This window comes from Takifugu rubripes, chromosome 2 (assembly GCF_901000725.2).
Source record: "Takifugu rubripes chromosome 2, fTakRub1.2, whole genome shotgun sequence".
NCBI lineage: Eukaryota > Metazoa > Chordata > Actinopteri > Tetraodontiformes > Tetraodontidae > Takifugu > Takifugu rubripes.
In genome coordinates, this window is record NC_042286.1 from 6392324 (window position 1) to 6510259 (window position 117936).

The 117936-nt window shown below is 44.4% G+C and overlaps 1 protein-coding gene and 1 long non-coding RNA gene across 3 annotated transcripts; one reads left to right on the plus strand and one right to left on the minus strand.

Moving 5' to 3' along the window:
• Positions 1-60683: 60683 nt before the first annotated feature.
• LOC115248863 (uncharacterized) lies at positions 60684-65677 on the minus strand. Its single transcript, XR_003887587.1, has 3 exons — positions 65406-65677; positions 64604-64729; positions 60684-63306 (listed from the first exon to the last, which is right to left on the minus strand). It is a non-coding gene; the product is annotated as an uncharacterized lncRNA (long non-coding RNA).
• Positions 65678-73569: 7892 nt separating this feature from the next.
• Positions 73570-116305, plus strand: cdin1 (CDAN1 interacting nuclease 1). 2 transcript variants are annotated; one of them, XM_003962745.3, is made up of 12 exons: positions 73570-73653; positions 73900-74024; positions 81638-81683; positions 82711-82775; positions 83432-83492; positions 86032-86104; positions 92438-92517; positions 92773-92822; positions 94560-94627; positions 95755-95820; positions 96028-96133; positions 115286-116305. In XM_003962745.3, the coding sequence occupies exons 2-12, from the start codon at positions 73924-73926 to the stop codon at positions 115440-115442; spliced, it is 873 nt and encodes a 290-aa protein (XP_003962794.2). In that variant the 5' UTR covers positions 73570-73653; positions 73900-73923; the 3' UTR covers positions 115443-116305. The 2 variants fall into 2 exon arrangements, with proteins under 2 accessions (XP_003962794.2, XP_011616884.2); XM_011618582.2 differs by having other exon boundaries at positions 86032-86095.
• Positions 116306-117936: the final 1631 nt, after the last annotated feature.

Sequence of the window (117936 nt, forward strand, 5' to 3'; positions counted from 1 at the left end):
TTCAATGTAATTTTATATAAGGCATAATCTCCACTACAAAAATGTGTTACTTGGTGTTTGAGAGCACATTTCCCAAAAACTTGGTCTCTGGTGTGTTTTCCTTTTGTTTTATAAACAGTATTTAATCATACCAATGTGTTGCATAGCTTGATTCATTTGTCCAAGTGGATACTATAAATAATTTATGTACTGTAAACATGAAAGCAGTATGATTTATTAAGGTATACTGCAGTTGTAATAGTTATATTTAGTCCCTGTGGGGCAGGATAATCAGAAAACAATCCCTTCAGCATGAAAGGACAAACTTCATTTGATTCGGATGAGTAATACTGAAAAAAAAATTCCTTTAATGCTTTACAAAGCACCATGTGTGTACTAACTCCAACTGAAGTTTTGACAGACAGGATAAGACTGATTTAAACTGGGTCACTTCAATTTTAATATTACCCAGACAAATAAAGAGGTGGGCGGCTCTGGATTTATTTGCGGTTGCATTTTGCTGACATAAAAAGCAGTTTATGTCCTTATTGTTGATGCAGCAGGGATTAAAAAAAAAAAAGAAAAAAAAGGGTGTTGATGGATAGCCAGCCGCAGATACAGCCAATAGATGGGAATATGAGACGCATAAATATAAAGCATGGCGGCGGGAATGAAATGACACCCTTGGCCTTTTCTTAAAGTAGCATGTGCATACGATACGACAGGTGATTTACACGGACACACAAACTAATTTTTGCCACACAAGGACACGAAAACTTTGGATGCGATGAGAAACTCGAAGGCCTCAAATCACAAGACCGTAAATTGATTGTCAGAACGGGGCGGCCAAGGTTACGTGCTGAGTGGCCAGACCGCAAACACACATCCACGCTTGTAGACTCTTAAACAATGTGACAACCCAAGTACTACACTGCTCAGTGACACACTCTTTTAATAATAAAACTTTATCTCCACAATTAATCTGCATGTTTATGATGCTCAATAAATTTTCTTGCTATCAGCGCCGGAATTTAGCTGGATCATGTCACGATCAACAACAAAGCCGCTGTTTAAATTTTTAGGAACTGTGTGGTTGCTACGGGAATCTTGTCTGCAGGGATCTTGGATTATCATTTAAAGAGATGCTCAACATTAATTACAGGACATTTTTGCTGAGCAGCAGGCTTTATTTTAGTGGTCGTAATTTCTTCCTTTCTCAGTGAACACTGGTCACATCACAGAAAATGTTCTTTCACAGCTCAAACCAGTGTTATTACTCTGATTTAATGCAGAACTCAAGTTGGATTTCGACTAATTTGGTTTTAAGTTTTGTCCTAGCCAGAAACATGAAGCAGACGATGCAGTGCCAAATTAAAGCATCTTTTCTTCCAGTTCTTTTTTTCTGGACCTCACAGTATGAATCAACATCTGAATCTACTAGAGTTTCTCTCTATAAATGAAGCTATAGTGTAGCTAGCTACACATGTAATGACAAGTTAATTATAGGTGAAGTTTGATGAGGGCTGATGACAGCCAAATGTTATCTCAGCAAAGTGATACGTTTGTGGGAAATGATTGAAGACAGTCCTGTGGATCCTTAACTTTATTTCCTCTCTGGTGTTGCCTCCATCAGGGGCTCATTTTCCAAAGAACTATCAACATAATGATACCTCTTTAGGGTCTAACCACATCCAAATCAGTTAGTAAACAACCCAAACGGGGATCTGTACACATTTTTACAGACAATTAACCGTTATCACGAGGGGCCCAAATGGATTAGTGGGCTCGTTAATGTCTGAGGCTAATCGGTCCTTGATTGTAAATGTGAGAGAATGTGAAATAAAGTCGTGGTTTGATCCAAATTGTGTTTGATCATGGCACCATCTTTAACAACAGCCCCAGCCCTGCAAACAGTAATTGAGGGTTTTATTTTTTTCTTTCTAAATCCCCCAAAGAGAATCTGGCTTTTCAGCATCATCCCATTTGCTTTTAAACACCCAAACGCATTCGAATTAAAGGAAATTGGTTCCCCTCATCAGCTGCTGCTCTTTTGTGAAAGCCCTGAGATCATTTTTCCCCCTGGATAATCACAACTTGGCCTTTAAAATAATCTTTGATCAGCCTTTTGAGATTATTTTCAGCGCTACTTGTATTTGCATTTAATCTGCCTACCCAGCATCCCGAACCCAGCCAAGGGTTTGAATTGCATTTGATGAATGTCCCTGTTCATTTTGGGCAATAAGGCCTAGACCCAGGAATAAAACACTATCAAGATACTTTACAGGATCGATTAAGACCTGATTTATGCACAGTTAGCATCTGTACCTTCTGAAAATGGCAATGCTGGTGTGCTAAGGTACGGAAGAGATGTTACACATTTATGGATCTCAATTCTGTATAAGATGTAAATGCAAAGAAAGAGTATACTTTTAATCAGTCCTTGTATGGTAGTTAGTTTATCTGTAAACACCACCTACAGGTTGGAACCGATGTCACTCTGTATAGGTGAGGAAAAGCAAACAGTTACGTGAACAAAAAAATGTCAATGCATGTAATAAAGATCAAGCCATTGCACAAAAAGTGTTGATGAGAGTTCTTTACTACAAACATTAAAACCTCTCACTAAAAACTGGTGATCTCATCATGATTTTGCTCCTGAGATAGATGAAAAAGATATCATTCAGCCACTGGGGACTATGATTAACATTACCAGTTCATGTAAAATATAATCCTCCTGACTCTAGAGCAAGAACACATATTCAAGGATGCCAAATGGACTGTGAATGTATATTATATATATATCACTTGTCAGCTGACTTAAATTTAGCTTAAAACCATACAATTTAACATCTGGAGATATAAAACATGCATAACATTCTTAAGTGAGTATGAAATCAGGATTTTTAAGATAAATAATCAACTAATCTAACACTGCAGGCAAAGAAAACCCCCATTCCAAAACAAATAAAAATCAACCAAGTCTTTAAGTACATGTGTAATTTCCCAAATATTTCTCCTTGATTAGGAATTCCCCACGGCGTGCTCGGCTCATGTTGTGGTTTCAGTGGCTGAGCCTTGTGACGCTCCAGCAAAAAGGCTGTGGTCCATCAAAGAATGCCAGCCTTTTCAAGTAATAAAAGGGTTAATGCCAGCTACTGAAACTGCAGTCAACTGTCTTGCTTCCATAAATTACCCATAATTCCTCCAACTGGACCATTAATCTCATATTTAGAGAGAAATACATATTACCCAGCATGCTTGAATATATGATGACTGTTTTTTTTCCTTCACTCATTAAAGTACTTGTTGATTTGGTGAATAAATATTGTAACCAGGCTCAGCAAAACAGTGACTAATGTTACTGAAAATACTTTCTAACCTGTAAATGATCTAGAGGGATGCTGTGATTAGTTTGTCTGCGCTCTGATATACAATCCAGGGATGGTTTCCCTCTCAGCTGACAAACACAATCCTAATCCAGGAAATAGCCCACAATCCCAATATTGGAGTTGACATCAGAGGTAGCCACAGAGGCGATTCCCACACACCCCTCCCTTGGCTTCAAAGGCCTTTTTGGGCCTGTTACAGGTTTCCCCCATGATGAAGTGTGACACTCCACAAACACAAAAGCCCCAGCCCTCTTGTGGGTCCGCGTTGCTTTTCTTGGATCGCCCCAGACTGACCAGTGCCAAGTAAACTTGGCGGTTGTCAGAACGGGCCTTATATCTGCGAAGGACGTGTGGTGTCTGTGTTATTGTTGTGCGCGCGTGTGTGGTAATGTGTTACGTGTAGGGAGAAGGCCTGTCACGGTCACAGGGCCCCGTCTGTGTGCGGGTGTGATTTCACCTCTGAAATGATGTAACATTCACCCCTAATCAAAAACACCACACAGTTGGACTTGCTAGTTTGTCCAAAATAACGCTTTATTTCACCTTCGCAGCTGAAGGACTTGAAGGCCACAGTAGCAGAATATTAATGCAGTATTTTTAGTACAGAGTCGAACCTCAATTATCATAGTTCTGCAGCCTATTTCCTTTCATTTGTTTCATCCGCTTATCCTTGTTTTAGTCTGTACCCTCACCTTCCATCCGTCCACCACCCTCAATGGTTAGCTTTCCTTCTTTTTCCCCACGGAAAGACGTCACCTGTACTGAATGGCTGGCCCCAGTTCAGCCAGACCAGCAAACTCCCTGCCAGAGCACAGAGAGCTTCGGTCTGCCATTTGTCTTGTGTTTTTTTTTTTTGTTGGAGTTGGAGATATTTGTCCAGCACACTGTCCAATGTCAACACCACCTTGAAATTCCATGCTGCTACACAAAGTGGGCTTCCTTAGGGAGGATTAGGATTGATGCAGGCTTTGAGATGAACTGTTGAATTGCACGGGTGCAAAAAAAAGGGACTGACCAGTGAAGGCATCATGTATATCAATGACAACCAGGGAACCTTACGAGAGGACGTATTTTAAGATATCTTAAGACAAAAACTTTTTCTTTGCACAGCAACATAATGCTTACAGAGGGTTAACCAATTTAAAGGTGTGCCAGAACTTTTGGAAGCATATCCTCAGATCGTCCTCAGACAAGCCATAAATAATCAACAAGAACCAAGGCCTCCTACCAACACTGACACCGGCATTACCAGATGAGAAACTGTCGGCAAGATAGGAGGCAGCCTCAAGTTTACGGTGTAGAACCTGTTGATCTTGAGCTATGGATTGTCCCATTTCTAGAGTGAGCCCCATCTCCTCCTCCTTGAATTTCCACAGTGATTCTGCCATAAGAAGCACATCAGTGGCCTCTAGCCTTATTTTATGGGGTAAATTCCATACACCCGGCCCAATATTCCTAGTTACTGGAGTCTGGTGATTAAAGTGTATAGAAAAAGGGGGCAGCACCACTAAAAGGGGATGATTTAGTGAGCTGTCGACCCGTTTCAGACGGGGCAACAAGTTCAAGTCCCCACAGGAGGGTTGTAATGGAAATGAAACAAGGGTCAAGATGGTGTTGGGGAGCAAAGGTTATGGGCTTGAGGGTTGAGGAGGAGTTGGATGTGTCAGTAGAATAGGGTCATCCGGAGGCTAGTAATTCTAAACATGATTTTTCATTTTTCAAGTATTGCTGCTGTAAAAAGCTTTAACATATGTCTTATATGCTGTGATATCATATCCAGACTTTTCACCTGTGACTAAAAACACCAAATATGCCTTTTGTTTTGTTGAAATTGTAGAATTACTTTATTTAAGAATTTCAGAGTAAATGATCTAAAAAGTTTATCTTTGTCTTGGTTTTTCCACTCTTCATCTTATGTTAAGCTAAGGTAATTGGATACAGCCACCAAAATTGACAGGGGAATAAATATGGGCAAGTCTTCCAGGCTTTAGCACATGTTGAGAAGCACTGTTTGAAGCAGTTAACAGACTCAAAAGGAAGGTTTACGGAGTCCCTGACCCTCAACTAACCTCGTCCTGACCTTTTTAAAAAAACTACAGCCCCATCATTTCCACTCTCACAGGATTCATCTGCTTGAAGGGCTCCACGCCTCTCATCTCTGTGAGTAGGGTTTGATGCCTTCAAGTACCAGCCAGCTATAAAAGACACATCCTGATGGGCCTTCCTCAGTTCTGTTGAACAGCTGCCCCCACACCCGCCGCCGCTGCCGCCGTCCCCCCCCCCCCCATCCTGACCCCGGCCACCACACCCACCCTCAGCCTGTGCGTGGCCCTTGGCTAACCCATCCTGCGGAAGGGTCAGGGTTAGGGCAGCAGACTCCCAGCCAAATGGAAGGTTGCCCAGAGGAGCTGATGCCAGAGAGACACAAGAGACCCAGGGACCCTTCTGATGTTCCTCGGATTTTCCAAAGAGGGAGAGGCTGCAGTGTTTACAGAATCTTTAATTCACGGAGGGAAGGAGTGATGCACGGCTGACGTATGACGAAGGAACAGAACAGTGTATAAATAAGTGTCACGAAAATAGAAGTATGCATGTCTCTCAGAGACTAAGGAGGAAGCTTAAAAAAAGGAACTGTGGGGTTCAAACCTGTTGTTTTCCCGAGCATTGTGTTTGTATTATTGCTATTCCTCAACATCTGAAGATGAACAGACACCAAAAGTGACTTTTATTTACGCTTAAAAGCTAGGAGACAAAATAAACTAAAGGGGAAAACACACGACACATGCAAGAGAAACGATCCCGTATGGAACATGATGGAGCGTTTCACCAACAGTCTCCGCATAAGAGAACATTCCATTAATTTCAATTTGTCAAAATGATTCCACCTAAGGCTGTGGGATTCTCAGCTGTTGCTTTCTACTGGAGGAAGTCTCATGCGGCTCCGGACTCAGTCTCAAGTGCCTCGCTGCAGCAGGACGGGCCCGTCAGCAGATGACTTGTGTGCAAATCTTTGACCTTATCAAATCGTCCACTTCTGGTTTGACATCAGTTCCTGCGGATATGCAATATCCACTCAGTTGTTGTTGTTTTTTAACACTCTCATTTCCTAGTGGCTCCGGACAAACGCAATGGGTGTAATTCTGTTGGGCAGTTTATTTCACTGTAAAGACAACAACAGCATGGACAACACGGCTCAGGTAATACCAGCGGGGTCAAGTTGCTGAGAGGGTTTCCTCGGAATAACAAATGCCGCCTGCTTATGACCGTCTGATGGCTTCATTTTTCACTTGGCCTAACTTGCTAATTTTTACTGCTCAACGTCCTCCACTCAGGCTGCGTCGCTAAGTCATAAGTGCGCTGCTGCTGGCTGATATATGGGTCTGCGCCATGATGTCAGCGAAAAAACACTTTCAATAATTGCTATGATTAATATTCTCAACCCTCCAACACCTCCCCTTCTCCGTCCTGCCGCATATCTGCAGCTGCAGAATCATCTATCAGTCTGCTCTCGAACTGCTTAAATCCCGCGAGTGATGCATGGCACCTCGCCAAACTTCCAAACTATTTACATCCATTCAGATCATGAGACGCTGAGGTGCCTCCAATGACCAGTTCCAGCCAAAGGGAAAGAGGAAGGGAGACAATTGGAGCTTTTTTATATGCACAGGAATTATTATACTTCAATAATAATAGTGTAATAATAGCAACATGTTGGTTTTCTCAAAGGTACAGATGATGCTGTTTATGAAACAAAGAATGAAAGGTGGGCATTTGATGTTTAACTGATGTCCTTCAGCTGATGGCTCTGCACGGCTGGAATGTGTGTGTCGAAGTCTCACAGGATGGGTTTCCTCTTGACTTGCACTCTGATTGTTTAGGAGGAAAAAGGTGAAACAGATACGTGTAAACAGTGGAGGTCTTTCAGAAGTCTGGACAGACGCAGGAGGCCCCGGGACAGTAGCTGACCCGTCACGTTAACAGTACACACCCCGAGGAGCCGGCTCTGCCGTATTCTGTCTGGTGGCGTCAGAAAAAATAAACTGTCACTTCCTGGATGCTGATAGACAAATTTATAGAGCAGTGGGAAACATTCCTCATGCAGGACGGCTTTGAGAGCTTCCCAGTGTACTTTCCACGGCACCACAGATAACCCAGAGTAACAAGAGTCTCGAAAGCCAATGAAAAGGAATGCTTTCAATAGAGAAAGGTTTGGTATTTACGGGGATCAAATAAAACCCCTTTCATCCTGCACATTGGAAAAACAAAGCGAAGCAGCTCTGAAATAATGTTTGAGCTCGATATAAACAGTCAAACTCTGTTTTACATTTAAACTCGTGCCGATCGGATTTACTGCGAAACACTAGAATGCAGACTTTACATTTTATATTTGAAATAAAAAAGTAAACACCGCCTCCATTTTGACAATTTACAGCGCACGTGAAAGCTTGTCGGTGCTAATCGGGAGGATGGAATCCACTGATTTCTTCATAAATTCACCAGTATCTCTACTCTTACATCCTAATCTGTTTCCTTTGACTCTTGCTGCCGGATGTGTTGCTTCACTGTCCCTATTAAATATGTCGATTATATTAAAGGAACATCGCTGGGATTGCTTCCTGTGCGAACTTGAATTTTAGACAATGCTTTTGAGTCTGGCAAATTAATAGCAGTCAATTAGGCATTTATTATTAACCTCCTATGGCTCACTGTCAATTATCTGTCCCATTAACTCTGTAATACTGTACGCTCTATATGTGTTTAACACCGAGCAGATCCGGCACGGCTCATATTTAATCTGCAAGTATGAAAAAGCATGGAAATGATGACTTTTATTGCCAATTCAATTTAATTAGATTTAATGAAATTGTTACAGTCGCTTATACGTCTTTCTGGCCTCTTTGATGATTTATAGTAACAATAACAGACGTGCAGATTAGTCATTAAATCCTCACACTTGTCCTTCTGTCTCATACAGCCGACTGTCTTTGGTTTGCTGCAATAATGATCACATTAAAGGTAATATGACTGTCCACCTCAGAGGCTCTGGTGGATTAGTAACATGGAAACCAACCAGGAGGAAACCTGCAAAGTCTTGTATGAATAAAATATGATATTTCAGAAAATGACACGTGGCGAAAAGCATCACAGAAAACATAATTACCACCACATGGAACCATCGCGCACTTCTAATGATACCCAGCCGTTCCCTCCATGTTGCTACCGTGCCTGCATTACGTGGTTCCTGCTGTGTCCCTCCTGACGCTCATCAGCAAACCGCTGCGCTTGTAACAGGAAATCATTCTGCCGCCGCACACACTGAGCCCTATTTACACAAACGCCCTGAAAACACTTAAGGCAGGATATTTGATTGTGAGAAGCCTTTTCCATGTTGTTTTTCCAGAGCTGGCCATCTCCCTGGGTTAAGCCGTAAAGACATAAAACACACGATTAATAGTGCTACTTGCAACAATAATAATAATAGGAATAAAAAAAGGCCTTGCCTGTCATCAGAGAATGGTTTCAAATGTTTGGTCGGTCTTTGATGCCATTGTTTTTGTCTACAATGCAGTCATGTGTTATGTCTACCGTGCTGCGACGCAGTGCATCCAGTGCATGGGCTCAGGAAACAGATCACATTGTTAGCTGCAAGCAGCAGTTACAATAGAGCTCGAAACACAATGAAATTGGGAGAGCACATTATACGAAAACCCAATTCTACTTAGGGTGTGGAAGGAAACCATTAAAACCAAAGAAATGCCAAATATGGTGAAGTTCCTGACATAAAGAGCAGGGCTGCGAAGGCGAGACGCCCCTGCCTGCTCACATTTGGGTCCCCGATCAGTATCTGGACATCCTCTCAGCATAAACAGAGCTGAGACATCCTTGTCCAGCCCCACACCAGCCATCTTTGCCTGGTCCCTGAAAGATTTACGATGCAGGGACGTGGGACAATTAGACTAAGGGAAACACAAAAGCCAGGAGCTCTGCAGCTGGAGATTTACGCTTTTACAAAGGTGCTGTTTTGGAAATTGAAAGTGTAATTGGTAAATGTTGACATTGCGATTTAGATGAGAAGTCTCTCAAGTGGAAAATGTCAGGTTAATTGAGGTGTAACCTAACTGCTGTCTTCATTCCACCCAGTACTGATTCTGGTATTAATATATGCAGAGTGTGTGTGTTTGGCTGTTGGATGTATATGGTAGATAGCGTCTCAAATAGATTGCCTTTATTTTGATTCCATGTTACTGAATTGCAGTTAAAATTGTACCTTTTAATATGAATATATTTTTAATTGATTACTACTTCCATAATAATACTTCTGACATTTATTTGGCAAGGCCAAAAAAAACACCTTCTACGGATAACAAATAAATAACAATTGAGGCATGTGAAGATAAAATAAGGATATATGTTGGATATGAGAGGCTGTAAAGAAATAATTAATGCATTTATTACAAAAACAGAAAGCAAAGGAACATCCTTAGGAATGTTGTGTATAGTGACTTGGATTCATTTTGTCTCACCTCATTAGACAGACCAGTTAATGTTATTGCTACCATTGCAATACAATAATGAATACTGGTGAAATGTTCACTCACTTTTTAAACTCTGCTACCTGCTACCTGTTCCTTGACCTCGGCCTAGCATTTTGGAGATTAATAATTGCTCCAAGAAAATAACAAATCGTGGGTGATGAAAAGGAAAAATAATTCCGTCTTAATGCCGCATAACATGAGCAGACACGGCCCTGCTCGGTTCACCAGCCAGAACTCGTTTTAGGTCAAAGCCGTCATGACATTAAGGACACCCTTCAGTAATAGTCCTAAACCATAATTCCTCTGAATGTGTTCAAACGTGTCAATCACAACCAGGAAGTGTTAGATCTGCACATGATCATTAGATTTTTGCACATAACATATTGCTCAGTGATTCTCCTCCTGATTGTCCATGTTTAATGGCAGCCTCCATCTGCCAGCGCCGTGAGTCTGCAGGCTAACGGCCCATGCTGCCCCCCATTAGGGCCTGTTGGCGCAGGCCCCGGGCACATTTTGCTTCTGGAAGTGTGATTATTGAGGCCTGATTACGACGTCTGTAGTCACAATAACAAACTAACCGTCGGCGGACATTTGGCAGTCGCCCCGCGAAGGCAAACGGCGGGAGAATTAATGACGCTTTAAACTCGCACAGTTTTTTAGTGATGATAATCTCGATTCGGGGTAATTTGCAGCAATTGGCGGCATATGGTTTGGGTTTGCTGTTGATGTCCACTAACGGATATGAAATGTTGGTGGACTGGGAGCAATATGGCAGCGCATAAGCGAGTCTGCTCGAGCTCACCATCTGCCGATGAACACAAATTATTGATAAACAGGCTTGTAGCAACGTATTAAAAGGTACCTACATTGTTACCCTTTAGTCAGTTTAAAAGAATGATTTCCAATGAGGTGCAGGGAATAAAGAAGAACCTTATTGTATAATGCAACAATCCTGTCTGTCTGTAATTAGAAATAACAGGATAAAGAGCTCATGCTCTTCAAAAGTTCATCAAAGCAGCAGTTCATCTGACCAGTTGGAGTCTTTCACAGGATATCTATGGGGTGGTTGAAGCAGGTCGCCGTGGAGATGGGAACAGAAGAGAGAGCCTGCTGCTTAGTGTTTGACACACACCTGAAAGGCCCCGTGTTGTCTTTCTGTAGTTGTGCCTGTGGTGGTCTCCAACTGCCAGCTTATTTTTGAGGGGTACTCATTGCCTCATCCCTGCCTCCAGGCAAAACTCCAACTCCGGCTATGCCTCCTCTCTTTCTTTCCAGCCCCCCCCCTCCTCTTGCTCATCAGCTTCCTCTTTTGCCCCGACTGCTCTTGCTCACTCCGTTCTTCTGTCTGTTTCTCCATTCCAAGCGCCCCCTCAGGGCAGCAGGTTTGAGCAGAAGTCTATTGCAGTGATCAGAGCTGATAACCTGTATTCCGGACAGGCGTGCCACATGGGGCCACACCTTGCCCGAGGATAGGTCCATCCGTGCTGGGGGCAACGGAGGTACAGGGGCCAAGGGGCTGAGGCTGCAGGCTAGGTCTGGAGCTGGGTGATGGAAGCCTCAACTGAAGCCAGAGCAGGGGGGTAATGGACTGGATGATGGGACGGCAGCTGCATGAGCCTGAAGGCCAAGCTAGGCAGAAGGGGTCGCAGAGTGGGGCGAGGGCTAGAGATGTGGAGTGAGGAGGTGAGGAAAAGTCAGGGTTAGTGACAGGGGTCTGCGAGGTCCAGCTGAGGCTCTACTGATCCACGGTCGAGTGGAGCTGACAGGTGAGAAAACAACAGCACCTTTAATGATGGCAGCCAAGGTAGGGGCTGAGTGGATGTTACTCTGGCATGCACATGCACGGTTTGATGGAACGGTGTAGAGGGGATGGAGCAAGCGTGCAAAGCTGTGGAGAGAGTGATGGAATCTACTGTTACTGGCTGCTGGGTGCAAAGTTACTGTTTACAGCATCACGGCTGCTCAAGTAGCAATAAGAAGCCTCTACACAGCCACATCTGCGGCACGGCTAACATGCTATAGTGTTAGCACAATGAAATGCACCCCCCTTATTTTCACCTCAAGAATGTCATAAAAATCTTTTCCAAACTAATCAAGAAATAGACATGAGTTGTTGTATGCTAATAGCAATGCTACTCTTGGAAATATGCCTTGAACTTTAAAAAGAATAAGCAGTAAAAAAGTGAAACAAAATTGCCCAATGCAGAAGGATTTTTAATTTAACGACCTATACTATCTTATCCAAAGGCCGTCTTTCATTCAAAATTACTAAAAGGAGCCTGGCTTGAGGCTGTTAGCATATCAGAGTTGTGGGAAATTAGAAAGCACATTTTAAAGTGAGGTGGGCTGAATTCTGCAGGGACAGACCACCGCTGTTTGCATCCACTTAGGTGGCTCCACAGTGGCTGACAGAAAAACCATATGTCCCACCTCTGCAGCAGTTTTAAAAATGGCAACATCTGTCACTTTAGTGAAGACCCACACGCTGGATTTTTCAGCTGGGAGAACTATGGCCAAGTGCTCGCTGCAATCACATTCGTGCATGATGGGATAAATGTGCATGTTTGTTGTTGTTGGAGCAGAAATTTGTTGCAAGGCTTCATCTGCTTGACTGCCCGCTTGTCCGTGCTGCCCTGATTCCATCACCTTCTGTGGGTCTGGGGCAGACGGTGGAGAGGTGGGGGTCAGTTGAGGGAGGGAGGTATGATGGCGAGTGTACACAAAAAGTCACCCCGAATCTGCCAGCTGATTAATCAAGGCCGATTTGGCGGCGAGCACAGCCTACCCGCTCCTTCCTGACTAGTCCGAGTGTATTTATTTAGAGTAACCCGTGGCCAGTCACGCCTGACCTCAAACTATCAGGAGCAGCCACAGTTGCGCCCAAGCATAAACAAAAAATGCATAATGAAGGTAGGAGGACAGAGCGTGGGGTGGCGTTGGGCTGGCGAAGGAGGGAGAGACGGGGGGCAGAGGGGAGTGGAAGGAGGGCAGAGATAGGGATCTGAGCTCCGCAGCAGAGCTCATGCGTCCAGACATGGCCATAAAGCAGCCGTCTGTGTCCTGGTGTTTACCTCTCAACTGACATGGGAAGGGAAACCATTGACCTCTGTCAGAGCAGCCAGGGTCCATCCATCTTCCTGGCTGAAGGTATTTGGGGGGGGGGGGGGGGGTGTCAAATAGCTGATGGTGGACTTAATTGCTCCACAACCAAAGAGAGATTAGCTTGGAAATTAGAGGAAATGTTTGCAGTAATAATGAGTTTGGTCAGACAATCACACCGCAGCCACAGTTTGCAGCCAATTTGAGATTCTCTTCCTTTTTTGTTTCGTGGTTTCTGTCCACAATGGAGGTTAAAAGCACCACGCTTGATCAATTTCATCATCTTTGCTGTGATGTAAGTAGCAGGGCGCGCAGGAGAACACAAACAAACAAACAAAGATTGAGCCTCTATAGAGGATTATTGATCGGACATGAAGGTTAGCCAGGAGTCTGGGAAGGTTGGCTCCCAGCGCTCCCTCGAGAGGCCCAGCCGTCTTTAAAAACACAGGAAAGAACAGGAACACGGTCCTCTCGGTTGAGAGGAAGGGAACAAGTAGAACACAGTCCCAGTATTGACGAGGATCCATCTTTTGATCATTCGACCGATCATTTAGAGAAGGGGTCTAAATGGGAATGATATGCAGCCATTGCAACTTGATGTTATGCTGATTCTACAGGCACATTAATCCAAAACCAAGCACCAAATAATACCAAGCGATTTTTCGGTCGTCTAAGGGCAGAGGGAGATAAAGTCGACTGTTCCATCACGCCACCTGTTTGCCAACCTTGCTGCCCTACAACCTGCCTGACATGTAAGGCTCACCCAGGAAAGGCAGAGTGGTGTTTGAGGCGAGCAGGAGGAAGCTGGCAGCACACCAGCTGGTCACCAGAGGGGAAAAAAGAGAGGGAAGCAAGAAAACAACACATTCTGATACGTCAGGTGGCATCTGCTCGACTGGAGAGGGAAGAGGCCCCAGGATTTTAGAAAGATTCAATGTTCCTTGAATCCTTCAAATAATATTTTAAAAAATGAACTTGTGGATGTTTTTAAACAGGGCTTTAACTTGGTGTGTAGAGGCTCGACTATGGAGGCCAGAGCGATGGTGGATCAGGGCAAGAGAAAATGTGATATTTGCCATCCGTAGGCGTTATTATGCTCCAAATGTTGCTTTAGTTGCTCCTGTCTAAGATCTGAAACATATGGATTAATATGCATTTCCCCTTTCATTAAAGTTAATGTCATATTTAAGAAAATAATGATGCTTAAAAACCGGCACATTTCATATCAGAGGATACAAAAATGATGATTAACCTTGTCTCAGAAAGCGTCACACATAATTATTATGCACACGCTGCACGCAAAAGAAGAACTCCTCATCAAAGTTAATACCCGTGACAGCTTTTCATTTTTAGTTGACAAGATTAAAAAAGAAAGGAGAAAAAAGAGAAAAACCCAAAACACATGACCTCCCGACTTTTTAACAGTTTGGAAGCCAGCTTGACAGACGCTCCGTTCCCCTTCCCCACGTCTCGAGACGAGTAGAAAAGAAGAAGCATGAAACATGTATTATTAATTTCAAAATGTGGATAGCCAATGCTCCGAGTGCAAAGGGAAAACGGGCGGGCGGCTGTGCCAGCTAACCTTGAGCTCGCTGACGTCTCTGAAAATGTGCAGCTCGTTTTTGGATTCTTTTTTTTTCTTCTTTTTTTTTCCTGTGGGGCGTCAGTGGCTCTGTCACAGGCGTGAGGAGACGATGCTAAGTAAAGAAGGACACATGTGGCTCTGCGGGGCGGGGAGGGGGGAGAGGGCTGGTCTGTGTAAAGTCACTCACAGAGTTCCTGTCACGGTTAAGTAGACAGGTGCTTACTGTTAACACCCCACTAATATCTTTATGCATATTTATGACTCTCCCTCCCTTTTAATACGGTGCTCGTTAATGTCACAGCTGCCAAATATTGACTAGGAGTTTCTTTTAAAAAAGCGCATAAATAAAACAGCTTTTAAAGATTCTGACCTGCTTAAATACATCCCTTTCCCCGTCTCTTTGATCAGGGAAGCTTTTCATTATTCAAGCCGCTACGCTTCTTTAGACTGTGCCACCTCCATCCACTACAAATATGCAATATATCTTTATTTAGAGGAGCTAACTACTCCTTCCTTTACTGTACCTACACTTAATCCCCCCCCTCCCCATTCCCCCTGTCTCAGCGTGGTCAGAGACATCTAAGTGCACTCATTAAAAGGAAAAGTTGGGAGTGGTTTAAGACTTGCTGCTGGGACTCATCAACCAGAAAGAGGGAAATGGCTTCATACTCTCAGAGGATTTGTGCGCTGATTACTGCCTAATTCTGACTCCTGCTCTGTGACAAAGCCTTTCTTTTCCCATGAAATTTTTCCAAGGCACGGATGGGGGGGGGGGGGGGGGGGCTGCACATAAGAGTTACGGAACTGGACAAGATCCTCAGATGCCATAAACGGTATAAATCTGGTTGGGGTAAATGATTTTTTGGATTGTTCACAACCTCAAATTTGGACTTTGAGCAAGTAAGCACTGAAGCATATGAGTTTAGATTTATTTTAGGAGGGTTGCATTGGATAAAGTGTTTGTGGAATGGTTTCACTGCCTCAACTGGCCAAAGTAGCAGTATTTTCAAAATGGATAATCTCAGGCTATTGACTGTTGATGATACAACTCTGATGCATCTTATATTGTAAGATTCAAATAACCCAAAGAAAAGTAGTTCTAACCCTGAACAGGTGGCACATGTTGTACACGTTTAAAGAACTGAGATTTTTATATGTTGGTTTTATATTGCCCTCATCCAGAAATATGGTCAGAATAGTTTGAACCTACAAAATTATTAAAACTCTGGAACCGTTGTTATTGAAAAAGAAGCTTTTCAAACTGACTCCTTCCCTCATTTTTGGATACAGGTGATACCCCCATTTTGGAAGGTCATTTCCTGATGAATTTTACATTGACCACCTTTAAGGATAAAGACTTTCTCACTATTTTATGTTGTATATAATCTCAAAGGTACAATACCAGTGATAACTAATGCAATTATTGTGAGCTATATTGGCAAAATATCCATATTCAAATGACACAATCCATCATTTCGGGGTGGGTGATGGCCCTGTCTCTCAGGGTAAACAAAGACTCCCCACAGAGCTGAGGGGAGTGGGGGTCAGAGGTCAAGCCTGACACAGGAATGCATGGCGTGACAGGCTTAGGACACTTGGACTTCTTGTCCAATGAACAGATGTTAGCAGCAGCGTGATTATCGCCACGGCAGCCAAGGAACGGGAGCACCGGCCCTTGGATGGATGCCGGTAATTACCCAGGCTCCCCTGGGAAGGAGATGACACATGCCCGCCACTCTTGGAGATCACAGGGGCATAATTAAAGCTGCAGTAACAGTTGTTAATAGAGCAGCAAATAAAGGTAGCAGGGGAAAGAAGGGGAAGAGAAAGCAAGGGAGGGAAGGAAGCATGGGGGGTGGATAATGGGGGATTGTCTGTCCTTTGTCGCACTGTGACCTTCCTGTATGGAGATATATTGAAATGGAGCTTATTCCTGGGACAAAACAGACAAGAAATGATGTAATCAGGTGCAAAACGTAAGGTTTTAACAATTTTATGCGGGGCGTTGATCACTAGTGCAACAAATGAGAAATATATCATTCGAAATTCACTTTTAACTCAGACTTGAACTTTAAAACGTCTCGCTACATGAACAATTTGAATGTCCAGGGACTATATATATATAGCTATTCTGTACCTACAACAGAAATGTCGCAAAAGTCACCCCACAAAGACCTCCGCTGGTGTTATATCAGCTAGAAATCTCTTTAAGTGCAGGCAAAGTGTTTGCTTGTGACAGGTATGTTTTTGTCTTGCTTGGCAGCGTGTGATGCAGAGAGTGCCCACGCAGAGCTCTTAAAAGCACCATACAAGGCCCCAAGTGTCAGAACACATCACCACAGCCTTTTAGAGCCACAAAACCCTCTGACAGCACCAAAATGGCTTCTATTGCTTTTTTTTGTGCTCCAGTCGGCGTCTTACAAATGACCACATTCAACCCCTGTGTGGCACTTGACAGGCCTATGGATTCCTCTTCCTGAAAAGCCCGATGCAAAGAACAACACATTACGCCGAGCTGCATTTGCTGCCGCGTTCGGTGAGTGCTTTTTTGACTTCATATGAGCAACTTAAATGGTCCTCAGCTTGAAAAAAGTTTTGAAAAAGGATCTTTTTAAACTGCTTTTGGCGACGCAGAGCAGCAAACACGGGGACGTACGAAGCAAAAAAGGTGCGGTCATATTTATTTATAAGCCAGCGGCTGAATTCTGGATTATTCTCTGTACTGATATCCAGGAAGGGTCCTCAGAGATTAAATGTCAAGCTAAAGGCAACAATAACTTTGCATGATTTTTTCCTTAATTACACAAAAGCTTTTCAAAGCAGCAACAAATGAAACCTTATAGGTAAGTGATGCCAAACTGGATGTTTGTTGCTACTCTGAACCTCTAGAGATCTCTGCAAGAGACAAAATAGCAGAAGTGAGGAGGATCGGATGACTGCGGTGATAATGTGTGAGTTTGCCCCTCACGTCTGTCTTCCATAACAGCCGCTGCTCCCAGAGAGAATTAAACACGCCGAGCTTGACACAGAATACCCACCCAGATAAATGGCGCGTCCTGGCAGTACATGTTTTTAGGATTAACTCACTGACCCAAAAAAGTGAGGTCTGCTTAGAAAAAAAAGACCACCGGGGGCAGAGGAAGACAGGCAGCCATCTCCTCAGCTGTTGCAGGCTACAGCTGCTTTTTTAAATACAACAAAAGGTGCCTTTAATTCATAAAACAGGCCAAACAAACCATCTAAATGACCCAATATGTTCAATAAATACATGTCTGATGCAGATTGACTCCATTATGCAAGTCCAGCATGTCTGCTGGGACCAGAGTGTCCACGACACGGCCGCCACGTAGCCATGAAACATCCACTGCGGCAACGGTTAAAACGCTACTTCTGTCCGTTTAATAAAAAAGCAGCGTGTATTTCCCAGTGATGTGGGCTGATTACGTCCTTTTGTGTGCTCTGTTGCTGATGTCAGTGTGCATATCTCTCGTGCTTTCCCACTCTTGTCTCAGCATTCACGCATCACACATCGCAAATGTCCGCATGCTCTCCATTTCTTTGAATGTTGTGTTGTCAGTGTTTCATGACTTATTCACTCATCTTAACCCACCGTGGACATCAATATTTAATAGAGGTGGAAGCCACGTTTTCCCATGGCCTCAGAATGGATATGGTGTGCATGCACAACACGCACAGTGTGCGAATGCATATTTCAGCGCCGTTTCTGCAGTCGTATCTGCACATGAAGCTTTGCTGGAGCCGAATTTGGAGTCATCTGACAGCACAAGTTACATGCATAGTTTGGATTTTGGAAGGGGGGGAAAGCCATTCGCAGCATATTTGTATGCATTGTTGAAGTAAAACTGAGGAAGAACTTCTCAAGGTCTGATCTTGTCTTTTTAAAGGGATGATTTTGCTTCACATAATTCAGCTCTCTTACGTGCGGCTCAATCAGCGTTTGGTCGAATGTTGCTTTTGCCAGCAAATCGTCCGTTGTGACCTCGTGCATTTAAAGGGCAACGGCGACCGCTTTAACGTGTTGCGATACTTCATTAGCTAAAGACCGGATCGGTCCTACGGCTGTATCAATTCCACGCTAAACTCTCACCAAATCGAATCCAGGCCGGAATTCTCCCTGCTGCTCTGTGTCGTATCGCTTTGGCAGGTCGCATCTAAACTGATTTGGCAACCTTTTGTCTTCTATAATCTGCTCCAATCAATAGAAATATTCACCCACGAAGTGGAATGTGGGGCCTGGATCAATGTAAATATTGATCAATAAGTGGTATTGGACGCGTTAGGAGGTCAACCAATCCTAGTAGGGTCGTGGCTAATCAGGTTATGCTGCCCGCAGGCTGCTAAATGGGGCTAAGTGATGTTTAAGAAGTGGCAAAAGTGCTTCCTTTTGTGCCAGTAAAACTCCCACAGGGAAAAACAGAGAAAACGTAGGAAAAGTAGGAACTAGTGACAATATATATGTATATTTTTTAATGTGATGTATGGAAAGGAATGATTTTCATAAAGACAATTGCATTGATTCATTTTTTTTAACTGGCTACTTTTTCCTACTCAGAACATCAACTTCTTTAATTTGTTAAAAAAAAGCCAATAAAAGTAGGATCACAACATGCCAGGAAAAGAAAAGATGGAAAAAGTATCCTCATTTCTAAAGTAGGCTTGCAAAATTTGTCCACAAGAATGGCTGGTGAGATCGAGTTTGATTATCCCCTCCGTCTGTGAAGGAATGATAGTAACCAGCGCAGGGCGCTCGCTGAAAACTCTGACATTTTGTTGAAACATTGATTATTCCATCAGCCCTGACCTTTCATATTATGGAACAAGATTTAAGCCGAGAGAACAAAGCGTCCTAAATGTGACAGGTTGCATACTGCAGTGACAAATGAGACATGACCAAAGTATTGACACACACACACACACACACACACACACACACACACACACACACACACACACACACACACACACACACACACACACACACACTACAATACAATACAAGCTAATTTGGTCAGGTTCGCTGTTCCCCTCTGTGTTTTAGCATATTGCTAAGTTTATTCATCACCTTCCTGTTCAGCTGAATCTCTGTCTTCCCTTTTCTCTTTGTATCTGTTTCTTTTCCGCTCTCTCTAGGATGTATGTCCTGACACCTGACCAAGGTCAAGGATGCACCAAGGGAACACATGAGGAGAATGAATGCGCTCCCACCAGAGACACGCAAAAGGAATGATAGCATCCCATATTCTGTGCATTTAAAAGACTTTAAGTTAAAAAAGTGGGGGCGAAAACTGCAGATACACAGACAGGCCAGTGTGGGAGAGAAGGAAAACAAGAAAATGGTGAGTCGTGGCAGAGTCGGGGCAATAGGTGACCTTTTCAGAGAAAGCCCCTCATGCAGTCTTGAACCAAGGTACACTTTTATTTATAGAAGGTATTTATAGAAGCGATTTTCCCGAGGTTATCCTGAGCAAAATGCCAGTTCTCATTACCAGCCGGGTCCTTCCTGTGCCTCATTTTACGGCTGGATGAGCCCAGGCAGCAGGGGGACCCAGCATGGAGCCCAGGGTCACCTATTAAATCTTGGTGTCCAAGAGAGCACCGTCATGCATTTCTTGTTCTACACTGGGTGGGGCTGTGGAGCAGCAAGGATAGGGTAAGTCAAGGGGCGTCAGGGTGTGTGTACTCCTGTGTGTGTGTGTGTGTTTGCTCTTGTGTGTGGAGTAATTTATTAGGGCAGCATGTCATTATCAGTCGATTTTGCCATTTTTAAGGACCCGTTGTGATGATTAGAAACCAGTTTCTCTACATTTAATTTAACAAATTTAACAAAAAAAACCCACAATTTATATCGTTAAAACATTTTAATTGGAATGGAGCACGTGACTGCCTGCATGATTGAGTCCTTCGCCATACTGGGAGGCCCTGGACCCCAGCGTGGGACCATCACAGCCCAGGAACCTGCAGACTTTGGACATCAATGCAAAGACAAATCCAGATATGTACAGATAGTGAGGACATAAAAAACCTGAACATATCAATAACAAAGTGTCCTCTGCTAATGCTTCACAATGCGAACAAAGTGCTTCTTACAATAAACATTTCCACAATGGATGGCCCTGCCAACATGCTAAAAACTCTTGATGGGCTCTTCCATAACTTCGAGGATAATGAGGTAGAAATCCAACACACCCGCACATTTTTCCGCACCTCTGTGAAGAGCAGCCCTGCAGAAGTGCATTATGGTACAGGAACAATGAAAAGTCTGGGGAATTGCAGCCTGCTCCCACAGCGCCCCAACAGTGCCCCTCCACATCCCCCATCGACAGAACTTCTGCTCCTATTTTCCTTCCTGAGTAAATCCAGGAGATCCAGCAGCTAAGGGGTGTGATGGGCTACAGCCCACACGTCCTTTAAGCTGCCTTTCAATCTTGTATCTCATTCGCAGTAGCTCATTTTCAAGCTATTTTCTATTTTGCTGAGGTATCCTTCAACCTTCTTCATCCACTCTGCAGCCGCAGGCAGCTAGTTTGGTGCAAAGTTCTGAGATTGTCAGGTGAGAGACAATTAGACCAGGTCTTGACAGGCTGCAGTAATGACTTCCAGCGTAGAGGAGAAGCTGCACGAACAAACACACCGAATAAACTCCTACCGAGTGTGTGAGACTAAAATGGGATGAAGGTTGGGGGGAAACAAAATGACCTGCATCAAACATCGATTTCAAAGCTTGTTGTAGCTTACAGAAGATGTCTAATCAGAACATTTCCTCCTCCTGAGGGAAAACAAAAAGTCTAGAATTTCAGTTTTCCTGTCTTTCCGGTTTTGACACCATCTCCATTTTGCTTCTCCAGCCTCATCATCCCATCAGCAGGAGCAGACTGGTGTTTGTCGACTGTTTCCCCCTTTAACAGCCTCACAGCGCCTGATTGGCTCAGAAGCTCCACTTTTGGGCTGTTATCCTCTTGCTTCCACAGAGCTGTGAAACAGTGAAAGGAACTGTAGGGGTTTACTTGGCACAGTCCGGTTTTGCTCCCATCACCCCCCCCCCACCTTCTCTTCTTTAATGCAGTAATAGTGGGTGCTTAATTTTTGTATGAACTTTTGCTGAAAAGATTCTAATTGTCCTTTGACCTTCCACTCTCTGGACATAATTGTTGAGCTCTTAAAGCAAAACCACTTCACAAATGCAGTATTACTCATCCTAAACTCATCCAAAGCCCGTCTTGCACTCATTCCTGGAAAAGGTCAAGGGTAAAAGCACGTTGATGTTCTCCCTGAATTATAACAACATTTTCCCCAGCCATCCGCAACGGCTTCACCCACTGGCTGATGGCCCCTAAAGGTGAGACCCCCCCAACCTCCCCCACCTCCATACGCCCCAGCCACAGCCACCTTTCCACAGACACATAATTCCAGACATTCCGCCGTTTGGAGTGAGGGAGTAAGGTCTGTCCCCCAGGGCTGTTTGCCTGCCTGTCTGACATCATAGACTGCGGCATCTTCTGATCCGCCGGCACAGAGAGACGATCTGACAGGCTTAATTTACAATGTCAGGCCTTTCAAAACCATTTCCCCCTCACACTGACAGCAATCCCGCATTTATAAATTAGCAGAAACATTAACCTTTAAACTGATTATAACGTGTTCCGAGGGAAGCAAATTAACTTCCATTTGTTAATGTCATATTTTGGGTTCAGACTGTAGCAGAGAAAGATGGAGTGAGAAGATAACGCGATGCATTGTCTGTCCATAAGACAAACAAACAACAAAAGATAGGATTCGATGGGGGGGACGCGGCGTTGTTTTGAGCCACCTAGCTCAGCAGGTGAAGCTCTGTAATTGCAGTCGTGCACTCATCACGTGCAGCACAAAGGTCCTGCTGGCTTCAGAAAACACAATGCTCTCATTTTAGAAGTGACTGGAGCTGCGGACGCAAGTAAAGGAACCTTGAAATATATACAGAGTATAAAAAAACCCCAAAAGCAGACAAAATAAAATAAAATGTAGTCTGCTATAGTGATTAAGATAAAACCAACAAACCCTTGCTGATGGGCTACATCAGTGCCCTTGCTAACTTCTGCCTATCAAACCCACAACCCTTTTCTCGCTTTGGCATGTAACAGCTTGTCACGAAGAACTGTTGCAATAATATTTATGGCCATTACCCTAATTAGAGGAAAGCACACAGATGGTGTTGTTTCACAAACTCATGAGCTGAGAATCAAAATGTCATCACTGCCAGAATTAGTGACGGTCTGAGGAGCGAGAGCCCTGAAAAGCCGCAGCCTTTTCGCGCCCTGCCTTCATCTTCCGAACTTTCTCCCTCCCCTCAAGTGCAACTGACGCTGAAATGGTCCTTCTCTGCTTGATGAAAAAGACGGGGGTCTTTAGCGGTGAAACAATGGTACTTGAGCGCCATATGCTGCGTTTAAATGCTTGTAAAGACAGCTGCGAGGCCTGAGCGTTCCTGGATGCGGGCCAGCTCCCCGAAGAAGGCTTCCACCGGTTGGAAAATGTTTCCAGCGAAAGCAGGAAGGAGCCACTTTTCACGGAGCAGCTTCCAGATGCAGGACAGAGGATGAGATCAGTGCGTTTGGGTGTTTCGCTGTATTTTTCCACGTATGCACTGTTGCTCTACCGTGTTCCTATTAACCACAAAACATGTCAGAGCCAAGTTAAATGGGCAAAAAATGATCTATTAGAATGTGTTTTTGAGTGTATGACTCTTCATGCACGCAACACTGTTTGAAAGATTTGATTTTCCTTTATTTTAATTCAAAAGTTGCCCTTTTTTACTTTACAAAGCGGAGATTTCTTTTTTTAAATTCTCCTCCTGCCGTAGCAGGTGAAAGGTGGCTGTGCAGCTGCACTGCTTCTGACTCTGACTTTATTATTTAACCCCATAGAAACTGTCAATCAAATCCTGCTGCTTCACAGACTCGCCCAAGGGTAGAGCGCCACGGCACCTCCTCGACAATGTTACATTGTTCACTACATATAGCGTATCTACTACAATGAGGCAGAGGATTCAATAAGGAAACCATAAGGTAAGACGATCCCCTTTGTTGGGAAGAATGCTGCGGATTTTATATGGCTGAGGTGAGCTTTTATGTGATGCGTGAACATGGTTATGACGAGGTGAGAAGTTTCCAATAACTGCATTTTGCCCTGAGCGGGGATTAAGCTGAATCTATGCCCAGTGCTGGAATCTCAGATTACAAATCTGGATCCTGCCAAAGGGTGGGCTTAACTCCTCTTTGTCATTTTAGGAGTAATCTCCTCACATAATACCTGTTTTTGCAGTGATTTTTATGTCTTCACCATAAATATGAGCTTCTTAGTCAACGTGGTGCAGAGGCTTCCTCGATGTTCCGGGCTTTGATAGAGCTCAAGAACTCGCCGAGCGCCCGTAATTCCCCCTTATCCTGTTTGGAAAGGATTTGCTTATGTTTGTTAGACAATAAAAGCAATGGGTGAGGTAGAGCTACCACCTATGAAGAGAAGGCCCCGGGACTGGAAGCTGCTGCAGGTAGGCAGAAAGAGAATGAGATATATTCAAAGGGAAGCAGGTTGGCATCGGATGCACTCCTCAGAGCTTTAATAAAACGCGTTCAGTTAGCCCCCGACTCATTACTATACTATGAGTATTGACTTTGGCCTGCAGTCATGACCAGATAAAATGGTGTAGAGGCTTGTCCTAAGTGATTACTCCGAATTACAAATCTGTCTGCGCGTAACCCAATACTGCCTGTCTGCAGAGCACTTCACAAACAACGCTTGCACGCATACACACACTCAGCCATTCTGAGCACCCTTTCCTATGGGTGGGTGTTTTAAAGCGTGCATGGACATGAGGGCTTCATGCACACCTTATGACACTGGAATGAACACACACTCTGCAAAAACAAGGAGGCCAAGGAGAGAGGGGGTCTATTCATCAACTAATGATTGCAAGAACACACGCACACACACACACACACGCACACACACACACACGCACGCACTCACTTCTACCTCGCAGTCACACTCAGTCACCCAGTGTTGGTATACTGTCTGGTCCTGACAGCTGAGTTTTAATTGGCCAGGGTGGTGCAGCATGGGCCGCTGTCACGCGGCTGGCAGTTTGAGGGGTTGTGGGACAGGCCCCACCGCGGGGGCTGTCAAACGGCCCGCAGTCTCCGCGGGAACCCCCACCGTGGGTGTCCCGCCTCATTTAGGAGCGCGCAGACAAAGCGCCAATTAAGGAGGGCTTTAAACAATCAAACAGAGTTCCTCGGGGCCCGCAGACACTCGGCGGGACACTAAGAAAGACCGATAGAGACACGCGCGCCTGCCCATGCTTGATGCATGCAGATATGCAGGCGGACAGAGACAGAAAGGTAAAAATAGACCGATCATGACTCGTCGTGAAGACATAATTAATGCCTGTTCACAGGGCTGCAACTGAAGCTGCGCGCAGGCATTCCTCTGAATTAAAGTGGCGAATCAAACGTGCAGGACAACACCGCACTAGATCTCCACTAAAATCCTCGAACTATAAAACAGCAGTTTCATATGGGGGAAGATGTTTCCTGCCAAAGCTCTTTGGAATTGCGTCTTTGTGTCAACACATTTAAAATGGGAAAAAAATGCATAACTTCAAAACTGAAAAAAACAAAGCAGAAGAGAAAAAGAAAACCTTGAGCATCTGCTGGTGTGTGCCTGCCTCTAGTTCTGCGGAAGGAAGTGACACAGACTAATATTCCCCACTAAACTGATGAACCCTGCATTTTTAAGAGCAAAGCCGTGTTTTTTAATGTATATCTCTGTCACTCCCCTCCTTTTGCCCTGTCTTCTGCTATGAGCTTCCATATGCCACTTCCATATGGCCCTGCACCCTCTCCTGACAAACCCGTGGCGAAGGCCCATCCATCATTCCAGGGAGTGCACTCACTTGTTATCAGCTCAGGCGGGCGATGGAGAACACAGGGAACACAGAAAACAGAACCAGGCTGGGAATCAACAGAATTCAGCCAAATTACCCATGTCCTGTTAGAACTACGTCGCCATTCCTCTGTCGGATATGTTCCCCCCTGTTTTCCTTTAAATGTGATTGTAATAACATATTTCACAATCTGAATTGAAGTACAGCCTTAGCTGCAGTGCTGAGGGAGAATGGAACTATAATACAAGTTGTCCTGGAGGGGGAGATGCAGGCATGCAATCGAGCCGGAGCGCCGGGGAAACACAACCCCAGTGGATGGTGAGGCAGAGATCAGCACCTCGGCTGAAATAAAAGATATGCTGGAGGAGAAAACAACAGAAATGTCCAATAATACTGATAATTATAATGGCATTGATAATGAATAAAGAAAAAGGCTGCAGACATATTACAACAGTATCAAAGAATGGCCCAAGAAAAATAGATAACTCTCACACGACACTAAAATAAACAGCATCCTTAAGAACAGATGTAGCGTGAATTTATGATGTTTATCAGGGTGCGTATAAACATGGACCGTAGACGGTTTACATTTCGATTAGTGAGCATGTTCTGTGCTCTCTGAGTACCAGAGGACAAATATGTTTACAAGTATAAGTGGGAAGAAATGGAAAACTGCCCGTCTACTATGTATTAATAAAAAAAAAATCCAAAAAAAATCCATAAAACCAGTTCTGTAACAGTCATTGGAGCATCTGCACATGCAGGATATTTTTAAAAAGCCCAGAGTCAACACAGCATACAAGCCCGGGCAGTATTTCCTTACACAAGTCAAGTAGGGCTATCAGCCTGCTGAACGCGTATTTGTCTGAACAGAGTGAAATCAATTCAGGAAAATGATAAACCAAATACATCTGGAGCGGGGCGGCCTCAGCGGCCACAGGTGTAATGGCACCGAGGCGCTGATAGAAATCAGTAAACACTCCCAGCATGTGAATGAAAAGCAGCTCTGGGAGCAGCTACACACCGAAGGAGAGGAAGGGGAACTTGTCTTTGGTGTCTGCCGGTGTAAAGACACCCCCCCCCCCCCTGAACTTGGGACAAGTGAGCAAAGGTGACATCCAGCGAGAAGGTGAGGAAGACGGCGCGGCTGAGGGTGAGCGCGACAAGGACGCCCGTATAAGGGGAAGCAGCGTGGCCATTTTGTGGTATCAGTGGTGCCAGACATTCTATCTGGAGGGACATGTTGCCTCCGTATGCCACAGTGGTCACGCTAGTAGTCGGTGGGGGAGAAGAGGATGAGTAATTTTAAACCCCATTAACAATCGCCATATTTATTTATGAGGCTGGCTTTGGCTCGGTATGTATCGTTGCCCACACTTCCTTACTCACAACGAGTTCGGAGGACAGATGATCCGTGTCTGAGGCTTCCTGGGAGGAAGAGGAGCCTCACTTTCTTGTAGCCACTCTGATATGATGAATTATTGAGAGGGTGTAAGAGTAAGGAGCAACTTAAATGTAATATGTGGCCTTGTTATTGGCGCCCACCTTTTGTAACCTTTCACTTTTAATTAACACTGTGGGATAATGCGTGTGTGCCTGTGTGTGTGGGGTGTCTATGCAGATCTTGTGGCGATAGGAAAGGTGTGTGTGTTTGCGTGCGAGCTCGCCAGCCGTGATTGTATTTCCGTGCCCTTGTGTTCATGAGAAATCGCCGTCAATAGCGCCGCATTTGCGCCGCATTTCCTGGACTTTGCCGAGGAGAGAGAGAGAGATGATCAAATTGTGGATTCATTTTCACATCTCCACGGAGCATGGTTCCAATCCAACACTTTGAGTTCAAATATCTCAGCAGCACCCTTTGAATCAAAGAAAGAGAAGAAGAAAAAAAAGCCCACTGCAGCTGCGTGCTCATCACTTCATTGCTGTTTGCTGTTCTTGATCAAATCCTCTGATTTTGTCCATGTGTCTAAGTGCTGCCAGTATGGCCGGCCCCATTTTGTGTGTGCGCTCCTCAGGGCAGGGGATCCTCTCTGCCCCCGCAATAACTTCAAAAAGCCCACAGACACGCGGCGTGCAAGTGTCGGGTAGGTGAACGGGAGGCCATCCGATGTAAATAAACACTGCTGCGTTTTGCCATCAAAGGGCCTGATCTATTGTTGTGGTCAGCCCTGTCTCGCATGTGTCATGTTGGATGATGTGGCAGGCGATTTGCTGGCTGTTTTGATGCTTTTCATGACCTCTTAAAGCATTGTGGGGAGGGGGATTGTGACTGTGTGTGTGTGTGTATGTATGTGTGTGTGTGCGCGCATGTGTGTGAGTGACGGTTTTCAACCACATTACTGGACCTCCATCAATCAAAGTCAAGTGTCAAAACAGACAATATGGTGATGCTGCATCAGAGGATTTTTATCTCCAGAGCAACAGAGAAACATCCCAGGAATGGAAAAAGGGACCGGCTCTGCCAATGTTCACTGCATAAATCTGAAAATGGAAAGGGTGGGGGTGTTCGATTCTAAACAAATGTTAAATAAAGTGAAAAAGATAAATAATAGCTGCTAGATCTCTTCCGCATCCTGGCTCTGGAAACGCGCTTCAGCTCTCCAGGCTAACATTCGAAGGGTTTGTACTGTATTGTAAGCAATTTTTTTCCCTCATTGCCCGCTTCCACTTGTTTCTGGGCGCCATCGGCGACCATCATATTAAAACACCTTTGTTTAATGTTTTCCCCTCCCGAAACGGTCTCTTTTTCAAAAGAACCAAAGACGTGTCATCTTTTTCACACGATCGGCCTGGACCTGCAGGAGAGCAGCCTGCCCCTGCCCAACTGGTTTGCTGCGAGAGTGATGGGGGGAAAGGCAGAGGTGGGGGAGTAGCTGAGAGCACCACTCAAAAAGGGGAAATAAGCAGGGGGCATTTCTCATCCTTGTTCCAACCGTGTTAGCTGTGAAGTTTTGTGTATGTTTGAGGGTGCAAGAGAGAGAGAGAGAGAGAGAGAGAGAGAGAGAGATTGAGAGGCAGGGAGAGAGAGGAGAGCCAGGTTTAGGATATTTCTCCTCAGTCCTCAGAGCGAAGGCATTTCCATAGCAGGTGGTCCGGCTCAGCCGCCATCTGGAGGCCTTGATGGCCAGATAACCTTGGCTATTTACAAACCCCAAACTTTGTTTAGACAAACCTTCTAAAAGCCATGTGATGCCAAGAAAAACGTCAGGCTCACTTTTGGTTTTAACCGTCGAGACCTGGGAAAAGGGAAAGCCGCGCTGGATTTCCCCAAAAGCCACGCAGAGCATACTCCGGTTGGGACTACGTAAATAAATAGCGAATTAGACCGAGATTGTTACAGTTGCTGCTCAGACATTTTGCGTACCAGAAGTCAGATTCCATTGAGTGGGAACGCATGAGCCTGCATACTAAATGGCTTCCTATTATGTCCCTTCCGAATAGTAAAAACAAGCAGTTCATTTGGATTCTGGGAATATTTAAGCCATGCACTGGGTAGTGTGGGAAGTGTATCGACTGTCGGAAAGACAAAAACTGCTTTAGATTACCTGGATTTTGTTTCGTATTTCTTCAGAAAGACCACAAATCTATCCGAATGACTATTTCCCAGGTCAGCTCGGTGTAATAAATATCCTTTTTAACAAGCTATGCTTGCAGGTGAGAGGCTGCTTCAGGAGTTTTGTAGGAATCTGGGTCATTTACAATGCAGATGCACCTGCATGGCTCTCTTTGAATCTTGTTTGAACACCACCTTCCCCGGCGCGGCTCCTCAGCAATCGGAAGTGTAATCCAAGGCGACGGCATTAAAGCCATTTCCGCTAAGTGAAATATGTGTCCCGTCAGTGCGGCTCATTCATTATTTATCCATATGTTCACATCTGAAACAAACCTGGAAAAACAAAACAAAGATGTTTATGGCCCTTTGGGTTGGAGGAGCACTGGCTGGTGTCATTGAGGGGATGTGCTGCATGCTGATTTATTCCGAATATTATTAACCTTTCCCTTGCTGGAAGGCTCCGCTCACCTCCGCGTGAGAGACAAAGGCAGAGCGGCGTATGATTAAAAAGTGCATCAGGGATTGGGTTGCTTTGCGTTTGTTCAGGTCAATATGTTCTGTCAAGTTCAAAGCGGAGAGCATGTGGTTTTTCCACTGTCCTGTGAGTAATTATGAATGCTAAAATAAAGGCCCTGCGATACTGTGAATGATTTCCAGATGTTTCTGGTGCGCTAATGCATTTGCTTCAGCAATAAAAACTGTTTTGATTATGTTTTCATGTTCGGAATAGCTTAAGCTATATTTGCAACTGGAACAAAAAGCATATGAAGAGCTCCGAGGCAAATGACGGGAGGGCGGGAATCCTGGAAAATGGCACCGGTGACGGGGTTTTAGTACGAAGAAGGGAAGAGATCAAGAGAAAAGATGGACTGCAGCTCCCGGTGTGCAGGCAGAACGGAATTTATCACCGTGTTCCAGGGCTCTGTGAAGAAATTAAGTGATAAGAAAATCAATTCCATACTCCTGGATCCATATAAATGTTGCAAATGCTTAGAATTTCCAGTGTGCAGAGAATGCAGGGTGCAGCACAGGGCTGAAAGTGTGTATGTGTATGTGTCTGAGTGTGTGTGTGTGTGTGTGTGTGTGTGTGTGTGCGTGTTGGGGGAAGCTAGGGGGTCGACGGGCGTGGAAGAGAGGGTCATCAATCATGTCTGGGTGACACACAATGAAATCTGACCGCAGCCCAAGATGTTTTAATACGGCATCCATTAGAGCCCTCAAATAAATTGCAATTTGGAAAACAGAACATAATACCAGCCAAGTTTTCCTCATCCATCTTGCAGTGTGTCATGTAATGTAATTGCGTTGTTAATTTATCCAAGAATTTCCTTGGTACACCATTTCATCCACGTGGGTTAATTTCCCTGTAGAGTATATTTTCTCCCTTTTCCTCAGCTAGCCCTCCCCTGCCTAGCTAGCAGGGCCAGAGTAATGTTTCTGCTTAGCATGGCATTAGTCGAAGGGCTAATCAAAGCCCTGAAGTCCGTGACACTTTATCAATGCCTGGCTGCTTTGGCTGTGAGCCGAGCGACCTCGCTGTTGCCTGGATTCAATCAAGGGGCCACGCTGCCTGTCATTACGTCTCAGTGACAGCGGGATCATTCAAAAAAAAAAGAAATGACTGTGGATTACATCGATATTATTGACAAAGTTTGGGGGCATTTGAATGTGGGCAGCGGCCACGTGAGGAGGTATAGATCGAGGCATTACTGCTGCGAGAAGATAAAAACAAAAGACGTAGGAGCGCCAACAACCTAGAAAGATAAAAACATCAGATGCTTTTGAAATGTGAGGTTTGTTTGTTATTACAGATCTTCACTGACGTTGGCCACAGTTTTGAGCAAAGAGCAAAGGACCTGAACACAACAGGAAAACTCTAAAGGTTATCTTCAGTCCTGAAATGGGGAAATCCAGACTGAGAATTGGCACGTTTTGACAGCCTCGCTGTGTGTTGTGATTTCCACAACTGTTGACCTCGTGAGGGAAAAGTCTCCTCTGGTGGTTGACAAAAAAGGAGTGTTTCTTTCCTCCTGTCACCTGACGAGAATCTCCGGGAGGGGGGCCGATGAGGGTTGGAATGGCCCTGCAGGGGGAAACACTGGAGGTGAATCGGATACTTTGGTCTCTCCAGAAAGTGTCTTCCCTCACATCAGGCTCACAAGTATAGACAGAGAACGAAGAGGTGAGCGAGGAGCCCGACGTGATCAAAGGATGACAGGTGAGCGAGAGGAGGAGAGTCAACCAAAACAAAGGCTCCTTCTAAAGTTCCCTTGTACTGGGTTTCACGCTTGTTGAGAGAGAAGGAAAGACGTGGACTCCACCCCTGAGCCAGCTCCGATTCACCAGTAGACCAAAGTCTGACGACTCTAACGTGCCCTTTTCATGAATGCATGGTTCTATTGAAGTTATTGAAAATTCAGGATGGAGAAGAAAATATTTTATCTCAGGGAAGAGACACCAAAAAGAAGTTCCATGGCTCAAATTGGTCAAATTCTTGTTTCTTGAACTGATGACCCATCCTGAGTGTTTGTGTTGGCATAGGCCAACACCCCGTGTGAGCCTATTGCAGGAAAAGGTAATGTACATGTGCATTTGTAATTTTGCTACAAAAATGAAAATAGAGTGAAGCAATGATGGAATGGCTGCTGTTTCATTTGCAATGAAAGTGCATCAAACTGGGAGTTTGATGTTATATGGGGGGAAGGGGGGGGGGGGGGGGGGGCAGTGCATCAACAGCCAGGGTTCCTTTGCTTTATTCCGTTTAAATCATCAGCAGGAGGCATTAATTCATTATTAACTCTTAAATTTGGTTAAAGTTTTGCTAGTTTGCTAGTCAAACTAGGACTCAAATGGCCACACCCACATTAGCTTACGTCAGTGATTCATTCTGTCTTCTATGTCCAGGATACGCAGTGTTGTAACTCTGCAGAAAAGATCAAATTACTATGTTACGCTGGGATGATTCCATGATAATTAGGATAACTGCTAACTTCCCTGGGAGCACGGTAGCAAATGTATAGTGTAACATAGCATTAGCCTATATCTGCGCTCCATTATGCTATATCCTAAAGCTGGTCTGGTGATCCCACTGAAGTACTGGTCCAAATGTTCCACAGATCTCTCATTAGAATGTTGTGGTTTACAGACAGTCACTCTCACGGCTGAGCAGGACAAACTCTTTGAAGAAGCCATCACAACGTTCCAAACCTCAAAACCCAGGCTGTGGAAAGACATTTATTTTCAGGGGTTTTTGTGATGTATAATCTGATGTCATTCTACGGATTTGGCCCAAGACTACATCTAAATCTCAGTCCCCCTGAGTGGAGCAGCCAGTTTGCAATTCAACAGCATGGTGACACTCAATTTCTTTTTCTTGTTTTGTAGTCAACAAAGCAATTTCACAGTGAAGAGAGCTTCGGAGTTTGGTTTTGTTTGCTGGACTAGTTCCGAACACATACGGTCTAACCCAATCGATCAAATAACTTAATACCCTGCCTCCCTCTCCCCAAACACTTTGTTTCCTTTTCTTCAATATACAGTGCAAAATAAATTACGCCTCAGGAGGAAGAAGACAGTGAAGAGGTGTTTGCTGCCTCAACTTCCACCATGTGATACGTGGGGCAGCGTTTCCACAAAAACCTTGGGAACTTTGAATTGTGTACTACATCTATTTCCTCCATACAGGGTGTCAGGGCCAACGCTGCTGAAGATGACAGAAAGGGCAAACAAGGACTCGAATGTCCATCAACACTCCTGACAGGTGAAATAAAAGGTTGACAGGTTGGAAATCGAGCTTCTCCCCAAAAGGCACGGCGTCCTCTGGATTTATAGAACGCTAAGAAATAAATTAGTAATAACATTTTGAGCAGCGCAGAAACCTCTGGCTATCAAGGTTGAAGAGTCTGTAAAGGTTCAACAGTGAAAGCTTGATCCGCACACAGGAACCCAGTCTACATCCGTTTCCTGTGTGTTCCTGTGGATTTAAGTTCTCGGTAATGTAGCTAGTAGCAGTTAGCTGCTCAGGCAGAAGGAGAAGCCAGGTGAGGTTGAAGCTGTTTTCAACCCTTTGAGTCTTCTTCTAACAGTGTCATGAAATGACTGTAAACTTGAGATAAAACATGCTGTCCTAACATCTGTTTTCCAGCCCCCCCCTCCCCCTTAACTCATCTGCCGAGTCTTTTGTAATGCGGCATTCTGGAGAAATTTCGCGGCCTTCCCACAATGCCACACAAACCACAGATTTAACCCTCGGTCTTTCACGACCCCTTAAATCTTTCTATTGGGATTCTACACGCTGGTAAAATGGTTATGACCTATTTATCTGTTTTATGGACTCCCTGGCCAGTTCAGATGGTCAAAAATCAATGTCATTTTTGACTGAAATCAATCGAATTTACTGGGGTGTAATCTGAACACGCTACAGAGGACGGCTGGCGGGGAATGGTGGCGTAGAAAAAACACTGCGTCAATACTTGCTACGGTTATGCTTTGGATTGAAATCATTGCATTTGTATTACTGCTTTCGTTACTCTGAGTTTGTCCGTGTCCTTGCTGGCATCTTTTGCAGGCCTCCAACAAGGTGATATTGTCTTTTTTATATGACAAGACAAGGCATCGTCGATCATTTTGCCCTGAAAGCCACATCATAGTAATCCCCCTCTTCCTCTCCCTGTTGCTGCACTGTCTAATGATGCACAGATTGACACTCTGGCCCCTCCCCCCTTCCTTCCCCCTTTCTCCGAGTGTCCCTCTGCTCCCGCCTGTTCCCTCAGATGCCTCCCAGCCTCAGAGAATACCAGATTAATGAGAGAGATTTATCTTTTCTGGTAATACACCAGACATTGTGTTTTCTCCATGCATGTCCTAAATGCATCCAGGAGTTTCCTGCAACACAGAGTCCAATTGATCAATGGTGCAACATTCACGCTTGCGCTCCAATTTCCCTGTAGAGGAATAAATAAACAAATAATAGTATTTTGTTTTTTCAACTGATGTGTTCTCTCTTTTGGATTTCAAATACATAAATGAATAAATACTCTCTCTCTCTACTTTCTAATTATGTAAAACGCAAGAACTCTGAGTGGGGGGGGGGGATCCATTATTTGTCAGTCTACGTGCAATCTCTATCATTAAAAAGCAGCTTAACATATGTGAACTCATCAAGAAACAATCAAAAACAACCTGAAGCCACTCATATACATGGAAAGACAATTTCACTGTCCTTAGGAGAGTAGTAAAGGAAGGGCTAAGAGTCAATAATGACTTACATGTCCTTATTTGGTCTGGTCAATGCATCTGCCCTCACTGGAAAATTGTTTGACTGCACTGCCTGGAGGGAGATGTAAATTAGTCAAGATTTTACGTTATTGTCATGTCGATGCCGACGGGAAAACACCCTCTTGTGCGAATTGTTTCTAATTTTTTGTGGTAGCATCTAAAAATAATCGCCAACAGAAGATGAGACCACGTTTCAAAGTTTCCAAGGATGTCACCTTACTGATAAATTGCTTCTTAAAATGAAAGAGATGCACAGGTTTGTCTGTTAGGCAACAACTCCGCAGCATCTGTTTGAACAGTCGGCTGCTAAAAACGAGCGGACGCACACCGTAATTATCGGGGCATGGCTCACGCCCTCTCCTCCCCGTCTGGGTGGCAACCCGGGGAAAAATACACCCTGGAGAATGGTGGGTGTTCTAACAGGTGAGGAACCAGCTTTCAGCACGATGGATCGAGTTTCCGAAGAAACCTGCCGAGAGTGCGTCGATGACTGTTATGCCACACCTTAGAACCGCGTGTGTGCTTGAGCGTGTGTGTGTTTGAGTGTGTGTGTCCAATCACAAATGAGACACAAATGTACCCCCAGAGTCCCCAACCACCCACCGTGAATGGCAAGTATCTGGGAAATTTGCAGTGGGAGTGATTTGCTCGCATTTAAACTTCCTAAAAATTTTCAAGGGTAAAATATTTGCTGGTATTTTGCTGCCACAGTGGTGAGGGGCGGATGTTTGGTTTCTTTAATTACGGATTAAAAAAAACCTTTTCGAGGTCAAAACAATGGGATTATAACCAAAATACACACGGGATACCGTTGGAAATGTTCTTGAAGCCTGAATCCTTCCAGATGTACCGCGGTCTGCGGAGGGCATGGATGTGGATTCCTTTCTTTCATTCACACCCTGAAGGCTCAGAGTGAAGGGCCCCGTTCGTGCTGCAACACTTTTCCGATGTTTGAACGTGATGAGGGAAAACCAAGTTAATCCTCCAGAACCCGCCGGATTCTGGGATCCAAATGAAAGAGCGCACCCGTCGTACGACTCTGGGCAACGTTAGCATCTGTCTCGACTTGAAATGGTGAAGCGACTTAAGAATACCCACATCCCCCACCCCCGCTTCTTTCCACACATGCACGGCCATCAGCAGGTTAATTAACTGTGAAAGCTGCTCACTTGAAACCTTAAATCACTCATTCAGCGTTCTGTCACGAGCCGCCAGCTTAGCCGCGCTGACGAGGGGTTCCGCCTTGTTTACCCAACACTGCAGACGGCGGCGGCGGCAGAGGTGGTGGGCACGGGAGGAGGGGGGTTTACAGTAGGTGGTGTGGGGACGTACCGCGGGGGAGGGGGCATCGAAGTTGGACGGTGAGTGTCGGCGAGCAAACGTCGGCCGCTATCTCTGCAGACGTGAGACGTCATCGGTGGATTCCGACTGTGAATAATAACAGGTGGATTCAATATGGAGGTCTTGGGTACTTTGGAGATGAACCAAAGCCACCCACCTCTTCCACATGCACGCCCACGTGCCTCTTCCTTTGTGCTGTGTTAAATGCTGCACCGCTACGCTGTATATGTTAAACCCGTGTTCATTTCGCTTCATTCCAAAGCGAAGGTGGCATATGGGTCTTGGGTGACATCCATCAACCGATCCCAAAGCTCAGACCCTTCTCACTCTTAAGACCTTGTGTGTGTGTGTTTTTTCTGCCTCCATAGGTCATCCATAATTTCCAACTGTGTTTGCTTTGGGAGAACTCTGCCGGTATTCCCTCATTAATCAAAAGGCTGAGGCAGGATATGCCCCTTCATCTAGAGCGAGACCCAATAAAAAGGTTGCGCTCGTGTCTGCTCATTTCTCCTTTAACAGTTTGGACATCTCAGAGGCGCTGCTTCATTTTGTTCACACTGCAGGGGTATTGACCAGTAATGGCACTCTTGGGAGGACGGCACTAATATGTAGAAGCTTTCAGCAACAGCAAATATCAAGCCCAGACTTGAATTGGCTCAAATTATCCATTTGTGTATTCAAAAACCACAAAAAACAGGCAATCCTAGACAGGTTTTAGTTTTGAATGCTTGATATTCTCTTGTGTTTTCTCGCCGCTGACCCGTAAACAACGTGACCGACGGATATTTTATGAGCGGTCCCTTTATCCTCACTCCATAAATGCTCCTTCCAAAATGTTACCATCGCATCCATTAATCACTGCAGATCCAAATAATCTCATCAACTTTTTTTTTTTTACAACGTAATATACGCTCATCAGCATTCTTTGTTTAACATTTATGTTTATTGATAAATGAAGATAGCTTTAAATAATTCAGAGCAAACATTAGCTGTGAGCAAAGAGATTAATAATAGATGGGGTGTGCGAAGGGCTGGGCCACTCTGGGAATAGATAATATTAGCTTAATGCAGGCCTGTGTGAACAGGGGAAGTGTAATGGACCCGCTGCCTTTAACTGATGATGGTTATTGTGGCCTGAAAGTTGCAAAAAAGGGGGGGAAAAAGGGAGTCCGAGTCGTGCGGAGGGGGAGGGAGGTTGCGGCGTGGTCATAGATTTAACTCATAGGAGCTGACAGTGCAAATTGTGGTTTTAATAGCAGGAGGTTTACACATTCTACAGAGAGGCCCTAATGGCCAGGCTTGTGCTTGGCGCAAAGGGAGAAAAATGACCCTGTGCTATTAAAATGAAACTCGAGAAGGTCCTCGCTTTTAGTTTGCCGATTTCCTTTTTTTTCCCCTCCCTCCCTCTCCAGTTGAACTGCATCTCTCCATCACTCATTTTGATCCCCTCCTGTCCATTTCCTGTTCAGCCTCTCACTCCCGTCTGCCCACACACCCTCGGCGCAGCAGCGCCACAGACGATCCGCTGTGGTGACCCGGTGTGTGGCAGCCCGGCTCATTTTACGCACAAGCACGGAGGACACCGTGGGGTCAGTCAGACTTTCAAACTGGAATTGGAAACATCCTTGGCAACAACGACGTGGCGATATTATTTCTTGTACACAAAAGCAGAAAGCAGCAACATAAGATATTACTCACATGCTCTTATGGTAATGGCTGCGTGCTGCCTGCAGGTCAGCCTGCAACAAAAGGGCCTCATTTACTCTCCAAGGGATACTGTTCTGCTTGTGCCAGACGAGTGTAAGAAAAAAAGAAAGGGAAAGAAAAAAGATGCAGGGGGATAATGTGTATCAAAGGCAGAGGAGGACCCCTTCATTCTATATTGCTATCACAGCAGCATATTAGCATCTAAACAAAAGAAGCAGAATCCCCTGCAGCGCGGCAGCGTTTCAAGTGGTCACTCACAGCCTTATTTATTTCTCCATCCGACACACATTTTTATGCTGAGCAGCAGAAAATCAGTGTGCAATACCCTCCCCTCCCCTGCTCTCCCTAGAAAATCCTCTTGTCTCTTCAGCACAAAACTGTGAAAGTTGCTGCTGCTTCTACCCCCCCCCCCACCCCCTCCCTCTATTGTTTGACTTTATCGGCGAGCTATGACAGCTGTCATCGCTGCTCGGCAGGCCTCAGATCTGCATTTCAAGGTTTGCAGGTTCGCGGGGTTCTGCATGGGCAGACAACGCGGGCAGCTCTTTCTGAAGGCCGCTCCCGATGAGCTCCCCTCATAAACAATAGGTCGGACCCGCGTGAACGGCGGAGCCGGAACTCCTCGTGCCTCAGACCCTGTCAGTAGTGCTGAGCTACACATTAATAACCTCCAGGGAAGCTTTGCTGTTACAGTGACGCTACATAAAATTCACCTGACCTTAACAGTTATTCTCTATTAATTTTCCACTCACAGTAGCTCAGATTGGCTCTTCTGGGAGAACTGGGAGCCACGCTGGAAGTTCTGCTCTAGTTCAGTTTTTAACTGCTTATCCGGGTCAAAGGCAGCAATCAGGAAGTCGTCCAGACATTCCAGGGCTGGATGGGAAATGTAGTCCCACCACCATGTCTATGATTGAACGTCCTCCCAGCTGGGCACACCAGGCTCCAAACACAAAACATACACAGCATAGCAAAATACACCATGTCTGCACGACTGTTTTTCCACTTTTTTCACCGTGACGCAATATATTTTTTCTGCCAAATTCCGAGACCCTGCAAGTCTCAAGGATGCACTCTTGCTGTAGACTTGACAGACAGACTTGTTTTTGGGTCGACCCTCACTTCGCTCTGCCAACGTTGCCACTGTCAGTGATAAGAAAGCCTTTGAAAAGTGTTTGACTGGGCAGCCAGTGACCCGCCTCCCACCTCTCAGCTTCAGGACGGGTGCACTAAAGCTGACTCTGCGTTCTAACTTTGACAGTACTAAATAATGGTTAAAAATGCTCCAAAAAGGAGGCAACCGTTCCCTCGCATTCGGAAGTGGAGCTTTTTTTGATGGGTTACGAGTTGATGGATGTGGACCAGGCAAGCTGGATTGATCCTGATAGTGCAGGGCTGCTAACACTGAAAGCACATGACACCATCGCACATTTCCCCATATTCCAGGGTTAATACTCGCCTAAAAAAGCAGGAGAGGTCTGCTTGATCTCAGCGTCGTCTTTAGGTTGATTAGGCTCTGACCTCTGGGCATGAGGAGCCCTGTGCACATGTAACCAGGCTCATTTACTCAGCGCTCTAAGCCGGCTTTGCTCCCTAATTCACAGGCTCGGTTTGTTTGAACCCTCCTCTTCCCGTCAGAGCGCGCTAGGTCTGCGGCCGCACACAACTTCAACTCCCTGACTCATCTGGGTAGCTGCAGGCCAAGTGGCAGACTGATAATAGACCAAAGGTACAAAGGCACACATTTCTCAATACATGCATGAAGGGAAAGTGCCGAGTCGTTATGGTAGCCTGGGATGGCCCCAGTCCCACCACTTTCTCTGATGTGTGTGTACAAGGGTGACATGTTATTGTCCTCGTGCTCGGCCTAAAGCAAAACGTCTTTGTGGCTGCTTCTGAATGCATAAACCCCTCTTGTCTGGACCTCAAAACAGGAGAGGGCAATTACAGGCAAAGTATATCCCGAAGTCAAATTTTTGCTTTCTTCAGTTTTATTTTAAAGTATCATCTCCTTAACTTTAATGTTTTACATTAGCACGGATGCAGTTTCAAGTAGCAAAAAAGTCGGGCTGTCTTTTTTCCTGGCAATAGTAGCACGGCGTGACACGGTCCACACTCCAGAGTCTCTCAGAACAAACCTCAGAGTTGTTATGATAGTTTCCCCATTCTTCTGTGACAAAGTAAAGGGGAGCCTTTTGCGCAGTAGAGAGCGCTAATAATGTCTGCGAAAGGCACGCGGCACAGCGTTCTAGGATGGCAGGGACGTGCTCAGAGCGGCACACTTGTCACAGCCCATCATGCGAATACGCCTCTGAACACACAGCCGTGAATTATTTCTTCAAAATCCAGAATCCCCCCACCACCACCACCACACACCCCTCGCAGTATCTTCACAAAAGTCCTTGCAACTATTTCAACACTTGCAGAAACACAAAGCAACGGCGGAATAGCTGAATTGTCTCTTTGTTTAACTGAAAGTTGGGAAAACTGGACTCAGAACTTTTGAAAAAAGAGCCTTTCTTCTGAAAGGGTGGGCAGCCTCTGAAAGGAATTGTGGGTTAGCTTATCTAATTGTAAACCAGCAGAGAGGAGTGCGGACACCCATCATACCCGTGTCAAAACACAGACGCCTGTGATTTTGCACTGCTGTTCGCGGAGGTTTGTTTACGTTTCGACGGGCCTTTTAACCGGATTGAGGGGACAATTGTGGCAATTACTCCAGGAGAGGTGCTGCACAGCTGGAGAAACAAGGCAACCGAGCAGGTTTTATCACACTCAACCCTCGTAATCATTACCTCATTCTTACTTTTACGCTTCACGTTAGAAGGTTGCACGGCTTGCAACTTTTCAAACTCAGCTTTTAGCTGAAATCGACCCACTAATTAGCAATTAAAGGTGCCATATGTAACGTGCTTGACTGTTTATTTTTTCCCAGATTGTAAGATGGCTTCTCTACTGAGTGTAAGAGCTGATTTACCCCCAAATCCATTTTTTCCTGATTTCCTGGAGTTGAGTTAAGATTGATAAATTCCAAAAAATAGCACAAAACTATAGGCAGTTGCTTTGAGCACTCCACTGTTAAAAAAAAAATCCAATTAGTTGAAATATAAATAACCCCAGACCCATTATTTTCGGGTTTACAGGTGATCATTTTTATACAAAAGGAAAACAAAGCAAAAAATATTGCAGCCAGGATTGGACTGGACACAGATGCTCAATTTAAACTCCATTTTATAGCTTACGATGCTAAAGAAAAGGGAGAAAATGCTTGTCACAGACCCCACAAGCTGCTTTTAATAGACCTCTGTGTCAGCATCTTGTGTGGTTTTTCACAAATATGAAGGAGACACATCCGTCTGCTTCCAGTGGAACGTCCTCACTTGCCAGGTGTCACTGCTTGCACCAGGGGTCAAAAAACTGAAGGAAGGAAGAATCAGTTTTGTTTTTCAGCACAGGCCAGAAACTGCTGATGGATGCACTTCCGAAGTCTTCCCATCCACACACCGAATGTTGGGGGGAAAAAAGAAAAATATGTGATTGTATGCTAATGGATTCGCTCGTGGCCACCCATTATCTGCTCAGCAGACTGAATGATTAAAAACAACCTCAGATCACTTGTGTTTGGGGGGAAAAAAGAATGTTCTAACAGCATTTTTACATTTCCTCCCCCCCCCACATTTAATACCACAAGGCATTAGTGTCAAGTCATGAGTGAGAATGATCTCTGGTTGGTTTTTGTGGCTTCGTGCATTAAAACACGATGCGTCTCCTCACTTGGCCGTAAATGCCTGCGGACCTCTTAACGTGAGAACCAAATGCCCCGCTGGCTTGGATTAATGGATTTGCTCGGACGACAGGCATCCAGCACTCATGAATTGATCTGATGTCCGAGGACACCGAATAAGAGATGATTTACACAATTGAGACATCAATGAAACACAAACCACAACACAGGAGATGGAGAGAGTCAATCCCTGCACAAGCGCCAAAGGAAAAAAACCAAAATCTCATGTTCTGCTTGGGTGAATCTCTACCGATACCTGTTGAGGAATTTGCACGCGCATTTAGATCTTTTGCACTCACTGATAATCTCTCTTGGTGTGCAACTGTACTATTTTTAAAACGGTTCACCTGCACGAGAATCCGTCACTGAACAAAGTGATCAGATTACATTTAATCTGTTTGTTCGGAATCTGCTCTCCTCTGCCATAAATTAAAACCATCTGAAAGCATCTGGAGTGCATTTCATTTTCCCTTGATTCATGCGCTGTAATATGACCCCTCCTGGGTTCCCTCCATGGCGCAGGACGGTGAAGAGCGTGAGCCAAGAGCGGCAGGAGATTAAAAACTCTACCCGGCGACTGGACTCAGGGTGTGGGCATCAGATATTATCGTAGAGGCTGTAATGAAAGTGTAAACAAAAACCCAGCAATGGAGGAATGGCCGCATGTAAAAATCTCAACCCTCGCCATTGTCTTTGGCGTTTTCCAACAAAAGAGGTGCCTCGAGCCTGGCGCCCTGCAAGTTATTAACAGCTGACTGAGTTACAGACTTCAAAACTTTTGAGTTGGGCTCCAACAACTCCATTGTTGGACAGCACGCCCATAAAAAAGAAAAGAAAAAAAAGCTGAATAAACAAGGCATTCTGTGTCTGGGAGGGATACAGTGAATGCACCATGGTGCAAATTTCAAAATAATAAAACCATCAAAATATTCTGCTCATTTCCTGCTGAGAGAACCACTAGAGAGGGCAGCCGATGGCGGGCACGGGCCCACACCTCTGTGTCCGTGTGCTGATAGATCGGCCGTCTTTTTTAGCTGTTTTGCAGATCTGAACGAGTCTGCCTGCTGGACAGCTGCGCTGGCACAGACCTGTATCGTCGCTGCCAAGTTAGAGAGGCTTTCTTTTTTTTTTTTTAACCTCGCTGCTCCCAGAGCACTGCTAGCCGCTTTCCGTCAGCCTCTTCCCCGCCGCGCTCCAGTGACAAAGCACACGTCGTGCTTTAACAGCTCACTTTGCGCCGGCTTGGCAGGCTCTGCCCTGGCTTTTTGTTACTGGCTGGGTCACCGGGTGTTAATCCTGCGGAGAAGTCCGCTATGGTGCAACTGGAAAAGCCCAAATCAATCCAGAACTTTGTGGTCTTCCCGTAACTTATTGTGTTGTTCTGTTGTAGTTTAAGTCAGACAGACAGCTCACATTAAACACACACCTGCAGACCCTTCGAAACAGACTTCTGATGTATTGCTGCTGGAACAACCTTGAATTAAGCTGCACTTTTAGGTGCAGTAATTGAAGAGAGGCGTAATATATGATTAGCATTTGTGCTGTGGCACCAGGCTGCATTAATAAGAGATGATGAAAAATCAATAGCAGTCATGCAGTCATCCACTATGCAGGATGAAATATTAACTAGTTTGAAAACTGACCGGAGGAGAGGCTTTTTCCTCCAGTGGTAAAGGCCCGATACAGTTACTGGTAATAAACACCTGCAAGCATTTCCAGTGCTAGCTGGGGAAATATCATATTTGTCAGGGTGGAAGAAGACACACATTACAACCTTCAATCTAATGAAGTCAGCCTGTGCTCTTGTGTCTCTTTTCCAGGTGAGAAAAAACAAAGTGGTCGTAAACTTTGAGGTATCGAAGTCCAGCAGTTGGAAGCCTGCACTGATCCGAAGGCCCCGGTCTTAAAAAAAAACCCGTCCAGCGCACCACAGCTCTGTGCAAACATCTGTCAGTGTCTTATTGTATAGTTTCAGCCCAATGAAGTCACTTTGATCAGTACTAAGTGCTTCGAGTGAGAATGCAAAATCTGTTTCCAAGGCATGTTATGATTGGCGATATGAAAAGCATAAGTCCGAAACATGATGTCATTAACCAGATTCTCCATACATTCCCCTTTTTTTCTCCACAGTCATCCACACAGCCGGGCCATCCTTTCTTTATTGTCTGCGAATGGATTCCCAGTGGAAGGATCAACATGGATTTCACAAACAATTTATCCTAAATTGCAGGAAAATTGGCTGCAGATCTTAGAGCGAAGACAGAAGAGGGGAGGAAAAAAGAGGAACGAAGTTAAGATGATCCACAGGGCATTTATTCACTAAGGCTCTCAGTGTCATTCCGCAGGGTTCTTCCCTTTCAAAATAACCCACTGCCACCCCCCACCCCCCTTAAACCCCCCTCGGCTAGCTCCCAGCTTTCATTCGCCGTTTCAAATGTATTAATGGGCCGGAACCTTCCTGGATGATCTTGGCCCTTTCCCTAATGAAAACGCTCTGTGCCGAGATCCCAGTGCAGCAATCAGGCTCTGGCCTCCGGAGCACGAGGGCCATGTAGCAAGCAGAGCAGGAAGAGCCGCAGCGTGACCCCACACTGTGTCCTTCAGTCACCTCTTGTTGCACCGGTCCCCCTCTGGCCTGGGCCTCTCCTCCTCCACAACGGCCTCAGTGATGCTGGCCAGTTTGATCTGCTAGGAACATAATTCTCCAGTTTACTGGCGTCATCTGAATCGTGTGCTAACCCTTCACTTTTTAACTGCAGCAGGAAAAAATAAGCAGAGGAGGCATCACTTTAAGAAAGCTAACAGTGATAAGACAGGAGGACAAATCCTGCCTCATGTCCACTCCTGGTACCGCCTGTTCCTCAAACCTTCATTTGGTCTGCTCCTTTGGTCCGAGCCGTTTGTCTCCTTTGGTCTGCCCCATCTGTGCCCCCAGGGTCCAGCCTTCAGCCTCGAGGTAAACCCAGCCAGATGTCCCGACCCAGGGTTCTTTTCGGCTGCATGGGAAGAAGGGCAATAAACTGTCACCTGTGAATCATCTGTTTGAGCTTGTCGGCCTGTCCTGACAGTCCTGTGGTTTTGATCCCTGTTAGAGAACAATTTTAATGCTTCTGCACCCGGTCCACTGGACAACCTATGCTCACACTCGGCTCCTCCTCCAGTGTTTGCTAATTACCGTTTCCGAGATTATGTCCACGAACACTAACTAGATTATGAGGTCGGGTTAGGGTTCGTTTCTCATAGATAATATGGTTCCAGACCAGACCTTCTCAGGATGTTAAAACTCCATTTCCAGCATTTTCCTACAAGCAAACAGGCTCCAAATTTGATCTCAGTCTTTAAAAAAATCTTTCAGACTATTCCTAGCAAACACTTGATGTCTTGGGTGTGTAATAATCTAATGGCAGGGTGATGTCACTCAAACTCAATGGCATACAGTAAACTCTGAGGACCATTTTCTCAAATCATGAAAAATGCCTCTCTTCAGTTTATGCGGGACACATTTATGTGTGAGCACTTCTTCAGGGCAATTTATCTGAGAACAAAGGAAAAGCTAGCCTTCACATGTGCTAGTGGAGCGTGTGACAACTACACTATGGTCGGCATTTGTTTTTCTTGGGCACTTTCATTCGGTTTCTCTGACCTTGGGGCAGCAAGGACTGGCGGGCAATTATCTGGTGTCTCAAATAGTTAAGTCAGGCATTTTCACCGCTCCACAAAGAGCCGCAACCCCTCTAACTACTGCAGAAATTATGGAGAAAAGATAATGAAAGGAAATCTGTCAGATATGAAGAAGCCTCGGCTTTTTTAGTGTCACTGCTCAGCCAGGCGAAAAACTCTCCATTTAGGCCTCTTTCCAGACACGAAGCTCTTTGGCAGAGACTCGAAACTGGTTGTTTTCAGGGAAAGAGTTCCATTTCTTCATTTTTCCCCTTAATGCTTTTGCTCGTCGTATGAAATTCCAGACTGGGATTGCGAAGCAAACCTTGTGAAAGGCGGCTGGAGATGGATCTCCTTTGGTCCCAACATAAAACAGTCTGCGTGCCTCCATTACTCAGGGGTGTGTGTTACTTGTTTACAGTGGAGCGGGCCTGTCGTATCCGTGCTCTGGATGGCCTGACAGCTTGATGGGCCCTTTAATGGTGATTCACTGGCCAGATCTGGGTGGATAAAAATGGAATTCTGCGAAAGCAATCTAATAAGAAAATAAAGCGGTGTTGAATGGCTTCACGGGGCCGGGTTCTCTGGCTGAAAATCAAATCCAAACTTTGATCTTAGGACTTTATTACACGCTATCACCCCAGCTATGGGTCCCTTCAAATACAGTGTCAGGGGGTCAAGTATGCGGTACTTCAGATTTCTTTTATAAACTCAGGCTTTAACCTTGATGCTCTGTAAAGTGTAAAAAGTCAGTCTCAGCACTGAAGGTTACTTAGAAGTCTCAGCCAGAGAGTGTCTACTGCAAACACGCAGGCAGAGGATCGACCTTGTGTTTACTGAGGTAAAATATATAACTAAAAGGATGTGAAAGAGGATCAATTATCTCTCTCTCTATGTCTATCGATATATACATGCAGAGTGTATATTTCTAACTTGTGGAATCAGCTGCATGACCTCCAAAGGCATCTGAGCCTGCTATCCCCAGCCCATTGTCCATGAGGTGTAAGATATCCAAAAGCTGCCCCATCTCCATGATGTTCAACAGCATGTACCCATTAAAGAAAGTGCACAAAGCCCCCCCCCACACACACACACGCACACACATACACACACACAGTCGAGCTCACGCAAATACAAAAAGGGCTCTAACTTGCAGCCTGCATTGATCTTCCCTGTCATATATCATTAATGAGGGTATTAAATCCATGTTTAGGAAGCAGAAGGCTGGCTTTAAGTGGGGTTTGCTGGAGCAGCTTAGAACGTAAAAGACCCTCACTGAAATCTCCCCCAAAGGAAGGGGGCTGCTTTCTTGATCACTTCAGTAGAGAGCGGCATTAATGGAGTGATGTCATGGTTTCTGATATCAGCCCTACTGTCTGGGGACAATGGCGAGGAGGAAATTTGTGTCTGTGACCCACACGCTGACCCTAAACAGGCTCGCAATGGCAACAGCTATGACCAACAACTAAATATTGTGTAAGAATACCCACCCCAAACTCACCAAAAACACAAGAAAGTCTATTCATTTATGCTGATTATCTAAAATGTTCCTATTGTAAGTTGTTTGGAGATGAATGGGGGTGCATCCTTGCTCACCAGTCATATTGATCAGTCTAAAATTCTTCCCCATGCATCTCACCCCTGGGTTATCGTCACATCATTGCCATCCAGACTTTGGTGAGACGCTACAGTATGATATGGCAAATGGACTCACTATTGATTTTGTCAGTGAGACTGCCAGATGGAGAAAATGTCAAAAAGGGAACATCTGGAAGGGGACAAAGTGAAAGGGCATCAGATATAGAAAGCGTCAAGACGCAGCATTGTTTATTTTTCTTTTTTTTTAACCTGCCACAAGACAAGAGGAACAAGTCAACATATCCATTTTTAGGTTCAAGGCCACAAGATTTTATATTCTATACTGTAAGATGACAACTTATATGAATAATCCTATTATAAAAGGAATGCAAGGATTTTTTTTGGTCTTTTTTTTGTTGGAGTGTCACTGAGGTGTTAATGTGATGAGCAGCATGTGAGTTGGAAAAAAATGGGGCAATCCTTCCTTTCGGGAAAGGGATATCCTGAGGCACGGCTATATAGACCTTAAGTGCTGACAAAGAAGATATTGTGTTTTTCCAGTAATCCTTTTAAACACTGTAGGGCAAAGGCATATTCACTTCAGAGTAACGCTGTGAAAATTCACAGATGAAAGACTCCCATTGTGCGCTAATCATTCATTTATTAACGTAAAGTGAGTATAAAGTATGGTAAAACATCCCCAGCCTTATAATGTGTTTTCAAAAGGAAAATGTGCTACAAAAGGCGCGGTTTCCGTCGAATTTCTTGTTTGGTTTGTTTTGCTTTATTAGCTGGGGAGTGGATCCACTCAATCGGTTAAAGTGCTCGGGACAATGCTTACAAATAGAAACATTAACAACAGCAATGTTGCCGATCTGTTAGCTAAGCCGCCACTTAGTCGCCATCGCTAGCCAGCACCGATTCCGTTCTGTGGCTCGAGTCTCGTCTGTGGTGCCATTCACGGTAGGGGTTATGAGAAATGTGAAGGAGGGAGGAAACACATTTTTCAATACCCGACTGTTCGGGAAGCATCTTTCACAAACGTCTCCGTTATTGGGTGACCCGCGGGAAAAGGTTGAACGAGCTTCGCGTTCAAGGTAGGAGCGTTCAAGGTAGGAGATCCCAGTTTAGGGGGGGGAGCAGTACGAGGGTATTTCAGAAAACTAGATTAAGTGACTTTGGTGCAAGTAATCCCTGGAATGATGGTGTTTATTACAACCTGTAGCTTTTCACATTTAATACAGGAACAGTTTTTAAGTGAAATTGCCTGTGCTGTACAGTATGTGATGTCCCTGTGAAATACAGGAAGTCTGGCTGCTAAGCAAGGGGAAATCAGTGGTGTCATGGGGGGGGGGTGCGGAGAGGAAAGATGGGCCGAGGTGGGCTGGAGCATCTCGCAAGGGACTAAAAAGGATTTCACACCAGTCGTGGCCAATTGTTCAAGCAGAATTTATCCCTGGTTATTAACGGCTCCACCTCAATGACAGCAGCAATAAAGTAACCGTCCTCCATCACAAACGTTAACACGGAGAAACCCGAGTTCGGTGCTTTTGTGGGTCGCTGTCCTAAGATAACAATCAAGGGATTAATCTGCCATTCCTCCTGGATTAAGGTTTTTGGCAGGGCGGTGGATGTGTCAGTCAGTGACATGTCTGGACTAATCATTCCAGTTCACCAGAGGCCCTCACCTCTGACAGGTTAGGATGACTTGTACCTCACAGTGGTTTGCACCAACATGCACTTCAGATCCCATCAGGAGCCTCCGAATCAAAATAGGACGAGATGGCCACACAGCTAACGCTGTGCATTTGAGAAGAAGGCCCAGAGGGCAGATTAAAGGGTATTTTTTATGGTTTGTGCCCTGATTTAATTCACTGTGATTTTGAAAATGCCTGGCATTCTCTCTGACATGTCTTCATTTAGTGCTCCGTGCCATCAGGGCTCTGAAAGGCTGAAGATGAGTGGCATTGTGGGGTTTAGACGTTTGCCCACTGGTGGGACGTTTAGGGGCAGTGTTTATGCGACATCATAAATATGCATGCTGCTTTATGCTATACGGGGGCATTTATGACAGAGGAGTGACGGTATTTGCACTTTCAGAGGTCATTTACCTGTCATCCGCTGTGACAGAGGGGCTGAACACGACACGGGATGACTGCACATCGTGCCAACCCGCAGCGGCTCATTATAAATGCCCACGAACTTTTATAAAGCACGTTGTAAAAATGAATAAAATTGAAATAAATAAAATAAAATTGTTTAACTGTTTATTAAAGCTCGCTGTGTTCGACACAGTGTTAGCACATCCAGAGGGTTCTTATCCAAACCTCTTGCTGATTAGGCATGGACAAATTGAATCAAGTTTGACAGTGATAAAAAAAGGAAAGAAAAACAAAAAGAGGAGCGCTTCCTTGTTTCCTTTAACTTCGTGTCTCCCTTGGATACTGTGTGCGCCGTGATTGGGGTTAATTCACTGGACAATAACACAATGCTGCACCTCTGGTCTGCATTATGTTGCTACTTTGGAAAGTACGCGAGGCCTCGCCTCACAATAATACATTCCAGACCTGAAAAGAAGCTACGGCATGTGGTTCTGCTTTGATGGAGAAGTAGCCAGGCTGATATCATCAAGCCATGTGACCTGAAGCTTGTCCTGTGGATACGTGAAACCGTTATTAAGATGTCTGGACTATGACGTTGTGCCTGTTCATATTCAATGACTTGTAACCACTCCTGCACAGATGAGAGTAATATTTTTAAGTATAAATCCAAAAGACAGACAGAGTTACAGTAAAGGGAGATATAAAAGAGGATAATACAAAACATCCTTTACGAACAAATTGAGATTTTTGCTAAATTAGCAAGTTATGGAGGCAAATTCCGCAGTGCATAAATAAAAGTAGCGTTGATGACAGAGATGGATGAGTCTCTTTGAAGTAGTCCTGATCAGCCAGGGGTTCTGGAAAGCAGCGTACCCAAACTGCACCAGGGAGCGCTCCTCAGACAGATCACCGGATAAGCAGAGCTATGACCAAATGAACACAGGTGCTCTGATTCGTCCTGCATGTTCTAGCACAGATCCAGGCATCCAAGGAGCTGCGTTAACCCTCCCCCATAAGACCATCTGCCCCAGGGAGACACTGATCCTGCGGATCTAATGTCAACACCAAAGAGATGTTTAGGAGCTATAATGGAATCTAAAATATTGAGGCAGGGGATGAGGCATGTGCTAAAGGCAGCAGGCATGAAGAAATCTGGCCTCAGACATGTTTTGGGTTCTTTTCCCCCATAGATCTTTGCCATCCAAATTGGGAAACTGCTCTCAAAAATCCTTTGACTGCTTTTTATTGATGGATAAAAGATGACTGAAGGAAGTTAGAATGACAATTGCTAAGTAACGCGGGAGGTTTGTGCAGGGAAGCGTCATAAAGATTTAGAGGAGCTACCAACTGCACGTGTCAGTAAGTTGAGAAAATGATAAAGCCCACTGAAACCCAGCCTGCTGTGCTGAGACTCACAATAGCTCACTCTTTCCGTTCTTGGATACAAGTCTCAACAGCCTCCCCTCGCTGGGTCAGAGTGTTACATGGCACAAGGCCAAACGCAGGCCTACAGTAAATAAAGAGTGTTTGAGACTGTTTCAGAGGGCTCGGAGCCCCGCTGCAGAGGGACGTTGTTTGGATAGGCCCTCCCGGTCTGGTCCAAACGGGCTGAGGCGGTGAATTACTGAGCACATGTTCCGTCTCGCAGCGCTGCTTCATCTCATCGCGGCGGTCTCGGTCACGCAGAGTGGCGTCCGTCCATGAAATAAAGCCAATTGCAGCTAAGTTTGAGGCTTTTATATGCAAACATAAACTACCGCTGGGGCACTTCAACCTGAATCCGTGACAGGCAGAAACATTTATATGATGGTTTCCTTTTTTTGTGATTCAACCCCGCTTCGGTCTGTCCACCGCCAGCGTGTCATCAGCTGAAAGGAAACAGCGCGTGTTTAGCTGTGTGAAACTGTTTTGGACAACTGTCAAGTGACGATCCCTATGGGAGGCTCAAGTTAGTAAATCTTACACTATGTACAATGTGTATTTAGTGTTTGTTTTTTTCTTTTTTAGGGCCCTGGGGTTGGGGTTGATTTGTCCCTGGCACGAGCTCTGTGTTCCACAAAGATACTCTCTCAAAAATGATTGATTGGAAAATAAATGTCTCATTAGAGCTGGGATGATGGAGGAAAGATGGGGGAGTGGGAGGATGGTGCAAGTTTTCTGTGAGTGTATCTGTGTGCTCACGCACGTGCGCACGCGCGCGCGTGTGTGTTTATGTGTGTGGGTGTTTGACCCGGGTATGATCAAAAGCAAGGGGGAGGCAGGAAATGATGCAAGGCTGTAAAAAGACAAACTGCTGGTGATGCTTATTTTCACTGCCCTCATCACTAAAAATGGACTGAGATCTGAGCTTGGAGCTGTTGCCTCGGACATGACCTGGCACTCCAAAAAGCCCCCCCGGTTCAGTCCAAACTTTATTGTCTGAGTTCCGCCTGAATATAGATAGTCCTACAGGGTCAGGATCCCAGGAGATGGATATTTCCTTTGTGTCCATATCTATAGAGGAAAGGAAATATTAAACAACACAACACGCTGATATTTCTGCCCGACGGAGGTCGGTGTGCTTCCTGACTAAACCACGTAGACCCAGGAAGCCCACTATAAGGCCTAAAGGTGCCTACCCAGCTATACTCAGCCCTTAGATCTCAAATTTAAACAAAATAAGAGACCACAATGGAGAGCTGTAAGGAAGCAGAAAGACCAAAAATGTCAAACAGAAAGTCCCGAGAGGCGGCTAGCAGACATAAAAGTGTCGGTGTCGGTCTATATGCGGTGTCTCCATAAACCCCTGGATGTAGACAGGCCCAGCACGAGACCAGGGCCCCTGGCCTGCAGAGCATTCCAGTATGAGAAATCCAGGAGAGCACTGGTGCTGGAGAAGTACTATCCCAGCCGCGGTTCTGTCTTTTGAAATGAGAATCACAACCTGGCCGCGGCGGCGGAGACAGAGCGCTACCCCACTGTCTCTCAGAGCCATTAATAACCTTGACTCGCAGAGATTTATGACCTCATGATGAATGCTGCTGTGACTAAGTACAGTAAAGTCACTTCCAAGGATAGCGGTTTATTTTTGTTCCATGGCTCAACTGTGCTTCACTCCAGGCAATATGGGACAGAAAGTCCACTGTTCAGCCAGACATAGTACTTTAAGGGCGTGTACAGAGATGTTGCATTTTAATTTCAATTTTTGCTCACCAAAATAAAAAAATAAAACTTCCTTTCTGTAGCTACTTTAAAATTAAATTTCTATTGTATCTTTTATTAAGTATATCAGGTAAAGGTTTGTAACTCTGCTCAACTAAGACCTGTTTAATTTGAGACAGTGCATTTGTGCTGCATCTGTGCAGACTGGAATACTCTGGTGAAGAATACTGCCGAACTTCCAAGACTTAGTGCTGCTCTGATGCTTCCATGCCTTGAGGGACTACTAAACACTTCTCCCACAGTTAAAGCCTCCCAAAGGGGGAAGAATGAAGGAAAAATCAGGCTGAGCTCATCCAGGCCTGCAGCGTAGAACTAATACCAAAGCTAACCCTCACCTGTCCGTGAAAATCCCTTTACATGTGGGCAGTGTGCGTGTGTGTGTGTGTGTGTGTGTGTGTGTGTGTGCGTGTGTGCGTGTGTGTGTATGTGTGTGTGTGATACAGAGCATGTGTGTATGCAGCAAGAAAGTCCTTGCCAAAAGCACAGCTGCCTTCATGCTGACGTATGGTTCCATTCCATCTGATCTATATATCTAGAAAATGAACAATCCACTTTTTCTTCCACCCCGTGGTTTGTTTCTCTGCCGGCACCCCCTCCTTAACCTTTCTCCCTCTCTCTCTTTCAGTTCTCTTTATCTCATAATTTCTTCCAGTCCTGCTGTCTGAGTCTTCCCTCCAGTCTCAAACTGTGCTAGGGACACAACCTAGAGCTCCAGCCTTCCTCCAGGAATGCCATTAATCCCAACATTCCCATCCTGGGTCTAAAGTGAGATCGTTAGACCGCTGAGAGGCCGCGGAGTTAGCTGTATTGTGATGAAAACATCCCTTTTCTCTCTCCTTCCCCTGAATGGTGGGAGTTTGAGTCGCAGGAAATAAGAATGAGTCATCATACCCCAGACATCCAAACACCTCAAGATGAGTAACAAATGGACAAAATAATAAATAAAAACAACATAGTGCTATCTTCCACCTAGCATTAAGGTTAACACTGTTGTTGCCACCATATCAACCAAGATGGTGGAGGTAGTGAAGCAGTTGTCGGAGCAGTTTTGACCAGAAGCTTGCTGGGTTGAATCCCCAGACTGGTTCATTCTGTATCTGGCCACACTATAGCGCTGCTAGAAGCTAACATTCCTGCTTGTGAAGGGATTGGGGAAATTGGTAGCTGTGTTGTCTGTTATTCCCCAGTCTGTTATAGTTAATTATCTGAATATGTCCAATCCATGTAAAACCATGTGCCTGATGCAGGATCCATTTTACCCTCCACAGGGTTAGACTGGATGGTTTAAAGCATTGAATATCTCTTCACAAGGTCCAATTTAAAGACCAGCTAGAGTGTTTTAGAAAGAAGAAAAAAGGTTCTAAATGTGCAACCCAGTGATCAGGATTAAACAATATGACTGAAATCCTTCTTGTCTTAATTACCATGTCGGGTGCATCAGATTTGAGTGACCACAATCACAAAGAAAAGATTGTGAGGAAAAGGGCCTTAACCATCGTCTATCATACCACGTGAAGGATCGAATGTGAGAGCTGCAGACAGTGATTGCAGATGAACAGGACTGAAACAAATCCGATTATTTCAGCTCCCACGGGGCGATCGCGGGGAATACGGGCCAGCACAGATGAGCAGAAAAGTTATCCATGTGGAAATGTGCAGAATGAATTGAATTATAAGAATTTAAAACTGATCGGACATGGGCCCGGGCTCGGACAGCTTTAAGCAACGCACATCTCGTGCACCCAACTCCCACTTTGTGGCTGAGCAAACGATTCGAACGGTCGTCCAGGGGTCTGAGCTGTGGTTTTAGCTGCAAATTAAACAGATTTTTTTTAGGAATAACATGTGTAAATATTGCACGGGCAATACTGAATAATATACCGGGATTGGATAACCATGTTTGATATGCCGAAGCATTAAGGTTGTAAATATTGGCAGCGTATTTTTTCGGTTCTATTTCTGAAGCCCCTTTGTCTTTCTGCCCATGCAGAGTTGGATAATGAATAGCTACCCTGTCATTTTAACTTCACACACCTAAATTAAATCCTGTTTTGAAAAGACTTCATTTAATGCATCGCACCCAAACTAAACAGTGTTCCCACTTTCTGGCTTTATCGTGCAATCTGATCCGGACCAAATGAACAAATAAAAGTCTTTCACGGAGCGTGGTGACTCAATTAGGCCCTTTAACTGAACCACAGCAAATAAATCACTCGGTTGATCAATGTCTTCAATAATTAAATGCTGGGCAATAGCTTATCTGTTTTGCTGCTGTCAATACTGCTGAAATTTATTTCTCCAAGGCTGTACAGGAAGTCAATTTTTACAACCTTTCGATTTTTGGCTGTGAAAGCAAATAATTTGAATGCGGCAGTGACGGGGGAATTAAACAGTCTGCTGTGCATCTGGAGGCAGCCATGTCTTCAGAGAGGCTTTTAGGGTTTTTTTCCCTTCTTTAATCTCTCTTGTGACATTAATCAATAGTAGAATTTAGATACCCCCTGGTCCTAAACTCTGTGCACTACCCTTATCAAAAGTCATGCACGGTGATGGGAAACTCGGAGCCAGAATGCGGATATGACATAACCATCCAATGTTGGCGATATCCCCAGTAGTAATCTAACATCTAACATGATGAAATACATCCTCTGAAAGCATCTCGCAAAGTTTTCTGCAAAGGTCTAATTGCGTCTCACACTGTAGCGTCCCTCTGGTCAGGACAGTATATCATTATTTTCTCCTAACCTTGGGCTATTTACTCCACTTTACAGTGACGACATAACTTACTTTCAGTCGGCAACCCTTGGCCCCTTCAAAGGTAATTTCCCCTGCTGAGAATGGAGCAGAAATGGAAGCAAAGGTACGAATTATCCTGGATAGTTACATGAGCAACAGCAAAGGCTAACAAGGTTTACGCTTGCGCATGCCGTATGTGTAACTGCGCTAAAGCAAATAATCACAAAAAACAAAAGTAAATAATGAAGCTGTCAGGCGATGGAAGGACGAGTACATGTGGACCATAAATCACACAGGTACCACAATGCGGCACCTCCTTTAACAGTAATCCCCAGAGAAGGGTCTGGGCAGGCTAAGATCCTGGACTCTTTCACAGCTATGTAAATCAAACCTGCTCTTCTAGACCCTCCACCAGACCCCAACAGCCCAGACACTACTCAGAGTTCCCCCAGCTAAACTGTTAATTCAACCCAGGAATGACTACAGCCGCTGAGCCTGTGCTTAGCTCCCAGCTAAGTCTCAGAGGAAGCTCGCAAAGCCCAGCCACAAAGCTCCAGACCTCTAACCTTAGCTCCGGTGTTGCACTGGTGGGGTCTTGGTACCATCTAAATGCCGCATTAATCACGACTCCCAGATCCAAGCCGTTTGTCTCGGTTACGGACCCAAAGTCTGATAAAGTGGTGCTGTCATGTGAACTTCGCTTTGCCCGTGCTGGAAAAAAATGTAAATAAGCACCGATGAAAAAGTGCGGCGTGAATAGATTCAGACAGAGAAATAAGAGTTAAAAGTTTATCTTCAGAGGCCGTATTTGATCCTTCCCGACACTCCAGCGAGAGCCCAGCAGGAGGAGGAAAAAAAGAGCTGTTGATGGAATGCAGCCATTCGCTTGACCCTGTGGCCGACTCAGAGAGGAAGGCCGGAGACAGGTAGATATATGGCCAGTTTGTTATTGTGAATTCCAGATCCTGTGATTATCTCTGACTCTCAACCTTCTGGAGTTTTTAATCTGGGGATTCCTGAGACAGTTCCCTCGCAGCGGCTGACGTCGCTCCTCGCACTCTCACCTTTTTCTGACCCCCCTCCTCCGACCAAATGGGTGTTGCACACACACACACACACGCACGCACGCACGCGCGCACACACACACACACACAATCAGGATTCCCTGTTTAGGAAAAGAGGGAGGGGGACGAATCAGTACCTTACAGATCCCAGGGCCGGGGTCAGGTTTCGTTTTAATGTCAGTTTGCTGTGGGAGCGGGCGGCTGGAGGAGATGGGGTTAGTCTGCGAGGGTGTGGGGTTAGCGGGAGTTCCTCGTGGCAGCCTCCCATTCCACACATGCAAACCCCCTGATGTCACACGCCGCTACTTGCAATCTGGATGATGAGAAGCAGCTTCTCTTTTTTCCTTTTACTCTTTTTTAATATGCAGTCCCTGAATCACTCCCCTGACCACTGATGGAGAATTTTGAATAACATTAGCTGTAAAAGATGGTGATAGACAAGACAAACAGGAGACCCCTGATGGCCAAAGACTTCTAGACAAAAGGAATCAAGTTTCTGCACCTTCCTCCAAATGAGAAGTGGCTGATTGAAACCAGATAAGGTTCAAATGGAACTGTTCGGTTCGGTAATGAGATTCCCCGAGAGTATGTTTGGATTAGGTGATTACAGACTTCGCCTTCGTCCATGCTCGCGCTCACATGCACGCCGGCATGCACGGGACACGTACACCCACGCCGGCGCACTCCCCGGCAGTGGAGCGCTGAGCGTTAGCGTAGCATAAGGGTAAGAGTTCAAGAAAATGGTGAAATACAACTCTGTCTTCCTGCCTCTGCACTTTTATAGGGAGGTGTAGCAGAACAAAAGGAAAATGGGTTATGAAAATAGACACAGCTGGCAGAGTCTAAACAATGGGCCAGCTGGTTCTGTTTGAAAGTAATGATCCTCACAGTTTCTCACAGATGTGACGGTGCTGGCAGATTCCGTTAATAAAAGTGGAGTTGGGATTAAAAGAAGAATAAATGTGAGGAACCCTAAACTATCCCAACAGGAGTTTGATGTCAGACACCTGCTTGTGCAGGTCTCTGCTCAGGTAGGGGCCACCATGTTTTTACCAAACCGAAAAGCTTAATATTTCATTTGGTTTTGTTTCCCTTCTCCTCCTTTGCATCAGCAGTAGGGTCAGGCCCAAATGAGCCTGGTCCCGCTCAAGGTTGTTTCCTGTTACGGCAAAACGTTTTTGTTTTTTCCCCCCTTGCCACTGTTGCATGTTTGGGGGGGGCAGTTTAAAGTGCCTTGAGACAATCATGACAGTAACAGACACCATGTAAATAAATAATTGAACTGAAACGAGTGACGCGTGCTCGGGCGTTCTGCACACCACTGTTCATTGACATACATTAAAAACTTCCAGGCTTGAATATACAGAGGGGGGGGGGGGGGAAGGACATGGCGTGCATAATTAGGTGATGTTTCCATTTTTTAACTGCTGGGACAACACTGTCAGAGGCTTCCAGCAGCTCACTTCAATAACACACCGTGTGTGTGCGTGTTTGCGTGTGCGCATTGTTCTTTTGAAAAGTTTGTCACGGTGACAGCGTCACCGGGGTTTTTGACATCACCTGTCATGCCGAAGATCTCTGCTGCCTCTGTTGCTGTCACTCCTTATCAGCACTCATTTCTTAAGTTCATGCTTGCAAATATTCAAAACCCATATTACCATACCTACCGCTGCCAGGGGGGCAGAAATGAAAGCCGGCAATAATCTCCCTCTTTCTTTATCTGCAAGCTATCCTTCAGCAAAGTATTCAGAGCTCCGAATTTTCGGTCGGGTTATATGAGTGAGAAGGATATTAATGTTTTGATAGTCATCTCCATTTTTTTTTTTTCTAAAATGATCCAGCGTGTGTTCTCTATGGTAAGCACTCTAAAGTTATTCTTTTAATACTCCGCTAAATTATTCCATTTCACCTCAGGTTAAATGGCGGTGTCACAAAAGAGCGTATATAAAATTATTAAATGCAGCACACAATAGTTTGGGGAGTGTGGGGGCGGCTTACATGCACGTTTAATTGCATTACAAGACAAACACTTAGCACCATAATGCAGAATCACAGCGGTACAATTTCACAGCGCTTCCACACAAAAACATGCTGCCTGGCATGAATTTTGGCATATCCATCACAATGCCGCTATCTGCAAGGTGCAGGGTAACCTGATTTAAGGGCAACTTATTGGATTTGTGGGAGGGACCAAGAGGGGAGCAAGGGAGAAAAGGAAAAACAAAAGGGAAGGATTAATCACAACGTGGCGGCGTGACAGTGCCTACAAAGGCGGCCATGAAACAGTTGCTTGACGAGAGAATGATTGCGGGATCCGCAAGTAACTGGCTGCCACCGGCAATGTTCTTCCTCCAACTCAACTTGTCAGGTGTAATCATTTTGTTAAGCTTAATGTTTTATGCAAATGCACTTGGGGAGAGTTTTGTCAGGGGGCTGGTAGTTGTTTTGCGTGTGCATGTGTGTGTGTGTGTGTGTGTGTGTGTGTGTGTGTGTGTGTGTGTGTGTGTTTTAAGCACTCTGAAAATATTTGCATTCTTCTGAACCCTGCCTGTGTTGCCCTGATTATTTCCTGTATGCATCGGGGTTTTCTCTTATGGAGATCACACGGCTCAAGTCACATCATACGCCATCTGAAGGGGGGGGGAGACCCTCCTCACCGGCAGCCTGCCTTTCTCAATGCGCACTCCTTCGGCAGAGTCCACCAGAAGAGCGTCCCCATGCTTCTTGGCTCCAGATTTTCCCTGATATGCATATTGACAAAAAACTAAATGCATTGACACGGTCTCATCATGATAGATGAAGGTGTGTGGACAATTTAGGTGGCCTGGACATCCAATATGGAGCCTCAAGGTGACCAAGAGGATTCCAGCACGTCGATAATGTTTTTTTTCCCCCATCCTATCATCATAGATTTTTATGCAGCGCCACCCCGATGACACCGGAGACAACAACACTGTGATGTCCTTACATCCTGTCACACTTACTCCCTCATATCAAGAAGAATGTTTTGGTCATAAATAATCACGATAATCACCTCTAAAAGCCAGCAGAGGGAGAAGAAACGCGCCGGCCCAGGCCAAACCTAACATGGCCCTCAGGTCCTCTTTATGAACTTGTGCCTTTTTGTACTTTTATTGAGCTATATCATTTTTTATGGCTCATCATCAACATCAGAGGATCTCATGTGAGAATCAAAGTCGAACGGCAGTGTCGAGGGAGTGAATGTGGTCTCAGCCTCGGGTTTCATCTTCTGTCGCCCTTTCCTCCCTGCACGCGCACGTGCGTTAATTCACTGCCAGATGTGATAAAACGTATGGAGCCCGTGGAAAGCAGAGCAGGCGTCTTATCTACAAGATGATATTCACCGCCTTTCTGTTTTTTATCGCCTCTAAAATCCCATCGCACTTTTACACGAGCACTCAAACCACTCAGTCGTACGGAGCAGATTCACTTTTCAATACTTTCCTGCCTCAGTCAGATCAAAATTTATCTACACTTCAGGGCTTTGTATGAAATTTGACAAATTGCTCATTCTTAATTCCCCGAAGAGCGTCATGCCCCAGAGCTTTCTCTCCATGAGTTTAGGTTACATCTTTTTCACTCTTGGGATTGTGAAAAAGTTATTATGAGTCGAACGCGTGCGATCCGCGAGACCAAAAAAACTTGTTTGCATCTAAAATGGGGGAAGTTCCGTGACCTTTAGCCTGAGTTCAGCATTTCATGTGCGCACGCGGATCACGGCAGGAGCATTTGTTTAAGATGACATGACCTACAAAGAGGGAATAATAGTGCAAAAAGGAACAAGAAAAACGAATTTTGAGGTCTGTTTTAGTTTATGTCAAACTACTGTTGCCCAGTTGGTTTTTTTTACCTATATCAAAAGGATCAAATGGATACCCCCCCACCCCCCACCCCCAACCCTGACTGCAAAACCCCACCTATTTTATCTATCTTTTGTCCACCACTGAGACATTAAACACTACTTTCTAAAAAATATTTTACAGATTACAGTAACACACAAACACACACTCATAATTACAACTGTAGCACAATTGATACATGATGTACCAGATGAAGGGAAGGAGGTCACCAGAGAAAAAGAGAAACTAGATAAACTTAACTATATTTATGTTAGTGCTGCACAGTTGAGTGAGGAATGCTGCTTAGCTAATGCTGCAGTAAATTTTTTAGCTACAGAGTCTGCAGGTATGGACACTGCTCACGGATGGACAGGGAGAAGGACAGGGAGCCAAAAATCTCAGCATCAAAATCATATTAACGATCAAAACCATTTGACTGCCTAAGTGGAGAACAAATCCATTAGAATCTGAAAAATACACTCCCTGACTGCAAGTTTGTGTTCTTAAGCACAGGCCAAGATTCCCAGAGAAACAGCCTGAAGGGTGGTGATTCTTTGTCCACTCACACAAGCGCTCAAGCAAAATCAAAATCAGCACACGCACAAACAAGCAACACATGCATAAATGCACACGAAGCCCCCTTTGTGTCCTTGCACTGCCACACTGCAGCATGCTGAGGTTAATATTCATCCTTTTTGCTTCCTGGTTGTGATGCCTCTCCACCCATAAGTAAGCAATGACTAAATTGTTGCTTCCAATAAACAATGGATGGTGGCCCAAGTGGATGTGAAATATGGTAATGTGTGTGTGTGTGTGTGTGTGTGTGTGTGTGTGTCCAGCTCGAGCTGGATCACCAATCCCAAGAAAAGAGGACAAGCAATGTTGCAAATGACAACAAAGGACTTTTAATACCACAGCGCGGACAACAATAAAATGGCATCTAAGGGTGCAATTACAGAATTACTAGAGTGGGGTAGAGGCTCTTTCTCATTAGAATATTACCTCTGGCTCCCAACAGCAAGTTGAACCCCATTAAGATGACCTTCACCGGTCCAGCGCTCATTAAAGAATGCTGAAATGCTCTTTTTCATCTGTTGTTGTAATGAGGCCACCGGCACACGTATCAATATGGAGCTTTATCAAGCAAGGCTCCATCTGCAATTATAAAGACCTTTTTGAAAAGTTCACTTCTATTATGCCCCTGCACCACTGTGTAATGACATTGTGGCTGGACCCCCCCACCCCACCCCTCCTCCTCCCTCCCAGTAAGTTAATATCAAATATGAAACCAGATATCGGCGGCCCCGGAGACCGTGTGCGGGTTCATGTGCTTACATGTAAGCACTACGGCGGTGTAAAGCACGCGTGTCTCTCATCGCTTTGTGCCTTTAATCCTCTGATATTACAAGCCATTCATCATTTCAGCCTGACACGTTCATGAAATAAAAACATACAGTAATTAATTTTGTCGGGTTCAGAGATAGGGATCACGGAAGAGGTGGGCAGATGAGTGTGGAAAGACTGGCTTCCAGGAGGGAGGGCCCGAATTAAGATCAAACTAAAAGATCAGATGGGGCACAGGATTCACCTTTATTTTCAGGTTCCAGAGGTGTGCCAGAGGAAAAGTCAGGGAGATGCAACCTGCTGATTGCATGCATGATTGCCTAAACATATCTGATTTCTCATTTATGAATATGACAGTGTGCGGTTGAAACGGCTGTGTGAACCTCTGTACATGTCACCCCAGGAGATAGAGTAGAAGCTGTATTTTAGCCTCATATTAATGGATTTGCAATAAGAACTTTGCCTTCTCCCTCCTTAACCTTGTTCTATCGGAAAGACAGAGATGTAATAAGAGCTTTACACCACATTTTGTTCTCATGGTGTTTTTGTACCATTAGTCCTCCATCCCAACCAGCTCCTGCCTGTCAGCTGATCCACTCCGCTTTGCTCTGAGCCCTCTAACGCCGCCGCGGACAGCGTGAGATGGATGCCTACGCTGCGGAAAGTCTGAAATTAAAAGGAAGAGTCTGATAAATTGACAGCAGGCACCTCAGGATAGAGAGGCAGGAGATGGAATGATCAACCTGACTTGAGGGTGGAGCGGCTGATGGATGTGCAGCAGGCTACGGCGTTCAGCTGTAAAAATACGGGCTGCTTTGTGTGCGTCTTTGTTTCACGGAGGACTCGTGCCTGTTTGTAATGTGCGGAGGCTGTTTTCATGGTTAGATCTAAAAACCAATGGATTAGACGCCCATACCCAATTTGACTTTAAATATAACTGTAAGTATAAACACATGAATAAATAATGTCCTATTGATACTAAGAAACTAAACTCCAACACAAGTTGTTTAAATTTTATCAATGCGGGATTCTTCCCAATCTCTCAGGAGAGAAGTAAATCTCTGTTTGTTTGTTAACATTGTTTTCAGTTTCCCACCTGCTTCTGTGAAAACACGATGATCTTATTTTGATTAAGTACACTTTAAAATGAATAAATGGTGATCTTTGTTGCTGTTGTTGTCACCATGGGTTGATATGATCAATGGAAACATGTCCAAATATGTATATTACATTAAGCATTACTGAACACCCCAAAAGAATTTTAACCTAAACATTACGGTGGCACTACGTGTGTGTGTGTGTGTGTGTATGTGTGTGTGTGTGTGTGTGTGTGTGTGTGTGTGTGTGTGTGTGTGTCAGGGCAGCCTTCTATCACCACATCTGCATTAACAGTTAGCAGACAGCTGACGCTACTGTAACTAATTCCTTTAGTCCTCTACTTCACAGCAGTAAACGGCGAGGATGCAGCAGACCTTCCAACTGCTTTTATACCTCCCTCTTGGCTCTTCCTTCCTCTTAAGCTCAGTGGTACGATTCCTCCTTCCCCTACCCACGCACGCTGCCCGCCTGTTCACCCCAGCGCAGGTGTTTCCCATTGCCACTTGCCGTCCCTCTCGCCTAAACGCCGGCATTCCTTTTCAGGCGAAGCTCTCCTGGCTCTTTCCACGGTCCCCTGATCAATCACCAGGCCCGTGTTTATCTGCACGCTGCGCAGTGTCCACTCACTCTCAGGGCAACATGTGGTTTTAGCATTATGGCCGACCTGCTGATTGGATTTAAAAAGAATCCGAGTTGTCTTAAGTGCTCAGCGGGGACAGTCAAACAGGTCGGACTCCGAACAACTGCAAGCATCCTCCTCTGTGTACGGGAATTTCTTGCTAAATTCTACACATAGCCATTGCGGCGCGATTAGGCCTTTACCGTACCTGAGTTAATGGGAGCAGCATGCGTGAACTCATCTTGATAATTTAATTTGAGTGTGCCCTGAGGTGGAGCAATCTTTATTTCATCAGCTCAAAGCAGTTTATTCCATTAAAACGTCTCCTTGTCTGTCAGTAAGAACCTGTTCCTTTTAAGATAAGCTGGCAGAGTTCATCATAATTGCAAATGTTTGCCCATAATGTAAAGACTTCGCAGGGGGCCATGTCGTTCTTCGAGATGAAAAAGGTTACCATGCATACAGATCAGGACAAGTGACAGTAATTCCTGCCAACAATGTTCGATCGGTGGCAACTCATAAAGGAGTGACGGGGATGCTCAAACCTCCAGGGTTTCATCATTGAGAGTTCCAAACAAGCAAACCTTTCAAAATCCTGATACCAGTAGAGGTTGCTGGCCAATAGCAGTGAGAGCAAAGCCATCTTTAATACAACTTGGTACGGTGTGAGCAGGATGGCGTCACTGCCAGGAGTCTGAGTCAGGCCTCTGAGGAGGGGTCTATGGTTTTCTTCTTCTTTTCTGCCCGCAGTCCCAAAACATCCACATTACGGTTGACTGGAAACTCTGAATTGCCCAGTGTTGCCCAGGCTGATGACACGTCCAGGCTGCGTTTCTGCCTGCTTCCCACAGGCTGCTGGGAGAGACCAGAGCAAAGATGGCAAGAAAATGTAAAACTGAACAACATAAATTAGTCCTGCTAGCAATTTCCAATTATTTTAGTTTGTCTTTTTGTTTTTGTGTGTCTAAACTGAGTGACTTGAGGTGCAATTAGTCTTTAAAAATAAGCGTCATCCATAATTATCTTGTTTCGATTTGCAGTATGTACATTAATGTAAAGATGCATACACACATGTTTATGCACAAAGCTGCACACGGCTACCGCACAAGGAGCGAGGGGACTAACTGACAGAGATTGCTGGGTAGTTCCAGCCGACATGATTGACTTTATGATCACTTAAAGCCTCCAACTGGTCTTTATGCTTTCAAGAAATGCCAAAAGTTTCCAACGCAAAAGTGGCAGGGAATCAAGCATGAAGGGAACAAGGAGTAGAAAAACCCCTGCAACAGCTTTCGCTTTACAGCCCACCTCCCACCCTTTCGTCTTGATTCACTCCTTTCCCCTTGGCACTTTTAATGGCATAAAATTATGGGCCTGCGAGAGCAACAACAACCATCTAGGTTTAAAACATAATACGTTGACAGGACTGACACGGCCACTTTCTCCTCCTCTATTAGCGCGGAGACGTGGCCACCTCCTTTTGCTCTTACGGAACCGGGCGCACTGGTTGTCACGCGTCACTTCCTCTGTCATTAACCGCTGACGGGCTGAATGCAGACTGACACGCTGCAAAAATATATCTTTTAAAATACAAAATGTGCTTCAGAAGACATCGTGGTGAACGGGATGGAAACGGCTGAAAATCGGGGTGAGTTCGTCTCAACACGTTACACATGCAGAGAGGACGAGTTTACACAAACACAAACTAGATCATTACTTCATTACAATTCAGTGGACAAGAACTGTGGCAGAACACGTTGGGTTGGTGAGCAGCATAAGTCAACGAGCTCTGATCCCGGCACGCTGCTGTATGATATTCGTACTTGGTTACATGCAGCATTCTCTGCGCTGCTCTCTGATTGGCTAAAAATGACCTGTGACACCTCATTAGCTCCTCGAGATGCCCTCCCCTTCTTAACAGGACCCCTGAAACAGAAGCCACGTTACCCACTGTGCAGCTAATGGCACCACCTTTGATTCACATCGCCAACCCTAAAATGGCAGCGAGGTTGATGAGAACTTTGCGCACGCACACACGCACGCACGCACACACACACACACACACACACACACACATACACATACACACACACACACACACGCTGCAAACATGCATGCAGAATCACATGCAAACACATTTCCCCTATCTTACCTAGGATTAAGGTGGTTATCAACATAAGCATGGAAACCAAGGATATCCTGGGAAGCCTCCATCCTTATCTACACGGAGCCTCATTAGGGATGTTGATGGATGGGCTGTTGCCACCACCAGAATCTCCTAAGAAAAGCTCGGGGTGTTATTAGTGTTTGTGTGTTCATAAACTGACATTTAATTAAAGGTGCAAAAATCATACCACATTTATTTATGTGTTATAGCCCATGTGAGGGGAGGATGAACTGGAGGATCATAGGGAAAAATTGATCATTAAACATTACATGGGAGATGTTTTCAGTATTTTTTAGTGGGAATTAATTCAAAAAATATATTATTATAATCATAAATCGTGTTTATTTAAAAAAAACGAACATATTTGTTTAGATTGACAGCAGCATAATGGCATTGCAGCATCCACCACACGCTGATCTATTCATTTTCTTGAGCGGCTCACCTCACTTCCTGCCTCACACACACTTCTGAGGCTGTATATCGGATTTACCGCTGATACTTTACTTTTATACCAGAGGAGGTCATATGATATGATATTTTCAGTTTCCTAAAATGGCTTCAGCCAAAGGCCCAGACGTATAAAACATGCCTGTGACAGCGATACATTTCATGTGATGACACTACTCTGAAACAATCTTGATATTGCCTTTCTCTGTCATAAACAAAACCTGACCACAGTTCTGTTCACTAGTGTGTGTGTGTATGTGTGTAAAAAGGAAGGGAGAGAGGATGTGAGGAAGAAAACAGAGTTATTCTCAGTAGTAGACGGCTAAGTAGATGGACTCACTCTGGGGAAAGCAGTGGTTGTAAAATGCGCGACTCCATGGTAACTGAGGGAGATGCGCCTCCGCTGAGAAAAATAACAAAGAGAGAGGAAGAAGTGATGGGCTGAGCAGAGGAAGACAACGAGAGAGAGAGAAAGTGAGAGGAAAGGGAGGCGAGCCGACGGACATAAAGGGATGGAACAGACATGGCAGGTGCTTTATCATCTGCTAAGGCATTGTTGGGCTGCCCGTAAACAGTCATTGGGCTTCTCAGGGGAGCAACCTTCTTCATAACTAGCACAGGTATAAATCTGCCTCTTAGTCACTAAATTAGACACATTCTTGTGAGAGTCTCACTCTGCAGGAGAACCTGCAGGGCGAAAGGAGGACAGAAAATGAAGGGGACCCGCTGAGAGCAGTAAAGGAAGTGCAGGAAAAAAGGGGCAGCCTCCTTGAATTTAACCAGATGGCCGCTTTGATGTGTCTGAAAAAATGGTTAATGTTGTTTTTTTCCGTTAAAACCCCGCAATGAATAGTCCCTTACACCGAGCAAGAGCCGATTCAGCCGCAATCTCGAGGAGCTGTCATTGCATCATAGGTGAACGCCTGCCACGGCTCCGAGCTGAGGGCCAAGTCCAAGGCCTGCGCTCTGTCACCCCGCTGCAGTGTTTATCCTTCATTACGACTCTGAAAACAGCGACACACCCATGTCCCCCCCCCTCCGAGCAGAGTCTTCATGCCTGTGAAGTGGTGACATTGTGTGACAACGTGACACGTGGATATTGTTTTAACACTTGGCGGAGGGAGGAAAGGACACGTTATGAGGGGTTTTTACTGCACGTGTCTAAGTGAAGTCATGTTTACAAAAGATTCTGCTCTTAAAATACCGGGATATTATGTGGGAGTCTATGAGAAGGTTTGATTTATTCTAATGCAGCTATGATGCAGTGCTAGGTAAGAAACTGATATAAAGCTTTTACGCACTGAATATAAGACGTTAAAGCCGATCAGACAGTTGAAAAGGAAGGAAAAACACTGTCATGCTGCATGTTTACAGACCGTATCTGCTCCACGGAATGCTATCTGCCGAATTCAAACTACTGTTGTGCAGTGCGAGGCCAAATCCGCCACTGAAAAGAACTGCAAACATGGAACCAAAGTGTGTTCTGATATGTTGGAACAGGACTCTAATCCCCTGAAAGCTCCGTATTTGCTAAAACGTTTGCGTCACTTGTTTTTTTGCACTTTATTCACAACTTTTTCCAAGAGAGTATATTTATTTTTAAGCTTTCTCTTTTAATCTAAAAGGGAATATAGGACGTGTTTGTATACATGGTGAGGGGAAACAAAATCTGAAGTGTAGCTACCGTGATTCATTAGCTAACATACGGGCCTGTGTTTTATTCAAAATTAAACAAAAAAACCTTCAGTATTTATGTCTTGGTGTCTATAAACAATACAATATATCAATCCATGTTTTTTTAGCTTCATTCCTTTAATGGTAGTAATAAATGCATAAATTAATAATTATCTAAACAAACTTTTCAGAGTTTGAACGATGTCGTGGTTGAAATATGTTATGACATCATCCTCACTTTTTGGGATGATGTCAGGGTTACTTGATAAAATATATAAAAACTAAAGTGTTAAGCCATCATTAATCATAGAAATGCATCCTTTTATTAAACAGTTAGAGCTGCAACAAATCTTTAAAATGAAATCAATAACGTCTTTACCAAAACAATGATTTTGTGCTCTTATACGTGTATCAGACCGTGGTGTATACTAAATCAGCCGTGCTATAATCAACCTTTGATACAATAAGCCATGTGCTGACAGAAATAATCCACTGGCCACCTTCTTAATGAATAATTGATGTCCATCTTAACAGGCTAATGAATGAATGTGGTTTGGTTTTGAGTGATAGCCCTCTTGTTGGAGAGCTCTCCCAGGAGGGAGGCTGCACTGGAGACAGAGGTGCCATCCTCTATAACCTGTATAATCGTTCCTTTGACATGTGCGACTCGACTGCGTGTGTCCGTGCCACGTCAGTGGAGGATGACCCTTTACCCCCGGCGTTTATTAGAACCGCTCCAGGTTAAAACACCAATTAGGGCTCTGGGAAAAACAAGGATCAATGAAGGAAAACAAACACGTTTTTAAAGTAAAAAGAAATAAAGAGGGAGAAAGGTTGTGCCTTTGTGCTGCCTGTGTGTGTCAACTGAAGCCAGAGAAACGGTGAAGAGGTGACCAGGTTCCAAAGCTGTGACCCTCTGTGTATTTACGTTGGGCTTGTGCAAACAATCACACTTACATTTTACCGCTATTATGTGCACACCCTTTTTCCACGGGTCTGATAACATTCTGACTGCAGTTTCGGTGCGGCGCTCTGACTAAACAATACCGTATTGACATGAGCCATGGCCTCACAATAGCCACAAAACATCAGGGTTCCTGTTTGTGTTGACACTGCTCGAGAGCGCCATTGAAGGCAAAGCCGCTGTGGACACAGCGACGCATAATTGGGGCTCTCCGTCATGTGGTACAACAAGTCGAGCCTTTAAATGTTTGAGCATGATAAGGAAAGGAAGGCACTTGGAGGGGAGCGGGGGCCAAGCCAGGGGAGTCAGGTGAAGGCAACACTTGATGGAAATGAGGAGTTTGCAGAGACCGTGGAGCCGCGCACCACTAGGGGACAGTAGTAAGTCATGGACGGAAGCAGGAGCGGCGTGTGAGTGTGTGTGTGTGTGTGTGTCTGTGTGTGTGTGTGTCAAACAGCGAACAAAAGACTTTCTTTGTTGCACTCACAGATAATAAAAGAATTCAGAAATAGCTACTCGACTGCTTTAGAAAAGATCTTGACAATGCGTTAGCCCATAATACACAAGAACAGCTCCAGATTTACATAATCATATGTAATGTAAAGCTGTGCAAAAAAGCTCACAGCCTGCAAACAGCTGTGGAGATGGTGACAGAGGGAGACGGAGCCGCTTTCCCCTATGGACCCCATGTACTTAATAAAAGTATATTTGGCCTCGTCTGTGCACGACTGCGGGGGAATATTTTGCAAACTTGCCAATGATTCAACAGAAAATAAGTTGCTCACACGTGAACCCGAGTCAACTTGAGCCACGGGATGGAAATGTGTCACGACCAAGCCAGATTTCATTCACACGGGATGATTTATAGCGTTCATCACTGCAGTCGCCTCAACAAATCTGACGTGTCCAACACATATTTGAAACGGCAGAAATATTCAGTGTGCTTTTAAAAAAAAGCAACAACCCACAGATCAAAGTGAAATAAATCCTAAGGAATCCTTTGGAATCCTAAAACAGATCATTGTGACCTTGTCATGTACATATAACTGTCATATGACAGTTTTTTTTATTACTCAGGTAACTATGGACCTGCTACCCCCCGGCAATTACAAGAAGAGCAATAAGAATATTCAACAATGGCGTCAGTACAGTAGTTAAGCCCTCTGTTAGTCCCACAATGCACCTCATCAATTAGTTAGGTCTGTTAATTGCAGATTTATTAGACTCAGGGCCACTGAGGCTCACACTAAATGGCTTAGAAAAGAAATAAGGTTTCTGTATGAATCATAGAAAGAATACAAGCATCAAAAGTAAAATTTTTACTGCATTTTTAAATTTCTGTAAAGGGAACTAGTCATTTTTCCTATTCTTTTTTTCCTTTAACATTTCCTCAAAGTGTACCCCCCACAGACACACACACATGCACACAGATTTAGTATCAGAAACTTATTTAAGAATCTCTAAATAAATCGCACATTAGTTCTTCTGTAATTTACTGTTTTCTCGACAATGCGCCAGCCATCGTGTTTATTCAGAAACAGGAAAATAAGTCAAATATCAGGATGATCCGGCAGCATAATCTCTGTGTTTACACTTTATCGACGCCTTTTCTGATCTGGGCTGCGTTTCATTATGGAGTGACGTTTGAGTGACACGGCGCCGGCTGTCACAGCCATGTGCTGAGATTCCCTCTCATTTCCAGCACCAAGCATAATAATGACTATTTCAGCCCCTCTGTTTGTGTTATTGTTGCGGGGTGTCACGCGCCGGTCCTGACGTTTGCCATGCTATCAGCGGGATTGTGCAAATACAAACACATTTTCCTGAGTTATTGACCTTTATCTCCCCACTTTCTTGACAGCCTTCTCCAGTTATTGACAATACAAACACTTTGGATGAAGCATAACCTTTCAATACAGAGCACACTCTCTTGCTTTTGGTCCCCCCCACCCAGCCATCCACTCACCCCGCCCATGCCTGATCTCTGTGTCTCTGTGTCTCGCTTCGCTTGCAATTTGTTTAAATAAAACAGGCCAGACAATGGTACTGCTCATTTCTCTCGTTTTTCTTTCACTCCAAATTTCAGGAGATAATATCATTAGAGCGATACAATGGCTGCTATTCACCCTTAGATACACAGATATTTCAACTATTCAATATAGTTTTGACATGCTGACATTAGGGGAGAGTGTTGTTTCCCTACTTGCTTGCTTACAATATTGATTTCATCATATATCTTATATTCCTAAGGCGATATGCTCGTCTTTATGTCCTTTTCAAACAATTATTGGAAAATATATACGCAATCAGAACAATGAAAACCTAAAAGCAGGTGGAATATATATATATATATATATATTTTTTTTAAAGCGGTTCAAAATTTGCTATGCTTGAAAGATAAATGCAATAATTAAAGTGTGTTTCACAACGCGGCGAGATGTGTTATTTATGCGAAATGAGGGATAACAGACATCTAAAAATAGGAGAAATACATAAACACAGTCTGCATCAATAGCTTTGAATCACAGGGATGATAAAAAAAACACTAGCATTCTTCTAATGATTACCCTCCAGGATTTACTGTGTTTTTCATTGTCCTCTTGCATTTCATCATGAGGAGCAGCATACATAAAACACGGGTGTCCCCACCAGTCAGCCCCTCTGCAAGCACTTCAGAGCCCCCAAAATTAAATTTTAAACAATCCAGACCAGTGTTTGGTGACCACGGTTAATCATCAAGAAACAAAGACATCAAACAATATTTGATAATGAGAAAAATGCCTCCAGGATATTAGGGAATGAGAGGGGGGGTGGGGGGTGGATGGGGCATGTGTGTGTGTGGGGGGGGGGGGGGGGGGGGGGGGGTCGAGACGCACAGCATGAGCCTCAGCAGCAGAGAGCCAGGCAGAGAGGGCCGGACCAGACACAAGCCGCATTCACGTGTGCATGTGGGTGACACGCAAAACCCCCCGCATGCATGGATCACACTCTGTCTCTCTCACTCACACACACACACACACTCACTTACACACTCACTTACACACACACACACACACACACACACACACACACACACACCTATTACAGAGTTAAAAAGCCATTAAAATAATGCCCAATGATGGGATTATTAAAAATTGAATGGATGAGCCGATGCTAAAATGACAGCTCTGTAAAATTATTTAATGCTTGGATATTTTGCATTGTGCTAAATGGGTTTAGACCACATAAAAATAGTTCCCTGGGCGTTTTTAGAGTATAGTTTTTGCCACTGTTCGTGTATTAATCCCATCAGACATTGCTAGTGTGATGCAATGTGCTTTAAATATCAAAACAGATGGGTAAACAAACACAAATCATTTACCACCCCTGATTACTGTGGCAGTAAATCTAATAGAAAGAAAGCGGTGTAAGTTCGACCTAAAATAAGAAGTTATAGGCAGACAGGAGGGATGGAGCGAGGGAGGGAGGGGGATGTAATGAGATGTTTTCCTCCGTCTTTCTCTTTCATTCGGTTATCTTTGATTGACACGGCGTTAACAGCCCAGCCAAATCGAAGTAGATCCACCGTCCCAGTCCAAATGGCAGCATGTGCAGCCACCTCGGACATGCAAATTGCACCCGGGCAACCCATTGACTATGATTAATGAGTCTGGGCTGCCACCTTTGTTTCCTCCAGCAGCCGTTTGGAGTGAAACACAATCCCAAAATATTATCAATCCTCTATTAATACGGTCAATTTTACTCAGATTGCACGGGCTACTTCGAGCAATTTATTGCCAAATGTCAGCGTGTGTGCTCCCGCGTTTGTGTACGTATGTTAGGAGGGTGTGCACAATTACATTTAATTACATGTCAGTTAATTAAATTCATTACAGGATAATAAAATGAATTGAAGAAACAGCTTTAAAAACCGGGGAAAAACACATGTGCCGCGTCTTCCGTGTAAAATATGGATGTGGGATTTACGGGGCAGTCATGCTGTTCAGAGGGGAGCGCACGAATCCGATACCTTGCTAATACTGCAGGCATTTCCTGGTTATGGCCTGCCTCATATTTATTCTGTGAATTTTAGACATGAGAGCTCGGTCTCCCTGGAGACTGGTGGGTAATTTTTAGTTGTATGGGAGTCAAGTTATTTCATAAATGGGGAAAAAAAGACACTTCATGGCAGTAATTCTGACAATATGAAGTGAATATTATAGAGGTGAACCAAGGCTCAACATATTACAACATTAAGAATTTCCTGAAAATATTTAATGACATTTTTTTCTCCTTAAGGAGATTATACAAGCTTGAAACTCAGGCTGTAGATGCTGCTGATAACTTGCTCTTGTGCACACATTTTCGTTCCCGCACAGCCTTCCCTCCGCTGCGAGCGAAATGTAAATGTTTCCCAGACATTAAGGTGTATAAGTGCCATTAGTGGCACGGTGCTTAGCACTACAATGGTGCGCCGAGAGCAGCGGAGCAGAGATCAGTGCGGCAACTCAGAGATATCAGAGGGAGACATCCTTTGTAAATTCATCTCCCACTGTGAGCGGGCTTCACAGCTGGTTAACAGCCCTGTGTGTGACGCTGTCCTGTTAACACGCAGTCTCTAAAGCACCCATCCTTCCCCATGCATCCGTCCCTGTAAGGCCTCCGTCGGCTTGCTCTTCCTCGGCTCTCATTACTGCTCACCATGGCTCTCTCAGCCATCAAAGACACATGCGAGCTGATTTGTGTCTGCCCGCGAGATTATGTACACATGGAAGTAAACACGTGACAAGTGATCCACTTGCTTTGGGGGCCATTACAGTACACTGCCTTTCAACCCCTTCTCTGATTCTTATCTTTTCATGCCTTTGCATTACACTGATCCTTTTATACCTATTACACACGCAGCTTCCCAACCAAAACCCCTGATCCTCTGATACCTAGATGAGTAAACTGCTCCTCCTGCCCGTGACCTCAGCCCTTTGTAGCGATCGCACCAGACTTCCTCAGAGGCCCTGATCTTATCTGGCCATACCAATCCCACTTACACAGCTCCCTTTTGTAGCCACCAAAGAGACCTGAGCCCTTTCAGACCCAGGAACTGAGCGGGTGCACAGACCTCAGCTCATCTCAGACATCATCCTACACTGCCCAGCGACAATGAGCTCTATTTTCTGATTCATCATGGGTCAGATAGAGCCTTTGTGCTAACAGAGACATTGTCCGGCCTAAACAGAGGAAACCACAAATGTTGTTGCAAAAGGAAAAGAGCATTAAATGATGTTTTCATTGCCACTTTGAGATATTATAACTTAGTAATAGATTTTTAATTGTTTTTTCATCCACCATGAAATATCTGTCACATAATTATTAGATGATTATAACACACCACATTTTAAAAACAGTAATTATTTTGGAGTAATTATTAATCTAATTTGAAACAATCTATTAGCTCCTAGATCCTTAAATTAGTTTCTATTTGCATAAAAACATCCATTAGAGGAATCATGATTGAGAACTGGGCCAAAATTCCCGTTGCTATTCTTGATCGAACTACTAAAGGAATGATGAGTAGAGTACCTGAAAAGACAAGTCACATAACTGAGTAATAACCAACCAGTTAGGAGAAACAGCAAGTAGAATACTGCCTTCTTTCTGTCCCCTCTGCGCCTATTCCTCTCTATACGTGACTCAACTTAAAGCTTATAAGGGAGACATGCAGAAGAGTACGCCGTCCACTAATGTCGGGTTGGATGTTGCTGAATAAAAATACGGTCTTGCTTCGACGACTGGGCGTGAGTGAGCGCGCCTGCAATCAACCACGCCTTCATACTGCCAAGAGCCAATAAGAAACATCTATACTCAACTCAGTCGTTCTTTGACCAATCAGCGTTCTTGTCACACTGAGGTCATCTCTTCAACTTCCTAGCGGGAAGCTACTGAGGAAACCGTCTACAGACAGCAGGAATCTGTGGTAAATGACTCTTTTCCTCATTATTTTTTATTTGTAGGCACATTTGGTTATTTATTACTTATCGTAGCAATTATTAGAAAACCTTACTGCATTGTGACTGTCCATGAGTTGAGTGTCTTGCGATATATCCGCAACGTAAAGCTAGATTGAGTTAGCAGTGCCTGTAAATTACAGCTGTTTTGACAGCTGTCAGAGAAACAGTTCAAAGAGCATCCTATACAAAACTCACCATGTCTGCACCTATAGATAGAACTGCTGGATAAGAAGAAGATGAAGCTATCGCGAGCAGAGTATAAAGAGATTGTCAGATGGACTGAACGACTGAGACCAACACGTCAATGCATGAAGATGCTTAAAGACAGATTCCCCGAGTAAGTACGAAGTGAGCTATGTTTTGGTATTTTATTATCTTACATGTGCTCTCCCAGCTCATCACTGTGCACCGAAGTCGAGTGCAGGTTTAAAGCTAACCTTAATTCAGCTTAACATCAAGAAAAAAATAAAAATTGGTAACTGACATCAGTGGCAACACTCATCATATGTTCTCATAGCCAGTTCCCTAAATAAGCATACATGATTATTTATCCCTCTGTTAATGAATGTTTAAAATGATGTATTATTTACGCGCATAGTTCAGTTGTCAAACTTACTCTGGACATTAATTAATTGAGCACATTCTGTCCAGGCTTTCACCACAGCATTATGTAGTGTTTTGCCATGCAGTGTCTGCACATCCTGGAATCGAAGAGAGAGGTTAATGGTTGTGTTTGCCTTTCTCCTTGACACTGAGGGCCCTCGCTTTATTGAACGCTACATGTGTAATCCCCCAAGGCCGCCAAGACACCGTGGCTGATCCCGTCGAGGTCACTTACAAAGTCATATGTATTTTAGAGCTTCCTACTTTCATTCTGCCCTAATCGCCAATCTAATGGAGGTATCGGGTTCCCAAAGGGACACAGCAGTGCCTGCGTTTGTCTTTAGAATATGTCATGCAGCTAAAGTTTATCTAATATCCTGTTTACGCACATTAGGGGGTCTGTCTTGTGTTTACTTAGACCCATATCGTTTTGTAATCCAATCGGTCTTGAAAGAGTGCAAATAGCATTCTTAGTCTGAAAGTGGCACCGGTGGGTGTAATAATGAAATGAAAATATCGGGTGGTTTTCATTCCAATAATTCTGCCCGATCACTGGATCCCAGAGGTGCTGGCTCTTTTGTTTAGTCTTGCTGGTTATTGTTATTATTTCATTCGCCATAACCGATCTTGGGGAGGCCCTCGCTCTTTAAAATCCCAGAGTCTCATCACAGGGTCTGACAGACAGGCACAGCAGCAGTGTTTTCACAGCCTGCGAAATTATTCTGGTTGTCCAATCAGCTGAGCTGGGCTCTGGAGGGTTAGTGATTGGACTGGCAGGAAATCAGGCTCTTAAGACATAACATATCGACTAGGCCATCCATCATCTCTTAGCATGCGCTCAGGCGCGGCAGTCAGCCACCCCCGCCGCCGAAGCTCTCCTGTCCCCTTGGACCGTGTGGGAGCTCTGCCACTGCATGACTATTGGCCAGGCTGGAAGGAACCAGGAGTGGGGGAAAGGTGCGTGTATGTGTGTATCAGGTGGGGCGAGTTTGCATTAAGAGGTTGCACAAAAAAAGTTGTGTGGAGTAATAACAATAAGAGAGACATAAAAAGCAAGAAAGTGGCTCATGTTGTGGGTGATTAGTAGATGAGGTAAGAGTAAACTAGATTCATTTATTATACTTATAGTGGCTGTGGTATATATTACACAAGTTATTACACATAGTGTCATTTTGATAGTTTTAAGGATAAAATATTTAAATGTATGGGTACATTTCCAGACAAACATAATAGTAATTGGTCAATAATATCCTCAACATTTTAGAGCTATTATTTCTTTTTTTTATTTGGAATTTAAACCTCAAAATGATCAATTCTGGTGATGCAGATGATACAAGATGGCCTTTCTCCTTAATTCTCTGACTGGAGTTTCAAATCATTTCATAATCATTGCTTTTTATTAGGGGCTCGAAGGGAGGAAACTCTCAACCTTAAACAAAATGATCGTTATAAGCCATTTCAGGGTAATTTTCACAGGAAGTCTGTCATTCTTTATGTTGTGCCAGAAGTATGGATAGTGGGAGGAGAGGGGGAGTGTCCCATAGACAGACAGAGAGAGAGACTGCGACGCAAAGTCCCTCATCTGTAACGGCTGCGTAACACAGATGTTGGGAGTCATCTGTCAGCCTGGCCTCTCTCGCCGGGCCCGGGCTGCTCTGAGGGGAAAAGAATTGGACACGGTGCTGTCACTTTTTACCCCCACTCACAATAGAGGGACATGCATATATAAACCCCCACCACCACCACCACCACCACCACCTCCTGATAGCCAACTACGCTGTCCTGCCACGTATCTCGCCGTATGTGGGGGTGGGGTGGACCCGTTGGCGGCCGATAGGGGTGGGTGGGAAGGGGTGGCATCGGTCCCATCATCTCGCCGTGTATTAGAATTGGAAATGATTGGCTGCTCTCTGAGGGTCCGCCTGGCTTCCCTTGGGTCTAGAGGGGGACCTCAGTTCTGCCACCCTTTGTCCCCAGAGAAAGTCTCTTAAAGAAGGGCAAGAAAGAGGGAGGGAAAGTGAGAGTCCTCTGTGTCCTTCTGTTTTCTGTGTTATGAATGAATTTGGGTGCAATGATTCTCCATTTAAATGACTTTCACAGAGGTAGGAGGGTGTGTAAAAGGGGCAGATGCCCCTGTTTTTGAAAAGCCTTTAAAACGTCTCCTTCCTGTAAACACAGCCCCAGCCGCCCCCCACCCCTCGCACACGCAGATCCCTGGCGTGGAGTCTCTGAATGTTTTTTAAATCGGGCCCTAATGTGCCGTTTTCATCAGCGCCGAGGCGGGCTGCAATATGGCGCCGCGGCTCGCTCTGGGAATATGAATGTTGATTAAGCATGCGTTCAGCCTTTTGAAATTCTGAAGAAGTGTCAGAATAATGGATGTTGAGCAAATGTCAAGCATTTGTTAATTTCTCTGTTATTTGGGGTTTATCTAGCATGATCTTTGGAGGGAAGGCGCAGGACAGGATTACTGAGGCATGCACCATTGATATGGTGATTTCTTGGCTACATGTTGTTATTTTGATGGTAATATCAGGTTCATGGTGAAGCTGGGGGAGCTCATTTTTTATTTATCATGGCTGTGGTGTTTATCTCTTTGGGGTTTTTTTTACTCCTGGCGCTTAAACATAAGGATTTACTAAAAGGTATGATGCATTAAGCATGTGCTTTAAACCCTTTTTTTTACCTTATGACTTTGTTTTGAAGAGAAAAGTACCTGTTTAAACTTTTACACTCGCAGCAATGGAGCACACATCTTTTCCTGATGATTCTAGCGTTATCTGTTGTTCAACAGTTAACAATCTAACCAGTAATGTAGTTAATTTGATGAGTTATTACAACAGAGGCTAACCACCCACCACTCACCTGGCTGTGTGAAAACACCAGGTATTGTTACACTACTGTTCTGATTGTTATATTGGCCTATCCAAAGTCAATCATATATTCAACCTTCAATTCATAAATGTTTAAGAATGAGATTAGCCAGTTTTGATTTAAAAAAGGCTCTCTGCTCAGTATTCTCACTTGGCTCTTTTTCTGTTTAACTGTGATTTCCATCATAGTCTCAGTGGAATCAACTGATTTGCTCCGTTGCAGCTCCTACAAAGTTAGATTTACCCAGTTCTGTTGTAGCCTGGAAGTGGCGACGACATTACCCAGAGACTGATCTGGTGCAGACCCAGTGGGGGCAGCCCTGAAACCTCCCGCACACCGCCTCACACTTCGGGCTGCGCGGATTGAATGAAACACAAACTGGCAGTTGGGGCTTAAGGGTGCAACTCTTAAAGGAGGAGAGGCTGGCAGACTAATTCCACAGCTCAGCGAGGTTAGATGAGCTTCGGGAGGGTGAAGGGATGAATGAAGTGACACCAGAGACGGCGTGGATGCAGAAGGAGCCGTCACGTCAAGCTACCAAGCTCATGAATAATGGACACAATCATTTACTTGATTAGGAGGCACATAAATGACTACTTCCTGTTGATATCTTTGGAACATTCTGTGAATCACAAAGCTTTTTCAGCTCACTGGGCTGTTGCTTGAGTAAGATATTACAACCCTACAAGAGAATTCTTTTGAAAATCTGAGCTTATATTGTGTGAATAGACTAAAAATCAGTTAATATTACCAGACACACATTATTAGTCTATCATGATTTAAAACCACAAACAGCATAGAATACCACGGTGCAGTTACAGAAGGGTGCATTGCCCCAGGTTCTCTTTGCATATCGAGATCAATTGCTAAAGAAGAGTGAAGTAAATGGCCCAGAATGATACGAGTGCCCCAGCTATGCTTAGGGGAGTTACCAATTGGTCAGTGTAGTGTGTTTCTTGCCAGACCAGCAGACACTTGCTATTGAGCAGATCGCATGGAGCTCATTTCCAAGAGTGTGCAGGAGCAGCCGTGGCAAAAATTACACTTACAAAATGCGAGAATTCGTGTCACAAAGAATATCATGAGGGTCCCTCACTTTCACGAGGAATCATAATTAGAGGAGTGATAGTGGCCTCTTTCCTGCTCTTATGGACATTTTTATCCAAATGTGTTGGCATTTAAGGGCATCAGAAGACTGAAATTCAAGAGATCATAATAAAATGGAGGAGAATCTTTAAAGCTGTATGTTTTGATACCTGTGGAAGAGAGAAGTAGTTCAGCAGCTAAAGTGATTTTTGTCCACAATCCCCTGCAGTTTTTTATGTAAGCTATTCTACAGAGCAGTGTATTTGTCATTATTTTATTGTCTGACCAATAAAATAATATATGTTTAAATGATGCCATATTTCCATGCCATAGTAACTTGATGTCAAAGCTTTAAAATTGTGTTCCAGTGCGCAAAATATGTCAAATTAATTGCTGTAAACAGTAAACATGTGTGCTATTGTGCAACTATTTGTTTGAAACTGCATGACATTTCTTTAGTCTGACTGCATCACAGTTATACGTTTAATGCTAAAATATATATTTTTTAGAACGTGTTCCTTGCGCTGCTGATGACGGCAGCCTTAGCTGAGAAACAGATGTTAGCATTTTGCCTATCAGCATGCGTAATTAGCATCATTTGCATATCCAGTGTTTTATCCGCACTTGGTGAACTTTTTTCAGTTTTTAAAATATTGATTCACAAGACATGTTTCCTTATATTATCCAAAAGCACAAAGACTAAAATCCTTGAAATTTAAAAGCTAGTTATGCTAATCATCAGCTAATAATTACAGGACTGAAGCTATGGTATACTAATGTTAAACAATAACTCCATATAAATTATGAGAATGCATAATTTCCTCTGTATCACTTCTCTCTTTTCAAAATAGCTTAATTGCCATTTGTAAAAACATGTTGTATGCCTCAATTAGCCAGTTCTGCGCCCTGAAGTGTCGCACCAGGCAACGCTCTTTGCATGCAGATCCACCAAATGCTAATACTGTCGCAGCATATGATAGCAATGTCATTAGCCAGGTGGCTTTCATTACCTAAATTACAGCGACTGTTTAGAATTAATTATTTGTAAATAGCAAGATTCTGAATATAATTGATCGCTCAAATTTCCCCTCATCTCCTATTAATTAGTTGGCTGTGAATTTCTGTAGGCTTTTTTTTAATGCACATTTAAGACACAGACGCTATCTGAATGCACGAGGAGATAAGGAATTTGTCAGAGTCATAACCAGTGGATATCCTTACTTAATAGGGCCTAAAGCAGTGACCAGACAGGCATACCAGCTCTGTGACAAAGTGAAAGTCCCTAATTGTTTTTAATTTAATCTGCCGTTTTACTATTTTGGGTGCCAGTGCATATTAATGTTCTGTCTTATGTTGTAAGGGAGGGTAATTAGGTTGAGAGTGAACGATTCCCTAACCACTCTTCTGTCTCCCAGCCTTCTGTTTTACAATGTTCTGAGGTATATTCAAGGGGGAGAGTGTATTTCTGTTTTTTTTTCACTCATAAAGGTCAATGTAAAGATGTTCCACAGGACACAAAACAGTGGAGATTGCTGATTTATTCCAGCAATAAGTCATTTATTAAAAGCATTTATAATATGGTATAGTCATTAGGTTGTGGTCTTTAAAACAGCAGAATGGTTTTGATGCTGGGATCGTTTGTGGGTGTATTTCTTGGCTGGAGGCAGACAGAATGTGATCCTACAGCGCACATCTCCTTTACGATATTGTGCTTGACTACATATTTAAGCATCAAGTGAACACGGTGCCCAGGAGAGCACAGCTTGAATGCACATTTGTTTAAAATCTACAGGAAGTTACAGTTCTGGAAAATAACACATAATGCTATAAGGTGGGGGCTGACTGTAAAACGCTGATGTTTTCTATTCGGAGCAGGATTTCTTATTTTTTTTCCCCTTATTTTTTTATTATTTCAACACTTTGGCAACAGCTGACCCTGGTCTGAAAGCAAAATAACAAAAGTCCCCAAAGTTTCAAGTGTGAGATAAAAGAGAAGCTTTCTCAGATATTTAGGGCAGTTTTTCCTTTTCCTTTTAAAGTTAACAGGGAATAGATTTAGCAATTAGGCAGTAATCATGCTCATTTTAGAGGGTAATCCATTTAAAACATAACAGATGTCTGCTCCAACAGGGGATTCACCGTGGTCCCATGCCAACAATAAGGCTATAATGTGTTGAAATTCTCAGGCGCAAGGTTGAAGTGTGGAAGAAATTTCTCCCCCCCAACCTAAGTGTCCACATGCTGACAGTTGACCATTTAATGGCCCATTTAATTGCAGTTGCCCCTTCGTCCCCAAGCATCATTGTAAATTAATGCTGAGATGACATGTTTTTTTCCACCATTTTCTCGGTTCAAACTTGTTTTTTTTCCACTTTTGTGAAGCGTCCCTGTGATATGTGAGGTTCCACCAAGGTCCATAGACCTGTGAGCCTGACGAGAACCAAACACAACATCATAGATTCAAACGTTTGAATGCAACGTGGTCACAGGTAGAATCCAGACATACACCAAATGTACAACGTGCCCAGCTCATTATGGGGGTGACCATTGTTAGACGGTTAGAATATCACTCACTGCTTTAAATGTCTGCCGCTCAAATGTTACGGGGGGTGGGGAGGGGGATTGAAGGTAGCGGTGAGTCCCCGCCGTTGCCAGGTGTCTGACATTGACTGGAGCCGATGATGAATGTGACTTGCGGCAGCCCAAAGAATCAGCCCACTCCTGGGAGTCCCAGCGTCCCGCGGTGAAAGTTTCCATTTTCAAAGGCCATCAGCGGCACTGGGAAAGCTGTGGAACGGCCCGTCCCCTCACAGCGAGGGAGGCAAAGTTTTTCCAATCGGTATGTTCAGCACCGCTCACGGGGAAGAGGAGAAATACGCGCCCTCGCCACGTTAACTCTGCCAAACCATGTAAATCTGAGTGGTTCTCTCAACCGGTGATGGGGCTTCAATCTAGTCAAATGGTACACACACCCACACACCCACACACACACACACACACACACGTGTGATTTCATTTCCAATTCAGTTGGTGTTTACTTTGGTTCGCATCATTTTCCAGCGGCGGAAACTGCTCTTAAATCACGAACGATTTAGCTTTCAGCACGAGAGGATGAAGGAAGATGGTACCTAAGAATGAGTGAGTGGGGGGGGGGACTCATTTTCTCATCTCTTATACCACATAGTGCCTTCCCCCCGTTCTCCCACCTCTGCATGACAGAGGCAGGGATCCTTTGTCGAAGGTGTTCATCTGGAACAACTTTGCCACACTTGTTTTCATGTTCTTTTAGATTACAGGGCAGCCGGCTCGGCTTGGACGCCCCCCTTCCCTTTGTCTCCGTGCTATGCACTCTGGTAATTAACTTTGTCCTTCTTTTATTTGTTCCAGTCACTCGCAGTCCACTCTTCTGAGCATCTTCTCCCTGGAGTACCAGGTTAGAAGTTTTCTTCTTTTGTGAGCCCTGACAGGTGCCTAATTGAATGATGAATGTCCCTTTATTTCTTTGTAATTGAACTGCCAGCGCTCTGATTGGTTTGGAGGACCCCCTCCCACCACCACTACCACCGTACCCTCGTTGATTTCACCCCCCCCCCCCTTTCTCTACCTCTTCATGTTCACGTTGAAGGCCTGGCCGAGTCTCAGTGGATGTCTGCCAAGTCTTCCCATCCATCTGTCTAATAACATCTAGCCCCTGCTTATTTGGTGGACCTGTAATAAATTATGCTAAACCATTATTATTCTGACAATAATAATTTCCCCTTGTAGCGCGGCTACGTGTGCTAAATGTTTGCTGACTCGCACTGTCACTGCCGCTTTCCACGGCTGACAGCGGATGATGATAAATGGCCACTGCTGCCGGTGGCAGAAGGCAGCACAGGCAGAAAATGGAGTCATTTATCATCCGGCTGACAGGTGTCAGTCACACCGGCTGTCTCCACGGAATTACATTTTTTTTTTTTTTTTTTACGTGTAGTAGTTTTTAAATAAGTTGTTTTTTAACCACTGCGCTTCCTCTTTTATCCCCCCTCCTTTGCCACAAACACGGCAATTGAATTGCATGGAAATGTCACGGCATGGAATGTGGGAGAGGGTCATTGTGAGATTGAAAAAGGGGAAATGAATACAAGGTTTGAGCGAGGGGGTTTTGTGTGTGTGTGTGTGTGTGTGTGTGTGGGGGGGGGGGTTGAACAAGGTTACTTTGGCACACTTTGACCCCTTTGACTTATTGAAATTAAATTACTCTGACCCAAAGACTCTTGAACATGAAGCTGCCGAAGCTGCAGTTTATTCAGGTGGTGAGAAATAAAAAGCAGTATGGAAAAAGATCAAATCATTTATTGATGATGATTATATTATTATTATTATTAATAATAATAATAACAATAACAATAATAATAATAATAATAATAATAATAATAATAATAATAATAATAATAATAATGCCATTTTCCTTTTGACAGAAACGGACAAAAAGGACAATCTGGCGACACCACGCCCCAGATGTTGTTGAGAGCTACTACCAACGGTGTTGTATTGCTTTTGAATGGCTTTTTCTGGTTTTCCAGCGTCTATATTTCATCCCTAGCTCTCTCCTTTAAGTCAGCTTTTAATCCAGACACCCGCTAAGCAAAGACTCTGGCTCTCATGCCAGCTCTAAAGCATAAACCCCAAGACAGTGTGTGTTTACACAGACTCTTATTTAATTCACTGAGCGAGGGGACATTATAAAAGGGGAAAACCAAGCTGTGGGGGAAAAAAGCTTCTTTGCATATTGCAATTAGCCTTTATCTGGTTTATTAGACAATTGTTCTGAAGGAAACAAGGCGGCATAATGTACATGTAATCCACTTACAACCACAAACCTCCGATATGATCTGGGGAAGGTCTGAGGGGGAACTCGTGTCTCAGCCTGAGAGGGAAAACCGCTTTTTCGGGCGGCAGGGGTTAACTAACCATCACATGCTTGCCTGGCTTCAAGGAAATTTGAAGCCCTTCAAGCAGTGCTGTTTTAACCGCACTGAGCCTGCCATATGCCACCTAGGGCAAAGTCATCAGGGACATTAGCATGTCACGGCTAGCCCAGTCAAGTCCCCCTCTACCCCCTCTTGTCTGCCTTTGTGGTTCATGTTTTTTTTTTTTTTTTTGGTTTGACTGCTGTTGTTTTTCTTTGTTATGCTGAAGGTATCTGAGTGAGGCCAAGGCCCATCCCTCTGCCCCCGTCCTGCTGGAGCTGGCCCTCGAGGTAACAGCATAACCCCCTTTCCCCCCTTTTATTGGTCAAAATGAAACAATTTTGAATTGATAAGAAAAGATGGTTCTGATCTGAATCTGTTTGTAATTATCAAAATTGGTAAAATTGCCTCCTCCATTATCAATTATTGAATGTAATTAGCCTTGGCCATTAGGCAGATGTGAAAATACGTTTTGCGTTTTATTGTGTCATTTTCCAAATTACACTTCAGGCAGAGTCGCTCCAAACTGCGGACAGGTGAGGGCAGGGTCACTGGATAATTCCTCTCTTCATCACGTCTACAGTTGTTTACTCTGGGAGGCCTGCGGTGGGTGTATCCTGTGGGTGGTGAAGTCAATTGGTGCAATGTTGAATCCAAGTTGTCCGTATCGGGTGTCACCGGTGGAGGTTTTCTCACAACCTTTCGCTTTAAAACCCTCAGCTGTTGGTAGTTGTCTACGTGCTATTTTTGTGGAAGGTAAATCAGCTCCGGGTGGACACTGTTTTGTTGGTTTCCCCAACCAAACTCCACATGCCTGCAACTTCCTGAATTTCTACCCCACGGGTGATTTTTTGGTCGCATATTCCAACGATTATAACGGTAATAGCGTGCAATTGCGTTCAAATAGGGAGCGTAACTTTTAAAATGCAAATTTAAATTTTATCGGCGCTCATGCCAGACAAGGAGATTTGAGGGTTTCTTAATCTAAATTCAGAGTAATTCACACGCATCACCGGCACCTCAAAGCTAACTGCCATTATTCATTCTCCATTTAATTGACACACGATTTTTTTTTCCCCTTCAAAAGATTAAATTCAGCTAAGAGATAACTGTCTATGAACCATTTAACTGTCATTTTAATATGCTACTTAACATTTAAGCCAAGCACTCATGGTCTCCCGGACTGCTAATTGATGTAGTTTCATCGCTTTATGAGACAATATATCTCCACCAGAAAGGCAAAGATTAACAAAGATGGCAAGTGTTCATAGATGTATATTTTACCTCAAGAAGAGCTTTCATTATTTGCTGGGGGTTTTATTTGCACGCTGCAGGCTTAAAGCTGATAAAAGAATTCTGCTCAGCAGGAGTTTAAGTAACTGTAAATTTTAGTCACATGTTGGGGTACGCTCATGCAATGATGGAGTCTGGCTCGGGAGAATGCAGTTAAGACTCATGATTAATATGGAAATTAGCGAGATGCAAGTACCTGAACTAATCAGGTGGTCCTTATTCAGGCTCAGCCAGGATCGGTAATGTTGCTATTTTTCATGTGTCAACCCCCGACGCAGGTCTGACGTGTCCCGCCTTCCACAAAGGTGGGGATGGAAAGTCGGCCTATAAGAACAAAGAGCAAAGAGAAGAAGAAAAACAGAGTGAGGCAGAGGAGAGACAGTTAGCTGCAAGGCACAAATGCCACCAAAAAAAAATGAAGCGGAGGTTTTAATGAAGATGTAGACTCTGCTCTCCCCTTAATTACTATAGACACGTTTGGCCTTTTTTGCAGGCTGCCTTTTTAATGCAATATTATGGAGATGTTAACAAATACTACTGTGGATAAAAACACATTAGAGGGAAGGCTCCGAGCTCGCAGCATTAGCAGGAAGCATTGAGGGAAAGAAAAGATGAAACCTCTCACTGCAGACTGAGGGCGACTTTTGGTGCCCAATTATGTTAACGAGAGTAGAAATTAGCTGCGAGTGCTTTGAGTTTCATAACAAGCTGGCTGGAAATTGCGTTCTCCAAGCGATATTTTAATTCCCTTTATTCTGAAGAGAGTTTTGTTGTAAATAATGGGTCCTATTTGCAACATACTGGATGCATTGTTTAAACGAAGGTCTTCCTTTCCTATAAATGGATTTGCTCTGCGAGCTTTGATTAGGAAAGAGATTCTACAAATTATAATAGAGAGAAAGGCAGGAATGAGAATAAAAGCCTTCAGCATCCCTCAGAATTGCTCTCGTACCATCACTGCTTCTCCCTTCTGTCCAGACACGCTACACATCTCATAAGGTGTTCAAAGAGCGCTGCAGCCAGGTTCCCTCTCTTATTAAGGGCTCTTTTCCCCTCAGGTGTGTCACGTAGGGATGTGCAGCCATGCCTTGGTGATCATCTTATGATCGGAGCTCATATTGTCTCCAGCCCGGGCATAGTTTGTGCCGCGTTCCTCGTGAGATGAGAGGCCGTGGTTGTCTGTTTGACAGGGGCGACGCGGATTCAGAGGGGTGTCTTGGCTGCAATTACAGGCAAACGGTTTTACCAGCCCCAATTTGTAGAGTGTTGTAAAGAGTTAAATCAAGCTTGGGAAATGGAATAATATCATTTAGATTTAAAACAGACATCAGCTGATACTAGATTGGCTGTGTAATTAATGTAAAGTAGATATATATGTGTCTAATATATGGCTATAGGAGAGATTTAAAGGTGTGGGACTGATTCTTCAAGGTTTCTGCTTTACTGCGGTTTTAAAGAACCTTTATTTCACCATTGATGCGGTAGCTCGTCTCTTGATTCAGGCTTGCTCTCCTTTTGTCTGTCAAACTTCCGTAGGTGGATCTGTCTCCCGCGCTGATGGCTCGCGTCATCCTGGACAGGTTCCTCCAGGACCTCGAGGGTGAGATGCGTGAGTAACATTTCTCAATTCCCCACTGTGTTTTTTCCATCATCCCCCTCCATCATTCTTAATTGTTGCACTTTGTCTTTTGAACGTCTCTCTGTTGAATGCATTTCGCGCCCTCTCACTGCTTGATCTGGAGCCCGTTCATGCCTAATGAGAAACGGACCACATTTAGTGGTTGTGGTAGCTGCATCCCTCGACGCATGACTGGCAATTAAGCAGTGGGAGGACCGCCCACCTCTAAACTGCAGTGTGGATCAATGCTACCTCAACTCATCAACGTTATTTATATCAGCACTGATTTCCTTCTTGGCCCCTCCACTGCCCCCATTCCTTCACTTCTTCCCTCGTCTTTGTTCTATCCATACGGAGGTCGTAACTCCCACTGTGATGTTTCTTGGACTTGTCGAGGCCTTGCCTAGAAATTGTGAAATAATTGTCTGTGTTTTTCTCACAAATGCTACAAAATTTGTTGTTTTTTTCTTCTTTTTTGGGGGGAGCTCCCAATATCACAGATCTTTATTTCTTTTTAATAGCCTTGTCGTGACTCTGTGTGTGCGTGTGTCTGCACAGTAGTCAGTACTTTGAAAGTGTATTGCATGATGTCAGAAAGACACACTTCCAATTTAATCAAGAAAGAGATTAAAGTGGATGTGTGTTATTTTCAACTCCGCTGCAGCACAGCCATTTGTCAAAGTCAGAGATGTGATTGCTTTGGACCCACCGTTATCCACTGCCTGTCAAAATACAAGTCTGAGCAGCTTGTAGAACAGAGCATTCATCCAGGAGAAGCGTTTTGTCTTAGATAATAGCACGCTGTATCCCTCCGTCTCCCTACAGTGAAAACACACTTTATTAGTGTTCAGGATAGATTTGCAGAAGGTGAAACCACTCAGGTGACTTTTGTTTAATTCCAAAATGGCACCGTAGCCACAATATCTGGACATTAACAGGATAGCAGAATGTGTTATGATCACTGTTCTCCTTGAATTGAAGCTCAGAGGTGTTTTATGGCTTTAATAGAATGGCTTAAAGAAATTATTGAACTGTAATATGAACATTTTCAAACGCTGATGAAAGCACAGCGTACCTTTCCCTCACCCACCTCTTTAGCTTTGAGGGTGACTTCTGGGTTGATGTAGCTTCGTCCGCAGTGTCCTCATGGCCTGCTGGGCTTAGGCGACTGAATTCGACTCTGCGGTCACATCATCTGCTCTCCCTCTGTGCGTATATTAGACTCCAGTAATGCGCTGCCATTTTGAAACAATGCAGGGATAATTGTCTCTGCCGGCAATTAGCTAACAGGCCGGCTCTGTGCTATTGTCAGGCGTATCAGTCATGCCCCCCTCCAGCACCAGACTGTGCTCCAGTGTGCGTCTGTGTGTATTTGTGTGTTTAGTCGCTCTCCAGAGGAAGGGCGGGCAGGCAGGCACACTGCAAGATCAATAGACTTCTATATAAGGGACATTACCCCCAACTGTGTGAGTGGCTAGCCTTTGCTGAGCACTATCTGCTTTTTTTTTTTCTTCTTTTTCATTCTCCTTCCTTCTCCTTTTGCATTTAAGAGACACGGAAATGGGGCCTGTGGGACTGTGGAATATATGTACAATCACTACCACCGGATCAATACAGAGTTTTAAATTGTTTTCTGTCCCTTCCTTGTTTTGTTTTGCTCAGTTGTTTCCAGCCCCCCACCCTCTCTTCCAACCCCACCATCACCCCCCCCCCCATTCAATAGCCACACAAGCCACCACCGTGTTTCAGCATCACGACACCAACAAGCCCCCCTCCTTCTCTGCTAAATTATTGGAGAAAGCATCAGTCAAGCAGGATGAAAGACTATCTGGTGGCAGCTGTAAATAAATCAATGCATTCAAAGCAGTTTTATCACATATTGAATATGATATCAACATCCATAATGCTTCCTGTCTCGTGGAAACAAAGTGGACCGTTTCATACTGTGCTGTCCCCTGTTTTAAAGTCATTAGAATCTCTACCTGATTTGTTGTTTTGGAGTTTGGCGTTTAAATAGGCTAATACCTCAAACAGAATACGGTCGGGGGGGGAAGATGTATCTATTTATCTTTTGACATGTTTTTTCACTTTTTTTTTTAAAGACATACCATAAAAATGGAAATACAGGGAGTTAAAGTTGGTGGATTCCTTCATCAAAATGAATCTGGTTTTGCTAAATATGTAAAAAAAAAAAAAAAAAAAGTTAAGGTAAATATTAAACTCCTTGATATAGAACCATTTTGAAAGAAAATATGTGGAAATGGTGAAAAGCAAATAGACTGAATCAAACCTAGAGCTCAGGTATACATTCCGAGCCCCAGCTGGACTCTGTGTCTATAGATCCCACCTCTTACAAGTCACCAACACAATGGGGGAGCTCCAGCTCCTTCCCTCTCCCCTCCTGCTATCTCTTCATCTTTCCATCTATTCCATCTTTGACAGGACCTGATGTGCCTCTAGATTTAGACATACTTTTTTTGAGGAGGCAATTTTGCCAGCTATTTGACCTTTTCCATTTTCCCAAGGCCCAGCTTCAGATTAAATTGCTGCTCCATGTTTTGTAACTATGTGATTCGACTGCCTTTAAGATTTATTGTCACATTCCTTTACAGAAGCCTTGTACACAAGGTTATAAATGTCCTCCGTTTGATATTAACACTGTGAGAACGCCAGCGATGACTGCGATCTTGTGCTTCCATGACAGAATTTATAATAGCTGCAGTGTTTTGAAGATCAGACGTGATGATAATGGGATACTGTATAATGTTCTTTGGAGTAAAATCTCAACTTTCACTGTTATTGTTATGGTTCCCCTCTCTTGTTCTCAAGTGCTTCTTTCTTTTTTTCCCATTCACCTCTCTGCCGCTGCAGAGCCGCGATTTTTTTCAGATAATGAGACCGAGGGCACTTCATTAGTGAGAAGGGAGGGTGTAAGGAGGCAAAGGCAGGATGAGTGTTTGTGCGGGGATGTGTATGCATGCAGGGGGTGTGCGCAGGGGTGGTAAGCAGGATTGTGGCACTTCACTTGACAAGTATACTAATTACTCCTTTTCAGCAGAGAAGCTCTAGTCAGACCCTGCCACAGTCTAATGGCCTGACCTGGGAAGCCTCTCTCCATTGGAGAGCCTCCCTAGCCCCACTGTTGGCTCTGCTGCACGCACACACGCACACACACACACACACACACACACACACACGGGCACACACACACACACACACACACACGGGCACACAAAATGTAGTCTCATTTCACCGCTATCAGGGAGAATCAGGTGGAAGCAGATCAGTTCTGCCCCAGTAACCTCTTCAGGGACTGTGCTCCTCCTGCGAGGGAGATACCACCTCGTATCATCCACCAGCACCAGCACACCACAACAGATAAAGCAAAAAAAGAAAAACCACTCTCTCTTTCCCCCACTCTCTCTCTCTTTCTTTCTTGCTCTCTCACTCTTTTTTTCAATACAGGAGGATAAATTTAAAAGGAGTAAATTGGAAAATCAAATGAGGGCTTTAGGCAGCCGCCGAGATTTGCAGAGCTGTCGGCCGGTGTCGCAGAGCCTCATCCATCATGTCCCACAAGTAGTCAATTCCTCTAGTATCTGTAAATGTTTTCAGATATTAGCCAATTTATATGCTCCGAGATTCATCATGGAAAATCAGCTTTAGTGGCGCACATTATCAGGACCTGTCTCTCCCTTGCTTCATGAAGTTTGATGAACGAGTGCCCCTCCACAGCTCAGCGGCTGGTGTATGGGAAGTGTGGAGGGGGAGTGTGGACAGAGATAGAGCAAATGCGTAGCAACCCCACCCCCACCCCTCCATCCGTGAAAAAAGTGAGTTTTTTAATTAATAAACAAACTTGCCGAGGAGCTCATCAGTGTCAGGGGCAATAACAATCGTCATCCGTTACTGTTTATTACGGCCCTTCCTCAACAAATGTTGCGATCTAATGAGGTTTCCCCACATTTTTCCATGTTTAGGATAATGAGTTTTTCACCCTAGCGGAGAAAGGAAGAGATGTTACAAATGACACGAGTAAGCAATAAGAAATCAAGGCGAGCGCGCGTTGCTGTTACCTAGCTTTGTGCGCTTTGTCTTTTTTAGCAGCTGCATGTGAAAGCAGGCTTGCGGTTTGTTTACACTGGCTGTGTTCTTTAGTAAATCCCAGTGGAGGTGTAGCATTCCGCGCTTCTCAGTCGGTTCAGACGTCGGCAGCGTGATTTGGTGCCTTTGTTAGAATTTACACCAGCAGCGGACAATTATAGTAAATTTGGCGAATGTTTACAAGGTGCGGCATCTGACTGCGGGGCTTTGTTCTCCGTATCTGCCGTTCCTCAGATTATGCCGTTTCTTTATTTTTCTGCTTGGGTTTTATGTGTTTGTGTGTCTTGAGAGGATGTGTTTGAAGAGCGTTGCGTGTGGCAGAGAGGAGCTCAGGGTGTCATAGAGGAGCGCCACTGTGCGAGGCGGGGGCGTCTTTAATAAATGTATGCTGATGTTGGAGGCTGCACCGATGCGAGGGGATGCGAGGGCTCTGTTGTTATTTACTGCTGTGTTTGTGCACCGCAGCGAATCCGCGGCCTGCAAATGGCATTACTGCCCGTGATGAATGAGCATTAGGGTAAACTCATTTTAAAAGCATCCTGATTTATTAGTGGCCTTGCCTTCCATTTCCATCAGGTCAGTGCTTGCTGAAATTCTACAATGTCAGTGTCAAGGTCACCTTTTTATGCTTATTTTTAACCCACGTTGCTCAAAGAGAGCAGGAAAAGGGGATACTTTTGTTCAATATGGCTGGCTACCGAAAATACCAAGAGTCTGCAGGAGCGAAAGAGGAGCCTGGCTGTGGAGGGGTGTGTTATGTGAGGAGCCAAAATGTGGTAGTGGTCAACCTCCAATTATGAGCGCTAGTAAGACAAGAGCTTTAATGGCTATCGTTTGCCTTCAGGGAGGTTTATTACACACCACTGTTTTGCAGAAGCAGCGTCAAATCTATAAAACGACCATTAGGAAGAGGGGGAAAAAAAATCAATCAAAATGCCATTAAAGTGGAATAAGTTGCCAATATTGCTGATGTGGTTCTGGGTCCTTTGATTTTCCTTCAGATTATTAGGCACAGTCGAGTAGTGACTTTGTTAAGGGAAACCATAGTGTTGTTTGGGAGTAATTCGTCTCCTGGCTTCATAAAGTTTGCTGCCTCATATTTCCCGCTTTATTGATTATCCATTATCATTTGTCACGAGGTGTCCTAACTCAAGGGGAAAATATAACCCTCCTTCTCTGGCGACGCCCACGCCGCACAGGCGCACTGTATGGATCTACGCGTGAAGGTACCAATCTCTGAGAAAAATGAGCAAAGGGATAAAGCACAGCTCTGTGCCTCGCAGCTCTAAAAGGGAAGCGCGTGTGGTTGCAGGGTGGGCTGGGAGAGACTGAAACAGATGTGGTCCAGCCAAAATAAGAATGGCGGCACAAACATTTGGAGGAGCTGTAAAATAGAGCTAATAACAGGCTTAGTTCTGCTTAGTCTTTTCTTTTTTTATTTCATAAGGTTGATTTTTTTAAAAATGCACATGCTGTCGTGCATGTCATGCTCCCATAACAAAAGATTCTAAATAAAACAATTCTAATATTGAAATCAATTTAATAGCCTTGAAATGATAAACTAAGCCCTTGTAACTGTGCACCATCATTTTCTTTAAATCAATGTTAACAAGCCATCTTAGTTTAACGTGTGTTCTTTGCACAGTTGTGAGGATGAGCCTGGGAATCTCTGACTGGATGGAACAGGCGCCATCCATGCTTGAAATGTGAATAGAAACATCCCGGTATCGTCTGTAATACTGCACATCTGGCAGGGCCATGTATCACGAAAATGGCGAGCCCCGGCCATTTCGTCACACAATGATACAATCCATTTAATCCAGATCTTTTTAAGAAATGATTTAAGGAATTTTTTTTATTTTTTTTGCCGTCGCAGTGCCAGCGAATCAATCCGTGACGCTATCCTTTCTGATTTATAATGTTAGAGCCCGAACGTGGATGAGAGATGCAGACTAGTCGGCGTTGGGAGCATAGATAAACTACGTGCAGCATCTGCGCCATGGACTGAAGCATTTATCTATAGAAAATCTGTATCCTCACTGGGCAGCCATTTAAAGAGCTAATATGGATGCTGGGAATTGTGTTTTTCGCAGCGTAAAGGCTGTCTTATGTCTTTTTTAACATCTGCTTGCACAATGCAGCCATTAGCTTTATTAGATTAGAAAATGTACATACTAATGGTCATAGGTTTTTGCATTTCTTTTTCCTCTTTGTCCACAGCTTCTAAGACGGTCCTCAACAGCATGCTGAAGGAGCCATCGCTGATTCCAGACCTGATCCTGGCCCAAAACATCCAACAAGTATGCCTTCTAAACATCAATCGCCGTTTGAATAATTTTTTCAATTACATTTTGTTATATATTCGATACGATGTGGTGCCTCCTAGATGACATCAGCTGTCTCTCTGATGAGGTCGTGTTAGTGGCGGCCGTCATGCCCGCCAGTCTCTGCCACATCCTCCTGTGTTTTCACCGTGTGGGCTCCCCTTTCCTCACCTCCCGTCTCGCCTCCCACCCTCTTCATATCGCATAATATTTCTTCCTGCTCTTTTCCAGTGCACAGTAAACGACTGCTGTTATGGACCGCTGGTGGACTGCATCAAACAGTATCCTATCCCATAAAATTTTAAGCCTGAAATTGACGAGGAGCTATTGAAAGGGATGGAATGTGTCTGGCTTCACCTGACATTAAAGTTCTGCTTCACACTGGAAGCGTTTCATCCCCCCCAGTCCCTCCCACAGAGGCACAGGCTGTGAGGGGATGGAGGGAGGAAAAGGAGGAGAGGGCAGACTCGTCTAAATGCATCCTCACGTGCGCACAGTAGATCAGATCCAATGTTCTGTGATGAAAGAACAAAAATCATTCATAAACACTGCATTGGGCAGGGTGGTATTTTATTGAAATAGCAGGGTGTATTTAAAGTACCGGTATGCACTTTTTATAAAAACATTTTACTTTCAGGTGAAGGTCGATTGTTCTTCAGCACCACGTAGAGTTCAGTCCCACTTTTTAACTCGATCATTAAATCTACACTTTGTTATATTCATATCTTATTAAAATGTTTTTCCCTTTCATTTGCCTTTAAGATTTTAGAAGGGGGGGAATGGAGCCAACTCGGGCCTCAGTAGGAGTCTTTTTAGGGCCGAGCAGCTGGGTAGCAGCGCATCTCTTTCCTGGGGGAGGAGATGTATTTGAATGGGCTTACAAGTGTATGTCTGTATCTTATTGTGTCTAGCCCAAGCTTTCATGTGCTCGCTGGGGCTGGGTCATTCCCTTCATAGTCAGTCAACCCTGTCCCATTCTAACCCCCATCCACGACCCCCCTTTTTAACTTTTTTCTAGCAGTCCTCTCATCAGTGTCACTCACTCCATCATTGGAAGTTCATAATAACCTCCCACTGGGGAGCATTCCCACTTGAAAGGAAGGTTATTTTCTCACCTTTGTAACAGTCTGTTTATGTAATTATTATGGCTGTCCAATGATCACACTTCTAATTAATCACAAGGTATCTGATAGATTATAATCTTAAAATGTGGTAAACTCTTCTTTTCTATTTTTTATTTTTGTAGAGATGGAAAGATAAGTGAGGAACAACAGATATTTAAGCAACTGCCGCTACTCTCTCTGTGCAAGAGTAAGTTTTGTATAGATAACAGCCTACTAAGGATTTAAAGAGGCAGCATCCCATCAGTCTTTAAAATTAAGCACCAGCTATTATGTGCATGCAAGCATTCTCCGTATTTTGCCATAATGTGCACATTTTTAAAAGCATCACGAGGAGAACTGACAATAAATACGTTATAATGTAGGAGAGACTTTGTGTTTCTTGTAATTAGGTAGAAAGTAGTTAAGTTGCACACTGGCAAACGTCCACTATTGTGCAGACCCATATCAGCCCCTGTAAATGCAGGGGTCCTTTATTTAGTAGCCAGGAGCCAGGATCGTCATTCAGCATGACATTTATTCTTAAAGCATTTCACTTCAAGGATTTTAGGGGAATGACTGGAGCGTCCGGTCCAGACGCATTATGCATTTTGCCAAATTGGCATTTGTTTCATCTTTCTTATTTAGGTAATGCACTCAGGAGATTCGTTGTTAAAGCAGATTAAGGTTGACCGAAAACTCTGTGCTTGCACTATATGTTCATAAAGGAAAAGTAACTTCTAATTTGCATAGTAAGTTAATTGTGAGGGGGATGCAAGTAACAATGTTCCCGGGGGTTTATGTGCTCTTTTTTCGAATGAATTCACATACGTAGGCTTTACATCTATACATTGTTCTGGCCGGGATCCTTCTGCCAAAACACTGCTGTGGCTGCAATCCTTGACTGTCTGTTCTCAGTGCTGTGGGCCAAGAGCACGAGGTGTTGCTCTGTGACAAATTAAAGGAGAGGAACCTTTCTTTTCTAGGTAAGTTACCTTGCCTTTTGGATGGCTTACTAAACAAATGCATGGAATTAAAGGATTTAATGGATGGTGTTTCCCATTGGTGCCAACAGAATGGAAATGTTGTCAGATCGGTCGCAGCGAATCATTCATGGATTTGATGTTCATTTGGTAGTAATCTCTGTTTTTATAATAATTGTTTCTTTTTATGTTCCCTTTTCCTTTAACTTTCAGCAACATTAAATCAAGATAGTGTTCAGGTGTGAAATTATAAAAGGGGATATCAGGACCATCCCTTCACCCTCCCTTAGGTCAGAAGAGTGATGAAGGGTAAAAGTCATTCCCTCTGCCATTAAGGCCGTATCATTTATTTGGACCGGGAGTGCTGACCTTTCCCCAGATGTGCACGGAGGAATGTCCTAAAACTGTCAAGAGTTTGGGCAACAAAAGGACCAGTGAAACAGCCCCACCACATCTGATAAATGAATTGGTAATAAGCGACCCAACAGCAGGGATGGTCCATTAATTTTAATCAAAGGTGGTGTAAAAAGGTGCTCAGCGCCACTGACACTGTCAACTGAGTAGTATGAGCATCCCACATTACCACACCCGCGATGGACCACAGGCCTCTGGCAGCCTCCCTGACCCCACTTCCACCCCCCTCTTGGCTGATTCTTCCTCCTCGCTACCACCCTCCATCTCTCCTCAATTCCCCTCCATGCCCCATTAGTTGAGCTTGGCTGGAGACAAAGAGGCAGGCCCTTGGAACCGAATGACCTGGTCAGCCCGAGATTTAATGGAGAAATCAGGTGTTGTTGAGATAATGGCCGAAGCGCACCAGAAGTCAAGGACAATGGCTCTGCCCCGCGTCAGGCAGGGGTCAGGCTTACACAGTCGGCAATGCCAACCTTGTCCTCTCGCTTTATATTTCACAAAGCTTTGCCGAACTGCAAAGAGCCCTTTCTGTAAGCGATCTTTACAGGCCTTTGTGCAACAGCAGCAAATACGCGGCAGATGTGGCTCGTGCTTTAAACGTGCTCACTGTCCTTTAATGTTGTTTCTTCTTCAATAATGATTGATGTAAAAGAAAAAAAGAAAAATCTCCCGATGTAAGCGTCAGATGGTAAACCGCTGCACTTTATCGCCTTCAGATGAAACCCAGCTGAGAGCTATGGGCTACGACAAAACACCTGATATAATCCTGGAGGTTCCAGTTGGTTAGTATTAACTTCACTTACTGTATGCCAATGTTTCTGAAGTGCCTGTTAGGTGTTAACTTGTAGAGCTCGTAAAACTGGGAACAGAACAGATGTTTAAGTCCATTCCCGTTTGACTGTGAAGAATGATGTAGTTGTCAGATCCCTTTTGGATCGTTTTAAGAGGTTTTCTTGTCATTGATTGGCTATTTCCACCCCTTTCTGAAGCTGTGGAGGGACACATCATACACTGGATAGAGAGCAAAGCATCGTTTGGAGACGACCACAGCCACCGCAACTATCTGAACGAGCAGTTCTGGAGCTACTGGAACAGGTCATTCTTTGATTTCTTACATGATTCATTTGCTTTTATGCCTTTTTCTGATTATTGTTAACATGTATCTAGCAACAGTTTCCCTTTCCTGTAAGGTGAAGGCCAGAACACCTCCAAATATATAGTGACTGGGAACCAAGTTTATTTTTACAAAGATATTCCGCAAAATGTTTCAGTTCTCATGATTGTCACAGTATTACAGATTCACTCAGCCTGATCTATTCTCATTGATGAATCAGAAATGTCTTTTTTTAATTAAATGGCAGGAGAATTGGCTGCCACACAATGTGTCAACAGTCGTTATCCCGATCGTTTAGTACAGTTCTCACTGCTGCGCTGGCTCGGTTTCAGACTGAGGTAGACGGCTTTTGTTGCACGCTGAGAGGAGAGTCGGGGTCGCTCACACACGCTCCCTCCCTCCGCCGGTGAAAGGCTCCAGCCATGATCTGGAATGTTGTGACATGGTGCTGGAGAACAGGGAAGTTCTGGACCACAGGCCCAAATATACTCTTCATTTGTTTTAATTTTCTCGGTGAACACTTGATCCTCAGTCAGAAGTGGATGTCTAAATCTATCAGGGCTACAATACTGGAGGGAAAACCGAACATTTCAGTTTGATTTGTTCCCCAAAAAAAAGAACGTCTGTTGTCGGGATGTTAGTGAGCGGTGCCAAAATTCCAGCTTGTGTTCCAGCTTATCTGATGTAGACAGTGATCTGATAGGCAGTATCAATTCTTTTTTTAATTCACTGTCTAATTCAATTCATTTCTTCTTCTTAAACTAAGGAATTTTGTTCAGCCATATATTTCATTTTTTAAAGTTGTATTTTTAAAAAACAGAATGTTTTAAGCTGTGTTTTTGTGATGTTTATATGAAGTGTTAAGAATCCAGTGGTGTTATTTCCATATAAAGTGGGTTTAGGTTTAATTACATCACTAAAATGCACAAAGAACATTTGTTGACCATTTCTAATGAGGAATGACTTAAATCATTGCTTGCTTTCATAAAGTCAATCATATTAATGATGTGAAAGTTATAATAATCACGTGGAAATGACTCATAAATCATCATAAATATTTTAGTGTGCACATAAGTCATACTTCATTTTTCATGTGGATTTAAGAAGGCATAATTTTTCTGCCTTTCTTTTCCCCCATATAACTTTATGCCTGGAGTAGGCCAAACTCTCAGAGCCAACCCTGATTGGACAGTTACAGTTAGTCTCACATACTTGCCCACGGCTGTCTTTCATTGATATTCAGTGGAGCGACCTTGTCCGTGTGTATTAAGGAGCTGCCAAAGTAGATCCCATCATGTCAGCCAGCAGCTCGGTCAGATAAACAGTGCTGTGTCAAACAGGGAGAGAAAAATCGTCACTCCCTTCACACCTTACCTGGCGCCCTTGTAATTTTTAATTGACTTTTACTGCTGACACCTGACCATTAGCCTCGTCTCCTCTTCCTGTCATCCTCTTGTGCGGCACGCGCACGCTGTGCACGAATGGGCGTGGATCTGTGTGTTCGGAAAAGTTGCAAGTCAATTTGGGGTCGGTGCTTTGTGTTCTGAAAATCATAAACCCAGCACAGAGAGAGTTAAGGGGGGGACAGGAGAGTGATGGGGTGACATCATCCTCCCTTCACTTCCCATTAGGTGGATTCAGTTTGTGAGGGAAGTCCTGAAGGGCCGATGTTTAGGTTGTTTGTCCATTCCTTCATTCATCAAACTTTCGTGTTTGAATCCAAACCTTTTGGGTTTCTCTTTGAGTGCTCTTGGAATCACACAGTGGTGCTTGTAATTACTTCATTGCCCCTGATTGACATTTCCAGTGATTTGCTTATTTTTCATGAATTCCCTCTTTGCTTTAACTGAACCGCTTCACCCATTGCTTGCGTTAATTGTTCTCGGTTTGCCCTCGAGCACCGCTGAGTGAGCTACGGGGACATGTTTTTGTAGATGGAAAGGAAAAAAACATAACTAATTTTCCCTCCAAAGCCCTCACCAACTGCATTTATCATCCAAACAATAGTCTTGCCAACACACTAACCCCATAATGAACCCCTCTTCAGTGGAGTGAGGGGTAATGACGCTTTACCTACAATGCTCCCAAGGAAAAAAAAAAAAAAGATAAAAGGGGGGCGAAATGAAGAGAAAAACGGTCCTCTGCAAAATCAAACGGCGTGTTCAGGCCCAGTGCCTGGATGAGATGCGAGGCAGCAGCTATCGGTGTCTCCCAGCCATCAATCTTAGCTGGTGGCATTCCAGCGCCAGCCAGCGCTCTGCTCTGACGGATGTCCCCATAATTGAGTTATCCATCTCACCCAACTATCAGAGTTGCATGAAAATTATTCACCTGCTGGTGAATATTAAACACATAATGAGCCTCTTGTGTGTTTTAGGAGAAGTGGGTAAGGTTAAACACAGCATGTAATGAAATATGAACCCTCGTGCGGTCCCACCTCAACAGCCCATCCTCAATGATGGTGCGTTTAAATCAATTATGGGTTTCAAAGTTACTTCCATAAGTCTCTGAAGTTCTGCCTTGTCTCATTAGATTTTTAAAAAATATATATTTCCAACCTATTTCCCAACCATATTAAGATAACTTTCACTTGTACATATTTTAAATGTGCTAAATGGTTTAGCTTTAAGGCACTTTTGTCATTCTGTCCTCATTTTGCAAAGTCTAGGATAAGAATTCATTTGTCATTTAGCATATTTAGGGACCTGAAACCTAAATAAAACATGCAAGAAAAGAGTTCAAATCAATACAGCACTCTGGAGCAAAGAAAAGCCAGACTGATGTGCATCGCTAAAGAACATGAAATAAGAGAATAAAACATCCACAACAAGACGGAGTTTTGCCATTGATTACTGTACACCATGGAGTCGCACGGCCAAAGGAAAAATGTCAAATGGAAAACAGGATTCGGGGCCCGCTTTTCTATTTGCCCCCTCTCAGTTTCCCTCCCCCATTCCAACCAGTGTACCACAATGGACAGCCTGTGTGGAAATAAGCACCGACGCGCCCCCCCCCCCAAAGTAAATCAGCTACGAGATTCGTAAACTGGGAAATGTGTCAGAGTTGAAAATGTTAGCTCTCCTAATGGAGGCTTGAAAAGGTTAGATCTGATAAAAAGCTGTCAGCTGTCCGCAAAAAAATGATTTATAGCATTATAATGGGACAGTATGCCTCATTTCTCCACCATATGTAATGGGGGTTATGACTTTTGGGTTTGCCGATATACATCATCCAGTTTGACCACTTGGAAAGTCAGTGAGGTTTGAATTCACACACATGCACACAATTTCATCTGGCTCCTTTGTTTTAGTAATTGTAATAGTCATGGCCCGGATTATTAATGTCATTTTCTTACTTTCGGCAGACATTTCTTTGTTCTAAATGGTTCCCATTCAGATCCGTTTGCTGCAGGGACCAATTAATGCTCCTGCTTTGTTGCATCGCAGCTTCACTAATCTGCTCACTGACAGTGTTGGCTAATAAATGGACAATAATCGGTTGACGTCGCTACAATTAGTCATCGTGGGGTCTGGGCGAACTTTCTCTGGAACCTGTGGTTACATTTATAACATTGCAGGATAACTGTTCAATTCAAATACTTTTATTAAATTTGATATATTCTATTATTGTTGCCAATAATGCTTAAATCTGAGCATGTCCAATATGTTGTGCACTTAGCTGAATACCCATTGAATCCAATTTATCATTTTAAAACTGTATTTTTCCATCATCAATCGGCCTGTGACCCGATCACTGGATGGCCAAAACAATGCCTCAAACACAACATTTAGAAATGCGCATCAGAAGCCGTGCATGTGTTTCCGGTGTCAGGCAGCCAGGTTACGTCGTCCTTGCAGGGTAGGACTCTACGTCTCTGCAGCGGGGCCGTCATGAGGCGCGCACAGATAGGGCTTGTCACCTGGGAGAGCCGCCCACAGGTTGTGGACGCCGCTGATCCGATGAAGCTGGACATTGCAGGACTATCCCCGAGGAAGGTTCTGGCACTTCAGGGGTGACGATGTGACACTTCCAAGACCTTGTGTTTTGCTACAATGCAGCCTGTATCCCTGTCAGGGACACACGCAACATACGAAGGGGCAAATGGCTGCAATAAACGCTGTTATGGGTCTTTATTGAAATAGCTAGTTTACATAGCTACATTCTACATCCGGTTTTGCTTAAGTTCGTTTGTTTAGCATATTACTATTTCTTATAAAGGTTTTCCTGGTAAACCATCCACGCCTCTGACATTGCCTTCCACCTATTAATAGATCTGGATACCCCATGCAGAGCAGGAACATGGCCCCCTTTATTGTTTCCTTTGTTATGACATCCTCTCCTATTCCACAGCTAGAAAAATAGCTCTGCACAGTGGTCGTTCCTTCAGGGCTTTGCCACATCAGCACAGTGCAAGGGTGGCCCCCACAGCACAAGCAACTTGGAATATTAATGGCAAATGACAAGTCGGCTCTGATGCTTCAAGGATTTCATGCTTTTAAGGATGCACATTTGTGTGCATTGTCTAAGGCTTCTGGGGTGTAATCCGCACTCTCAGGTCTCCAGCAGCCATGGGATTTAGCTCCGGCTAAGCCTCCTTGTCACCTATTTATATTTGTAGGCTTGTATCTGCGCATTATCCAAATTTGTCATTTAGCATTGAGGGTGAGAGGGGCTTTGACACGGCCGCCGTGTGAATAAATGAGGAGCAGGACAGAAAGCGGCATCCCAGTGGTTCCTTTCCTGCCTCCTGTCTCTCTGCTCGGCCGTGACGCTGAGATGGAGAAGAAAGCCTCAAGTCAAATGAGGTGCGAGCATGTCCGCTCCGCGAGTTGCAGATCTGCTGTGGAACATTTTTAAAAGATTAACGCAGATTTTTTTTGTCAGCTTTCACAAAACATGTCGTCAGGCGTGGAGTCACACGCCTTTCTCACAGTGACACGGCTTCCGTCTCCCCCTGCTCCCCAAAACAGGGACCTCGTTGGTCCTATTCCAGGAAGACGTCGGCAGCAGGCAGTCGGAGGTGATTAGAAGAGCTCTGTAAACCCCCCTCTAACAGAAGAATCCTAATACCTGTCTGATGCCCAAAAGACATTCAGGTGTCCATCATATCAATAGTTTAGTGACAGACAGAATTTGACACGACCTTGTCAGCCTTGTTTGTTTTCACCTTTGTTACAGGGTGTTTTTGCTCATCAGGGGTTTTATATACATTATGTAAGAGCTACAGTTGAAAAACCTTCAGACAAACGGCTGTTGTTTTATGAAGATAACCTTTCCTTATCCAAATATGAGACCATTTGATGAGGACTTTTGAGATTTTTGCCTTAAATCTGTGTTTTTTTTCTATAAATGGATTGGACTCATCTGGCTCATTTGAACTTATATCGCGGCCAGCGTCTTCTCGTGTGTCTACATGACCAAAAATGGTCAAAAGGCTTTCTTCTCCAGGCCAACAATAAATAGATTTTTTTTTTTAACCCAAAGACAGCGGCGGAAACAATGCTTCATATTTCTGCCTTTGTGTTTAAAGAGCGGAGCTGTGTGTACCAGATAATGTGCTGGTACTCATGGTCTGTGGAGGCCCATCAGTCACTGTGCAAAGCTGGTCGCCGGTGATAAGTGGTTCCTTATAGATAATCTAGACAGTAGGCTTCTTTTTATAGGCCTGTTGTCCCTCACATAACCTTGTGTTTTTTTTCCTGTTGCCACCCATGTTTATTTTCCAGTGAATAGTTCCTAAAAATGTATAGAATAAATTCCTGATCGACTAATGCAACGTTTTTTTAGGGTTTTTTTTTATTATACAATAATATTCCTCAGCACAGCTGCAAACCTTTTAGATTTTCACCTATTAGCTTCTGTTTAGTCATTCCTAACTATTAGTAGCAAAAAAAACAGCAGCTGCTCTTTTTAATTTCCCCCCAGTAGTCTCAGTTTTGTGGGATTTCTGCTTGTAGTTCTCACTGTAATTCTGTTTGTGGACTCATTCATCTACCAGGATGTTACACAGTGTGTGACTTAAGTTTATTTCACTCCACAAACCCTTTAGCTGATTTTGCAGTACCTCCTGGCAGTGCTTTTTACTGATTTCTCATAAAAAAAACCCAAATTTATAGCACCAGGTTTGGAGGCATCCACTTCATGGTACTTGATGCCAGGATAGAGGAAAGAGATACAGGCAAATAGAATCTTTGCTCCTCAGCCTGACATTTGTTTGCGAGCCTTGCCAGGACCTTCTCCCCCTGTTTTTGTTCCCAGGCCGCCCTCTCCCATCTCTGGTTTAGGTTTCACGTCTCGCAGTGGTCTGATTGCCTGATAGCTGAAACATCTCTGCCTGCCTGTTCTCTGGTGGGACTTTGTAATCAAAGGCAAATGCTGACCCTCTCATTTTGCTGCATCAATTCTCGAGCTTAATGTACAAAATCTATCACGTCAACAGGTCTGTATATGATTAGGAAGAAAAATCATTTGGCTCGTGAACCCTTTTAAAACTCCTGAGAGAAAATGGGCACTCAGTGTGGCTGCTAATGTATTCTTGTGCTAATTTTGCTAATGCACTTTCTTTCTTTCTTTTTTTGATCTGTTATGTATATTAAATGAATGCCGTAGACCAAACCTTCATGACAGAGGCTTAAGACGTAAAAAGATTAATGAAATTATCCAAATTCCAACTCTGCTGCCAAAGTAACATTTCATCTAAGGCGGATAGTTAGCGATACCTGATCCTGTTCCCTGGGCCCGATGCAAGATAAAAGAGGCAAATATTTCTGAACAAGTGAAATATAAACTGCACTAAGTTTGAGGCCTTGAGCCGCTTCCTTCGTGCAGCCGCCGCGGAGATGTCAGTGAAATTTATTTCTCATTTTGAGTGATGTCTCCATCAGCTGGCATGCTGGCACCATGAATTTTGTCCTACGTGAAACCCAGAATCTGTCTCCTCGATGACGGCTGTGAGTTTTTTTTAATGACCCCACTGTATAAGGAACGTATGTGTCACAGAGGTTAGAAGTGAAAGGGCAGAATGGGGCTGTTTGGCGGGAGGCCGCCGATAAAAAGTGCCACTTCAATTTGGGCGCAGCTGCAGCCGGTGCGACACATCGCGTTGTTCTGCGCCTGCAACTAGAACGGATGTGGAAACTATTAACTTTGGACAGAGTTTTGGAGCACTTTTCATTCCAAGGAACCCTGTATTCATGGTCCCGGTTGTCAGGAATAAATGCTAACAAATGCTCTCAGACAGTACTCACAGTTTGTTTAGTGAGCTTGCTCAAAAAGTGCTAAAACTATATATAACTTATTTGCAGTCACTTATCACTAGAATATCTGTCTCACTCACAGACAGCACACAGCACTCTTGATTTGGTGGTGAGCAGACTTAACGGCCCTCAGCAGAGCTGCTGACAGCCGCCTGAGTCCCAACACTGAACTGAACCAACACTTGGAGAAAAAAGGCTACTTGCTCTGTTTTTAAAATTCACCACACATCAGAAATGGGCTACATTTTCTGAAGAATGATCGCAAAACATTTACTTTCAGCTGGCCCGGCAAAGCAAAACATACTGGAATGAACCTTTTATCCCCTCTTCAGTCATTTTGTTTTCAAATCGCGCTGCTGAGTTCATGGGAAACTGGCTCGAAGGTTACCTGCGCTCCTGAGAAGTGACGGAAAAAAGGGATTAGGCCCCGCAAGAATGTTTTTGCAGTTTTTCTGAAATATTACTAACCTTGTCAAATGTCATTTGGAATGAGAAAGCAAACATATTTTAATCAGGCTGTTTAAGGTAGCGGGTCCGAGACTGCGGCTCTGGGAGAGAGTGGGTCAGCTAATTGCACTGTTTGATGTCATGTTTGGGATCTGCCTCCATTTTGATGTGACTGCTTGGAAGCTTGCTCTTTGCTCTACTGCCCTCCTACATCACACACACCTCTGAATGAAGTGCCACATAAGGGTCCCATAGATGTTGGGACTCTACTTTTCCTTATAGTGAGCTCAGGCGCAGCACTCTTGAACACACTTAAACCCCGTAAAGGCGCCATCCACAGTCACTTTGGTTCTCATAATTACTGTTTTAACAGCAGCAGAGGGGGTGCAGGGGGATATACATTGTAAATTGTGTTTGACATGGTGTTGTTAGTGGTTTTGTCATAGCTTGTCTTTAGTTATTACTCACACTTCCTCCTGCCACAGATAAGGTCTGTTAGTGAACATACCAAGGTGATCACCAGCGGAGGGCCCTTATCGCCAGCATTGATTTAGGGCAAGAACTCAGTGACAGAGGTCATTGTGCAGTAAAGCCATCCATCATTCTAGTTTGATTTCTGCTCAGACCTGTCTCCAACTTGTCTACACGTAGGCGAGCCACAAAGAGTTGAGGCCACGAGAGGGTTGAATGCCGGGAGCTGCGATGGCGCAGATATATTGAGGTTGCCGGGGTAATGCTACGAATTAAACATAAAGCAATTGGTAAAGTGGGGTTCTTTTCAGCTTTACAATCAAGTTTGGATGCAAATTTTTTAAATTATAGATCAAATGATTTGATCAGTTATTGTATAGAATTGAGTAAAATTGAATTATTTTGACCGAAAGCTGTTTGAGTGTCATTCTTTAGATTAGTTTCTATACCATGTGGTTTCTTTGCACATCCAGGAGACACTGCATTTTTCAGATGCTCACTATTTGCCAAGGTAGCCTTGAAGTTATATAAAATACATTTACACTTTCTGCACACAGGGTTGTAAATTCCCAGTAAATTCCCATTGCCAATATTTTAGCAGTAAAACTGATACTTGATGATAAAGGAACCGGGCCAGTACCAGTTTGTTTCTACACGCCTGCACTTGATTTCAGACAATAATGTGTACTCGGCTAGCACAATCAGCTACATCACGTATAGCAGAAAAACAAATGTGAATATGTTTCGAGAGTTTTATGACTGCACTGTTTTGGACATGTAAATGAAAAGCAGCTGGTCTGCTGCAGGAATTAAAATGGACATCTGAGAGATGGAGATCTTCAGAAATGAATATTTGGCCTCAATTTTGACTTTTATTCCTTTTAATTCTGCTGTTAAATTGCAGACTTTGTTCTATAAAATGTGCTGTGACCCATATCGAAAATCTATTCATATTGATTTATTAATAATCATTCTATTCTCCTGGGGAGATTTCTTGTAAATGCCTATAAAAAGACTGTGCTGAATATTCCTGTTGTATCTAAAGGCCTTTTTAGCCATGTTGGTCTATGGCCTCTGTACATTAAACATGCTACTTACCGTGGAGGATGACTTAAGTAGCTAATTACACTTCAGTCTGTAATCAAACCCATGTCAGGTTGTCTGAGACCCTGGATTTGTGCAGTGGATTCCAGTTAAGTACAGGGGGAGCTTAAACATTTTTTACTGGTTTTCTCTTTAAATTAAAGTTTATTTCCACAATCCCCTTGAAAATGTGTCACATCCCATTACACAAATTTGGATATGGTAAATTAGCAAACGGAGTGCTTACCCCATGAATATGTTAACTTTACGTGCTGCTCGCAGAGGGTTCGTTTGCAGGGGGCTGCGGTTGTCTCTAACTCAAAAAAAAAAAAGTTGGCTGAAATTTTACTCCCCTCACAAGATGATGTGTTTTTGCAATTCAAATATTTGCTCATTCTCCTCTTCGTTGCAAAGCCCCCTTTGAAGCTGAGGAGTTCTATCAGGACCAATGACAGCGTGAGCGTGCAGCGTGACAGCGCGAGAGGCAGTGCCGCGGTATTTCTAACCGCATATTTAAGCAGCCGGGAAATCCAAAATCAAAAATGTATGCAAATGGTGGCATGTTTTTCCACATTGATGTTTTTCATGATTTGGGGCTTGCATATTCAGGTAGGGCTGAGCGTGTGCTTGGCTTTGGCTACATTACTCAGAATTACTCCGTCCTTGATCTCCTGAACAAACACTTGCAGGGTGGGAAAGATGCAGTTTCGCCGATTTATTTTTAAGCCTTGATTAGTGTTTTTATCAACTATAGGAATACGGTGAGATTCATTTGAATGGATTACCTAGAATCTCGGCTGCATATTTGATTCTTAAGATGATTTTATTCCATTCCACGTTGGGAGGCCTAACCTCCTGATCGTCTTTGCATTCATCAGATCTATATATATGCTGTATATCTTCTCTAATGCTTCTTTTCACCCAAATGAGGATTAGAGATGCATTCTTCCTGTTGAGCGTGGGCGTCACTACATGGGCGACATGCGTGCAACGCCTGCGATACGCAACATATAGGGACCCAGCATTTGCTTACAATGCACACTTGAAGGTATAGGAAATACTGTATGAAATAATTAATTGAATTGTCATTTGTATGAGCGCTGCTTGCTCTCTGCACCCTATAATTCCAACCTCTTTCTCCCCTTCCCCTCACCACATTTCTCCCCTTCCTTTTTTTTTCTAAACAGCAATTAATCTCATTTTTAGTCCAATTTTCAAGCCTCTGCTGGAGTCAGAGCTAGTCCCCTGTTTTGTTCCTATTTGGCTTGGTTCCTCTGCATAGTCATTAAGGGCCCAATTAATGTCACCCTTTAGCTGAAGAGTGCTCATTTTTATTGGGGAGCTGACAGTCACCGCCATGAGTGCTGCAGTGTAATATGCATTAATTGCCCCGTAACACTGGTAATTACCAGTTCTTCAAGCCTCTCAGTAAACTGTCATGCCCAGACACGACTGCTTTGAAATAGATTACTCATTAGGGGAACCTGCCCTTTTTTCCAATGGGGGCTCTCAGGGTTGGTATAAAGATGAAAAAAAAAAAAAATCTGGTGCTTGAACAAATAGTTGCCAAAAGCAATTTCCTTTTACAACTTCCTAGCACCGGCTTTTCTCTTTCTTCATTCGTTCTCTCCTCCTCTCCTTCTTTTGTGGCGTTCTAGCATCACGCGGTAAGCTTCAGAAGTAGGTTCAGATGTCTATCACCGATCTCGCTGAGGCCAGTTGGTTTGTGTCTCACCGAGTCCTGAATTCACAATTCAGCTTATGGTTGTCATTTTAACATGTGAGATGTTTACCATTTATCGTATTGTTTACATTTATTTATTTATTTTATATATTTTGTTAACTCATAAAAGCTCAGAGGCTATAAATGCTGCACTGAGAGTAGCATCTCTTCGGCTGAAATTGGGCTGGTTGAGGCGCGTGCACATCGCAGCGGGAAGCTGTTGATCTGAGGTTCTTGTTGAAATATTGATGGCAGCTTTGCTCTGGTCTCATCCAAACACTGGATTCTCCTTTTTCTTTTTCGATCAGTGGGTTGTGTCTCTGAAATGTGCCTGAGGAGAAATAAGCTGAGAGACTCCAAATGGCTGGATTTCAGTGAAGTACAAAAGCAGCTAAAGTCATGTGGGAGGCAGTGCTCACTGGTAGATTTTAAAGCAGGGACAAATTAAACATTTTCAGGCATTCCCCTGCTCAGGAAGGTGTTGCTCTGTTTAGTCATACTAGAGACAATATTTACATTATACCTTGGCGCTGCGAAGACTTCCTGGTTCTGGCTCGTTTTTTTCCTTTTGTGTCATTATCCATTTACCAAAGCGAGGAGAAAACAGACTGGGCGTGCCTCCCCGATACACACAGAATAAAACGCACACCTATGTGCACACAGGCAGAGCCTCTCAAATGTGCGGCTTTAGTTTTATCTCCCTTATAACACCTGCTCCAGGCAATCTGCTCCCACTCCTCTCAAATGAATTTTGTCACAGCCTTTCAGATTCTCAGCCGGCGCTCTGCTAATGAAAGGAGATGGTACAATTTGGAGTGACCAGGTAGCAGCCAGCAGTTCACAGCTGAGAGCAGAGCGTGGGGACACACCCCTCCCCGAGACCAAAGGCAACCGTCCACTGATATACCCATTACCCTTTTCATTAATACCCCGCAGACCTTGTGAGCGAGTGTGTACGTCCGCGTGTGCTCGTGTTGCGTTTATCTGTTTGTGTTGGTCGAGCACTTATCGAATTGTTTATGACAGGCCTAATTGGGCTAATTGAAGACATTAAGATTACCTGTCAGCTGTGTGTATCCAGACTCCCCTTCTGTCTGACAAGTCTTGACAAGTGAGGGACCCCGTAGCATCCGTCATGATGGAGCATTCGAAGGCTATAATAGGGATAACGGGGGCCGCTAATATGATGCGGACAGCCTGAGCTAGGCATATCGGCCTCCTTCTGTGTGTGTGTGCGTTAAGTAAAAGTGTGACTGAGGGGCTTCGTGCATGGCCAGGCTAATGGAGTCCCCTTCGGCAATGTGACAAAGCAATGAGGCGATGTGAAGAGAGAAGTAAAAGGGGTCTTCAAGTGTTTAAGGACATGTGAGGGAAGGTGCTCGGGGCGGGGGGGTTCACAGATTGAGTGACAAGAGAGGAATGCTGACATCTGAGTACATCGCTATGTTTAAACTCTTCCTTTATCTTAAAGACTCCAATTTTTGGATCCTCTGGAAATGAATACAAAGGTGTAACAGGTTCAGGCTTTTGTCATATCTCCGGCAGGACACACATTTGTTCTAATCTGGGCCGCCTAAACCTCCAAACATCTGACCGTATTTTCTCCCTTCAATGGTAGACCTTTTTCACGATCATTAGTATTAGACTTTTCAGATCGTTCCACCCTCTTCAGGGACTTCAGGAATGTACCTCAGAATATCTGCATCCAGGCTTTCCTCCCCACTCCTCTCCTCCTGTGTGGGCATTGTGTGGGGCTTTGCAGTGTCATCGCTATGACAGATCAGCAGTGTCAGCCCAGGAGATCCCTCTGTTTGTTTGTTCTCCTCCAAAAGGGGTTAAACTGTCAAGTTGACAACTCACAAGACCCTTAGTGCTCTCTCTCTCTCTCTCTCTCTCGGTCTGTCTGTCTGGCTCTCTCTGTCTCTCCTTGGCTCCCTACCCCCGTCCACCTTCATCCCCAAACGAGTAAAAATCAATACCAGATTGCCCGAGGACCACCGTTTGGTGTGGGCCTGACCCCTAGATGCCCCCCCTCCCTTCTCTGCTTCTTTCATTACATGTAGCTCAGTGTTTAACTTCCATCCTGATCCCTCCCCTAATTAGTTTCGATAAGCTCTCTCTCGGCCTCTCCGTTCCACATGTACAGAAACACAAGCACTGCGGGACACACACGGACACTTGGCTTTCTTGTCCTTTGAAGGGAGGATGTGGACTGGTATTAATACAAAACGACAAATCCCAACATGTTCACCGGGGCCCTCGGCAATTCTTTGGCCAGGATCATTGTTTTGTTTACAGAACAAATTCTGGAAAAACTACAATAAAATTAGATTTGCACCTCAGATCATCAGTGAAAACATGAGGGATATCCTGTGTTTGCCAGCGCTAATGGAGCTCTGTGGTGGGCCTGTTAGCAGGACCGCAGATGTCCAGGTGCCGCCACTGTGCTGGCAGGCCTGGTTGACCACTGAAAGGCACGACGACATGCCGGCCCGACGACACGCCGCCCCCCCTCCGCTTCTGGTCCTCTCCCAAGGGCTAAAATTACCCTCAGGAATGTAAACAAACTGCAGAGTAAGCACACAGGTTCTGTGGTCCTTTGCCGGCCTCTGTCTTCAAACTCAACCCTAAACTAGGACGCCTCCATTTTTAACCCATAGCCCTGGGTAGACGCTGAGGGATGCCCTAACCCGGCAATGTCCATTTCGCCACAAACGTTCTTGGTTAAGATGACCAATGTTTTTATGTCATCATCTTATTGATAGACCACAAATCCCAGACGCAAAAGCTGAAAAAACAGCCATTTCTCGTCCTTCTCCTCATATCTCACCATAGCAGACAGCTGGACATTTGCACCAATTCATTAGGTGTGGGGTGGCTGTGACCGGTGGAGTCTGGGTAAAGAAGTTCACTGAGCTTGGTGCTGACATGTTGATTTAGTGGCGGTAACACGACTGCACTTCCAAAGGTGCTGATTTGGACGAAAGCCAGGCCTCTTTCTCTCCCAGGGAGACGTTAGAGGCCACGCTCTAATTTTGGGGCAGGGCTCTTCTAGAGGCTGCAGAGGCCAATAGCCTGACACAACAAACAGTCCCAACAGCAATTCAATGCTGGACTTGCAGCTCAAACCTCACAAATGGCACAAGTACCGTCTAAGATACGAGTCTTGTATCTCCGTCAGATGATAAAATTGGGCCAGTAGTACAGCTCTTGTGTGTTTTGTGATTTGTATGTTTGTTTTTGTAACATTACAAGAGGGGAAAAGAGGATTGCCAAGTTTCCCAGGCCGTGTCCTATGACCTCACATATAAACATGATATCATCCTTATATACACAAATAACGTCGCTGCTCAACTGGACACATTAGCTTTGCAGGCGCCCGGTCACGCTGACGCTGCCCTCACAAGGGCAGATAGGGTTACAGTGCAAACTGTTGTTGATTAGGGCCACGTCTGTAGTGGGGGATCATCCTAAATTGAAAACACGTTAACGGCCAGGGTTAAGAGCAGGACTTCGGACCAAGGCTGTGCGAGGGTGAGGAGTAACGGCAGACACAAAATGGCTGTCACCCTGCCTTCCTTTGACTGCCTTTCCCCAGAGACAGGTGGCAATTATCGTCCAGGGCTGCTGGGAGTTCACAATAACAGGTTAAAGGTGCATGTTTCCCCTTGACGATGTGGTCTTCTCCGCCTCCCAGCCCCCAGCCTGTGCGCCCTCCACAGCGGTAGCATTCTGTTACCAAGCAAAACTTAACAAAACCTACAAGCTCCAAAAGTGTGTTCAAGCTGATGTTTAATTCATTTCCTTAGGGGAGTTCAACATCATAAAAGACAAGGAAATCCCTCAGACTCACGGCCAGATCAGTCACAATCAAGGTCGTCTTAAGCCTGTGCAGTCAGTATATTTCAAATATATACGTACCCTCAGTTATTACCTGCTCAGGATTTCAACACTGGCACAGAAGACACCATTTACAGCCACAGCCATAATAGAATTTAATAATATCAGCAAGTGTTAATGAATACCCACTCAGCATGTCATAACTGAAGAGAGCAAGCCGTTTTCATGATGTAGAGGGTCGTTACGGACGATGGGGAGTCAATATCTGAGAAAAGTTCAGGTGAGCTCTGACCATCTGAAGGTTAACCCTCACTCCGCTGGAGTATATCACAGCCATGAAGCATTTTTACATCCTGGTTACAACGTTCCGCATAAAGGGCGATGCTGTAAGTAAACGAGCAATCGGAGGCAAATATTAGTTGATTCGTTGAGGTTTTGCACGCTGTGTCTTAGGGAATAACGTGTGAATGTCGTGTGTACAGATCTGACACTCACCCTCCACAGATATGTGTTGCTAATGTTGTAGGCGACTGACCGATGTCCAAACACAGACACGGACTTCTCATTTCCACTGGAAGATGTTTTGGTAAACTGCCTTTTCTTAGCACTATGCTGTAACGTGAATACAAATATTAAATCTAAAGCTTATTGCCTTATGTAGCAATTTGCATAATGCTATATCAGCCAACTTATCAAATGATTCCGCACGTGTGTGGGCGTAGTGATAAGATTTAGGTTAATTTGAGAAGGAGGGTAAAGTGATAGCAGGCTGGGAGGGGGCTGAGGACAGTGAAAGTGATAATTTGTCTGAGAGATAAAGAATCCCGCGGTGCAGGCTCATGGCAACGAGGAGGGTGCACGGAATTACCCAAATAATATGCAGTAAAAACGCAGCCATTGTTTTTATTATGGAGATTACAGTTTTGTGTGTTCTGGGAGCACAAAGAAAGACCTCCTCTTCCTCTGACCACCGTTTTGGTATTTCACCTCAGCGGACATAAATTAGCCCCTTGTGCACCTCGCGGCTCGCAACACACTGACTCGACCTGACCTCCTACACCCTTCATACGTGCAAATTACACCCACACACCTCTTTGTTAAATGTAACACTGCGCAAACATGCCATACATACAGTGTACATAGTTCGCCACATCAAGACAAAACATGGAGACGTTATGGGAAGTGCACCTGTGGATAATGTTTTCTTTGTTCCTCTCCGTGCCCACCAATCCAACATGATTACAAGCCGATAAATTTGTGTTTTACTTATCTAAGCATGACTTCTCGTGTGAGAGTGGAGGGGCCATTGAATGTGCTCTATTCTTAACTCAGATTTTGCCAGTAACTGGAAAGCATGTGTTTTTTTTATTGTTGACTTAATATACCCCCTTCCTTTTTGTGGCCACCCCTCCAGGCGCTGTCAATCTTTAAATATCCTGTGTGTTTCCAGAGACGTGCACGTTATCAGGGTGTCTTTATCGCGTGGCTGGCCGACTTACCACAAACAGCCACTGCCAAGACTGTTAGAATACACACGCTGGGTGTACAGTACACAGCGGGAGTCGTATCGCCATTGTTTGACCTTTGTTAAGGAAAAAGCCTTTATAACTCCCACCCTCTGCATCTGAAAAGACACCCAGCAGGTTCCATATTTCACGTAAATGTTTGGCCTTTCTTTACTGGGAAGACGTTATGCCCTGATGTATGGAGGCTGAGGACAAAGAGGTCTTTGTGGTGCGGCTTGTGAGACAGAGTTCATCCCTCAGGTGGAGGATTACACTGTCTAAATTATTGCCGGGGCATTTGTTTAAAACGGGCCCGTGCCTTGTAGTGATGCTATTTTAAACCCCAGCTTAGGTTTGTTCCGGTTGCATTGATAACTCCTAATGCTGTTCTTTGACAGGAGTGTCTCATTCCTCATTTCTGTGGAAAGAATTGTTGGTTTCGTAGGTTTTGCTTTGCTCATTTTCAGCAGGTGAGATGTGTACGGAGATTGCCACTGCTAACACAGCGCTAATTGTACACTTGAAACTGGGTGCGCGTGCACACGCACAGTATCCAGACGTTAATAACCCCCCCTCCTCTCAATTTGAGGGATTTTTGTCCCCCAACGCCTCTGTGAGCTGCTCGGCACCTGCTTTGAATGCGACCACCACCAGCTCATTAACACCGACTAAAGCATGGCTGGCAATCGCAATCCACAAACAGGCCTGTCAAGTCCCCCCCCCCCCCCGCAAAATTAGCTGCGTTTCACAAACAGTTTCAGCGAGTCATTAGCCAGTTAGGTGTTTATTGGGAGATGGCTGCCTCTGAGGTGTTGTGTGTAATAAGCACGCAGCAGGTTAAGATGAGCCAACCATAATTTGAACTTCCATCCACTTCAGAGGGACGGCATCTTTAAAACGTCGGGGATTATAAGAGTGTGAGTCTTCAAACTTTTTCTTAAGCTCACTTTTGGCCTCCTGAATTCCTGTCCCCCGCCTTTGTTATCGTTTCTACTCGCTGTCGCGGATTTTCCCGTCAAAGGACGCTTTACTGTTGACTGGCATTAATTCAGAGTCCATTTATTTTCCTTGGGGAACGGAGCGGCCTTGGTGACATGGCTCCCCCGTGTTTATAATTTTGCTTGTTTCAATTTGCGCTCGGCCTCATCTGACAGACCGGGGACATGATGTATGGCACGCCGCCGCCTTATCTGTTGATGTACAGTTTTAACCTTTTCAGAAGGTTGCCTCTCTCAGCTCCTCAGACCGCTCTCCCCCATCTTTTTCCCCCCACAATTTTAACCTCACCCTGCGCTCAACCCAGAGAACAGGAAATAGAGAAAAGCAGCTGAATCAAAAGAAGAGCCTAGCCCCTTTTTCTAAAGTCATCTAATGTAAATGTTTAGGTTGTCTTTCCATAACATTTCCATATTAAGAGTTGGCAGCCGCATGCTGCGGTGAGCCGTGGCCGCGGTGCGAGTCCGGGGGCTTTGCACACTGTGGAGAGGCTGAGCTATGTGTGTGACACTGCGGTGAACCTCTTCTGGGCTGTTTGCTCATAGATACAGAGACGTAAATCACACACTGTAAAATGCAGAATGCGAAGATGGGGCTCAGAAGCACGCGGCGCTTAAAGGGCCTCTCAGAGGGATGAGCGTACAGCCACCATACCGTGAGTGCGCGCACTCAAGGACGACACTGCACATAAGCATGGAGCTCACAACATGTGGCTCTTGGAGATAAATTACATTTTGACCAAAAAAAAGATTATTGAAATCGCATCATGTGGTGTCAGTGTTGTTATTTTAACAGGACATCATCAAGAGATGAATCTAAGAGTTGAACCTTTGCTCACATGACCTTGGAGGTGACCTTCTGTTTCTCTCCGGGGTTTCCTGTCTAGTTTCTCAGAGGCCCGCGCTGCATTGTTAAGCGTCTGGGACCAGAGCAGCCGTCGCTCCCTGAGTCTGGTCTTGCAGGTGCAGAGTTTTAACAGCGACAACCGTGCACGGCAGCTAATGTTTAGAAGATTAAGATGCGCAGAAGCCAGATGAGCTTCACTGTTGCCTCCCTGAGTTCACCGTTCACTGCGTTTTAATTGGTTTTTCGCTTTGATTCAGACCTTCAGGTTTGTGGGAGCTGCGCTGCCTATAAGACATACTAGCAACAGCGTGATGAAAGGCATGAGAACCAAAATAGAAGGCAGCACGAAAACGCCTCACGTTTAAACAGGATGAACTTGGCTTCTCGGTTGCTCGGCGAGTAATTATTTATAGATTTCAGTAACGTCGCCGCGTTTCTCAAGCGTGGACGTGAATGAAACAGCTGGACACACTTGGACTGGCTAGCATCAGCCGGCAGATCCAGCTCGCTGGTGAACTCTACGTGCACTCCCGAGTGCCAAAGGCTTCCCATGACAGGATGCGGAGGCAATGGCGTAGAGCTTTGTTATTTAACAGATTGTTGTTATTTCGCTGCCATTGTAATGTGATCAAGTGTGTATCACCCTGTCAGAAAGATCTTAATCTTCCCGGCGGCTTTTATTGTTTGATTCAACACAAGTTTCCTGGATGGCGATCAAAGGAAAATTTAAATGACCTTATCTCTGAGAGATCAGTCTCGCTAGTATCCCATCTTCCCGCCCGTAGTATCTGTCTTTTTACTCGCCTCTCCCTGCTTTCTTCCCGCGGCTCCAGAACCCAAAGTCAACATCCAAAAGCATTTTGCAGATATGACTTTTACAGCATCTAATCCACATCAGCTTCAGAGCTGTTTGTGATGGCAGCGGTGGAGGCTAACCTGCCCTCTTCCTCCTATTTCACACCGCAGGTTCGGCCCGGGCCTCGTGATCTACTGGTACGGTTTCATCGGCGAGCTGGACTGCCAGAGAGACAGAGGGATCCTGTTGAAGGACTGCTTCCCCACCGACATCGTCACCCTCTGCCACGCCAGCCAAGACGAGCTGCCGTCACAGGAGCCCAAATGAAAGAAGAAGAAAAGACGAAGAGTTCCGCTCATGAGGGCAAACAGAAAACTGAAGATTGAGGCTTTGAATGGAAGGAAAGAGAGCGGAAGGCAAGGAGGCGGGAAGGGTAGGAACAGGGACGCGGAAGCAATTTGGCCTTCCTGCAGCGCGAGACGTGTTAAAAAAAAGATCTGCTCTGAACTCCACCTGACCCTCCCTCATCACTCCATGTCTTTCACAGCTCACACGAAACACAGACCAGTACTTTCAGTACTCTGGGTACACGTCCGTGCATTCAGCTGCCCCCCCAACACACACACACACACACACACACACACAACAAGATCCAGGGCCAAAGAGGGACATTCGGACCTTTCTTATCATCCGTGATGTCCTGGCCTTTGTCACTACTTCCTCCTCTGCTCCACTGGTAGATAAACTAACGTTTTTTCTGTGGGGGGGGCTGGCTGGATTGGGTGGATGCTTGACTCTTACCTGCGTCATTCAGTGCACTATTGATCTCTGGGGTGTGGGGGGTGAATAAAATCAATTCTAACTAAAGTTGATCTCCCTCTGACCTTATTCATTTCATATTATAAAGTCTGTTAAGAACTTCCTGACAAAAGTTTCATCAAATTGTTATTATATACTTTATCTTTACTTACTGTGGACAAATAATTCAGTCTCTTGGGCGTTAATGTGTTTCATTCAGCACCCTTGAGTGAATTAGTTAATATAAAAAGTCTTCCAGTTCACACTGAGATGAAAGAATAGCAACATTTATAAAATGGAAATGTGTCTAATGTGCGATTAAATATGGTATTCTGTGGGTTTTTATGTATATTATTAATAAATCATTGTGATAAACTGTTTTAAATGTTCTTTTTTGAATGCTTCTTTTGAGAGCACCTTAAACTGAAGGTGCTCAGCAGTTTTATGTGCAGGCAGCAGCAGAGGAACCTTTGCAGGTAGAGGAACCGGAGTGAACATAACCTTGACGGATGCTTTTAGGGGGGAATATTCACCGTCTGTAAGGGGAGTCTCCGTCCTCTCTCCTTTTTTTATGACTCTAAAAAATGATGGAGGGAAAAAGGAATATTTCATAAAACTGGTATCAAGTAACACGTGTTCGGTGCCCCCCCTCGCTGAGAAAAGAGATGTTGTCTTTTTTTTAAATTTCTTTCAGAGGGAAACTCGTCTCTGTCCCACTGAGAACCAGCAGAAACCAGACGCAAACCCACAAAAGAGGCTGTACAAATGACTCATTTTGAAATAATAAATCATAAAAACTAGCTCAAAAATAATTCCCTATCGCCTGAAGAACCCTGGTCCCAATCCCAGCCGGTTCCCAGTTTATTTTCCCGCTCTTTTACGGCTGAGCTTTCGCAGCTGTTATTACCGTTCACTTGTTTTGCGGCAGTCGGATCAATCAAAGCGGAACTTAATACGAGTGGAACCGTGTTCTCGCCGCCTTTATTACACCGTTGCCTAAACTCCTAAAGTGCCCGCCCCCATTTACAGAATAAAAATAAGCCTTTCTGTGTTTGCTCGGCACTCATACGGGCGGCTCACGCAGTTGCAGAGATATGGAATGTGGGGTTAAATAGCACTAAAGTGTTGCTTGATTTGTTACCCTTAAACCTCTAACCCTCAGCCGGCTCCCACCTAGGCCTTGATCCCTCCGTGCAGAGGCCAGCGGGTCACAGCGAGGTCGCCAGGCGGCCGCAGCTTCCTCTGTCGGGCCCCCCTCATGCTCCATGCGGTACAAAACAACTGTCCCCATGTGTCCAGTTAAACTCAGGGCCTTTTGCCCGGCCGTGGAATGCTTAGACATCAGTTTATGGCTCCTGTTGGATGCAAAAACAGAGCTATTTTACTCCACGGGGGAGGGGGGACACATTCTCAGTTGAATAAGAAGAAAAAACAGAAAAGAGCAGATTCAGTTCCTCTCAAGTTTCAAGCCTTCCTGCCATTGTTTTCCAAGATGGCTGTCGCACAGAGAGAGGAGCCAGGGTCAGCTCCTATAAATGAGCCCCTGCGCACAATGAAAGCTGGATATGCACTTTTTAAAGATCCACTTCAAAGACGGCGATGAGAGTAAATAAAGAAAATAAATCCCTCCGTGTGATAATTAACAGGCGGATGTCTTTATTTTGTGGTTTCCTTTGCCGGCCCATCTTTTTTTTTATGAGTCGTTCTGATGAGGACAACGGCGCAGTTCTCCCTAAAAACGACAGGTTTGGAGCGCGTTCAGGAATATCAGCGTCCTTGTGCAAACTGCTCCTACCCAACAGGACAAATGTGCATCAAATTTTGATTTATTTCCTCCAATTTTGTAATCGCTGCCTGTATTCCAGGTCCCGCGTGTCCGGTCATTTTGATGCAGTTCACGTGGGTGCAGCCTTCTGCTGTTTTCTACCTCCTGCTGCCCAACGTGCTGCTGTGCTTCAGCAGTGAAATAGAAGCTGGACCAGTGGGTTCTGCCTCTCTCAGACCACCAAACGCACTTCCCTGA

Coding starts and splice junctions, on each gene's coding strand:
- cdin1 (XM_003962745.3), top strand. CDS start 73,924: ATGAAGCTATCGCGAGCAGAGTATAAAGAGATTGTCAGATGGACTGAA. Junction 92,823..94,559: donor CTGGTGGACTGCATCAAACA/GTATCCTATCCC, acceptor GTCTGTTCTCAG/TGCTGTGGGCCAAGAGCACG. Junction 94,628..95,754: donor GAGGAACCTTTCTTTTCTAG/GTAAGTTACCTT, acceptor TATCGCCTTCAG/ATGAAACCCAGCTGAGAGCT.